General features: G+C 41.5%; 4 protein-coding genes across 12 annotated transcripts; 3 read left to right on the forward strand and 1 right to left on the reverse strand.

The window, feature by feature from the left end:
• Window positions 1-13,174: 13,174 nt before the first annotated feature.
• REL (REL proto-oncogene, NF-kB subunit) lies at window positions 13,175-45,719 on the forward strand. Its single transcript, XM_037405047.1, has 10 exons — window positions 13,175-13,343; window positions 18,288-18,430; window positions 21,755-21,903; window positions 26,225-26,316; window positions 36,999-37,139; window positions 41,051-41,155; window positions 41,467-41,679; window positions 42,034-42,102; window positions 42,212-42,283; window positions 42,935-45,719. The coding sequence occupies exons 1-10, from the start codon at window positions 13,337-13,339 to the stop codon at window positions 43,708-43,710; spliced, it is 1,767 nt and encodes a 588-aa protein (XP_037260944.1). The 5' UTR covers window positions 13,175-13,336; the 3' UTR covers window positions 43,711-45,719.
• PUS10 (pseudouridine synthase 10) lies at window positions 45,522-82,209 on the reverse strand. 3 transcript variants are annotated; one of them, XM_037405048.1, is made up of 18 exons: window positions 82,091-82,205; window positions 80,087-80,223; window positions 77,678-77,944; window positions 75,983-76,069; window positions 69,461-69,495; window positions 67,043-67,154; window positions 65,280-65,341; window positions 62,644-62,689; window positions 59,785-59,849; window positions 58,544-58,629; window positions 55,547-55,672; window positions 53,725-53,781; window positions 52,710-52,786; window positions 52,562-52,617; window positions 52,322-52,439; window positions 50,994-51,136; window positions 50,236-50,335; window positions 45,522-48,653 (listed from the first exon to the last, which is right to left on the reverse strand). In XM_037405048.1, exons 2-18 carry the CDS (start codon window positions 80,210-80,212, stop codon window positions 48,615-48,617), a joined length of 1,602 nt encoding a protein of 533 aa, XP_037260945.1. In that variant the 5' UTR covers window positions 80,213-80,223; window positions 82,091-82,205; the 3' UTR covers window positions 45,522-48,614. The 3 variants fall into 3 exon arrangements, 2 of the variants coding, with proteins under 2 accessions (XP_037260945.1, XP_037260946.1); XR_005106922.1 differs by lacking the exon at window positions 45,522-48,653 and having other exon boundaries at window positions 50,242-50,348; window positions 50,932-51,136; window positions 82,091-82,209; XM_037405049.1 differs by lacking the exons at window positions 69,461-69,495; window positions 75,983-76,069; window positions 77,678-77,944; window positions 80,087-80,223; window positions 82,091-82,205 and adding an exon at window positions 67,703-67,855.
• A 75-nt stretch (window positions 82,210-82,284) lies between these two features.
• On the forward strand, window positions 82,285-89,035 carry PEX13 (peroxisomal biogenesis factor 13). Of its 2 annotated transcripts, none has more exons than XM_037405661.1 (4): window positions 82,285-82,409; window positions 84,490-85,187; window positions 85,643-85,771; window positions 86,300-89,035. In XM_037405661.1, the coding sequence occupies exons 1-4, from the start codon at window positions 82,336-82,338 to the stop codon at window positions 86,593-86,595; spliced, it is 1,197 nt and encodes a 398-aa protein (XP_037261558.1). In that variant the 5' UTR covers window positions 82,285-82,335; the 3' UTR covers window positions 86,596-89,035. The 2 variants fall into 2 exon arrangements, with proteins under 2 accessions (XP_037261558.1, XP_037261559.1); XM_037405662.1 differs by having other exon boundaries at window positions 85,646-85,771.
• A 3,108-nt stretch (window positions 89,036-92,143) lies between these two features.
• Window positions 92,144-118,174, forward strand: KIAA1841 (KIAA1841 ortholog). Of its 6 annotated transcripts, XM_037405846.1 has the most exons (21): window positions 92,144-92,456; window positions 95,639-95,804; window positions 97,657-97,843; window positions 101,086-101,179; window positions 102,853-103,091; window positions 103,953-104,011; window positions 104,803-104,963; window positions 105,852-105,938; window positions 106,075-106,185; window positions 108,188-108,311; window positions 108,496-108,648; window positions 108,882-109,027; window positions 109,388-109,487; window positions 110,628-110,660; window positions 112,238-112,337; window positions 112,757-112,851; window positions 112,965-112,993; window positions 113,091-113,164; window positions 114,195-114,283; window positions 114,661-114,752; window positions 116,144-118,174. In XM_037405846.1, exons 2-21 carry the CDS (start codon window positions 95,655-95,657, stop codon window positions 116,178-116,180), a joined length of 2,160 nt encoding a protein of 719 aa, XP_037261743.1. In that variant the 5' UTR covers window positions 92,144-92,456; window positions 95,639-95,654; the 3' UTR covers window positions 116,181-118,174. The 6 variants fall into 6 exon arrangements, with proteins under 6 accessions (XP_037261743.1, XP_037261744.1, XP_037261745.1 ...); XM_037405847.1 differs by lacking the exon at window positions 110,628-110,660; XM_037405848.1 differs by lacking the exon at window positions 106,075-106,185.
• Window positions 118,175-143,111: the final 24,937 nt, after the last annotated feature.

Here is a 143,111-nt window from a genome sequence, read left to right on the forward strand (position 1 = left end):
CGGGTCTTTACCAATACTGCAGCTTTTCTGCTATGTAGGACAACAGCTGTTGGTAGAGTCTGTAAAGCAACCCAGTGTAGGTTTCGTTCCATGCCTTAAAAAAAAAACCAAACAAAAAACCCCAACAACCCAATTTGTGAAACCATGAACAATAGGAAGATCATGGATGCAATATTTTCTGTACAGTGATGGTTTGCAGTAATTTAATTAAGAAAAACAAACAGGACACAAATATGCCTCTGGGAGTTGCATTTTGAGGAAAAGGACTATGTTGCAAACAGCGAAGTCCTAATGATGAGAAGGCAAGGGAATCCCCTGTTTCTGTTCCTCTGTTCACCCACTAAATCACTGGGTTACACCAAATGGTAAATTGCAGAAGTACAGAGATGTTTACTTTTCTGTAATTCAGGGTAAATATTTGGCACATGCCTGTAAAATTCTAAATCTGTTTACTGAATTATATTTCTCTTACAGACACAAGTAATCAAAAGTGTGTTAATATTCTCTCTCATTCTTATGTGTTGTGACCTCAAGTGGGGAAAATTCAGTAAAGGTAATATCTCACTTTTTCTCCACAGTTATTTAAAGCTGTTTTCAGTTCACCTTTCAGTAACAAGTAAGCTGAGATGGATTGGCCAGAAGCCCAACCGTGGAGCTCAGATAGAGGTTTGTATGTTCAGACCCAAATCTGGTGTGTGTTCAGCCTTAAAGGTCATCCGTGATTTCGGTGGCTGTGATGTCAGTGGGGAAACCCTGCTGCACTTCTGTGTGTCCTTGTGTGAAGGTCTAAACACGTCAAATAAAAGCAAAGCAACTACTTAGAAAAGTTTAAGGCTTCAGTACAGAAACTAACCACAGGTTCTTAGTGAGTCCTAAGGCAGACTGCATTATCTCATCAGCTCCTGCTTGTAAGTGAACCTGGGGTTTTCTCGGTCACTATTCCTTCAGCTTAGATTGCTTTGCTTTTCAATGACTTGTTAAGGAGAGCTTTTGTTGAGAAACATGGGGTGCCCTTGTATTTGTTAAGTAATGGGTGCCACAAACAGAAATGTTTAAGATTTCCTATCTGAAATAATGGTGCCCGCCAAAACTTTCTGATTTGCCTTCAGTTTTGGCACTGTTGTGCCAAGGCTTCCCCTGACACCATGTCACATTCTTTTTCAACACTACTTAATTCTTCACAAGGTCTCTGAGAAGGTTTTTTTCTAAATATCTGCTTTAACAGATAAGGAATCTAAGACATCAAGATTAACAATTTATAAAGGGTCAGACAGAAATTTTGTGGCTGATACCAGAAACTGATGCCAAATTCCCTGAACGTGTGAGATTTGTGGTGTTTGACCCTTTTTCTTCAGAGTCGTGCTCTCCATGCTTGCCATGGGGATTCCCGGTACAGAAGAGTTTCTGCGTCCAGCTAAGGACTGTTGTATCTCCAGAGGCTAGAACTGAAACCGACAGCTGATTCTCGAGCCACCACATATGTGACAGCCCACTGTTCTTTCTTGTTGCTTTTTTATAAGTTTGCAAATTAAACAACTTTTCCTTTCAGACCTTGGTTACTTTCTTAAGAAGAAAAGAATAATAATTGATTTTTTTTCTTGCTTATTTTTGGTTCTCTACAAAAAAGCCTTGCTAAGAATTTTAGCAAAAAAATGCAGTGCCATAGGACAAGTTTGCCCTACTAAGTGCTGAGGGGTAAGTTCTTATATCTTACAGTTGTGGGGGTGGGTGAGGTTGGCAAGAGGGGATCCTAGTAATTCCTGACAGTAGAATTGTAAAAAAAAAAAAAAAAAAAATGGAAGGTGAAATATTCTAAGGAGTTACTACTAGTCTCTACAGAAAATGAGTGGATGTAAAGTGTACATCCTTTAAAAAAAAAAAAAAGAAAAAAAAGGCAAAAATACTAGAAATTTAACTGTCCAAATTGTAGGTGGCTTTTTATATAGTCTTCATAGAGATGCCTGATTAGACACTCTGCTAGAGATGTCCTTTGCTGCTGCTGAACTGTTGCTGTGGCATCTAACCAGAATTTCTATGTGTAAGATGAACGTAGCTCTGAAGTGATTGAGTAAATCTTTGCAGAAGTATCTTGTCAACTGTTATGAAAAACTGGATATCCCATGGTATCATTTCAGCATAGGAGGCTCCATGCTTAAGGTTGTGCGTTGAAGCCACAGAGGCCTTAGGCATCACAAAATAATGTTGAACTACATGGGTGGGAGAGGCTCCATCACCTGATGAAACACGAATCCCTGAGATATAAGTACTGCAACACTGAGCAGTGTAGCATCTTGGTGTTGCCATGGGTTTGCCTCCAACTCACAGCCATGATACCAGACTTCTTTTATTATCATGCCCCAAATAATCCATCTTTAGATTAGCTGTTAAAAATTACTCTTGGCTTCAGTAGAGGCCAAATCCTTTTATTTAGAAAGGGTTGTAGCTACTGAGTCGAGGCGGTTGAATTATGAATGTTATGTATGTCAACTGGTGCATTGTTACAGCTTTCTGAATGAATGATAAGAGTTTACAGCAAGTTGCTGGTAGCCATCTCCCTTACGATACTTAAATGAATGTCACGTTTGCAGAGCTGCCTATTTTTATCACTCAGACATGATTCCAGTCAACCCAAGTGGAAGCTGTGCCTGTAAGAGAGGTGTGTGATGGGGTTCTTGACTCTTTCCTGTATTGCTATGAGCGTGTGATTGCACAGCCCCACATTTAATAAACTTGTTCCTGTAATCTGCACTTGCTCAGTGTGATGAACAAGGACAGTGAGCATGCCTCCAGGGCTGAGAACATGCTATCGCTTAACGAGTTGCTTAAAGCCCCTCAAACAAAGGTGGAAGAACCACTGGGCTGAGGAAGGTTGACATCCCCCTTCTGTCCAGTTTTAGGGGTGAGAATCCTCCTAGATTTCCGGAATAAAGCTGCTGATCAGTCTCTGTTGCTTGAGTGTGTTAGAGCAGAGATGAAGATGCCCTTGTAAAGGGAGCCGCAGAGTGTTCTGGTGCTCCCCTCCATCTTTCTGAGCCAGAGCAGGAATTTATGGGGGTACCAGGCTGCTGTTCGTAAAGCGCTGCTATGCACACTGTGTTAGAAGGCTCTGGGTTGGAAGACAGCCAGTGTCTTTTGCAAAAGTTAAATGGATTTTGGGTTAGAGGCTTAGGAACGGGATGATATTGCAAAAGAAAGGAGAACTGGACAGGATTGCCTGAGAATAGGGTGGCTGTGGTCGCTATTAAGGGGAGGGGAACACCCCCACCCCCCCAACTTTAGCCTGTTAAACAGTAGCTACTTTGCTGTTTATTGTTTTCATAAACCATAACCAATTTGGTTTTTATCACTGTAGGAGGTTCTTGCCACCACCTTCATCCCTGGCACACTTGAGTCCTCCTCTTCTTTCCTGGCTGGAGACTTCTGCTTCATCAGTTGTGGTGAATCAACTCTCTGTATATGGCTACGGAGCCAAACGCTCTGTTAAAGGGAGCAAAAATAACACTACATGTATTTACCCCTGGTTTTTATTATTTCAAATTAATTACAGGGATGTTTATGAGGCAGGGTTGCTGACCGCACAAATATAGGTTGTTCGTAATACATATAGTCTGGGAGAAACTATAATTGCTATGCTAAATATAATTTATTCTGTGGTTCCATTCAGCTGTATATTTAATTTTATTTTTCCATTCGTCTTCTAGGGCACTAGTAAACATTCTTCCAAGCAGGGATAGTAATGATGAGACAGTAATTGTCTGAGTAAATTATCCAAGCGGCCTTTCTGTCTTGTTTTGGTTTTTTTTGGTTTGGTTTTTTTTTTCACTTCCTACATTTCTGGTGTCCTCTGGCATCAGAACAGAAGTATATGTTAGACCTAGGCTATGTAAATGAAAAGTTCTGTCTACATTACAATTAAGAACATGTCAAGTCACATGGTTTCCACTTGACCAGCTACAGCAGTGTTGTTTTGCAAGTAAGGTTTTAACTGTGTTGCAAGTGTGAAGTCCTGAACTGACCAAATCTGTAGTAACTGGGTCACCTGCCGCAGTGGTTTTTGTGACATAGGTCCTGGGAATATTTGCAGAAGGAAGAATGCTGTAATTGCATAGCTGTACCAGTATTTATGTTGACACTGAAGCTTCAAGACGCATATTCAGGAAGCAGGAACAATACCATGTGTAACTAGGGTATGTAAAAGGGATATAAATTCTAGTTTTAAAAAACCCAGGCACTAAATGATGGGGACTTTTGAAGAAACACTGTAATTATTTCAGGTTTACATCTTAATGGGCTTTTTGCACCCTGAGAGCATTGACATTGCCCACTGTTGGAGGAAGAGAATTGGCAGCTGCAGCGTACGGAGCTGCGGGACCCCAAGAAGAGATGGCTGTACCGCTGGGTGGCTCGCTGTGACACCAGCCAACAGTTCCTGGCCTGTGGAGCTGGTGGCTACGTGCGTGACGGAGTAAGCACCATATATACCTGTTGTGAAGCAGAGAGGCTGTGTAACAGTATGTAGATACTATCATAGTTGCCCAAGCATGTAAGAGCTCAGAGGGACCGCAGGGGTGCCGTGCAGCCAGGGACCTGCAGCCGCCGACCAGCCCGTTGTGCTGCGGGCAGGACAGTAAATGCCCCGAACTGCCCCAAAGCCCTAGCAGCCTCAAAGCAGAGCGAGAGGCCAGCTGAAGGTGGGGGAACGGTAGCGCCAGCAATTTACAAGACAGCGATCGGCTTGCTGACAAACGCTACCTGTAAAGGAAGCTGGAATTCCAGCCTTCCTTGCGGCAGGACCTTCCGCTGGGACCTACGGCCCCCCTGGGCGGGCCGGGTCGGTTTGAAAGACTTGCAGCAGCAAAAGTCTCCAGAAGTGAATCGTGTGTCAGTACCACTTTCTGAATTGCAGCAGTCTAGGTGGGGGTGGGCCGTAATGAATCATAATTAAGCGTAGCAGCTAGCTGTACTTCAGGCAGGTCTGCCTGCCGTTAGCGTGCTGGGGCTGCTGGAACCAGCCAGCCACAGAATTCCCTTCTCACCGGGCTGCGCGGCACGGATTTGGTGGCTCGCTTACTGAGCTATGGGTCTCTAGGATCTCAAAAGCTTTGAAGTGGTATTAACTCTGAATTGGTTTACTTGCTGTTTTTTGCTGTAATGGTTTTGTAAACAGGGTAAGAGAAAGCAGTAACAAAAACTAAAACAGCTGTGTTAACTTTTTTGAAAAAGTTTTGAAAAAACTTTTTGAAAAAGTAGCAAAGTTCTGTAAGTGGAACTATAGTTCTGGCTTTTTTGTCTGATTGGGATTTTTTCAAGCAAATGGTTATGCAGATTCACAGAAATACTTTGCAAATGCAAGTGGGAACTTTGGCCTGACTTTATTTTCTGTTATGCAGATTATTTATGCAGGTTTCCTTTCAGTGGAAGCTCTTTGAGAAGGCGCAGTGAGTGATCTTTGGCTACTGCTCTTGGAGATGAGAGCTCAACTCCCCGCAGAGACTAACGCCCTCTGCTTTGTGCACGGCGCTCTCTGCACTCTTGCACCGGAGGAAGCACGCCAGTACGAGGAGGAGTTGGATGCAGGCATAGTGGCATTTACTGGGAAGGTAATAGTTTGCGTGGCCTTTCAGGAAATCATGGTAGTGACCACGAGAGGGCATTTTTATTAAGACACCGCAAACCCAAGTGCATTACTCATGATGGCCAGGGGAGTGGCATCAAGGCCCTTGACAAGCTGTTGCGACAGCCGGGTATGGGCAGTTCAGCAGCAATGAGGTGCTTCATTCTAACTGCCCGACGCCTCTTGGTCCTGACTCTTCTGATACTGGAGCCTGCAATGCTTATCTGCTCATCGATGGGGCTGGTTCGAGTGAAAATTTTAGCTAGTGGCTACCTGCCTCAGCCATTGTGAATGAGACGGTTCCACGGGTTGATTTTCAGCCCTGCTGACTTGGCTTGCAGCCCAGGGTCCCATATGGAGACTAATCAGAAGTGGAGCTAGGACAGCAGGGGCTTTACTACGTGTAATTTGTCTTTTCTACCTCCGCATGTTAAGGCACCTTTCCGTTAAGCAGTTTTCTTTATATTCAACTTTACATATGACATTGCCCTTCTAGCTGACTCCAGGTCTTGTTCTAATTAATTCTCCTTGCCACCGGCTCGTTTCTGTCATCTCTCTCTTGGGTTAGGTCTTCTCCTTCCTCTGGTTTTACTTGCATTTACTTGCCAGAAGCAGCTTGTGGTGGCAATTCTCCCTCCGTGTCTGCTGTGTTTCCAGTCAACTGGCTGTGTGTGTCTAGCACAGGGCAAATAATCCGTTCAGTTCCTTTCTCTCACCGTGTGGTGTGCAACAGATGTCTTGAAGAATTATTATTCTGCCTGGCTTATTGCTCCTCTTAATCAAAAATAAGAGTCAGAAGATTGATATGTACGTCCTTTACTCACATAGAGAACAGTACTTTTTCCAGGCATCTGAAAATGTTGAGGCTCATGGTGGCTGGCACATCTGCTATACCTAAGGCACAATATTTCAGACTGGAAGCCAGGAGGATGTTTGAATTTTATCTGTTTTCTGCAATATTAAGGTTCATAAGCGGAATTGTGTGCAGATGAACATGTATCAAACATATTGTTACATGAGAGGTTAACTGCTACATTGATTATGAGAGGGATGTCAAGCTTTCCCCAAATGTCCTGAAAGCAAAATTGACAAGTCGCGCAGCGACTGCCAAATGAACAAGGCTATGAAATAGCAAAACCCATCACTGTTCTGTGTGAGAAAGCAAGGGGGTTTTCAACCTTGTAATTAAGAAAGCTTGGACTAATATGTGTAGCCTTACACGAATGTTGGCCTTTTTAGTAAATCTAAATTATTTTTGTTGTGGCATGCCAGTAAATTGGATGTTCACTCACACACAAAGTGCAAACAGGCATGGTGGAGGCTAGCTGCCTGCATGGGATGAAGCAGCAGTGTGGTGGTGGCTTACTCACACTCTTGACGGTAAGGCCTCGCATGGTGAGGTGGCACTAGGACACACAGCCCCAGGCAGTGCAGGGCTAATGCGGGTACAGATAAGAGAGCAGCCGGCCAGTTTACAACTTGCTGATACGCTTTGCATACGTAGGAGGATTTTATGCATACACTGGTCCCAAAAGATGTTATGTATTTATGTTCAGCCTGAAGAGTACTGTCACTTTCTGTGATTTCTGAGTATAATCTTTTAACTGTACAAGTCAGAACTACACGAGTCATTGGGCTAGAGATTAAAAATTAAGGTGTAAGGCTCCAAATTAAAAGGAGATGCATCTGGTGGGGCCTTACAGAAACAAAATGCCTTATTATCTCTTTACGATGGGCTGCTGATATGGCTTTCCGAGACTCTTGAAGCTCAAGGTGATGTTAGGTAGCCTAAACTCGTTACAAGCCCTGAGGAAAAAGGGAAGAAGGCTTGTAATAAAACCCTGGATGAGTGATTGCTATCCTCTGTAGGTGGATTCGGTGCATAATGGCTGGCTGGTATGTGCTGGGGTTTGGGGCATCAGGGGAATTAATATGAGCGTACATTGCCCATTTTTTTTTCAGTAGGTAGTTTTCATGTTACAACTAAGGTACTCTAATAGCTTGCTGTTGCCAAAGGAACTATTCCCATCCTTCCTTCTGCCTCTCTACGATTTATTTTGGTGTGTGGCTGCTGTTAAAGCAATTCTACTGCTTCCCTTTGTACCAGCAATAGTGATCTGGCTTGTAGAGCTAATCTATTTGAAAAAATCATTCTGGGCAGAAGAAGGTTGTTTTCTGTTGATTTGGGTCCTTATGCCGAACCTGAGCTCATCCCTTCCCTATGTCCTTTCACTACAGCACTACCGGATCAGATAAATCTTGATTGTGGCATAAGGAAGTACTGTGCAGTTTGTCCCATTTCAGAGGTCACTAGATCAGCTGCGCTGTAATATGAGGCTTTTATATAGCGCAGTGGAAAAAGAAAACACTCCTCATTTTTTTTTTCTTTGCCTGCCAACAAACATGAAAGACTTTTCTCTGTTAAAATAATGCAGCAACTCCCAAACTGTGGTATGTGTTCATAGCACTGGATAAGGAGAGAGGAAAAGGAAACACTTGAGGGCTGCAGGAGAAGGTGCCTGAGAACTTCTGCTCTGAAAACTAACTCTGGGAAGGCAAGACTGTGAATTAGAAAGTTCAGAGAGATTTATCAGTTTCTTGAGCTGAAAATACAGTGTTATGCTGCAGTGCCACAAAGCTAGCACTCTGGCAGGAACCAGGCACCTCTGCCCAAAGCTGTCTGCCAGAAACTTGTTCTGGCCTTGGTGCCACCACATTCCTTGCTGCTGGCACAGTCATTTCTGTGATTGTACCTGAACTGGCTCAGGAAAAACTGAACCAGCAGAAAAACAATCTTTTTGTTTCCTCCAGGTTACTTTTAAGCAAGCTCCCATGTGGCCAAAGCAGTGCTTGCAGCAGCATTGGAACACATGAGTTGCATACAGGTAAGGAGAGAAGGAGGGGAGACTGCCTTTTTCTGACACCACCGCAGCCTAAAGCGCTCCTGGAACTGTCATTTCATTGTGCTCGCCACTTTCGTATGAGGAGCAATTCATCCGCTGAAGAAATTGCATCATGAGTGAATAAAGTTGAAGTGTGGGAGCAAGGAAATCTCTCCTCTGATTTCTGCCGGGGAAATTGAGGCTCAGAGAATTAAATGACTTGCCTAAGAGTAGAAAGGCTGACTTGCCAAGAGCCAAATTCCAGCCTCCTGAATCATAGCCTTGTGCCTTATCCACCAGACCAACCTTTCTCTGTTAGCACTTCCTTTCTCTCCACCCTGTTTTGAGAGGAGGCACAGCAGCCCTGTTCTATGTCAAACAAACTCCAAGCGTGACACAGGAAGGCTTCCAGCAGAACGGCTTGAACAACCTTTGAGTTTATCGTTAATCTGGAAGCCATGACTTTTCTGGGAATGGTTCCTGCATTGGAACGTTCCTCAGGACCAATAATTACAAAAGCTTTAGCCATCAAAAGGCCTGAGCGTGTTTAAGTAAGAGGCCTTTGAGATAAAAAAACATACTTCAAACAGCAAAAGGTTTCTTAAGGTATCGAAGATTGGAAATTGCTAATCGGGAGTATGTGAGGCTGGAGATATAGTGGGCAAGAAAATAGGACTTAACTTCATTCCATAAGGAGAGAAATGAATGATTTTATTATCATTATTTTTATTCCTAGTATGATGCAGCTTATTAGGAGAGCCATATTCTAGAAGCACCTCAGCGCCTGCTTGGCTGCTTAGCCAGCCAGGTGACAAGCGACTTATCTCCGATGGAAGCCAGATAGCTGGGAACAGGAAACAAAGGCTTCAGGGTCTGCCTGGCTGCTCCTGTATCACAGCAGGCTTCCGTGGGCAATGCCCCTGCTAAGCATCACCAAAGAGCCATCATCCCAGGCTTGACAAATATCCACTCAGCCCTCTGCTGTAGGAAGTGTTGGTGGTGATTTGGGGTTGGCTTTCTTTTTTTCCCTCCCACTCTACCCTTTTCTCCTCCTGCTTGCCCCATGGCATTCCCTGCCGGAGCAGGAAGCGTAATTCCGTACAGCAGCTGTAGGTGTTAACTGTGCTAGTGCAGCAGCCAGTGAAAAGCAGGAGGGAGGACTTGTCTTCGGACTTGATAAGTGGAGGAAAATGGGATCTTAAAACAGTTTGCTTTAACTGGAAGACAGGAAGTGAAGCACTGGATCAAACTGGTCCAAGAATTCTGGTATCTTGCCTCTGGCTATAGCCAAAGTCAGCTGACAAAAATAATAGTGATGCACCTGGCTTTTGTTATGCAATGCTACAGGAGGGGAATTCCGTCCTGCTTTTTGCAAAGATCTGCACATGCCCAAAGTTATGACACCTTCTTGCTCTTCATGTCAGCTGCTGACAAGGTTTCTGTCATTACCATTGCCTCACTGTGATTCTCTAGTTCACATCGCTCTCCTGGGGTAATCCCTGTGCCATAGAATCAGGTGGCAGCAGAACAAACTGGTGTACAGGATAGTCACAGGAACAGAGGGATCTATCTGTATGCTTGCATGCTTTTCAGTAAGGCCTCATTAATTTGCTCAGGGTTTTGCCTTTTACTTGGGAAGGCTCTGTTTCTGTACAACTTTCTGTTAGTTTAGGAACGTGAATGTTTCAGCCATGCTGGGCTTAGCATAAAAGATCATTTTGTCCCACTATTGTGCTTTTCCCTGGGCATCAGCTTACGGCTACTGCTGGAGAGAGGAAAAACCATCAAGAAAATGTTCCCACTCCCACTGCCCTTCCTCCGATAACTTAATTCAAGGACTTCCCCAGCCAGATCTAGTCTCTATGTCTTCAGATGATGGGATCATATAGATTTTACACAGTGAAACACTTCGTACAGTTGTTTTTCCTCTAATTTTATTATAGGTTGCTTTCATTGTGGGGAAAGGGCAGGGGTACGAAGCAGCAGTTTGTGCCATAGATGCTGGGGGGGGTGAGATACCGCCTCAATTTCAAACATGCAGTCTTAAGGAGTCTCTTTGAGCAGCCTGTTCCTGCAAGCCCCAAGACTTAGAGTTCAAAAGAGCTGGAGAAAAATAGGGAATGTTTATTGATGTTTTAGTCATAACATGGTATTCGTATTGCCTGGCATACTGCCCTTCGTTTCACACCGGTTTAGGCTGTATACCCTACCATAACATTTTCCCTCTGAAGAAATGAGTAGGTACTCCTGTTTTGAGCCACCGAGCTTCCCAGGTGCTTTGGTCTGCGTCCATCCAGTAGCGCCGTGGGCTGGAGAAGGGGATGGGATCCAGGGATATAAACTATACTTAGGGAAGCACCTAAATTCATTCTTCCTGAAATGCCATAGTTTTCCTTTCTTATCTTCAGGCTGGTTTGCACAATCTCAGATAGCGAAGTGTTTAAGTCGCTTCAGAGGCCGGCACTGACAGCTCGCTTTACATCCAAACCTCGCATCTGCACTCCAGCTCAGGGGTAACAGCCTCGCAGGGCTTTTCCAGCTTCAGCTAGCCAAGCGGAGCAGCAGCCCTTTCCCTTTTAAAATCCTGTCCAGAGCACTCCCGTGACCTGCAGGGATGCCCTCAACTTGGGAGCATTTCCCCAGCTGTTCAACCCTGTGAATGAAGGTCGTCCAAAGCAGTTGTGCCACAGCCAGGTGATCAATTAAAAAAAATGAAGTAGCTTCTAAATATTATATGTTAATTAGCTAAATGCGCTTGGATGCGGGCACACAGCAGACAGAAATCTGGGCTGTGTGTTTTCCTATTTGCTGCTCTGCTGCTGTGTTCACGTGCCATCACGTTGGCATCTTTTAACCCCAGTGCTGAAAACGCAAAAGAAAAGCACCTACCCTCACCTCAACCTCTAGCTACCACCCTGAAGAACGTTTTGTTTGCCATCGCTGTCAGTGCATGCTTGTAGGATGCAGTGTGGATGTGTAGGTCAAGTCTAAGTCTGATTTAGAGTATCAGAACAACTTTCCTGCTTTATTTTACATCACCAGGCATAGGGAATCCAAGAAATCCCTGAAGACACAAAGATCTAGTCCTAATTTTTCATAGTTTTAGGGCTGTGTTTGTAACTTTTTTTTTAGGGCTGCTGGTTTGTGACTTTCTTGGGTTTTGGTTTTGTTTTGTTTTGTTTTGTTTTGGGGTTTTTTTGAAAGAAAATGAGAAATGGCATTCTTCTGGCAAGAAACTAACCTACAACCATATTATTGTTTCAGCATAATATCTACATATATTAATGTATCTGTTCTTCCCTCTAATCTTCTGGAGCTAATGTCACATTGATTATCCTCTGTGCTCCCTAGGATTCTTCTATTCTGATTCCAGTTATAAATTTGACAGGGGTGCAACCATCCTACCATATGGTGAACTGTGGATTGTAATAAGGAAAGCGTTGCTTGCAGGATGGAGAAAGATAATTTCTGTTTATAGGAAATATGATAGTTAGGCAAAATTAAGGTTCTAAAGGAAAGTCCTGTCAAGTTGAGAGGGACTACCAGGGCAGGAGGAGCAACAAGCACTGGGCAGCCTTTTCTGCTTAACTACCTGGGTTAGCGTATGGATCTGCAGGTTATGGAACAGCATTTAGTGCTGCGGTTCATTTCTATACATCCTGTTAAGCTTTGCTTTCAGAAAGGATAATGAGGAAAAGAAAAGCAGAAAAACTACCAGTTATGCACTTTGCTTGAGTGCCTTTGGGGGCTTTTCTTGTTATTTTAGTAATGTTTCCTTTTCAATACTAATTCATTTAACTGCATTTTCACGTGACAGTGTATTGCATACCTGAAGTAAAGATTTAAGGGGGAAAAAAGTAAATCTTGCTGATTAAATGCAGCCTTGTACCACAACTAGGTGTGGGCTTGGTGTTCCCCTTTTTACAGTGTTTTGAATCCCCTTGGACATGCCCGTTTGCTGCTGACCCCTCCACCCTGTCCAGCCGTGGGTCTGGGGGCTGTTCCCATGTGTCCAGACCCTTCGCCTGCCCAAGCTGGGTCAGGGCCGGGCTGGGATGTTTCGGATTTGGATCTGCAGTAGCGCTCTGAAGGTTGGGTAGATTTTCAGTTGACCGTTGCGACTTAATCAGCGTGCTGCGGATTAATTTTTCCTTCCCTTCAGTATCAGTTTAATTCCTAGTACGCGTGGTTCTGTTATCGCTGGCTGTGTGTGCAGCGGGGAAAAACATGGATAACGAGGGAGCTCGGTGCGGAGAGGTTTGGGGAGAGGGGAAGCGGGGTGTTGGGGGTGAGGGGTGCGGGGGGCTCCTAGCTGCTGCAGGGGAGGGTGAGGGCTACGGGCTGGCCCAGCTGCTCGCAGGAAGCGGCTCGGAGCGCCCCCGCGGTGGCCCACCGCCGAGGGAAGGGAGGGGGCCGGCGGGCGGCCCTTCCCCGCGGCGGGACGGGGCCTGCCCGGCTCCACTCCGCCTCCCCGGCCTGGGGGCTCGGCCCCGCTGGGCGCTGGGGGGCATCTCGGCCCCGCTGACGGGAGCTCGGCCCTGCGGGGGCACTCGGCCCCGCCGCGCTGCCCGGGGGCTCGGCGCTGCCCGGGGGCGGCCCGTCGTGGGGGCTCGGCCCCGCGGGCGGGGCGGGCGGGGGCGGGGGGCGGATAGGGCGCTCCTCCGCCCGCCGGGACTTTCCCCCTGAAAAGGGCGGCGTGCGGGGCGCGGCGGCGCAGCAGCCGGGGCGGGAGTCGGGCCCGGCTGTTTGTCCCTCCCTCCGCCGGCAAGTGAGCTGTGCGGGGCCCGGGCGGGAGCCCCGCGGCGGCAGTGGGCCAGAGCGGCTGCGCCGAGCTGTCAGCATGGCCGGTGAGTGGCGGGACGGGGCGGGGGGGGGGTGTGTGCGCGGTGCGGGGCGAGCGGCCCCGCCGCCCCATCGGCGCGGTGCGGGCAGCCGAGCCCCCCGGCCGCCCCCCGTGCGGAAGCCCGGTGGCGGCAGAAGCGCTGCCCGCGGCGGGGGGAAGGCGGGCTGGCGCCGGCCCTCGCGCGGGGAGCGCTGCGCCTCTCCCCGGCCCCGGGGCGCCGCAGCCGCGGGGTGAGGAGGAGCGCGGGGGGTGGCAGCGCTGCCGGCCGCCTCACGGGCAGGCGGGGCCCGGCGCCCTCCGCAACGGGCCCTTCGGCCTTAACTGCGTCGTTGTCGCGTTTGGGCCGCGACGGAGCCGCCGGGGGGGGCCGGCACCAGCGCCCCCGGGCAGGGCCAGGGGCCGCGCTGCCGCCACGGGGCACCGAGAAGTTTCTCTGGGCTAAAACTGAGCGATGGGCGAGCCGGGGGCTGCCAGCCGTGCGGGGGGCGGCTCGCGGGGACCTTCTGTAGCGTTTAAAGAGCCGAACCTGCCCCGCAGCTGAGGCGGGGCTGTGCGGGGCTGGCGCGGCGGGAGCGGGCACGGCTGCTGGGGGGTGCCCGCAACTGGGGAGAAACCAGCCGCCGCTGTACGGCGGCACCTTTGAAAGGTTACGTTTTGTTCGAGCACGGCAAAACCTCAGCAGGAGATAGGGCGCATTTTGTTGCTTTTTTTTTTTCTCCTGGGCGTCTTTAATATGTTTTTAGTGTAATCAGGAACCAGATAAGGAATTTTTCAGTAGGGGAAGTTCATAACTTCCTGGTACTAGCAAGCTTCTGTAGTTGCGTTTTTTTGGTTGTGTTTTTTTTTTTTTTTCCTCCACCCCCCCCACCCCCCCCCCCCGCTTTTGGTTGCTGTTCTGCAATGTAACACGACAGCAAAGAGGAAGTTCCTGAGCGGTTTTTAGTCTCTGTAGGAGCCGTGCAGTTTTCGGGCTCCTAGCTAGATGACTGCGTTCTCAAATAAAAACGCGTTTATGCTTTCAGTTATTTCAGACTGAGCTGGACTGTGCTATAACAAATCTTCCACCATCATCTCCTCTTGCCCGAGGTGTTCTGGCCGGTTAGAAGCGTGTGCGCTGCCTGCTCTGGCTTTCCGAAGCGGCTGTAGGGTCACCAGTGACCTGCAGTGACAGCCAAGCTGAAGGGTGACACTCCTCCCGCCTGCGCCGGGCTGCAGTCACCCCGGGCACGGGGTTTCGGGGGACACTTTCACATCTGCCCCAAGGACGCGCAGCTGCTTGGCTTGCACAGGCGCCCGTGGCCGGGGAGTCTGTTCTGGTTGTGCAAGAGACTGACAATGGCGTGGTCCCTCCCGAGCCCGCTTCCTCTGGGCGAAGGAACGAGGCAGAGAGTAGGAGCCCTCGGTCCGGCTGGCTGGGCTTGGTGGCAGCGTGTCACGCTTCCTCACGGCACAGGCGCTCTTAAGCTTTACGCTGGCCCAGGTTTCTCACTGTGGAGAGGTCTGATGGAAGCGTTGAGGTTTTGGGCTTCTTCTTTTTCATCTTGCTCAAACCAGATGGGAGTAAACTGACCTTTAACTCCTGAATAAGTTGGCTGCACTCTCGGAGCTGTTACTGCTTTTGCCTGTTTTCCTTGTGTGTGTGATTGGGATGCTGGATCTCCGATATTCTCTTTTAAATTATTTACTGTGGTATTCAGGGCACGGGGAGGAAGAAACCATTTTATAACAAAAAGAATAAGAGGCAAGTTGTAATATGTAGCACAGTGTTTCTGTTGCTAGCATGTGTATAAGTAATTATAACTAATTACAAATGTAAATTAAACTCTTAAGCACTTAGATGAAGGATTAGCTAGTTTTTGCTTTTCTTCTGTTTGGAATGCTTTTCCCCAGTTGTTGCGGGCAGGTAGGTGACAGGACTAGCCATGCGTCCCTCTCCCGGAATTAGCAAAAGAGTTTGTTTTTTGATACTGCTGGTATTTGCTTGGCAAACGCAGCGAGTCCTGAAAAGGGCTGGTCGTTAGCAACTGTGTGGGAACGAGCAGACTCTGTTAGTGGGAGAGTAGATTGTGAAATGGTGAAGCCCTGCTGCTTCACAAGCGCATCGCTGATGTATGGAAAGAGGGAATGCCGAACAGACCTCTGCTTCGCTGCAGGGCGCTGCCACTGCCCCTGCCTCGCACACATGCTTTAATGTGTTTCCTCTCCACACAAAACGTGACGACACCGATAATCACGGTAGAGATGACGACGTGATTCTTAAGTAGAGTGAGAGAGAACAGAGATAAAACGAAGCTTAATGTTTAATCTCTGGAGGCCACCGCATCATTGAGCTTTACTTTCCCACAAACACACCTGCTGTTAAGCGGTGGGTTTGCCTTCAATGACATTTGTTTCAACCACAGCCCCGTAAAGATCACTGAGCCCAGAGCTTTAAAATAAAGTGCTCTTCATAGGTGAGAAGAAAGCCCTTTTAGGGAAGTCTTAGTAGAGCATGAAGGGAAATCGTTGGTTAAAGTAGAGAGAGTCAAAGGACTTGCAGTGACAGTGTTCTGTTGTAGTTTTGACCAGCGAGGTTCTAGCTAGTTTTCACAAATACGTCATCTATGTGGGTGTACTGTGCGTCTGGTTAGCAGCTATGTAAGCATGTGCATCTCTAAAGTAAGATGATTAGTAGGCACTTTGCTGCAATTTTGTCATTATAACTTCTAAAATAGATTTTTAATTCAGTACGTGGATATGTGTCTGTATTTGTGGTGTACCGTGTTACGTAGGAACAGAAGGGTGAGGTTCTTTGCTCTCCTCGATTGTGTGATGGGCACGGGATGCTGGCTGATAGGCAGCGGTCGCTCCTCGCTGCTGGCAGAGGCCCTCTGTTGTCTGATCCACTGGACTGTGCTGAGAAATACAGTAGCATAAGTAGATTTAAGTGTGAAAAATAGCTGTACACTGGTGTGTGAGCTTGGCTCAGACTTTGGCTCTCTCTTTGAAACCAGTTTTAAGTCATTTCTTGGCTTTTTTGTTATTGATGCCTCCGCTTTGCTGGACTTGCTTATTTTTCAGAGGAAAAAAATGCAAAGCTTATCTGAAGGAGGGTTAGGCAAGATCTGGGAAGTGTCTAGAAAAGGGACCGACCTTGTAAGTGACCGAACCTAGAGTAGTGAGTGGCTAATGTGTGTTTAATGTCACAGCTTGCTGTCTGCTCTCAGAAAACTATTTAAAATCTACTTGATGGGAGGCGATTGGTTTAGATATTGTATCTTGATGAATTGTTAGAAAGGAATATAGAGAGTCCTAAACCATAGTTCTCGAGTGTTTGGCACCAAATACAGCCTGGAGTTGAAATGCATTGTGCCATTTTAAAAGGCATTTGGGTGTTCAAAAGGCACGTGCTGTTGAAGACAATTGCAGAGTAAGAGCTGCTTTCACGTACTGCCGTTGCACAGTTGTCTGTAGGTGTGTTATAAGTAAAATGTGCGTTCAGGTCAGACCAGGGTGACTTCTTGGAGATGTTCCTTCCATCCCTTCTCTTTTAATTATCTTCTAGGTTGTAATATTTTTCCGTCTTTGAGCATGAACTGTTGCAGCACTGGAAATACTTTGCGATCAACAAGTCCCGGGCATAAAGTTCAAGCTTTGTGTTGGCAGGTATTCCTAAATGACTGTAGGTGCAACAAAAGAGAAGCTTTTATTATGGAGCTCAGATGGGAGTCCGCACCTCTTTGCCAAAACTCATACACTATGGACTCATACGCTGTGTAGACCTTGGGCAAAAGGAAGTAGGGGATCTTTTACCCTTTTAGCACTTTCAATATATTTAATAACTATTTTGCTTGTTATGTTGAAGTCCAAGCACTTTTTTCAGTGCCATGCCACAGGACGTTGCCTGTCATGTTTGTTTGTGATGCTCAGCCTTGCTTGAGTAGGATGCTATTATATGAAGATGACAGAGAGCTCAGTAGACATTTCCATAAGCTACGTTCTTCTGATCGTGCAGCGCCATGATGATTCAACTTTTACAATATTTACTTACCCTGTGTTATTTGTTTTTCACATGCCATCCCACTGTTGTCACTGTTTGATTGACTATCCTGTTTGATGTTCTCGGTGAGATATATTAAACAGCTTGTTACTGCATGGCAATAAAATACCGCTTGAAGAGTACTTACGCTCTTGCCAAGTTAATGTCTTTCTAAACCTCCCCCCCCCCATTAAGAGTTCTGCTGTCTCTTGTTCTCGTTTATCAGTCGTGTTTCCAGAAGACCTCTTTTTGACAACTGCCTGGTAGCTTTTACTGAGGTTTCGTTGTCTGGGGAGATACTGCAACTAGAAGCAAGCCCTGTGGGAGGTGGGCAGCTCGAGATGTATAGAATTCAGTACCAGCAATCAGGTATTTTCTGAGCCCACAGTGGTAGTATTCAACCCAGTAGGGTGGGGTTTTTGTGTAATTTGCATAGTTTCTGCTTCACTATGGTAGGGACTAAATCAATTGATTCTGAGGAAACATCTTCGCTTTCAGAGGGCATTGAAGAGAACATGCACTTGATGGTACCTGTACTCAGCAATTCGTAATAGTGTATTATAATTAAAGATATTAAACATTCTCTCAAACCAGTGATTTTTCTGTTGTTTAAAAGCTACTTTCATCAGACACGTATTCTCTGATGGCTAACAGAAGCGAAGTTGTAGGTGAGATGGAGGGGAGGGCATCCTTTGCTAATTACTTCTGTGGCATTGATACCTGGAGGCTTCATTTAAATCTGTTCTCTCCCCTCTCCCCGCACTGTCACTGTGTGCGTGTACATGAAGAGTGGATTGTCTGAGAAGGTAAACAGAGTGGAATGATGGTCGTGTCAGTCTAAGACTCTGGATATTCCAGTTCTTACATCTTCTGCTGCTTTTGAAGCTCTACTGTGTCCTAACACTGGAAATGTTTTGCTTTGTTTTCAAGGTGGCCCTGAGCCCTACATTGAAATATTTGAACAACCCAGGCAAAGGGGTATGCGTTTCAGATACAAATGTGAGGGAAGATCGGCAGGCAGCATTCCGGGAGAACGCAGTACTGAAAACAACAAGACGTTCCCTTCCATACAGGTAAATAGCGCTTTTATCTGTGAATTACCATTGCCCACATTAACGTTGCGCTGCAGCAATGTGTTGGGCTTGGTGCAGTAAATAAAGTGCTGTTCATTTTATGTTCTGTTATTCTTTCCTTGGCATGCAAATGTAGTTGCAACAGAGTGGAAAAAGAGTTCCTTGCTTCTAGTCGTTAAAAGATTTTGTTTCAAATTTACAAAAAAAGGGGAGAAGGTGTAGAGGTAGTTAACAAAGTACTGGTAGAGAGGGAACTTGATGAAGTTACTCATTGCCTGGGAACCATTCATTATTAGCTTTTTCTGTGTGCGTATTTGTTCTGGTTTCTTAGTTATGTGACTTGGGTTTGGTTTTGCTATTTGGACTGCAGCATGAATTTTGGGAGAGCTTTGAAGGAGTTTGCGTACAAAATTTGAAAAGGCTTTGAAAAGCTGCTGGGCGCAACATGAAAGAAGGCACTTTGTACGAGTGAGCAAAGTAAGAAAGTGACTTGCAGCCAGCGATTTGGCGATTAGGCTCTGCAAAAGAAACTACCATGAAGTGTGTGAAGTCAGAAGGGGATACAGAATTTAAAAACGAGCTGAGAAAGGGGAATTATGTGGTCAGAGCACCTGCAATGAAGAAGAGTTGGGTGGTTGCATTATGGATCGGCTGGGAAACCCAGAATGAAGGGATTTGGGGTGGCACTGGCAGCTGCGATCAAAGCAGGGGCAAAGATGCAGATGGCAGAGGTGGAGTGGAAGCACTTTAGCAGTAGCTTTCATATGTGGGACAAAGGAATGTGTCAGGGACCCTAGACAGGTAGGGTAATGGTAGAAGAATTTCTGGTCTTCTATTTGAGGTTGAAGTCGCTGGTGTTTCCTTGATCTCTTGCAATTTGGAGAAAATCTTTCAGAGGTGAGGTTAGAAGAGAAAGCTCAAATACAGATGGAAGTTAAGAGTACTTGCCATCTTGAAGCACGTTATGGTGCCCAGGAGCAGAAGCTGTGTATCTGTTTGTGCTGTGTGCCAGTATGAATAAAAAAAAAAAGTGAAGCCAAACTTGGAGTCTCTGGAATCACAGCAGAGAAAGAACAGGCATGCAGGACGTGAGATCTGAAAAATAAGAGGTTTTAGCCCGAGGCGTAAAAGTTCTTTAAGAAGAGGTAGAGCTTGGGAAAGGTAGTATTGGCAGTCATGTGTTAAGCAGCGGTGAGTGGCTCCTGCATAAAGCAACAGTGGAAGCTGGTCTAGCCCTGAAGCCAGAATGGCCAAGGGAAGAAGCAAGCAAGAAGGTCCCCCCCTTGACTATCACAGTGCCAGATTTGCGTAAGGAATGCAGGAAATGGAGATCTTGCCAGACTCTGCTTTTTTTCAGCACTCTACCGATTGAACAAGGAACTACGTAGGCTGCTGGCAAGAGTAAACGCTCTCACAGACTCTGCCTAAGGCTGTGCCAGGGCACAAGCTGAATGGCGGCTATAAGCCCCTGATTCCTCTTGGCCTGGGCTCTGCTGCACATGAAGGCCAAGGCCAGCCAGAACCCAAAGGGAAGGTGGGACGTGGGCAGGTGACCGTGCAATCCTGGCAAGGTTTGTGCCTTTTTAAAGGTGACTGTTGATGACAGAGCTGATTGTTACTGATAGCAGGTGATTTCTAGGTGAATTCCTGCCTCCCTGAAGTCCGTAGGAGGCCTGAGTGCTGATTAGGTGCTAGGGGAGTCCCCTCTAGAGATGGAAACATCAATGAGGATGAGAACAGAGAGGCCAGGAAGAGATTAAATTTTGCACTGTGGTTGTGATGAAGAACATCAAGGAGGAACTGGAGAATCACAAGTGGCTAGATTGGGCTTCCAGTTCAAGGGGCTGGGTGTGAAATGAGGGAGAAATGATGTAATAGATGAAGAAGGTGAAGTAGGAGTGGAAGTTTTATTTTAAGGGTAAAAAGTAACGGTGGCTTGTATGAAGGCCAAGAAAGAAGCCAAGCAGGAGACAGAAGCAGCTAACAGCTGGTGGAAGCTGGAAGAGCACAGGTCAAGTCAAAGGTCAGAGGTGTTGGCTCAAAAGGATGTATGGTGGATCCTTGGCATCTCAGGAGGAGGAAAGAAATGGCAGGAGGAGGAGAGGAACAGTTAGTTATAGGGCGGGGGAAGCGGAGGAGGAGAACACGCCTCTGCACAAACGTGTGCCTGAGCAAGTCTTGCATTTGCTTTCAAGTTGTTACGCTTCAAACAATTTAGGCCAAACTGTGTTTTTTCTTTTTTTTTTTTTCTTCTACACTCGCCCACACAACCCTTGGTGACTTCACCAGTAGCCGTCAGCACAAGGGAAGACTTTATGCACCTGAGAAACATGTATTGAATTAGGCTGACGACTGCTGTGAAGGCTCTTGGAGCTTGAGAACTTGGTGCCACTCTGCTTGAATATAAGACTGAATGTTCATCTGAGAATTAACTAAAAAGAAAAAAATGGGGGGGAAATAAAGACTTCACAGGGGATTGTGTCATGCTATGTTTATTAAGATCCTCTTTCACTACTTAGTGGTGTTCCATGCCTAGATAACATCCTTATCCCTGAGGCTTTAGGATTTTTTTTTTCCTAAGATCTTTGGAGCTAGACCTCTCCTTCAGTAAGCATTTGTATGTGGTCACCAATGTAGAATCTTGCATCTTTCATGCTAAGGCTAGTTATAATAATGAAATATGTCCTGTTACAGTTGGTCTTAGGGTATTACAAGCTGTTTTACTCTTAGGTTTGAGCATCTGTGTTACATCTGGCCTTTTGCACAGGGATGAATTCGACTCGTGCAAAAAGCCCTGGTAACATGGTGAAGCCATAGATCTCCAGCCCCAGGGGAAAAAAAAACCCCAAAACCCCAACCACCCAGCAAAAATAAAAACGCAAAAACATTCTTTAGAGCCATTCTTGCAGTAGGGTAGTTGAAGAGAACTGAACGGGTTGAATGTCGAATTCTTGCACCAGCAACGTTTTATCATTACAAATAACCAGCTGCTTTGGCAGAACTAGCAGGCAAAGTATGTTGGTTTTATTTTCTGAAAGAGCCGAGAGATGCCTCTGAAAAAAATTTTCACTTTTCAAGTATTTGGCCAAAGAGTTGGTTTTTTAGTGTCAAATGAACAGAACTGAAATGGAATGAACAAAACTTCTGAATGGTCCTGGCTCTTGCAGGATCATAGAATTGTTCAGGTTGGAAAAGACCTTTCAGATCATAGGGCGGTGTTTCTCCTATAGACTATTTTAACATGAAACTTATTTTCTGTTACATACAGGGACTTTACTAGCCCTGATATCTAAAATCTAGAAATTACCTCACGTTTTTTGGTAGATTCTGAACTATTTTGGAAAAGTCAAAATAAGAACTACGCTGGTAACGAAGAATGAACCCTACAAGCCACACCCTCATGACCTGGTGGGAAAAGACTGCAGGGACGGCTACTACGAAGCGGAGTTTGGGCCAGAACGGCGAGTCCTGTCGTGAGTAATGGTGTTGCTTGGGAGTTCGATTAATTATGCAAGTGATTTGCTAATCTTACGTTTTAAAACTCTAACTAGCAATTAAAAAAAGAGTAGTTAGTATGCTGTCTTTGCCTAAGTTTACTAATCCATCTCTCAGAGAGAACAGCTTCTCTTTGAAGTATTTCCTTCTTTTTAAATACTTCACATATCCACCTTTGGTCCTGTTCTTTTCCTGGCATCCTCTTCTTTCCTTTCTTTGTTCTCCCACTGTCTGTCTCCTTTTCCTTTCTCCCACTTGTTTGCGCTTTTTTTTTTTTTTTTTTGGTCTGGTTCCTTAACTCTGCTCACTCTGGAGCATGACTCTCTCCTACATGTGAAAATGTCAACCAATAGAATGGGTAACGACAACATTAGAATTAGCACTTCACAGTGATTAGGGAAGTTTGCATCTCCCATGGGGAATGGTATTTGGACTTTCTGGAAACTGGCAGAGAAAGTTTGTACTGACTGAGCATCACATCATTTAGAAGGTAGTGGTTGTGACACATCTAGAAACGTGTTGGTCGGTGTCACTGGTGTTGCTCTTTGTTTGGGCTGGGGTTCTTCTGAGTAAAACCACCGATCCTGCTCAGGCCCAGCGCTGCAGAGCAAGCACACCGGGGAAGGATCTACTGGTGGATGCAGGAAGGAAAACTCATGATTATGAGTTTTAAGATTTGTTTCTTGGTGCTCTTCAGAGGCATGTTAAGAATATCTAAAACGCAGTTGTATTCGCTGGCATTTCCTGCAAGTTTACCAAGTCTTTGTTGCAGAGTAAACTGCAACAAACGTAGAGGGATTATTGCCAGAGAGGAGAAGTCAAAATAGACAAGCTGTTTGTGGCTCTCAGTTTGCGATGTAAATTTGGAAGTAGTCTGTTGCTTTGGGGTAAACCTAACAGAGCTGGGAGGTAAATATTTCAGTGTATAAGTGGCTGTAAATATTTCAGTGTATAAGTAGCTCCTGCGCACTGTTCTGGGGCTGATGTGATTCTGTTCGCGTTGGTGAAATTACTGCACGTTTATGTGGGTTTAGTCAGTAGGAGACTATTAAAGGAGAGAACTGAAGACAGTCTGTTTGAAGATGATGATTGCCTGATGGTGAAATAAACAGTTGTAATAGAGGAAATGCTTCAACGTACAGCCCAGGCTGGAGTGATCATGAATGCGCTGCAGTGTATTCAGGTGGCACGTAGTGTGTTGACTGTACTGCCTTTTGCTGTTACAGACACTAAGAACTCTATTAGTTTATTGGTTTTAGCTCTGTTTACAATGCAGTCCTAACTGCAGAATGGTAGAAAAGGATTAGTAAATATAGTATTTCCTATAACATTTTCCCCACTGTCATACCTCTCCAGAAAGGTAGGGCTGTCCCTGGGGGCACTCTACCTTCTGTCTTGATTGTTTTAATTTCTCCCTCATCAGCTTCCCTGCAAATAGAGTTCCCCTTCACCTGGTCTCTAAAAGGCAGTTGCAAATATCCGAAACCTTGCACCTTCCTCTGACTGTCCATTCACCAGCTTCTCCTTTGTCTTCTCCAGTTCCTTACCCACGGTCAAAGGATGCCGGCCCTTCGAGCCCATCCCACTTCCCGCTCTCGGCTCTGCGCCTCCTGATCCGAAGCAGAAAGCCCGATTGCTTAACACCTTTTCTGGTGATGTGTTACATGCACCGGATGCAGGAGGACACTGGTGATTGCTTTTCCTCTTGGTGTTTTGTTGCACAAGGTTAAGCCTGTAAGCACAAGGTGCGCCTGTCAAACGGATGTGCAGGCTGTAATGCCAAAAAGCGCTGGGATGCTTTGCAAATACTTATTTGCAAAGTTTGATTTCATCTCTGTTGTATGTGTGCATCAAGTCCTGTTCTTTGACATAATGCTGTGTCTCTGTTTCACTCAGAGGCACTCATGATTGTTTGCTATATCCATGAATTCTTCTCAGTATCGGTAGGTTGTAAGCCTCTCGGTTTCTTACAAAATAATAAGTGGGCTACTTTCAGTTTACTGATAATGTGAAACTGCAAGCTTCAATTGAGCTTGGCACTGGAGATCCTGATGGGAGGAGGCTCAAAACATTCTCTTTGAAATGTTTCCAGCATCGGTGCACTCATATTTTTAACAAATCATTGGTTGCTTTAAGATGAAAGAACAGTATGATCCATAATTGGATCTGGATGTTTAAAGTCATTTTCCTTTTTGTGGCTGGTGACTCAGTCTTTGCATTCTTCTCTTCGAGTCCATGTTGGAGAAAAGCCTCATACAATACTAGTGAGCAGGAGATGTCCTCTCTTGGTAGTGGTTCCAGCTGTTTAGTCTTGCTGAGCATCCCAAATTGGAGCAACAATATAATTCTATTTTTTTTCCCTGCAGAAGTGGGATTATTAATCCCAGCTTTTGGGCTGGTCTGAGTAATGACTCTGCTTTCTGCTTGTTTGAAGTTCTCCATGTAGTTCTGGTTGAACAAAGTGTGTTGTTCTGCTTGTGCTGTGGTGATCTTTGTCCTGCTGCCTAAACTTGATCAGAGCCCTCCCTGGCCACAACGTCAAGGTGAAAGTATGAACGTTGGAGCTTGTGTGACTGCCTGTATACTCAGATTCTTACTTCCTAGCTTGCTATCTCTTGATGTGGATGGTATCATAGGTTTTTTTAAAATGTTTTCTTTTTTTTTTTTCCTCTCTCTTCCTACTTCTCCCTCTCCCTTCTCGTTATCGTGCTTGCTTCCTGTCAGCCAGCGCTGGTGTGAAACCCCGCAGCCCTGCGGAGGTTCTCGACGGTTCCTCCTCTGGTCTGACCCTCTGTTCAGTGACAGTTAAATAGACACTTTCGCTGTGAGCGTGTGTTTTAGAAAACATTTATAACCTGAGAATTACAGGCTGTTCGAATGCCTGGTTTCTGTCCCCAAGAGGCTTCGTTCCCCGTGGCTGAAGGGTGTGCGGCAGCGGCTGTCCGGCCCCAGGATGGGCAGTGCTGTCACTCCATGTGCGCCTGCTGCGTACCGGTGACCTGCAGTGGGTTGGGGATGGAACGCAGGACAGGGCTGGGTCATGGGCTTTGAAGCATGCTTCACACTGAGCCTGTGGAATAGAGTGGGTGTTCTGGGGGAAAAAATAATATGTGCTGTGATCAAGCCCTAAAAAAAAAAAAAAGTACTGCCTCCCCGAGAAGGTAGAAATAGGATTGGTTGCGGAGGTGCCGTACAAATCTGGCATGCCAGTAGCCACAACACGAAGCCGAAGTGCTTTAGTGAATTGTGAGATGCTGCTGCGTTTTACTTTCCTCTAGGTCGCTGTATCATGTTCAGTTTCTAAAGGAAGCTTGCGCGTTCCTCTCACGAATAAAGGTTCGGGAAGTGGAGCCTGACTGCAGGGGATCTGGGAACCTCTGAAGAGAGCATGTGGGGCGCAGGCAAGGGAATTCAAGGAAATTAAACTTAACATCCTGCTAGGATAGTTGTTCAGAGCAGGGAAACGCGGAGCAGCTCTCAAGGGAGTTGGCAGGACTTTGGGTGCATGGAGGTGTTTTTTTCTGCATAGCCAAAGCCCAGAATATCTGTGGTGTTTCAAAGGAAGGGAAATAGCTGGTACTTCTGGAGAAAGATGCCTGCTGGCATGACCTATCTTCTGAGCTTATTGTAACATCATGAAATGTGGGGGTTTTTATTTATTTTTTTTATTTTTTTACTTCCTGCTTTACATCCACTCAGCTTTGATGATGTCATGGTTTTTCCATGTGGGAAGGAGTCAGCTCGCCTGGGACTCCCCCCACCTCCTGCATCAGGGTGACCTGCACTTTTATGCAAATAAAGAGGAGCTGCAGCTCTTCAGAACTCTTCCTAACTATGTGAGATCTAAAAACCTGTTTTGACTAGTTTCAAAGAACCTTTACAATGATGTTTGAAACTTACACTCCCTGATAAAAGCAGGAAAGCAAATCCTTAACAGATACAAATCAGCAAGTTTATTGATAACAAAAATAATTGTCACTTCAGATCACCCAAGATTATTTAATTTTTCATCTCTGTAGGTTTACTGCAGAATAACAGTTTTTAATATAAAAATACATATTCTTAATAAAGAATATAAATTCTTTAGAATATTATTTTGGTATTTTTCACTTCTGTTTCCGCTCTTATTTTGGAAAAAGCAGCATCTCTCCTTTTCAGTTTTTACATCCTTATCAAAACAAGCTGCTTTTTTTTTCCTCACACAGTATGTTATCACACTAGTCAAGGTCAAATAATTTATTTAATATTCTACACTTAAGATTTTTATTAGTTGCTGAAATGCTGCCACATGTGCTTCAGTTTTCAGAATTTGGGCATTCAGTGTGTGAAGAAGAAAGACTTGAAGGAATCAATTTCTTCACGAATCTCAAAGAAGATTAACCCTTTCAATGGTGAGTAGAAATTAGCTGGCTCACTTTGCAGGGTGGTGGTGGGGTTGCGCTTTGTCCTGCCTTTGCTTTTGTGATAGACTCCCCCCCTCCCCCCCCCCCCCGCCCCGATTTTTTTTTTTTTTTTTTGGAAACTGTCTTTCTGTTCTGTTTCCCTCCTAGTCTTTCCTCACTGTCATCACATGAATCTATTTGGATAGTTGCCCCCTTTTTTTTTTTTTTTTTTTTTTTTTAGGAAACTGTCTTTCTGTTCTGTTTCCCTCCTAGTCTTTCCTCACTGTCATCACATGAATCTATTTGGATAGTTGCCCCCTTTTTTTTTTTTTTTTTTTTTTTAATCTCCAGCAGCAATGTGAATTGCTGCTTCCAGGGAAGTTTCCGGGGAAGCTTTCTGGACAGAAGCGATGGGATAGTGGCAGAAACCTTCCCCAGAAACTTCCACAAGTATCTCAGGAATTGGATTCCCTAGTTTTGGCAGCTATGAGCGTGAAAGACTGAATTGGCATAACTCTGCCACAACTTAAACAGATAACAAATCTAGCTTGCCACCGTCCCATCTCCTCTTGTGATACTGGTGTCTGTGACCCCAGCCAGGCAGTTTGGGGAGCTGCCCCCCGACTTGATTTTGTAGCCCGGGAGTGGGTGCAGGCACATGGGAAGCCTGCAGCAGTGCGGGTCTGAGGCAGGTTGTGCTGCTACACACAGAACCGCGCCTGTGCGGGCCTGCCCGTGGGCTGTGGTGTTGTACAACAGCTGATCCGTGGGCTGCTCGCAGCCATCCTGCTCTGCCCTCCATCCCCAGTCGTGCGCTCAGACTACTTCCCTCGCACCGGGTGCAGAGGCTGCCTGGCTACGTGGTGAATGGACTCAGCAAGTTGTACCAATGGAAACCCAACTTTCCAAAAAAAAAAAAAAACCAACCCACAAAAAAACCCAAAAACAAAAACAACAAAAAAAATCCCAAAAAACCAACCAACCCAAACCCACCAACCAAAAAAATTCCTGATCAGACAAAAAACACCCCCAACCCAACACCACCCCCCCCCCTTCAGATCAACTTGCTAAACCAATTAATCTCCCAGCCACATAATTGCACAGTTCAATGCACAGCACAGGTGGGGAGCATGCAGCAAATTGTAGGGCCGACTGGAGCCGGACCAGCACTTCCATCATGCAGGCGCAGCTGGGGGGAATTAGATGAAAGGCATAAACACCCCTGAACTATTAGCTAAGCATTATGAATGCAGTCATGTATTTGCTTAAGTCTAGCAAGAGCTTGGAGATTTTCCAAATACTTTTTTTAATACCCACAGAGGTCTTGCTAAATTCAGGTAAGACCCTTCTTGGAGAGTCTAGAGCTGGATTTCTGGCTGGCTTCAAAACACGTGTCCCTGAATTGGGACAAAAAGAAGCATGTTGAGCTTATTACAGGGTGAGAAAGGTTTAGATACTTTTCTTAATTTTAGAACAGCCATTTGGAGTCAGGCTGATGGTCTTAATGGTCCATCTCAGCAGTTGTTCTGGTAATGGATGCGCACAATGGCATCTGTTTTTACACAAATTTAGCCCATCACAACAATTTAAACAGTTGAAGTGTTTGAATTGTTACCTTGCCTCAGCCAGCTCTACCTGGATTTCAGATAAAAAGGGGAATTTTTCTGTTCAGCCCTCTTGGCTTTCTTTTACTCCATAAATAAAGAACACGTTGACATTTTCTCTTGATGTTGTGCAGTAAAGGAATGTGATAAAATCCCTGTTTGTGCATGGGTTTTGCCAAAGAAACTTTAAGAGGCCACATAGTTAGCTCTGTTCCTAGCACTGCTGGGTGTAGTAGTGAAGCAGTGTTTAACTAAAATAATTTGGCAGCAGATTTTTACAATGGTTGGCACGTAACTCCAAATTCACTACCCGTTTTTGGGCAATTACGGCAGGTTGTGCTTGGAGCATCAGGGCAGATCCTGGGCTGCTTTCCACCAGTCCAGCAGCGGAGGAGATGACAGCCCTGCCCTGGCAGCAGGGGAGAGCCTGGCGTGGGTGACACACAGGGCAGCACCCCGCTCTGGGCAGGGGCTGTGCCGAGAAGGGGCCGCTGGCAATCCCCAGCCTGCGTAATTGCCTTTCGGCACTTGGTAGCATGTCAGCACAAAGCAGAGCTGCTTCAGAATGGCCTCCAGCTGCTCCAGGGCAGTCCCACGCTAGGCAGAGCCCAGAAAAGCGTAGGACCAAGGTCTAATAAAACGGGATTGGGTGACAGAAATATTTTTACAGGTGTACTTGGTTGATCAAAAGAGGGTTGCATTAGCAGCAGTCACCGTAATGTTCGCTGCTTGATAAGATTGGGAGTTTTTTGTATGGATTCAGTTTGTTTTTTAAGGTCAGAAGAGTATCATTACGTTCTCCAGGATTGCACAGGCTGTGTCGTACCAGTCCTGCATTGTGCTTGATTTATGTGCCTTCAGAAAGGCATCTGGCTGTTTTATTTGGAGACATTTCGGAGTTAAGTGCATCCTGTAAGCAGGTCGCGAGTTGGTCACACAAGAAATGAGTAACACTATCATAAAAGAAATCTCATGGAGCTGAAAACTAGCCTTCAGGGTGTTTGTGTGATGGTTGGTTTTACTTTTTCTTTCCCACCTTCATCTGGAACAGTCAGATAGTCCCTGTCCCGAGTCTCCTTTCAGGGCAGAGGTTCAGTATTGACCCTATGAACAGATGCAAAACGCCTCCAGCCTGCCAGCGTATGTGTTACTTGGCAGTAAGGGATGAAGTAGCAGCAAGGCGTGGGGCCGTGAAGTCATGTTCCAAAGTTCCTTGTGTAAAGGGGCCATCGTCTTCCAGGGAAGCACAGGTACCACAGGCAACTGGGATGGCAAAGGGAGAGCGAGCCCTTAACGCAGATTCTCTGGGGCTGTCATCCCTCCGCCGTGTCTTCCAGTGTACAATACAGACACGTACCGAATAAGGGTCATAATTGGCAGCAGTAGGAAGTTGCTTGGTTGAGGTGTGTGGGTTTGAAGATTGTTTTCTCCAACACTCTTGCCTATCCTGTTGAAGCAACTGATGTCTGCCTCTGAACGCCTGGATGATCAGGAGTCGGTGTTTGCAGGCCATGCCGTGTGCCTGGTTGGAGCTGTCTGCATGAGTCATGCTGCAAGCGTACCTGTAAGGCTGTTTCACCGAGAATTCCCCACTATTAGCTGGCAATGTTTATCCTTTGCCAAGTTCAGTACAGGCTGTACGGATCGTGTGCGTTCGCTAGGATGCAGACAGATGCCTTGCGCTTGGGTCGCTCCTCTTGGGTTAGCCTTGTTTGAGAGAGAATTGCTGTTCCCACACCATCCCTGGATATGTTTGTAATCCGTTGCGTTCATGAGGTGCATCCCATATATTTTTGTCCATTAATAAGCTAAATGATTCTAGAAATCTCTCTTGTCTCATCCCTGAGCGTGCCAGGGAAGTGGTGTGCGGTGGTTGTAACTAGGACTCCTTGGCACGATGATGATATAAATAGCGCAGCATCGAAGGAGCGGAGTTACTCCTCCAGCGGAGCTGGTCCATGTCTGCTTTCTAGGGTGTTTGTTTTCTTTTAGTAGCTGTTGAGTTGTGCCATATCCTTGTCTTCCCATGTACTGTCTGATGTACAGCCAACTCAAATTAAAAGAAGAGCCAGTCTTCAGTTAAGAGCTTTTTGTGGGTGGGTGTGACTTGACATAGAGACAACAATTGAGTTAATAACAACTCAAGTTAATTATCGATGAGGAAAAGCCCTAAATGTGTTCTTTAAATTTAGGGGGAAACCGTACTTGGTATGGTATTCCAGAGGACTAAGCTTTTTCTAGGTGAATGGATGGCAGCATGAAAACCCTAGGCTTGTCTTGGAGTGAGAGCCCTGGAGGATGGCCAGATTTCAGGCAGTTAGAAGAGAGGGCACGAATAGGCTTCCCCTGGAGCTTGACATACGCTTCAGGTTCCTGTTCCTTTGTAATTGCTCTTGCTAATAAGCATTTAATTCACTTGCAGGCTCGCCCCTGTACCCCACAACTAATTCTGCTCCGTTTGCCTCCGCAGTCTTTCCTTTGCCGTTTCCCCTTTCCGCCCGCGAGCAGCTGACCCCGCGTCGGCTTCGCACTCGTCACAGTCTCCACGCCACCCCTGCACGCCCCCGCGCTGCGCCCGGGCTCGTCCCCACACCAGTCACACTCGCTTCCTGCCCACGCGCGGTCACCCTCCCCACAGCTTCCCGTGCTGGCCCTGGCACGGCTGCGCTCCTGAGACCACCCCCCCACCCCCCCCTCTGACGCCACTCACCCACGCCAGCCGCGGTCACCGGGATCCCTCTCTCCGGCCGCTCGCCGCAGGACAGCCCCTGCATTGTTGGGGGGCTTGGTGGGCCGTGATTATGTGAGCAAATAAACAAAATATTATGAACCCAGTGAAGACTCTTAGCAAGAATTTGGGAGCTGGGAATAGCTTGAAGTGGAAAGCATCCCTGTAATGAGTGCATGGGATGTTGCACTTCTGTCCTTAAATTAAAACAAATGTGTAACAGCAGCACCCCCAGCTAAAATCTTGTGAGAGATTGAAAAAAGTGAGAGCTGCCAGCTTTTTGAGAAGCACAGAGCAAATCCATGTGTGGAAAGCTAAATGTCCTGATTGTAAGGTGATGTTAGTTTTACTTTTGGAAAGCCTCTTTTGTACCTCATGCAAATGCTTCTTGCTGTTTATGCTGAAATGTGAATGTTAACCTAAAGGACAGCCCCTTTTCAAATAAAAATGAAAAGGAACGTTGCCAAGTAGAGATGCGAAAAATGCTGCGCTTTTTTCTTTCCTGTACTGTAAACAAACTGCTAAAAACGCGCTAGAAATGTGCAGAGGCTGATGGATAGATCTGCTTAAATCTGTTCCGATTTTACATTTTTCAGACTGAACTTGGGAAAAGAACCCAGATTCAAGAGTAACATTGCCTAGACAAAAAAAGGACTGAGTTTCAAAAGTTTGAATTTGTATTCGCAGTTCTTCCCTTGGCTTTTGTATGAGGCTAGGCCGTTCATCTTCCCTGCGTTTCTTTTCTTGGTAAAGCAGGGAAACACAACCATGGTAGTTTAGGCATTCGGTCACTGGAAGTTAGCATCAGAGTTTTACAGTCTTTTGCATTAATCAGCCCTCAGAATGCTTTTTTTAAAAATTATTGATAGTCACTGATGCATGTTCTGTGTATAGGTATGTGCAAATGTTTCTTTCTTCTGCAGAATTGGTTGGAACTTACCTCTTTGTGGATCACAGAGGTATAAAGCAGGCATGGGTGTATTGGCAGAAGAAACATATGCTGCCATGGTCCTTTCCTTCCCCTTGTTCCCAGCTTCTACCTCTCAGCAGGTGCTAGTAGATGGTATTTTTGCCTCTGGATGTGTAGCTGAACAGCCTGGCCTGTCATCCAGCACTGTGTCCAGGTGCTGGAGCCCAGCTACAGAGCGAGCACAATATTCTGCTTTTGACAGCAAGGGACAAATAGCATAGCAGCGCATCTGCTCCTTCCTTTGTACCTGTACGATTTGTAGTTCACTTAGGAACCGCTGCTGTAGCGTTGAACTAGCTGGCCAGGTCCTTTCTGGCTGCGTGGCGTTCGGTGGCAGCAGTCACCGCTCAAACGCCTGGGCAGTTTAGTACGTGCTGCAGGTCCTTCCTAAGGCTAGCTGCCCTGCGGCCACGCAGCCACCGCTGCGGCGAGGCCATGGGCTGGGGGGGCATAAACGGGATGCAAAATGCACCTCCCAGGCGCTACACAGGGAGGAACCTTTGGCTCGGACCCCGTTTCCCTGCCTGGTTGATCCTGGCCTAAATGGGGAGCAGCGCTGGAAGGGGCAGCCCCCCCTCGCTCTGCGTGTGCCTGCTTCCACCCTGCCCCGTGCACCAGGGCTAGCGGTCGTGGGAACAGGCTGCCTGAAAACAAGCCGTTTCCTCTTTTCTTCTGGCAGGTTAGTGGTGAGCCAGGCCAGTTCCTTGGTCTGATTCACCACGTGAGCGCCAGGCCCAGTGTAAGAGCAGTGCTGGCCACGGAAGGGCGGGCAGAGCCAGCCTTTCACAGAAAGACCTCTGGCGCAGACAGAGTTAGACCCCCCAGTCGTGCCGGGGCTAAGGGGGGGATCTTTGTGCTCCAGGAGCAAAACGCTCGAGGCAGGCCAGCTCTGTGTCATCGCTGAAATGACACTGAGCATCCAGCCTATCCCCAAATTAAACCTCGTCATCTGCGTAAGAGAAAAGGCAGAATACAGCTCATCGTGATTATTAATGATGTGTGTTCCTGAGCGGTCTCAGTGGTGAAGTGTCTGTGGGAGGTCATTCTCTTTGTTTGAGGTCTAGCGTTCCCCCCGCAGCCCCTGGCTGAGGAGGGAAGGTCACAAGATGTCCCTTTGCAGGGGAAGCTGGTGTTTTCAGCAGAGTCCTCTCTGAATGTGTCACACCACATCATTTGCCCTGGAAGTTTCCGTGCAGGTTAAGTTTAGATGCTAAAGTACCTCCAACTCCACCCACTCCAGAAGTTTCTGACATCATCGGTCTAGAAGCTGGGTGGAGGGCTGTACGTGAGGAATCTGCGATTTAATCGGGTATCGTGTTATCAGTGAAAAAATACAAACACTTCATCATTTCTCTTCAGTGTTCAGAATAAACTTTCACTTTCCCTGTAGCATCACCTTATGAGTAAACTTCAGAGCCCTTAATCCCCCAGTAAAATTTGACAGATGAATGGTATTTTATTGGCCTTTCTGGCTGTTGAAGACTGTTAAAATAGTAAAAAACATGAGAAATAAATAAATAGGAACAAAGAGGAGGCTTGATATTATCTGCATCTTGAACTTTGTGCCGAGTTGGAATTGCACGTTGGTGGGCTGGACCCAGGAAGTCCCCAGTTTTGTGTTACAGAAGAAAATCCCAGAAGTTCTCTGATTTGGCAGAAACCCAGCAGGGCATCTCTGGGCTTCAGTGACAGAAACATCTGAGACGGAGCCGAGCCCAGTGCCTGCGTGGTGTGAGCTGCTGGGGATGGAAGGAGTTCACAGTGTAGCTTGGGGGGGTGTGTTTCTCTGCCCACACTGGGACAGTGTCGGTCTCTTCCCATGTTAACGGATAATGGATTAGAGAATTATTTCAAAGGTCATTCTTTTTTTTCAGTTGGAGCATTGGTGTTTCTTTCAGAAGAGTTCTACACGGATTTACAAAGAAAGGATTTGCTAGTCCCCGTAGCCCCTTTCAGGGCAAACAGCTGATACCCCCCAGGTCCAGCTCTAGGTACCGCTTTTAAAATCCTGGTGCCAGAGTCTTGGTTAGTTTTCTTTTACCATTGTGCCCGTGGTGTTTTTATGGGGCTTTTGGCATCATGCCCCATATTTACCTTAGAATTTTAATTCTTCTTGAAAATAGTTGGGGTTTTTTTGTGCTTTGAGTTGCTAAGTGTTACTTTTGAAAGCTCTCCTCCTTGTAAAGGAGCTCCACTTACTAGCATTCCTTCATCTACTCCTGTTTGCACAGATAACTATGGACAATGAATTTCTGCCAGGGCAAGGCTAGTTTATTAGATTGGGCCATCACAGGGACAAGCAGAGATTGTTGGTTGGACTCCTAGGGAGACGGTAAGGTGTAGTACCACACAGCGAGAAGCAGTCAGAAGAGGAAGCTGGACTCCTGCCAAACCCAGAGTACCTCTTCCTTTTATTCACGTCGGGTTCGAGCCTTTTTTTACCGTATCTGCTCCCAACACTCTGCCTTATGCGACGTTTTTTGCTTCACGTGTGTAACGTCACTGGTTTCGGTAGGGCTGCTGGTGCAGAGTTTGCACAGGCTGATGGAGCGAGTGCCTGCTTCTCTTCTCCGGGACTTACTGTTCCCAAAATCTTCAACAGCATTTCTTAACTTTAATAACTTCAGGTTTGTCAGGTTTAACCCTGTCTGTTGTCCTTCTGTAGAGAAGTTGGTGAAGTAACACTGACTGACACGACCATCCTCCGTACGGCCATACTCCAGGCATTAGTCAGTGTGTTTGTCTGCCTCGTTTTTGTTTGCTTTTAATATTCTTCAGGTCAGCATCCATTCCACTTAGTGGCTGCTCTCAAATTGACTTCAGAGGGAGCAGAATGAGACGTTTGTTAAAAATAACAACATTTTATTTTGTTTGGATGATTGTCTTTTAGGTGGGAATTAAACATGGTTTGGAATTGATGAAAGCTGTGCGCTTCTGTATATGAACATGGAATCTTGCCTCGTATTTTTTTAAGTATGTCATCACAAGATGGGAGTTGCAGCTGTCTTGTTCTCCTTTCTTGCTGCTACGTTCTTCTCATCTTGTTAAAAATAGCCCAAGAGGAATCGCTCTTGACTGAACACTTCCTCTTTCAAACTACAGATTTTTAAAAATTGTATTAAATCATTTATAAGAACATGCAAAGCAGGAGCAGTGTTTTTTGCTGTAATCCAATGAGCTGTACGCCACAGCTCTGTTCTTTGCAATTATTGGCACACCACATCTTTCCTGTGTCAGGTTGGTTAAACAGATTTATTGGGAATTTGCAAAAGTTTGTAGCGTAGGAAATGATGTTATTTGAACATTAGCATTACTAATTTCCTCCGTATCTAGTATGTATTTATAGAGTGCTTTCAAGCTGTAAGTCTGCTATTATTTGTTTCTGAGAAAGAGGCTGCTGCGCCTGTGGAAAGTGTGGCGCAGGGCTGGTGCTGCTGTACCGTGTGAGAGAGAGACTTGCACAACACAGTCCTCGCTTCTCGTTCAGAATCAAAAGCCAAATCCACATTTTGTGCTTGGCTTCTACCTACAGGGAGCTGGCTTAGACAAAGGTATTTCATCTCGGTGCTCAATTGAATTGAATTTGATTGGCTGGCTGTGATGCCAGCATGGATTAGACTCACCTGAGCTGCTGGGAGCAAGGTGGCAGTGCCCTCCTGGTTATCCCTTCTGCAAGGCGCAATCTGCAGAATGCACTTTTCTTTTTTAATTCTCCAGATCAGGCTGTATCAAGAGGCAGTTGGGCTGTGGAGCCTGCCAAATCTGAGTGAGGCTGAAGAGCCGTCTGTTCCAAACCTGTTTTCCAAAGATCCTGTTTTATTAAGTTAGCAGGTCAACTAGTGAAGTGCATTAAATCATAAAACTTTGTGTACCTGGTAATACAGCCAGCCACCAACCTGCAAAGCGCAGGCTGGCAGGACTGCCCTGGGCCCCACCATTTCTGAAGCTACATACGTAGTTGCTGCTTGGTTTTGTACTTGCTGGTGTATTTGCTTGAAATATTGCAGATCATGGGCTTGTAAAAGGGAGCGGTGACTTGAGTTCTCTCTGCAGGAGAGACCAGGAGAAACTGAGATATTCAGAGCACAAGAAAGACTAAAAATGCCAGTGGAAAGTACTCTGAGCTCAGTGCATTTGTTATTTCACACGATCAAAAGGCAAAAGGAAGAAATCTTTCAAGTGGGCATTGTGGAATCTCACTCACGGCAGGGTGGAGACCAACCTGGTGATAAACGTTAAAGGTCAGAGTATCGCAATCTAATCAGTACAGTGGGATCCCCAGACTTCTCATTGCAGCCACGTTTAATCTCGTGTTCTTGCAAGAGGCCTCTGAAAGGGCAGGGGAAGGACTGAACTCGAGAGGTTGTGATCTGTTGACTTGCCACGTTTGCTGTAGGCAGTTGCAAGGAGTAGCTGAACTATGCTGAACTGCTGCTTTGAACTATCTTGGAAAAGAGCGCCATGGAATTAAATCAGTTTCTCATTTTGCTAGCGTTGAATGTCAGCATAACAGTTTAATGTCAGACCTCGAAGGAACACATCACATTCAGAGAGGGCTGCTTTTCCCAGAGTCACCCATTAAGCAAGGGGTACCCGAAACGTTCAGTGATGGGATCCCAGGTCCTGTGTCTTGAAATTAAAATGAGAGCAAACACAATGGAAATGCTGATCTCGGGTTCTGCGTTTCCTGTGTTTTACGCCGGGAGGAATATGTAAGGAAACGGGTCCTTTCCAGCAAGGCTTCGCCGCTTGTATTACGAAATCGTACCATAGTGACGCCGCTGAGCACTGTTCTCAAAGGTACAGAAGCGATGCAGGTAGGGGGGTGGTGGGGCTGGGGATGGTTTCTGTTGTTTCAGCTTTGTCCTTGCCCCAAGAACTGCCTTCTGATTATTTTTCTGCCTCAGTTTCTAGAGAGAAATAACGGTACCACGTAGCGCAAGTCTTTCACTGCCATGGAAAATGTTCAGCTAGGTCCTAGGACATCTTCGTACTGAAATATTTCTCTTCGGCAGCAGCATTAATTTTGTGAAATTTATCGTGCACAAACAAGAGAGAAACACATCCAGGGAACGACTTTTAAACTATAGATGTATGAAACTGGTCCGGCAGGCACGGTGAGGAAACCAGACGCCAGAAACAGCTGCAGAACTAGGACAGTTGAGCCTTGTTTGATGAAGGGGAAGCATTAGCGGCTTCTCTATCGTTTGTTGTGTCCAGGGAATTTACTCAGGCAGCCCCTGCAAAGCTAGCAGGGACCACGGGCACGTTTCGCCTGGCTTGGCAACGCCTTTGCTTCCATCGGTGGAGATTCGTCCCCGGTTTGTCAAAGAACTACTGCTGGTTTTGATGACTAATCCTTAGTCTTGTCTTTCCTTCTGCTGTTCAGTGCCTGAAGAACAGCTGCACAACATCGACGAGTATGATCTCAATGTCGTCCGCCTCTGCTTCCAAGCTTTCCTCCCTGACGAACATGGCAACTACACGTTAGCTCTTCCTCCTTTGATTTCCAACCCGATCTATGACAACAGTAAGTACCTATTCGGTCAATTGTGGGTTTGTTTTTTGTTTGTTTTTGTTTTTTCTTTTCCTTGGGATGAAAAATGCCAGGCCAGTTTTTGAGCTCTGTGCCAGTCTTCTGGGTCACTTCTGTGGCTTGGGACTTGCAGATGCATGTCTAATGCGTGGCAAGTCAGTGAGCACGTACTCAAAGGATGATCCCAGGGTGAAGCATTGGCCAACCAGAGTAAGAATTGTCCATCGCATCTGTGGACTCGCACACCGGTGTTTTTTCAGCCCTCGTTCATGTATCACAGCAATGACTGCAAGGAAAGGCCTGCTCCTGATGTGCCGAGGGATTCAGGTAAAGGGTAGCAAGATGGGCGGCTGTAAGAGCGATCTGCTGCCCAAGGCTGTCCTCCGAAGCCTGTTACACCTACGAGGAGCCTTGCCTTTGCCTTGCGAGGGCTCTGGAACAGGGCTCGAGACAGAGATTTATCCCAGTGGGAAACTGTCTTAACGCTTGTCTGTACCCCTTTTGTATCCCGGCCGGCTGTTGTTTTCAGTGTGGAGGCAGGGAATGGGGGAACGTTTGATCGTGCTCTGGGAGGGTGCAGAAGTACGTGCAACCCCCCTTCTTGGCACTGTTTTCCACATTCCGCAAAACTGGACTTCTGTATGGCTTTGGCAGGTGATGGCTGCTGAGGATTTTAGCCCTCAGCGTGTGCTGGACTTCTCTCCCTGAGCAGAATAGCAGAAGAACTTTTAATCCTTGAAAACTTTGTGGCAGTGTTTTTTACTTCTGCAGTGAAAGTGTTTCCATGCTAAGTATTGAAGTCATTACTTTAGCAGAAACTATTGAATAAAGTGAGGTCTGCGTTTATAAAGTTGATGTGGGCCTAACCACTATGAAAGCGTTGAATATGGACTCGGGTGGTTTTGGTATTCTTAGAGTATATTTTAGAGCATTCTCTAGAAGCTGGGACTGTGTGCATTGTTATTGAGAACCCTCGTAGTACTGAAGTACTTGGGGATGACATAAAATTGATGTATGAGACTTGCAGCTACGCCTCGGATGCTATTTAGAAATGTGCCAAATCATGATTACTTGTCTATGTTGATTGACGTCAGTCTTTGCTAAGCTGCTGAAGTGACAGATAGCTGTGTGGTGGGGAAAGCTTGGTTTTTTGGTGTGGGTGTATGTGGGCAGCTCCTGATACACCGCTGCTACGTTACGTGGAGGATTTTAGACACCTATAGTGTAAATAAAACGGTGCGTAACTGCAACCACAAATTGTGAACGTTATGCTGCTCTTGTTTGGGACAGCAGTTTCGGATCTGAATTTCTTTTTAAAATGTTAGCCTCTCCGAACCTGCTCTGTCGTACCGAACTGGGGTAAGGTCAGGTTGTAACTTTAGATAACATAAAATTGTGCAGTACACTAGGCTTTGGAAATCCTAGGCTGTTAGATTTTGAGCTTTTGCAGATCTGTTCAGATCGGGGGCAAAAAGGTATGCAGAGCTTTTCTGAAAATCAGCTTGCACATTTTAAATCTAATATTTTTTTTTCCCTTTGTAATATTTTCATAGTCTTGACCTGCTTTGGATAGTAGAAACACATAAGAATAACACGCAGACAACTGCAAGTGTATAAAATTCAGTATTACAGGCAGCTTCTGTTTTCCTTTGCCTGTACTGTTAACTGGTTTTGAACGGAAATTTCCCAAGTTGAGTATCTTACTGCGCTGAAAACTCTTGGGAAGAGTCGGATAAAGCAGCTTACTGTTTCTGAGAGATGAGGTTAGGGAGAATATGTTGTTCTGCTGGTGTTGAAAGCGATGTGGTTTTTGGCGGGCAGCTCATTTTTCTAGGGATTTGTTACCAGGGATGTGCTTTTGGGGAGCGAGGAACAGGAATTGCGCAGGAGACAGGCGACGGGGAGGGGAGGGCGTGCATGGGGGGAGAGATGCGAAGCGGCACTGCGAGAGGGGCCACAGGGAACATCTCCTGCTGAGGCTGGGGTCCCACTCCGCGGTCCTGCCTGGCACCGGGGCTGACAGCAGAGCAGAGCATCAAAGCCTGCTGACATCTGTGTCTCTCTGTTTCCACTTCTGAATTCTTTGCCTAAAAAACGAATGACGGAAGTCCAGCCTAGACCTTCCCCCAAACCTGTTAAAAGGACGCCAAGTGCCATTCAAAGCACACAGAAGTGAAACAAAGGTAAAATTAGGCTTCTCCTTGCCATTCTTAATTTACCCTTCCTGTGAAAATCGCACGATGATACTGTCAGTCATATGATCCTGTGCTGTTTCTGGGTTTGTTTTGTTTCCCCTGCCTTCAAAGTTTCTGATTCATTCAGCAAATCAAGTGGCATGTGGCATGTAGTAAAGAGGCTGTAGCACCTGCTTCTCCTAATGATAGTAATAGCTGCAGATAGTAACTACGTAATTGGGCTCTGGCCTGAGGTTACCAGGAGCTCTGTTTTAAGCATAGTCTGCGCCGTGCTATGATGTACCTGTACAGTACTGTGAAAGATTGGGCAGGAATTGACTCCAGCGGAGAGCCTGAAGTAGGTATCCCACACCCTCCCTGCCCCCCTTCTGTTTTTTGAGGGTGACTCCATAAGCTTTGGTTTTGTACGTCATCTCTGTGCCTGGAATGGGGAGCGCATGGCGGTGGAACATCGCACTGCTGTGGCGGTAGGAGGATTGGTTTCTGGCTCGTAAAGCCGCAGCAGCTGGATCATTCCGGGCATTTTAAATACATTTGGAGTCAACGTGTTGATGTAAGAAGATCAGAGAATGTCATGGCACAGTGTAGTTTTGTTCTGTGGGGATTGGAGGGGTGGAAGAAGGTGCAGTAGCTCAGTAAACTGTGAATATGGTCACAGACAGCAGCAGAGAAAGTATCATCAGTTGCTTCGTGCGTTAAGTGAAGACGGGGTCTTAAAATCGGTATCTTCTCACATATTTAGAAGTATCAACAGAGCATATAGGCACAGGGGGTGAACTTGAAATTCTAGAGAGAGTTTTTCTGTCCTGGCTTTTTTTTTTTTTTTGGTTCTTTGTTACTTCTGCATCACTACACTGTGACATCAGTGCCCTTTGAAATAAATGGTAAGGTGCCCACCGAGCTCCCGGGGGCTGTTCTTTCTTGCGGTGCTCTGTCGGCATGCTCCCTGCGGGAAAGCTGCAGGTAGTGAACGGGGCCGGACGCGTCAGGCGGTGCGTGTCTCCATCCTGCGTGAGTTGCCTGTTGTGTGTGCATGAACTTACTGTGAGCTACAGTGCTACGCAAACTGTGCAGGGGGCAGCTCTCCATCCCTAACTGTCATGAGCGCTGTCCGTGCACAGCCACAGCCTGGAGCTGACATGTGAACGTTTTGGGGTAAAACCTGTTACCTTGAGTCAAGGCATGAAAGTTAGGCTCCTAGACCTGGTGCTCAGGCACCTTGAGAGGGTAACAGAGGAGAGGCACGATGGGCAAGTATGCCTGTGCATAAAACTACCCCCGGATACTTGGAGAGGGGAATTTTCTTGACTGGCTAGCCCAGCTTTTTGCGGAGAAGCATGACTGTAACAGGTAATCAGTCACTCAGAGAAGTGCTTTGAATCGTACAGCTTGAAAGGCAGCAGTGCCACGCGCAGTCACATCATTCAGGGAAGTATTCTGGGGCTGCTCTAGAATAGTTAGAGAGTGAGTGGCACAGCTGCACTGGTATCTTGTCTTTGGAGATGAGCGGCTGAGAGCTGTAGGATCATGGAACGTCAAGCCTTGCTCCCGAGTTTCCTGTAGGGCGCAACTCGTTCCATCTGAATTTTGGGATGTCACACCCCTCCAGCTTTTGCCTTCCCTTCACATACCTTAACCCCCAGCACCCTCATCTTCAACAGTGACAGTTTCAGTAATTCTTTATCATCCAGTTTTCCTGTTTGTTTCCAGGAGCTCCCAACACTGCAGAACTGAGAATTTGTCGTGTGAACAAGAACTGTGGAAGTGTAAAAGGAGGAGACGAAATATTTCTACTGTGTGACAAAGTTCAGAAGGGTAATCTTGACTAGGTTTTTTTCTCTTCTTTTGTCCCACATGGCTGACACTATCACTTCCTAGCTGGGGAAGTGAAGCTCTTCACCACACTCCCGTCTAAGTGGTTTGGTGTTACAGCTGGGCAGAATAGCTTCCAGGTTCAAGGGCTCTCAGCACCTCTGAAAGACACTCAGTGCCTTTAAAGTCGAGCCATTTACTTGGCATCTGAATTCTGAGCCCGACTCCTTTCTTTATTCCCCTTTTCCCTTTTTTTCTGCTCCAAGTTTTCAGTTTTTCAGCTTAACAAGCATCTTCTGTTTCTAATGGACCAGATGACATAGAAGTCAGATTTGTCTTGGACAACTGGGAGGCCAAAGGTTCCTTCTCACAAGCTGACGTTCACCGTCAAGTTGCAATTGTGTTCAGAACGCCACCGTTTCTCAAAGACATCACTGAGCCCGTCACGGTGAAGATGCAGCTGCGAAGACCTTCAGACCAGGAAGTCAGTGAACCTATGGATTTCAGATATCTACCAGATGAAAAGGGTATGGTTCCCAATCGGTTGAGTTTCTGAAAAGCCACTATCAGTGCAGAACTTGTGTTGATAATGAACAGTAGCTTAATTAGTAAAAATTCTACAACACTACTTCTATCAAGTGGACTTTTCGCTTTTTAGAAGTTAACACTAGTCAGTTTGTTCCCTCTTTCAATGAGAGTATCAAGAATCACAGTTAATAATGCTGTCTTGGTTTGTTAGTGCTGTCATGTCTGAAATATCTTTCTTTAAATATATCTCACTACAATTAGGTGCCACTAGTATAAGTTTTAGAAAGTTCCTTTACTACTAATTACATCAAAGAGAAATGTCAAACTTTTCCCTTCCGCTCCTTTCTCTGTAGATCCATATGGCAACAAAGCAAAAAGGCAAAGATCAACGTTGGCTTGGCAAAAGCTCATACAGGACTGTGGTAAGGAAGTTATTTGTCTTTTTCTTGTTTGAGTGAACTTCCATTTAGATGGAGTTATTTTATGTAAGAGCAAACATTCAGTGTAGGCTCATGCTTTCCTCCACCGCAGGATCGAACGCGACAGAGAGGCCCAAAGTAGCTCCGTTCCCTGCTGTCACCGAAGGGAAGCTGATTAAGAAAGGTAGGTTTTCACTTGCAATCCAACGGTGGTTTGAAAGAAATCGTGTCCGATTGCTGTGGGGAAGGGCTGGAGCTTTCTCAGGGGGGCACTGCAGTGCCCAGGGCAGCGGTGGCACCCGTCTCTTCCTTTCCCTCCTCCAGATGCTTCTCAAAGCCTCAGCCCCACTGGAGCTTCCCCTTTGCACAGGAGAGGGCTACACCTTCTTCATCTCGAGGCGTTGCTAGCTTTCAGCCTTAATTTAGATAACTACCAATGCTTCTCCGTGTTCAGCTACTCAGCCCTTCAAACGCACACTCGGCTGCTGGCCTTCCTTCTGCTTTGCCTGAGATGCTAATGCTCTCCTGAGTGTTTCTTCTGTAAGATATACCAGTATTTTTGACTATCTGAGCTAAAACCATCAGTTCTTTACTTAAACGTAGCTGTCGCCTTCAGTGTTTGCCATGGAGGGGTGAGGGGGATGCATAGCTGTCTTGCTGCTGTCCAGAAATCTGGGGTCCACCCTGGAGAGCAGCGAGACAAGTAGGAATGTGCAAATGCACATACAGTCTTACTAAGATAGCATTGGTTTTGCTTTGCCTTTTACTTTTTTGCAATTTAAAACAAACTACAAAAAACAGCATTAAAATGCAGTCACGTCTTTCCTTTCCCTAGAGCCAAACATGTTTTCATCCACACTGATGATGCCAGGGTTAGGCACCCTGGCCCACGCGAATCAGATCTACCCTGTTTGCAACCAGATTCCCCCCCCGCCGGCGCAGGTGGGGCCAGGGAAGCAAGACACGCTGTCCGCGTGCTGGCAGCAGCTGTACAGCACCCCCCCTGCAGCCGGCGGCCTGCTCGGTGCGCACCCGCAGAACAGCTTTGGGGTGGAGGTGCCTCAGTCTGCCGTCCAGGGCGGCAGCGCGCTCCCAGCTTTCCACGACAGCTCTCTGAACTGGCCCGACGAGAAGGATGCGGGCTTCTACCGGAATTTCAGCAGCACAAACGGGATGGGAGCAGTGGCGGTGTCGACGGCAGACATGCAGAGCGTTGCCAGTAACAGCATCGTGCAGCAGGTGCATCCCACCACCATCTCCGCAGCCAGCATTGTGAACATGGAGACCGACGACATGACCTGCACTAGTATAAACTTTGAAAAGTATAATCCAGTGTTAAACACGAGCAGTCACAGGCAGCAGCTCCAGCAGGTGCCTGCCCCTTGCCCGTCCGTAGCCGCGCCCAGCAGCACGCCTTTTAACGCGCAGTCTAACTTAGCTGACCCGGCAGTTTACAGTTTTATAGACCAAGAGGTTTTAAGCGAACCAAGACTATCCGCCAACCCGATGCCGAACCATCAGAATAGCATTGCAGATAACCAGTACTATGACACCGACGGTGTCCACGCTGATGAGCTCTATCAGTCTTTCCCATTCGATAGCATACTGTAAAACTATAACCATTGAGCCAGCAGTGCCGGGCTGGAAGCGGGTGCGTAGAGCTTTTCAGATGGCTAGCTGTGTGATGAAGAGGAGTAACTCGCCCTTCTGGAGTCCCTGCTTTCTCTTTCAGAATATTGCTATGCAAGTTTCATGATGTAACTTAAGGTTATCTATTGCAGCCCAAAGACTGGTGCCCATAAAGGAGAGAGGTGGGAGTAGGGTTTGGGGTTCTGTACCTTGTACTTTTACACTGTTGGAAAAGGGAACTGTTAACACTTAAATCTTGCTTACCTTTGGGGACTGTAAAAGCTGGCATCTTCAGAAGGGTTAAAATTTCAAATGCTTCACAGGGTTAAAACTGTTTGGAAAATAACTATTTTTGCTATGGAAATTAACTTTAAATTTTGATAGGACAGAAATTGGGGGGAAAAAACCCCCTGCACATGGGCACTCTAGTTCAGACTCGCTAATATTGTTAAAGTTTTACTCAACTTACTTGAAAAGTTTAGGTTTCTTACCCTCTTTCGTATAAAATAGTCTTCTCCTAAAACAAGATCATGCATTGATTTTTCATGTTTTCACCACACTCCATTTGCTTTGAAGGCAAATTTACTCTAAAATTTTTTTAATGACTATGTCATTGTTAGATATATTTTAAAAGACCGGAAGGTTTGAGTTTTTAAATAGTCCAGCTCTGTGGTAAATGAATTACTGCACAGAAGAATGAGCAGAAAGTAAGGACTTCTCTGCACTTCATCCAAAGTGCACTATTTTAAATGACAAACCCCTGTTGCTTTAGGAATGGAGCACACTGTTATTTCTCTGGAAGTTGGGGGTGTGTGTGTGTGTGTGTGTGTGTAGCTGTGATGTGTATGTTATTTTGAACTGCAGAAATACGTTGAGCCATAGTACCTAGCTACTCTTTCCTCAGGTATCCTGGCAGTTTCCTGCTATGCAAGTGACTGCTCAAAAGGTGGCTCAGATCCTGCCTCCCCACCACCCCTTCACACGAGAGCTTTGGGGCAAAGCCAAAGGCAGTCTTAGTGTAGCCTCATCTAGATGCACTCTGTTATAACTTAAGGCCATTTCAGTCAGTACTAATTAAACACACTCCTCTATACTCTGTATCAGAAGCCAGAACTTCCTCCCTTCCCCTTGATTCCCAGTCTTTATTCTTAGCCTGAGTTGCGAGATGTTCAGTGACAGCTTGCGTGGATGTAACTGGCTAGGTAAGACACTCTACTCTGCCTTATAGGGCTGTGCTATTTTATTATTTTAAGAAGCAACACAGCAAGAAATATATGAGTATTTCTTAAGTTATACAGCTGTTTTATATGGCAAATAAGGCTTAAGAATCTAATTGTTTTACTGTTTGGCAACATAAAACTGCTGTGGAAAGAAGAAACAAAAAAAGCACACTGATGTATTAAAAAACCAAAAAACAAAAAACAAACAAACAAAAAACACACCCCCAAATCAAAAAAAGCCACTTGAGATGCCTTGTTGTGCACCAGGCAGAAAGGACCTCCACAACCCCCTCCGTGGTGTACAGGAAAGCAATGACTCCTTACCTGCACTCACTCGTTGCGTTCAAAGCAGTAAGGTGCTGCTGCTGGAACGCATTGCACCGAGGATGCAGGACTGATGGAATATGCTCCTTAGACAACATGTAGAACATACAAAGTTTGGAAAACTGCTTCCCCTAACTCCAGGTACACAACGCAGTGAATTGACTTGCTGTGTTATAAAGCAAGTTTTCCTCACTTCTGCATAGCTCCTCTGCAGTCTTAAGTAACAAAGACCAAAGAAATACAAAGAAAGCTTGAAATGTGTTGTTTATTCAGTTCTTTTTTTGAAGTTCTCAAATTTAAGTATATTAAATGTAAACATTTTACTCACTTCGTAGAAAGCTCCTTATAGTACAATTGGTTTTTACTGTATAATTAAATATTTACAAAGTTCTGTTTTCCTTTGTAAACAAGTTGGTTTGGTAATTAAAAAACTGGTTATACGAAGTACTCCGCTTCCACAACCTTCTCAGATTCATGACATCTCTCAGCGCAGGAAAGCGAGAGAAAGGGGAGATGGTAGGTTCTGGGTTGCGTATCCTGGGGGCTTTTTAGAGTATTTTCTGCTCACAGTAACTGATGGCCACTACAAAACCCAAAGCGATGTGTGCAGTAAAGGTTCATCTACACTCGGCCATCGTTTGTGGCAGAGCAACTGACTTTTCGGGGGCAGGACGGACCGATGCTTTCGTGCTTGGCTAGAGCTGTGCTACTGCCACAACTTTTCCAGGAGCAGCTAAGCCGACGCAAATAAAATGTAGGGGGGCATTACAGGCCAGCAGTTGTTTGGAGGAATACAATGGCTTTGAGTCCTTCCAGAGCAAAGGAGGATGCTGCTAAGGAACACTGGACCTCATTTTTTAGCATTTTTCACATAACGTGCTAGAAAATACCTACTTCTTTCACACATGCCCAACAAACCAGATTAAATCTTACTCTCACAAAACATCCTGTTTGAGTACTCACAAGCAGGTATTGTACTTATAAATAAGATGAAGGCCAAAGTACAACATTAATATTATTGCTGCAATATTCGTTCCAGATTACAAATGTTCAAAGTGTTTATACCTTGTATTAGAAGCTGCAGACTTTAAACAAAGTTCGAAGTAACAGATTACATCTCTCAATTTCAGATTTTCACATGATCACTGAACAATATCTAAAGACCATAGAGATGTTTGCATCATTAGTCCTGTCCCCCTGCATTTTGATACTTAACATTTATCACCAAAAAAAACCCAAAAAAAGAAAATGGGAATTTTTGGTGGACCTCTCTACGTCGCATAGAGAACAGATTACACTTGGAACATTTAGCATAATCTTTAGAGTCTTGTTGATCTGCACTTTGATTCTTACCATGATCTCCACTGTCACCATGATAACGTACAGCACAGCAAGAGCTGCAGATGGGTGCACTTTCAGTGTCCTTGCGCTGTGGCAGGAGCCCTTTTTATTTCTAGCTTGATTTCCTTCTTGGAACATCTCTCCTCATGGCTGGTGTGCCCATGGTGCAGTCCTGTTTACACTTCCCCCCCCGTAGTTTATGGAATTTATAGATCATATTTTAGCTCACTTTGAGTTTCAAGAAATCACATAGATGTGAGACTGAAATTCTCTTTTGTTTGTTTTCCATCATTCATGACACTTCCTTTCTGGGTACAGATGATTATCTGAGACAACTACTCCTGGAATATGTTGCTCATAACAGCTTTTAGATTAAAAACAAAAAAAAAATACTGCTGTCTGAATCATGTTCCTATTATTTTTGTGATAGAAAAACAGGATCTTCTGAACTACTACCATACTTACGTTACAGTGGACTAGGAAAACAACAAAGTTTTGACAGCCCATGACAGGCAGAGTATATAATATTCAGACTAATTTTTCAAGATTTTTTGGGTTTTAGTTTTCAGGAGCTCCTTGAAAATGTATTTATTAATACCTTTTTGAACCTTCAGCTAAAGTTACCATGCAGCTGTAGTATTACGAGGTCCTGGCACCACTGAACTGAAGGTAAGATACCTCAGTGACTCTCCCTGTCCCCAAACAGTGGTTTGTCTTGGCAAATATTACTCTCTTTCTTTCTGAAACGTTAATTATTTAAAAGCCCTTAAGTTGCAATCTTAAGTTTTTGCCAATAGTTAACTCTCTTCTGTGCTTCAGGTAAGCAGAAGCATTTTCCAAATCGATGAACTTCATACAGGCGTAAGTGGCTTTTCCTAAAGACATAGGTGGTGCTTTGTATGAAAACATTTAAAATAAGCAAAGAAAAAAACCTCAGCTCTTCCCTATTCCAGGGAAGTTCCTAAGCAATGTTCAACTCTTCTGGGCATCCATCCAAGGCAAGGTACTAGAAAAAATGTATTACACTATTAAATCAAAGCTTTCTATCTCTTGTCTTGGTCTCTCAATACTAACATTCCTTGGTATATTTATATTTGCCTGCACTTTGAGGTTCTTGGTATTCCTGGTTTTCTTTTTTATTTCCATCGTGCACCACTGCCAGGAGTTCCCAATCTTTTTATATAAGGCGACTCAACTGGGGAAATCCTGCGCCTGAAGAGGATTGTAACCCGGCCAGAGAGCTGCTGAGGCCTCAAGTACCTCAGCTGTTGTTTCTAGGAAGCACTGCTCATGTTTTTAAATGAGAAAAACCTCAGTTTTAAGTGCAGAGTTTTCCCCTGCAAACTGTTTCTTCCCTTTGATTCACTTTTGGAAAAAAAATTTGCCCATCTCTAAAACTGACGCTGACCAAAAAGCAGTCCTGCGCAGGGAGCGGAGCGCTGCCTCGGCCAGGCACTCTCCTGCTGGCTTCAGGGTGAGGTCCCTGACTTGCGAATTCCTGCATGCGCGGCGCTCTGAATCAAGTTGGGACTGGGTTTCGGGTAACTCGGTGCTACCTGCACCCAGGCAAGGAAAGCTGTAGCATCCAATAAAAAAAGAGTTTGAAAAAAAACCAAACCTGGCTTGAGGGAGGGTTATTTTTAACTAAACATTTGAAAGTACTGCAGAATGTATATTTGATGTACTTGTGCATTACACCATTTGCATGTTACATCATTTGTCTTTTCCTTAATTGCTTTTTAAAAAGACTTATTATCAATACATTAGCTTACCAAAATCTTTCTATGCACAGAAGAAATTAAAATAAGGCCAGAAGACTGAATGAACACTACCTGTTCCAGAGCGTTTAAGGTTGATACAAAGTTAACAATATCCTTTGGCAGATCAACATGATCCAAATGTTGGACAGAAATACTTTGCAACCAAGCTGTACCACTGCACGGTGTTCAGGAACCAGCTGCTGACAGCGGAGCCGCTTCTTCCTTGTCCCAACTTGAAAAGTTAATCATCCAGGGTTGGAGGCCAGTCAACGTCAACAGACTAGAAGAGCGGGGAGGAGCGGGGGGGAAGGCAAAATTAGCAGACTTGGTATTTTACATACATAAGGAGATTTGGTAGCAGAACTCTACTCTTGTCAGCTATAGGGTAATAGTGGGAAGAAACCGAGTAAATAAAGGACGCTAAGATAAAGAGACATGTGACAAGACAAGCAGGAGCCAGTGGCATGGAACAGCCACCTTCTGGTGGCTCCATCTGTGTCTGGAGAGAGCTCTCTGGGAGCTGGGCTTGCTTCATAAAGCAGAATCGCAACCTCCTTGTACTACTACTTTCCAGCATCATTTGATATTGGGCTGCATTTACAAGTGTCCAGAACTGTTAAGTAGAAATATGAACCATCTTCATCTACCCATCCTGCAGGTGGGCCGTTATGATGTGAAAACAAACAAGCACGGGAATATTCAGGTATTGAGCAGTGCACGCAAGGCTCGAGTAGAAAACCACCGCCTGTCCCCAAATCTGCTTCCTGAGGGACAAAACACGCCTGACACTTTAGTAGAAGCAGGCATGATAATTACTGCAACTTGAATTGTATCTTTCTTCCCTGGCCTCCCTGAGGCTGCATCTCCAGTTCCCTTTGGGCATGAACTTGTTGCTCACCCTCTTCCAAAGGCAGCACACCCTACACTGCCACAGCTATCACCATTTGCAATCACAACACAGGGATCGCCACACAACACGTTAAATGCCTTGGCTTCAAGACTGCCTACATTAATCATACCTACTCCTTGGCTAATCTACAACTTCATCAAAGGATTAGGCTCTTAGGCTGATCTAAAATGCGTTATTAGCAAGATGACTAATTATTTTCAAGTCCCTAGACGTCTTTCATAGCTATGTCCGATAACTGTAGTGACACCTATCCGTACAAGAGCGATGCTTATCAGCCCGAGCCCCAAGCCAGGCTTCTTGCTTTCAGAACTGAGGTGCCCTCTGCGAGCTCTCTTTCTGTATTGTCCTACTAAAGAGATAAAAAAAAAATAAATGCAAGGCTGTTCTGCAAAATTTAACATGTGGGCAGCTTTCCAGAAATACATGAGAACAAGCATGCTGATCACTGGCTACTTGAAAAGAAAACACATGTTTTAAATGGATCTTGCCAAACCACTAGGTTGGATATTAAATCTGTATCTCTACCTACAGTCTTTTTAACCACAACAAATTTTGGTTTTACATCTAGACTCCAGCAAGTGAACAGACACAATTTCTTGCTGTGTATGAACCAGCGTTGAAAGATGACGTAACATCTCTCCTACTTTTCATCTGACCCTGTTTTGAAAAGAAATTACGCGGTACATGTAACATTGCTAAGGTCTGTTCCAGCAGGCGCTAATCACGTCATCAATTCATGGTACGTCCTCCCATCCCTCCCCGACCAGAATTCAGCAGAGGAAGCCTGCCACATGTGGCAGTGTGGTACAAACCACTGTTTTTGCATTAACACTAATTTTTCTATTAACTGTGGTAAGGAATGTTGATTCAGTTAGAGCAATTCTACTGAAAGCATCTCACAAATGCACCTACCTTACTAATTTCCAGGAAAGATAAATAGCAAACAACTTACTTCCACATCCAACTCCAGAATGTCAGCGGTTCTGTTCAGTAGGGAGCCAATATTGGGCTTTGTTCTTCCAAAGTCTCCATGCACAAATTCTTTAATGTAGCTAGAAATACTGGCTAAGGAAAGGTGTGTTTTACCGTGAAGAAATCAAAGGGGAAAAAAAGAAAGAACAAAAAAAGGGTATGGGGAAAAACACCCAAAGCAAAAATAGCGTCTTTTTCTACTAAGCCAATTTGCTGCAAATGTCCTGTTAAGCCCATACCCATCTTTAAAAGGCTTCCTAATTCTTGGCTTCTGACTCTAATGCCCAAAACTGCACTATTGACCTGTATCTTCTGTTTTATTCCAAAGTGCATGGAGACTTTATGGCAAAACTGTTAACTTGTAAGTAGCAGCAATCTCCAGTCTGCATTGCAGTGCATTAAGTATTGCAGAAAAGCTTATTTTCTAAGGTGAAAAGTTTTCAGTTAAATTAGGAAAATCTTAAGCATATCTTTAAATACTTTTTTATAGTTATCACATACTTTAAAACTATCAGAGCGGTCATCACAAAAACACGCACACGGACATTCATTTTTTGAATGAAAGCCTGAATGTGAAATTCTGACATAAAAGCGAACATTATGCAGCCGCTTAGGACTGCTGAAGAGCAGGCAGTGAGAAACACTGCAGCAATAAAAGCAGGAAACTTCACATTACCCGAATCACTCTAATCAGCAAGCTGTTTCCTAAATGCATTGTGCAACAGCATCTAAGGTTACGTTCCTGCTTGAGTCTTCAGATGCAGGCGAAAATGATGCTCGTCTATGTACTCAGATTTCATGGTGTGGATGATCCGACACCTTACAGCTAGAGGCCTCCTGTGAAGAACCCGGAGAGGTGTCTTCTGGTCAAGTTTTAATTCCTGTTACAAGAGGTTACAAAATAAACAAGGAAGATAGTGTGCAACATACTGCGCAGACTGTAAGAGTCATATGTATTGTTAACCAATCACATCTTTTTTTATACTGTTTTATGGTAGTTGAGTAATCTCCTTCAGGCAAGGCTAATTTTTTCCATGTTTATCAAAGGAGAAAAGGACAGCCATCTCAAAGGCTAAGTGAGAAGGCCTCATATGAACACAAACTAATGGAATCACAGATACAGAAGAATAACCTTGAAATCTCCATAGTCCTTTGCTGGAATGGCTCCAGCATGTAGAAGCTCACTGAGAGCCTCAGGGCAATAATAAAAAAAAGAAAAAAAACAAAAACCCCCACACAAAACGCTTTGTCTAAACTACAGCCAACCCCCCTAGAAATAAAAGTGAGGAAAAAAACCCCTGAAATGAGATTAGATCTAGTAACAGTCTTTTAAAAAGTTCATTTCCCCACCCCCTTTCCCAAATGAGATGCAGCAGTTTGAAAGGCAACTTTTCAGGAAGTGAGTGGGCATGCTAAAAAGCCCAGCTTCACAACAGTTGTCTCCCTGAACCGTCACCGCTTGAGCCCTTGCTCTGAGAATGCTTTCATGGCCAAGGCCCATAGGAAATGGTGCAACGCAACAAAAACCGAACATGCTTTTCCATCAGCAGTACCTCCCTGACCGGTATTTGGAGAAAGTTCTTGTTAACACAGCATTCTTGTAACACTGAGCACTTTGTAAGGCCTCTTTGCATTATTTTCCATAGATATTTCAAGTTCCTAATGGCTGCAGCTGTGGAAGAATGGCTTTAGAGCTTGCAGAACAAAAGACCTTCTCCGCTCCTTTCACTTCTGCAAAGCTATCCAAGGTGGTGCAGCGGCCAGACTTCCTCCTCTCCCATTTGCTACTTTTTATTATTTGGTTTACTGGAAGGTCAACGTTATACAATGATTTGTTGTCTTGGCTAACAGCCAGCTAGCTATATTGCTAGGATGACAATGGTGAAGTAAGGAAGGGGTGAGAAAGGGGAAGGGAGGTATGAAAGTCCCCACAGCCAGAGAAACCCTGATGAAAACCCCCCAGACACAGAGAAAGAGGTATGTCCACGGGTGGTGCATGTATATTAACTCTCCCCTAGGGTACCAGGACGGGCACTATATAAACTAGCAATAAGACCTACAGATACCTTGATATCATCCAGCAATGCAATATCTTCTTTCTGTATGGCTTTGTCTGTCCATATTAAGGCACTATAGGTCTTTGTCTTTTCCTCTTCACCTTCCTTCATACGACCAATTGCCTCTCTAAACAAAAGAAATTAATTACATAACATAAGCATAATTATATAACGCTGTAAGCAAGAATGCTTGCAAAACTCCCAAAGCATCCGCTTTCAAATCCCTTGCCAGTGACGACAAATACTGACCTGGTGACAAGCTGTAAATCTCGAACCTGTATTTTGTCTGAAGAATTATTAATTGTCTGTGATATTTAAAAAAGAATCAGTTAGCAAAACTGCTCAGTTAGAGAAGAAACACATGCTTTATGAGTTCCGTGAGGTGCAAATGATTTACCTGCTGAAGTCTCTTCATTTCCTCAGCAGTAAAATGTATTCTACGAGGATTCACAAGCTCAATTGCAAAGGGCCTTCCTAGCAACATGCACAGTCATAAAACATAAAAACATGTTGTTCTAAATTAACGTTTGAATTTATGCAGTAAGGTTGGAAGGTGTGAAGACTGTCTGCTGTTATGCAAACAGGGATAGGACTTGTGGGTTTAGGGATGTAGCATCAGATGGAAGGAAAGAAACAAGGGACTTTTTTGGCTACTAAACCCCAGTATCAGCAATAAGTGCAAATTATGACTTCCCAGAAGACATCTTGTACAAGTCTGTGCTAATTAAAAAATAAAATAAGAAAAAAAGTTAATTAGCTTATTTTCTGTCACCTACAGCAATGCCCAGGTGCAAGATGATGTTAAATCCCGCTCCCTCAGCTAAACATCTGTTGCAATAGCTGCACTTTCTGTGCTCAGGGCCAGGGATGATCCCCAGTATAAGCGATGCCAAGAACCACACTACAAATCAGACAGCGACTGAAACGCATCATTGTTAATGTTTACTTTTTCTTTCTGCTCCTCATTTGGCTATAGAAGCTTCAGTATATTGGAAAGCAACTGACTTTTATAAAGGACCCAAGTTCAAAAAGAAAATAAGGCTTCCCCACTCCCCAGCGACAGTGAGGCAAAGTAGAAGGACCCAACAGAAAACAAGATAGGAATCAGTCTGATATAAATGGCTTAAAAACAGGAAGTGAGTAAAATAAAATAAAATAACAAGCTATGCATTTCCCTGCATCTGTGCAGCCAAGGACACTGACAAAAGGGCTCCTCTTTCAGCTGGTTTTATGAAACTGTTCAGTCTTTGCAAATAAATACATAAATATCACTACAATGTTTCCGAGATACAGTTTCAAAGCATGCCTAGTCCACACTTACGCACTTAGCATTAAGCAAGATCTATCAGGGTAGCTTCAGTTAACCATTTGGTTTGTTTTCTGTGTTTCACAAGGGATATTCCAAGTCTTACCACTGCCTAATGTTCTCACATCCACATCTTCTCTTCCAGAGGAAGAAAAATTAAAGCCTATAACAGAATTGAACAAGGCAGGTAAGATTTTATTTCACATTTTTAATACTCTCTACAGCTTTTAAAAGGTGAACGATTTTCTTCTAAACTTGTTTGCAAATCTACTTCAAAGAGCTATCTTTATAAAATGAAGCCTGTACTTCAGGAACACATCTGGGAGTGATTGTTTGTTGTGTTAGATACACAAGTTCCTTGAAAGGCACTCCTAGTTCCTTAGCCTGAACGAGGCTGCTACAAACCTGAAAATGTCCAGAAAAAAAGCAATACCATCCTAAAGGAATTCCACTTACTAATTAATTTTTTCCGTTTCTTATCCAGATAATTCAAGTTTATGACTAAAATCAAACCAAGTCATCTTCCTCCAAAATAGAACTTTTTATCCTAAATACACTCAATGGTTTTTTTTAAGATACCAGAAAAATTTCTGCTAGTCACACACATCTGGACAAAAGAGGAAGAAAATTCAAGTCCAAACTGAAAAGTAACCTCTGTGTCTACGGTTTTTTTCCCATTTTTGAAGCTACAAAAATGTACTATTGGGTATTTAGTTTCCTTTGTTATTCCCCTTCCACCTTCACGCTTTGCCTGAAGGAGGATAGGGGACCAAACCCTGCATCAGAGGTAACTTTGCAGCTCTGTTCCAAAGGGTCTCTGAAAACAACGATGGTTTCAAACTTTTTTGCTCCACAGGGAACATACGAAACGCATAAAGATTTCCTTGGGTTTTATCATGTCCCATTTCTCTGGTGATATTATGGCAACTACAAAACCATGAGAAAATTATTCCATGGTCATGAAGGTCTATTTCGGTAATGCTAGAAGAATTTTCTTGGTTGGTAATGCTCCAGACCCTTAATCATCTCCACAGCCCTTTGCTGAATTTGCTTTGGTATCTCCATGTCTTTCTCGTACTGGGGAGCCCAGAACTGGATCCAATACTCTAGATGTGTTTCCCCAGTGCTAAGTAAAAGGCAAGGATCGCCTGCCGTGACCTATACTGGCAATAGTCTTTCTATTCATTTATATCTCTTGTCAACATTACTGCACAAGCACTTCTGGTAGCTACCTGTGGTAATTCTGCAAGCTGAATTCCGGTGTCACATAGCACCTGGCCTGAAGACACAGTTTGAGGATTTTCCTAGTGTTCAGACTAACACATCATTCGCTGGGAGGAGGGCAGAGAGGAGAGGAAAGCAGCTGTTTTTTCCAAACTAATATTTAATGCAATTTTTCCTTGGGCCTTCTATGTCTCTAATTCCATGTCTAGTTGATGACAAATGATAGGCAGTGATTATTTCATCTGGATAATCCCTGGATAAGCATTTAGCTTGTGGAACTTTATGCACTGAAGAAAATAAATTAATCAAGGTAAGAAACATGAAGGGGTTGAAGGCTAGGCAGATATTACGGAACGCTGATGGCAAGAACCTTCTCATTACAAGTAATTTTATGAATTACCAACCAATAACAAGTATGGCTAGGCAAAAATACTACCATCTAAAACCATAATATCTGCATCATCTGATCAACTGAGAAGATATTTTAGTAGGATAAAAGACACTGCATAAAACAAAGCACTCATCTAATTACTCGCAGATCACAGCTAAAAAAAATGTACAAGCGTTGACTTGGAAGGATACGAGAGGGATAAAGAAACTTTTTTTTTTCCATTACACTCTTGTATTAAGTGAGTAGGTACTAAGAAAAAACATTCTAGTAATCATGAAAAATACATGCCGCAGAAGATCTCCTAGATACTTACTATCTGCTTTGAATTCTGCCATTAGATGCTCTGAAATCAGTTCTTCCACTGAAGATTCCAGCTTCCGCTCCCCATCAATAATCCAGGGAGTCTGAGGTAAATTCCTTGAATATTTGTTGTATCTTCCTGTATAAAACAACGATGTTACCCGTAAACATTCTAAAGCAATGGAGAAAAGCTCCAGTATGCACAATGCATTTAACTGTCACCAGAGCCTTGTGAAAATAAATTTACAGGCTTAAACTTGTTTTACAGCAAGAGCATTACAGCACCAGGACGAAACGCATGCTGCAGCACCTCGGAGAGCCGCAGCACCCGAGATGGCCACCTCAAAGGTAGACTTGGAGAGCCTGTTGATGCAGCCATACCTTCAGGTGTAACCACAGAAACAAAACTGTATATAGCCTGACACGGCTGGGACTAAATCCCCGAGGTTCAAGTGCCTAGTCTGAGTCAACTTAATTCGGAATGGAAAAAACGATTTTTTTGTAATCGCAGCATGGTCATGAACCAGCCTCCCACGTCCAACCTATGCCTGCTCACCACTGCCTGTGTGTCCCAAGCAAAGAAGTCCCCACATCCTCCTGTATCAAGCAGTTCAGGTTTCAATCCAAGTTCTGCCATTGGCTGAATGTTTATCAAAAGCAACCCAAACTAAAATGCTTTGGCTCATTACGAGGAAAACCATGTGAGCAAAATGTCTCAATAATAAACTGGTACAAATTTCAAGAGCCTTGAAAAGATGCCAGATAAAGAGATTGCCACCCTCTGACTGATTGCAGTCATTGTCTAGAGTTATGTCACACTGCATGCCACCTCCCGTGACACCAGGGCTGCTATAACAAGTCTGACATGGATGACCACGATAAGCTTTCTTATTGACAGGTTTTATAAGAAGTGGAAATATGCACAAAACAAGGAACTCTTTCATAAAGAACGAGTAATCCCCCTGCACAACAACTTTCAATCTGAAACCTTGCATATAGAAAATAAAACAAATTTCAAAGTAGCTACGCATATTATACCGTGCCTCTGTCATCTCATTTTTTTTGGTTTTCAGTATCACATTTTCCTATTTCTAACAATGTTTCGTTCTTGCATTTTGATCTGCAGAAAAATCCACACAAACAAATGGGGACTCTGACTAATAGTGTTTCACTAGGGCAAATAATGAAAGTACTATGACTAATCATTCAGAAGTCAGCTTCACACTGCTAAATTCTCTTTCCATAAAATGGAAAAAGAAAAATAACATTCTTTTTTCTCATCTCCCTATTCTAATAATTTTAGCTTTTAATCTGAACAACAGTGGGTTAAAAAAAAAAACCCAGAAGGTGTTTCTTGGTTTGAGATCTTCTCCCAAACCCTTAAAAAACAAAGCTGGGGGGAAGTGATCACTAAACATCATAAACAAGGTCAGGAGGGCAATACCAGCTCTGAAACTGTGCTTAAAAATTAAGATCCCATCTCATTTAATAGTAGCAAAATAATTGCACTGTACTCAATAAATTCTATTCTGAAATTCTTCAAAAATTAAAGACAACATTCTGCCTGTTTTTTGGTGGTTTGTTTTTTTTTTTTGTTGGAGCAAGCTATAAACTGTAAATTACATAATCAGTAGTAAATTACATGCAGAAAGCTAAACACTGCTCCCCCCACCCTACCCCCTCACCCCCTCTCTCTCCATAGAGATGAATTCTGATAAAACCGTCCAACAAAGTGACCTAAAATAAAACAGCATATTTGGAAAAGGCTAAAAGACACTGGATGTCTTGGATTCATGACAATGTACATCTTTCGAATCAGTAATTAAAAATAAGAAGCAGGTATGTATCAACTAGCCTGCCATGAGAACATTCACTTTTGCCTTTTGTCTTTTCATTTTATGTTTTCCTTTATTCAGGATTCGTACCATCCTTTCAAACTTAGTATGCTGAATTTAAATTGCAGAGTTTTTTAAAATATAATCTCCTTGCAAATATTTAAACAAGACTGGGGGAAGGGTAGATACTCTTCCCGGCAGGTGATAAAAAAGTTGAATCACCTCAACTCAAGGACACCAAGGGCTGTTATGCTAGCTGTCTCACCCAGTTTTTTCAGATGTTATCTTGGAGGGGGACGATGACGGGACTGGAAAGAGCTAAACTCCAAAATTTAACCTTTATTAATCCCATTAAGAGAGGTAGTTTTGGATGAAATAATATGCAGATAAATCAGATGGTGAAAACCCCTGAATCCAGATCAAAATTCAAGCAAGTGAACAGCACTGCCAGCAGGGAAGTGCCTTTCCCAAACCACGTGCTTATTACGAAGGACATGTTACAACTGCAAGTTTTGCAGGGATAAGCGTTTTCCAAAGAAGAGAGCAAGCTTTGACGACATGGCAAAACTCTTCGTTTCATAAACTGCTTCTGGATAAGCCCCTGTAATAAGCAGGGGCACAAAGGAAGTTTCTTTAAATCTTCACATCACCCTGGGCTGTCTCTAGAATAGACAACTGTTCCATCTGTCAAAGCAAAAAAAACAACCCACCAACGGCAAGGAAAAGCAGAATCTCCTTAAATATCCAGAAGGTATGTGTGCGCGCACACTGGGAGCAGCCGAAGTGCCGCATGCCCCTCCTGCAGCTCCCAGCATGGGAACCCTACGCGGGCCCTGATACAGCTGTCTGCAGATTCCACTCCTCTTCAACCATATTCCACCACCCACTATCTCCAAGTTTAAATTCACAATCTAAAAGCAGGCAAATAGTTTCGATTTTAGCTTGTTGATCTGTAATTTCTAGCTTTTGACAAAATCATGTCTTCAGCAAAGGCCAAGTATATTTTCTTCCCTTTTCAAAAAAGTCCACTCTTGGACAGAGCCAGATTTGTTTCTTCACTGCTCCTTACACTTAACTACAGGGATCAACAAACAGCAAGAATCTTCTGGGTCTCGTGGCAGTATTATGAAGTTATGTTTAAGACAACACAGCAGCAAATAAATGGATCACTTTACCGGCCACAAAAACTGCACCATTATTGCACTGAATTTCCACAGCAACACAGAGGTTCTTTGGTGAACCTGGGGGACATGGAAAATGCCTGTATAAAAAAAAATAATAAAATTACTAGTAATACCAGAACATGATGGAGCATCACCTGGGGGACACGGAAAATGCCTGTATAAAAAAAAAATAAAATTACTAGTAATACCAGAACATGATGGAGCATCACCATAGCGATAATGGCATGAAAGATGACAACTTCAGTTGCACAAAACACAGCTACAGCATAAAATCAGCATTCACATTAAAAGCTGGAACACCAAGAAATGGATAAATGTTAACCAAATCAAGAACACTGCATTGCAAATATGTTTGTCAGTCTGTCATTGAACATTACTGAAGTAGAACACTCCAAAATGGGCTAATAAGATACCATAGGTACCGTGCTATTGCTCTAGCAAAACCAAAACTCAATGCCACATGAAAACCGTCTTCAGGATCTATTACCACATCTTTGCTGGGAATCAAAGAAAAGAGCTGCAAAGACTTAGGGCAATTAAGCACAGTGAACCACAGAGAAAGTGTCTGTTGAAGTCTTCCCCCTGCTTGTGATTGTTACCACATTACAGCATTTGTTCTTTTCTTAAAACTCAACTCCTAACACTTTGGAAATACAGGAAAAAGTCTTTCTTGTAAAGAAAAGCTTGCCTTACAAACTGTAAGGATCAAAATACAGAAGGAAGTTCCAAGATTTCCAAATCTCTTCTGTGGTTTTGGGGATGTACATCAAGATTTTTGAATGTAAATTATTGTCAATACTACACCAAACTGTTTTTACTTCTAACTGTTCTAAATCCCACGCCAGCCCAGAGAGTTGCAGTGATGCACTGCCGAAAGCACAGAGCAGAACTGCAGCTCTCTGACCCATGATTTCTCCTCTGTGCTGCTCCTGAGATAATCAACCAAAGAAGCACTTTTACTAATGGGAAAAAGACCACATTTGTGTCATGTCCAGTTTTCCATCCTCTGTGAATCAAGCATTTAAAGATTACTCCTTAATTAAAAGATCTAGAATGACATTCTATTACCAGAAGAACAGAAACCACATTTTAACCAATAAACTAGCAGAATTTAAACAATTAAAAGTTCTTTTATAGACATCTTACCACTACTTACCCATCTAGTATTTTCCTCCCCATCCTAATTCTATACAAAAGCACAATACTAAGAACTAGTTTCAGTACATACTTACTTGAGAAAATCATCTTCTTTTATCTTCTCTAGGGCTTTTATAACTGCCATTCTAGTGAAAACAGACTGCACAGTGAAATGAAAAAATGAGTCAAGAACTAAGAGAAGCTAAGAAAGGATATGCCTAAGGAAGGAAAAAACCCCACCCTAAACCATACACACTATATGCTTCTCACAATAGGTTTTTTCACTTGTGTTTTGTGTTTTCTAAAAGCAACTCTGTATCAGCAAGAATTCAGTGATCTTAACCTTAATAGGGCAACCAAGAGCAACAGGTAATTTTGCCAAAACCTATTCAAGTAATTTTAGGCACAACATGAAAGCATTCCAACTAATACAGTTGACAGATTGGAACACAGCAGTTATTTAGCTGTAGAACTAAGATTTTCCCCTTTGTTTCTAGAATACATGTACAAACAGTAGTGTACATTCCCTCACTCCGTTCGCACAAAAAAACCCCAAGCACCACTGATTTTGAGCAGGTCTAAAGTTACTGTCACGCTTCCAAATAAACCTACTCGAACTCCCTAGAATATTCGATTGCTAAGCCTGCCCTTTGGTTAGCTGAAAGAAATGCTAAGCGTATCTTTGGGATATCGTCTTATTTCAGATTATATACAAAAGCGTGCAAAAGTAAGAACCAAAAAAGTAGTGCTTGGGAGCTCAGGTACAAATTGCAAAATAGAATAAAACCAGAATCCTAAGCCCATGAACAGAAACCTAAGCTAGCCTCCCCATTTTCAAGAGTTAAGTATGCCCAAGCCCCAGCTTTCATCTCAGCGACAGCAGGCAGGCAGCTCTTCTGAAAGTAAGACTGTTGAGTAGGTATCTGTTTATAAAGTTCAAAGGTTCATTCATACTCAGAAGTAAGGGCTCTGAACGGTAGGGCTTGGCAGCTCCAAAACTGTGGAAGGCAAGCAACTTCAGACTCCCAAGCTGCATCAATTCACAAGGGTGAACCGACAGTAGAAGTAGTAATAATAATACAGTAGTGGCAGGAGCCATGACTACCATCCTCTATGCAGACAGGTGCTGCTGTCGATAAATCAAGTGAGGTTAAGGTAGAAAACATGGAATTTAGGTTCCTGGAACAGGAGAAGCAACTGTAACATGTGAGGTGGAATCCTACTTTAGGAAGGCTAAGGAGAGTAGGTCTCTAAATGAACATGCTAATCTAAGCATGGTCAGTTATGAGATCAAACCGTATTACCCAGGGTTTTACCCAGTCAGGTCTTGAAATCTTCCATGGATGGAGCTTGCACACCCTCCCTTCATAGCCTGCTCCACTGTCCAACTGTCTCATGGTAAAAAGTTTTTTCTTATATCTACACCGAACCTCTCATTTCAACTTATTTCCGCTGTCTCTCATCCTTTCACCGTGCCCTGTGATTAACAGCCTGGCTCTCTGTTCTGAAAAACCTTGGTACCAGGGGGAAAAGCACTTCAGCCCTCCTGAAAGCCACCTCTTCTCCAAGCTGAAGAAGTCCAGGTTCCCCAGCCCCTCCTCCTAGGGCCTGTGCTCCAGCACCCTGACTGTCTCGATGGCCATCTGCCGAATTTCCAATTTAATGATGTCTTTTTGGCAAAGTGGATTGAGGCTTTGGAAAAAAACCTGAAAAATACTGGATTGTTGTTTGGGACAATTCAAGTCTTTGCTCTAACACACAGTTCCTGGCTGCCTTCAGGAAAGCTGCTCTTTCTCCTTCTTAGCATAAATTAGAGATAATAGTGCTTCCCTTCCTCTTAGAACAGATGAACTGGAAATCCCTTAAACTAGCAGCAGGTTTAAATAACTATCTACAGCAGATGACAGAAATTTTCACTCAGAACCCAGTTTTTATAATACTTCTCTGATTAACACAGCCCTTGAAGCTAGCTTCAAGCACAGCTTCTTTGTAAGGATAAACCTCTGACAGCTCTTCAGAGCCGGTATTCTTTCCTTTAGATTCCCCTACATCTTGTTACCTGTGTGGTTTTAACAGCCAGACCCTGCTGGTTTAGCTCCTTATGTGGGATTTCCCCCCTTTTAAAGGAAAGCAATGCAGCAAGCAGTGAGTTATAACAATGCAATTCTTCTAAAAAAAGACTTGCATTTATTGGTCAGGTGGAGTAGAGTAGGCAGAATTTCTGGGTCAGACTGCCTCTGCCAAATGTCGGTAGACACTTCACCAGAAAGAATAAAATGCCTTGCATAGGCTTCTGATAGAAGTTACTTGTTCTCCCTCTGATCACATCAACTGTCCTACTTATATCAGTTTCTCTCCGACTGTTTTTTTATTCTTACATGTCCTCTTTTCCATCAATGATTGTGTGCGTGCTCAGGGTCTGCAACAAGTAGCAAGGTCCCTTTTTTTTCCTCCCCTCCTCCAGAGGTAGACAGGATAAAACCATCCTGCACGTATTGTGTCTTTCATTCAGATCAGAGAACATGAAAACTGCAGTGTGATCATTTCTCTTTTGGCTGCGGAGTCTCATCTTCACAATGTGACTTATCTGAACTGTTTCACCCATGGAGAGCTTGAGGATCATCCTTTATGCTCCTTTTAATGCATGACAATCAAATTCCTAGATCTTAAGGGAGGTATTTACAGAGAACATTCCTAAAATTATGGCCTTTAGACAGTCTGGAAAATGAATGACCTAAAGAAAAGCACCAAGCTCTTAGTATTCCTAAGCAAAGAAATGTTAAGTGAATAAAGGAGACAACTTTATTTTCAGACAATTGAAAACTAGAGAGATTTTTCATGAAGGAAAACCAGACATTAAACACTGACTGAATACCCAGATAAGTTCTTTGTTGTAGCTACTGCTGTGAAAATCTGAATGCCAGAAAAGAAATACAACAATGATGAGGTCCTACCTGTTTGTTCTTCGCTCGTTTGAAACACTCAGGACAAGCTGTGGCTCTAAACACAGAAATGAAAATTAGCTGATACTCTTTCAGAAAAATTAAACAAACAGGCAGACAGACTTAGAAGCATAGCATGTACATGGACTTTCTATCAATATGTCCAGTATCTCACTTCCACAACCTAGCACAGAGCAGAGTTTAAAATTAACTTTATCCTAAACCACAAATGGCAGAAGGCGTGCGTTGCTTGATCTAGAGAAAAAATATGGACAAAGCTGTGTAAGCCTCTTTTGGTCTGGCCAACACAAATGTGTCTCAGCTTTGAGATAGGATGGAAAAGCGCACGAGAAGTTTAGCTTTCAGTCCTTTCCAATCTTTCTCAATAAAGGTCATGATTTATGTTGAAGTTCTGTGCAAGACTTGCTGACATCCCGAAATCTGCACTTGCTGTTCTTAGACAATGCATACTACAAACTAGAGATTCAAATTGCTGCTTCTGGATAGGAAAATTCAATTTACTACAGGAAAAGTCACCCCGGGTGTTCAATACCATTTGCGCTCTGCCTCTTCAAAAGGAAACTATTGGTTGTTTCATGAAAGTGAAAGCCAAGTCAGTGAAATACTTTTTCTGAGTACTGTAGAGGAAGTCGCTGTTCCTATTAGTGGATTTCTATGTATGCAGTTAAAGATGATTTCTAGCCTGCAAGACTATTTATCATTTCTTGCTGATGCTTTTCAACACCTCTGTGACTATTTCAGACTATAAGGAAGCAGGTCTGATCTCTTGCTGTTTCTATACAAGCAACTTGCATGGCCAGTTTGTGACACAAAGCATCGCAAATTCCCTCTTCTGGAATTTCAGTACCACCATACCTTTAAACATAAATCTCCAAATATAAACTAACAAAAGCCAATTCAATCTTCCAGGCCAAACGAAGAGTCATTTTAGCACACTTGCCTACACATAATTGAGTAAAAACAGCTTGAAAGATGAGAAATTGCAGACGCCATACCTGGAAATCCCACCCCAAAACATACCTGGAGGACTTCTCCAGGTTGACGCATGGTCCTACTTTGTTTCCACAAAGAGCATGACTGTCATTACTAAAGCTGTGACAATTGCCAAACTTACCATATTTACATTGAAACCAAACCATTGCCTCAGAATATGCCCAGAGCCAGCCATTCACATATGCAGAATGCCTTGACGCCTGACAAACTACTATGTAATTAAATTAGGTAATACGCTGTTACTTCAGAAAAATGTCTAAAACCTTAATTGCTGTTTAAGTATGCCACAAAGAGAAGGCAAGTAAAAGGATATTGTCAGGCCACATGGAATAAACCTGAGTAGTTGGAACGTGGAATGGAACTTCTTTACAGCTTTCACCTCTAACTATTCTGCTTGGAGCGCTAACATTGGCACCATAACATGCTCGACATCAATATTTTTGAAATGTCACAAAAAGGATGGAAGGATGAGCTGAAAATAAGAGCCGAGAGGTTTCAGAGGAAGGAAAAGCACTGCAGAAAACAAGAATTGATCAAGTAACATTAAATAAATAAGAACAAAAGGGTGCAGGATCCAGAGACACTTGAGTTTGTACAGAATTGCAGGTACTGTTATACAGAATCGTAGTTTGGCCTTACTACTTTCTCCCTGTTTTGCCCAGTCTTGAAGAAGCTGGAAAGGGAAGCTGTTCAGCAAACACTGGTAATCCATTCTCCCCGATACCTGCTTTGTCACCAAGCATGGTCACTCCCTCATCCCCCCCGCCCCCCCCCCCCCCAAGCCAAACAGAAGATGCAGTTGTTGAAAACCGAAAAGGTTCAAACACAGATCACAAATTGCTAGAGGGGGTCAAATCAGGGAAATATATAAAGGCTGCAAAGGCAATCTCTAGTTTCAAGAGACGAATTCACTATGCAAGACAGAAGACTATGCTGAGCCTCCTTCTATGCTAAGATTTAACTTGCAGTAGGGGCACAACTGATGAAACTGACTGAAACTTAAGTTTTCCAGGAAGCATCAGCAAACAGGAAGAGTGAACCTAATTATCCAGAATATACTACAGCTAGATTTTGAGAAATCAGATTAAATGGCAGCAAAATTCACAGAAATATTTTGCTTCTGTTTGTATAGCAAATGCCCTACTGGGCTAGGCCAAAAACGACATGTGGTAGCCAGGGAACTTCTGCTTATTTTAATCAACCAGCTAAGTTGGATTAATGCACTTCAAAGCCTTCCCTCCCATCCATGTTTCCTATAAGAACAGGAAAACCTAGGCACGACCTCAAAACGATTCCCTCACCTGCAACTACCTGGTTTTAATCTATTTTTTAAATGATACGGCTATATTGAAGAGGGTAGTGACTTTGAAAAGGGCTGAAATTGAACAATTTATCTGAATGTTCTCCTTCCAGTTCAAATCAAAATTCTGGATGACTTTGTTCATTGGCTTTAAAGCATGGAACTAGAGATGGTGTAACTTTAAGCTCCACAACTGTAACTGAATACGAGGAAGTTTAGATGCAGGCCCCATTCTAGTTTATAAACACTGCATATTCTCATCTGTAGCAAATCCAAACCAACAATGTTGCACAATATTTAGATAAGATCTTTTGTTATTTATATAAAAACTTACAGGAAATGGCACTCCTCGTCTGTTTCTGGGTGAGCAAAGACCACGCTAACTTCAAACAAACTCTAAATCAAAAATAAAAAAAAAAAAAGGAGGTAATAGGTTTTTTAAAGGAACAGGGAGGATATTCTCAAGCACCCTTATTGTAGCATTAGGAAAACAGTCAAGAGGTAGACAAAAGAGAAAGAAACCCATTTACTCTACAACATCACCTAAAAACATCAAAATGTGCCATAATAGCATTTGCATTTCTGAAGTAACCGAAGACTATCTGAGAGCACTTCAAACACATGAGTGACCTACACATCATAGATAGCGGCCCCATTTCGCACAGGGGGAACTGAGTCAGACAGTGTACGCTCAAAGCCTATTACGGTCACCAAACTTCACAAACCTTCTGGGAGAGCAGTGCATAGCGTGGAATAAAGATAAAAACCCTGTAATAGTCACCACTGTAAAATTTTGTCAGGGGCTTCGTTTGCAATGACTGGATGGCCTTGGGGCAAAGAAAGGCAACATGTCCTAGTAGACTGACAGCTAGACCAGAAACTCTAGTGTAATCTCAGTTCTACCCTCAATTCCCTCCTTGGCCTTGGGCAAACAACACTCATTACTTCTGTTATTCAGATACCAGAATACCTCAAGAGGGCTATTGAAAAGATTGGCTAATATTCAAGTGCCTTGTAGATAAAGAGCACTAGACAAGTAACTTTTATAGTACAATGATGTCTGGAGTGGCTCAGTGCCTAAGTGTTGTAGAGCTTTTGCTAACTTTGTATGCAAGAAGTTTGTTTCTACTTGGATCATCTTCTGGGTAACCCAGTGTTTCTTTCTTCGCTAACACAAAAGGGATGCTTTCAATTTGCACTCCTGGGAAAAGACAATCTGTAATTATTATGGAAGTTGAAAAATCAACATAAAGGCTAAGCGACTCTAGTCCTAGGGTCAGTCCTATGGCTGATGACAAGTAAAAACTGCAGACTGCCTTGTCCTCAGCAGGAATTTGAGCCATGTTTGCAGAAATTTTACATTCACGATGACGGTGTTTCTGAATTTGTCTGGCAATATCTGAACGTCACATTCAGTCAATGCATTTCGGAAACATTTTAAGAATGTTAGTCAGAATCTCAAAGTTGGAAAAAGGGTTTGAAAAAACATTTCTAATGCCTACTTAGAGGTATTGCGGGTTCCAACATGCCTATCTCTATCATTCATTAAAGTGAACAAGAACCGGTATTTCCTCTTTCAGTATGTTCCTGAAATATATTTTATCGATAGAATTTAACATGCTAACAACATGAACAATTTATCTCAGAGAGCAGTAACAGCGTTGGCAGTTAATAGGAGGGCAAAGAAGGAATGTGTGAGCATTCCTTAGCCTCTGGAAAACTGAGATCCTGGAAAATGAGAAAACTGAAAAAGCCTCATTGATCAAAGGAGGATGGCAGCCCAAGAGCAAGAGATTTAGCAAAAGACTACGACGGTTTCAGAAGATGCGATGATCTACATATACAAAAATGAAGATTGGACCCCTCAGTATTGAGACTGGGAGATCTCTGGTTAAAAGAATTTCCCCCCTGCTTCCCCCTACAGCGAGTGTAAGAGCAGTGCAACTGGTTTGTCTGTTAATGAAGGGGAAAAAGTATCTTTCCCCGCCCTCCTGTTCATATATATATATATAAGTATATAAATATATACACACACACAAACACATATATAAAAAAAAAGAAGAGAGGAAAAAAAGTGTTTTCTTATTTATACAACACCTTTCCATCAGCAGGAACACCCAACTCTTCTGACAACTGGGGATGAATAATCCACTTATAAGCTTCTTTCAGTTGAACAATGTCATCCTTTGCCAAGGAAAGGCCCAGATTTCTGAATCACAAAGAAATAATAACTTGCACAAGGGTCTGTCAAAGACAGATACATGACATATAATATTGCAAGACAAACTGAAGTAACTAGCACCAGGTAAACAAGAAATGCAGAAATAAAAAAATACAAAAGTACTAAGCATATAGACCATGGCATGAAAGAATGAAAGGCTGTTCCAAGACCTCTATAACGGCACTATCTCTTTGTACTGAATTAATAAACAAAGTGTTGTGGAAACGTTAAGGCCAGACCAGGATTCCAAGTAAGATGCTTCCCATTAAATCCATAGTTTGGCAGGGAGTAGCTAAAGGTGTAGCTACTTAAGCTACAGTCTGCTCAAGCACAGGAAGGACAAGGTTGCCTCCTCCCTGCCTCTGACTGTGCATTCCTGCCAGCACCTGCACGCTGACACTACACAGCATGGTAAGTAATACCAGCCCACTGATCCCATTTAAAGCAAATGCTAATCCACCAAAAAAGGTTTTAAAGGTTTTGTTTTTCAGCCTGCTCGGTGAGCTATCAGCTGTCCCAGTCAAATAAGCACTTACGTTAACATAAGAAAGACAGAAGGTATGTGCAGATGAAGGCAAGATCCTTCTGATAGTAAAGCCACATCTAGTTCAGCTTAAGTAAACTGAGCATCTGGATCCTGCAGGGCAGCACCTGTACTACTTGCCAAGGAGCCTCCTGGACAGCTTCCACACTAAGTGATACCTTGTTTTGCCCTTTGTTTAAAAAAAATATGCAAAAAATATCTTGTTAGACTTATTTTTATTGTTAAAAGGGCGTTCTAGTCCTTCACTAAAGGAGGGTGTAAACTCCAGTGGGCACAAATTCCCAGACAGAAAAGCTGAGATGACAATCTCAATTGATCTTGTTGGGACAGGCTCAGCTACCTCTGTAGGTACAAGGCAAGGCCTTGACTCCTGTGTCATTGCCTGTGGAGAGAAGTTAAAAGGAGCAGATGCCTGTGAAGGGTGCCAGCATATGATTTCAAACCACTTGCTGCAAACTCACAGAGCAAAGCGCACGTCCTCCTATACAAATGGCACCAATGGTAGGCTCTGTGGACAGTATTTGCCCTACAGTGCCTCATTCTCTCTCAAGCAAGTTAATGAAACAATTACTTTAAAATTAGTCTCAAAGTAGGAAGTGATTCATCATTATTTAGTCTAGCTTTCTATGAGTATCTTGAAATGGTACTTTCAGCCAAGACGGCTTCCACCAAAGACTATTTCAGTATCCGCAACTAACCCTGAGACAAGTGGATTTCTTTCCTCCTGAGCACGAAGACAATTCTTCCATTCAGAATGTCTCTAATATGTTTGCATTTGGCCAGGGGTGGGAGGCATCCTAGAGCAGACAAAGACTCAAGCATGTAAGCTGATTTCAAAACACGGAGGGATAAAAACCAGAAGAGTCAAAACTAACTTGTACCCACAGCACTAATATCTTTCTTGCTACGCTGCTGACTTTTCACCGTTACCTGACTAACAATTTTCAGTCACTATTGATGTAAGCTAAATCTGATACGGTGGCAAAATGAAGAGGTCTGTACTTCATTACGTTTTCCATGTATGAGAAGATTCTAGCTCACAGATGGCATTGTGGCATCTCTCAGGACCACTAAGTTAACTCAAAGCTGTACAGTTGGACAGACAGCCTGCACTCCGAGCTGAAACACCATGTCCTAGCTATAATCACACTATGAGGCAAAAGATATAAGAAACCCCAATTAAGGTCAAACCAGGTAAAAACCCAAAGAAACAAAAAACCACACAAAAACCAGCTGCCATCTTATCCTACATAAGCATCAAGTAAACTGGGAAACTGGATAAGACTATATAATCAGTTTCTCGTCTGCTCAACATTTATATAGACAAACGGTGTCCATATAAGAGAGACAAACAGACCACAAAAATTATGGACAATAAAAGATAATTTTAAAAACCCCAACAAATAAAATGACAGCACATCCCAGTTCTGGATTACCTTATGATTAGTTTTGAAGGTACAAAGTAAGTTAAAATCTTCGCCAAGGACATAGAAGTGAGTCTATATCTTCTACAACTGTTAGCAGAAGTACCTTTATATGAAACCAACTGTCCTGACCTTGAAAATATAGCATTAATTGCTTGGCTAAAAGTTTCTCTTAACGTATGTGTCTCAGCAGGTCCACTGCATTACGTGGTTTCTCATTTCTACTATGTTGGAAAAAAGTTACAGTAAGAGTATCTCTCCTTTCTCTAAATCTGGAGAACTCTCTAATAGAAGTGGTATGAGAGTTGCCAAAAGAAATTACTCACCTCATTTCCTGTTTTACCAGCAGCCAAGCAGCACGCTATAGGTCACCAGCCATGCCCAGGAAGAAGAGAGGGGAAAAAAAAAAAAGAAAAAGGCAAGTGAAATTCAGGCTAAAAACTCCCAACAATCTGAGAGACTTAGCACAAGGAAAAATGTTTTATAAACTCAGGGAAAAAAGGAAATATTAGGATTTAAATTTAGTTTTTGCTTTATAAGTGGAAAGATAGAATTGGAGCTTGTTTTTATTTGTAAGACATCACTTTGCAATTCACCTCAAATCCTATCTGACTAAAAAAAAAAAAATCAGGCTGCATTAAACACACATCGAAACTTGCTATTAACTCTACAACTAGAAAAAAGACTAAGTCAAGTGCAACTAACAGTTATCTACCAGAAAAATTAAAAAAGAAAGGAAAAGAAAGACAAAAAGGAAAAAGGAAAAGAAAGACGAAAAAGGAAAAGAGAGGGAAAAAGGAAAGAAAGGGAAAAAGGAGGGATGGTATATGAAAACTGATTTGACATGTAAATTAAAACAAAACATAAAATTCCATTAATCCAGTTATCCTTTTTAAAAAACACAAAATAAAAGACATACTTGGTCTTACGGAATCACAAACCCTTTCCCTGAGGACTGCCCCCTTATTTAAAGCATACCCCTTAGTTTAGGAGACATAGGCTGAACATGAGAAAGCTGAGGAACAGAAGGAATAATTCCAGAAATCAGAGGGAGCTTTTAGTACAAACGCTTGAGTTCATTAGCAATTATTGATCACATAGCATATGTAGGAGTGGCTGCAAGGTGTGATCTGAGATAAGAATCAGATGGGCAGATTCAGCCTCGAATTCTCCTTTTTTATTTCCCAGTTGCCCTTCTGTTGCTTTGTGCAGATTCTCTGTGAATACCACCTTCTTCGGCTCCTGATGCACTTCTTTGAGCGGAGTTTCCAAGAGGTAATATTCACTTTATTCATGTGACCATAGGATAACTCAGGAAGCTCAGGAGGTCTCTGTCCAACCTTGTGCTTATAGCAGGATCGGCTATGAAATCGGACAAGGTTCCTCAGGACTCTGTGCAATGAGTTCTCAAAAATGTCCGGTAACGGAGACTGCACCACCTCTCTGGACAACCTGCTCTAGCTTGATTCTCCCTAATTTGTGCATTGTCAACAACTCTTCAAACTCTACTCCTGTCCTCTAGCAGCCTTACATGTGTAAATAAACATGATGTAGCAGATCCCTTAGACGTGACACTGCCCAGGGAGGATGACCATGAACCATCACGCAGGTGTCCCAGCCAACAAATGAAACTCAGCAGTGTAAGAATCAACAATGGTTATATGAAAGGTCAAAAGCAGAATTAAAATTACCAGTGGTATGAAAGGCAGAATAATACAAATGTAAGCCCCAAGCAACAACAGTCTGTTGAATCAGTGCAACAATAACAGACTTGAACAAATTTAAAAATTATGAAGAAACTGAAGACTTCCAAACAGCACTGCTTATGCTAAAAGCTTCTAAAAGCGTATCTTTCCCAAACTCTGCTCTGGGACCCCAATATTTTAGAGGTGCATCTCTTTGCAGTCTCACTCACTTCTCTTTGTACTGATATATTGATTCTACAAGATGATCTATTACTTCAGTGTAGTAACTGTTCAGTGCTTTAGGATTTAAATTTTGACTCTGTGTGGGCCAAGAGTGACTGCCATTCTCTGCACCACAATGAAAACACACCTTACTAAACTGAAGTGCATTGCAGTTAACTAGAATTTTAACTTTGACCACAAATTCCCTTTCTACTAGGTCTAAATAAGTGTGTGTGTGCTGGGGGGCGGGGGGGGGGAAGGTGATGTTGGACGCATGTATTCAGAAGACCTGTACAATGTTTCTATTTCAACAGAATGCCTATCAGTGCAAAAACAATTAATAAGAAGAGAAAACCTCTCCTCAACCTCCTACAATGAAGCAACAACAACAACAGCATTTTCAGTTCTTCCTCTACTCAAAACAACAACAAAATACATTCAGACTGGCAGGATGCCATTTAGGCAATAGGACCTGTGCTGTCAAGACAGTCTGGACACCTAGTCTCACCATCCTCACTGAAGATGAATTCCAAAAATCAAGTTGTTTGGGTTTTTTCATTGTAGTTGTTTCAAGCCAAAATTGGTAGTTTTCAACCTGTGGACTGCACACTACTAGTAAAGTATCATAGAAAGGTGACTCCATATGCTTGTCATACAACTATATATATGTATGCAACTTCCAAAGGAGTTAGTATTGCAAAAGCAGCGAACACCACTGATTTGAATTCTTCAGAATTTTAAATCCCTTCCCTGTCTTTCATTCTTCATACAGTGCCTGTCGAAAGAATTACTGTCTATTGGTAAGGAAATAATTCTGAAAAAGGGATTTGAAAACATCCATCAAGCTTAAAGCAGCAGAGCCAGGATCACATCATCTTTTCATTGATATCAGAAGGACCCACATCATAGATCTCTGTTACATGTTGATAGAGGAACTCAATCAAAAAAACCACCTACTACCCTTCCTTTTGTACATCTAAAAAAATGAGGGAATCTTAAAACCAGTGTTAGAAATATTAAGGGGAAAGAGGGATGGTGAAGAGAGAACATAAACTTTGTTAGATACATGATACACAAAACTGCAAACTACTGAACAAAATACTGTATTCATGGAATACTGTTTGCTCAAATTCACGGTGATTCATTATCCTGCATATGCAGACAGTAAGACAAAACACCATGAAGCCTACTGTAATCTTGTTTGCATAATAACACAGACAAAATCATAAATAAAAAGTTTCCACTTGAAATTCCTTGAACCTAATTCTGACCTAGAGAATATGACAACCACAAAACTGGTCTAGAAAGCTGCATTTGACAAATGCCAATTAAAGAAAAAAATCTCATATAACTTGATCTAAAGCACATGTAGGTTTGGTACTCAGTTGGGTGGCTGATCTCACTCCTTTCCCATTTCATAGGGGTATAATTACAAAAAAGAGAAAACTTCTGCATGTAAGTAGCTATGCTAAAATGAGACCACAGGTCAAATTTCATTTCCTCTCTCTTGACTTCAAAACTGAAAAAGAATTGAAGAAATTACTTTTCCCCTTCAATTAAGAGGAAACAATAGATTAGGGTACTGCGAGCACAGAAGCCAAAAGATCCCAAATTCCAAATCACATTCAACCACCAAGCCAGCCAAACCCCTCCACTGTCTCCCAGCTGTATGTGAAGCAGGGGATCAGATCCCTCTACTTCATAATTACTTTATGTTTGTGGTTTGAAAATGAAAAATGCTCATTACAGAGCTCAAGCCTGCAGGGCAATGCTTAACAGCAAATATATTTCTGAAATACACTAGCTTAGGCACTATATTGATTACAAGCTGCAGGATATTATTCAAATGCTGAGGGATCACAGTGGCAACAGTTGAAATACCATGTGCAATCTCAGCCACAGCATTTTTTTCACTGTATTAGAAAAGAGCTTCGAGATGGGGAATTCCATGATGAGGTATACACAGTTCTACAGGGAGTAATGACTACAGATGCTATTTGCATCAATGTCCTTGTAGCAAGTACCAGGATGATGGATCACAACTGAGACTACAGAGCTAACAGTCACCCTTCTGAAGGGCATGACTCACTTCATATTCTAATATAGTTGTCTGACATAAACTTGGGACTCCTGTGTTTATGATTTATTTTAATCAAATATCCTACTTGTGGAAAGAGGTGATAGCTTCTTTGCATTACAGATACAAATACTATGCAAATGTAAATTTTATGTTCCAGTCTTCTTCAGCTCCTATCGTACATTTTAGACTTGGCAGGATGACAACTGTCATAATTAAATTAGTTGAAGGTAACATTAAAAGGCAGTTCCTGATTTTTTTGTTAAAAAGAAGCCAGAGAAAACCTTTGTGTCATAGAAAAGGTCAACGGGAGGGAGGCTGTCTTTGGGGTGTCCTCTTATGATGAAATTACGTATGTTTTTGTACAGTGCAGTTCAAAGAATTAAAAGCAGAATTTAACAAAAGACCTCTTTTCAACACAAAGCATTTTGAGATATCTGAGATATCCTGACCTATTATATTACTTGCTTCTTCTCTGTAACGGCAAAACAGGAATGGTTTTTTACCAATTATTTTTTAAAGCAATAAACGGATAGGTGGTAAATAAACCCCCATGATTTTAAAGAGGTTCTTTCGCCACCATCACCCATTTTCACCTCTCCAGTTAGGGCACAGCTACCCAAACAGCTGGCTTAGCATTTGGCAAGACCAAAGGGGTGGAATAGAAGGGACACAGCAGGAACTTCCTAATGCAGACCTCCTCTCAGATGGACCGAAACTGTTTCCAAAGAGAATAGATCTGGTTTTGGAGCTTCCTACTCACTCATCTCACTCCACCTATTAATTCCTGTACTCTCACCACAACTTTTATTCCTTTGCTTGTACACCAAGCACTGTAGTATTGTTTGTTTGCTTGAATATAAGCACAAGATACCTTCAATGAAGCAGATGGACAGGTTGAAAATTAGACCTCATCCCTTTTAACAAACTAGCAATTTATTGTACTTAGAAGACAAAGTTATTCTAAAGTAATAAATCTGGGTTTCTACCAACTGCCTTTGCCAAGTCAGTTTTCCCAATCCAAACAGTCTCAGTGTATCATCAACATTTCAATCAGCAAGAGGAACTCTCTGAAGCATAGTACTAATTTTTTGCTTCCATTTACAGCCAAGGCTGCCTCAAAGTAAAGACACTAGCCCTGCTTGTTCAGATTAGTGTCAGAACATCCCTGAGCTAGAATTGCAATGCAATAACACCCTCTACCGAGGCATTCTGCAAAGACCCACAAGGAGGGTGAGGAAAAACAGTAGCATCAAATTTTTCTTTCCTCACTTCCACCGTTATTTAGCTATGCTATGGGGGAAAAAAAAAAAAAGAGGTTATTTTTAAGCTAGATAAACTGTAGCTGTCAAGCTAAAGATGTATAATGGAAACGTATTAAGAACTTGCTAACACGGGAATTGCAGTTGGGACTATAGCCAAAAGATTCTGTGCATCACTTTGTTTTTCGCTCATTGAGGCTATAATGAATAGAGAGAGGGAGGCCTCTGCAATGACTAGTGAAGGTAGACTGGAAATGAAAAAGACCTGATCAATAGTACCCCAAAAATACCAAGGCTCCTCTTTTTTTAAACACCTAAGCTTACGGACTAAGTTTGACCTACATGTGGAGTTTTACAGAGCATCATAGGCACACATGCATACCTAACCTGGAAATGCTTTTTTGGCATATCTCATTTTTTGGATGCACATAAAACCAATGGGAATAAAGGCAGTGCATCCAGCCAGAAAGCACAAAGCAGTTTGTTCTGGTATTGTTTTACAGTGGCAGCTGAAGCAAACACACCAACTATATTTAATTTCAGATGGGAAGTAAGGAATTTTATGTTCAAGAAGACCTAGAGGTAAAATATATGTTAGCACAGTGCAGCTATTACACTGGCATTTTCCAAAGATGCCAGAACTAACAGTACAAATCAACACTAAAATTGTAATAGATTATTTAACAATCAATTTGTGTGGGATGAGAATAGACATCACCACAGGTTTACACATAAATCCAAGACCACCTACGCTTCTTTCTGCCATGTTCACTGAAGCTTCTACTACATCTTACCACAGCAGGAATCTATCGTAAAGATTTACATGTTGCCCTTTAGAACAGTATTTTTGCATCACTTTATATCACAAAGCAGGGGAACATCGTAAAACACCTCATAACTAAGCAAAAATTGTTGCTTTATTAATCAAGTTATACTATACTTAGCATCCTCCCTTGATTAAAAAAAAATAATAATTACCAGGGTTATACACTCCTCTCTACATTATCATTATCCTCTGCAATTAAATGACTGAAATGTAAACAATTTAAGTTTTATTAAAATTGCCATCAAAATCAGTAGTTTTACAACTGCTATAAACTGCAGTTTTACAAATCTAGACTTTCAACAATGCCCAAGACAGGTGACTATTAAAATGCGTACTTTCATGTAATTTAAAATGCTGAACAGTTAAAGAGTTCATCTTCAAATTCCTTCATTTGTATTCTGCACTACCAATTATCATTTATTTCAGGAAAGGCACCAGCTGTGCAGTTCCTCCTCCGAGAAGATCCACAAAGCAAAGCTGGCATCTGTACCAAAGGGAACAATACACCGAGGATTTAAAGAAACTCCTTTTAGATTTTCAGATGTAGAATAACTCCTGGGCTAACTGAAAACCGAAGCTACTCGGACACTTTATTAATCAAAATAATAACAACAAGGAAGGGGAGCGCAGACTTCACTTCTAGCATGTGGTTTTTGTGTTTTGGGGGTTTTTTAAACAATAGCAATTAAAAATCAAACCACCTCCAGCTTGTATATTCCACAGTTCTTTTATTTAATATGCATTTAAGTTATGAAGAAATATCTGTAAACACTCACCTCCCTAACAGACAGCTGTGGGGGTAGCGACACAGAAAATACAAAACTAGTGAACTGGTAGTCAGCAGAATTAACTTTTTGGCACACCTGTAAGAAAAGGATTTTAATATTAAACCACAGTAATGGAACTGAGTTGATAATCTTTTAGGATATTCTTTATTCCAGCATAATCGCTGTAAATCCATTTTAATACACACTCAGATAGATGCTGAACATACAAACCAGAGTAATCCCTAGAAACTTATTGAAATACAAGCTTTTTTGTTCTGTTAAAAAAAAGAACTTACTCATAAACAATCCTTATTGATAGAAAACAAGCAGCTGGCTATTTTAAGGCTAAGACCAATTGTATACCAAAATCTTAATGCAACAAATTATACCACAATGACCAAAGACTCGAACAGCTGACACTGTGTCTTTTTTTCATGGCAGTGACACAATTCTGTGACAATAAACATGTTTTAAGATGCCAGTATCATACAGGAACAAACAAATATCCGTAGTACTAATTCATAAGCATTCCTCATCATAAAAAATCATGTTTGTCACTGGAAATAAAGTAAGAACCCAAACACCCATCAAATGTTTTAAAGTAGGCTAGCAAAAGCTGATGGTTAGATATCCCTACTGGAAGTAAGCTTAAACACAAATGAAATTGCTGTCCAAAACATCAGTGACTTTAGTGAATGTTAAAAGACTAATTCTGAGCTTTTAAGGTGAAATCAACATCTCAGATAAGGAAATTTCCTTGTAAAATAATCAGTTTTTGTGATGCCTTAACAAATGCTGTCAGATTTTCCATTCCTACTCAAGAAGAGTAACTCTGAAACAAGTCTTAGAAGGAGATGGTGTAAAAATACATATACTCTGCCAACGGAAACAAAAAAGAAACATCATACACTGCAGCAACAGAAACTATATACTATGCTTTCTGTTTAGTCCCATTTTTAGATATATTCACGCTATTAAACCAAATTATTTTCTATTAAAACTGTGTTTAACATCTCAAATGCAACAGTGATTTTTCTAGCTGATATTTCAGTTTGTGACATAAGCAATTTTATTGCTCAGAGGTGATGTTTGCAATACTTGTTATACCCATATTCTCTCCTAACTCACATATTCTCTATTACCTACAACCTGCTGTATCACCAAAGTATTCTTCTTCCTCTGTGGCTTTCTAAATAGTAGTACGTTGTATATATGTATATATATTCTAATAGTACATTGTATATATTCTAAAAAATAGTACAGAATCATGCTGTATTAGGAACATATAGTTAAGCTTAAGAGCACAGCAGTTGATGCCTCCTCATTTTCCCTTCACATAAGTGACTGTTAGGCCTTTCCCTAGGAAAATGTGCTCCTAGCAGTCATTCCGTTGCACCTGCGCTGCTATTTTTTTACAAAAAGTTACATTATGACAAGGCCTGGGTAAAATACGGTCACAGGGACAAGTTGCATTTCCCAGCTGCACGGCAAGTTTGCACACAGTGTCAATGAGCAGTAAATAGTCGAATGGCGCCACCTACACTTCAAATATTCAAAACAGGTACATGTTTCGATTTGTTTTCCAGTACCTTTCTCTTAATTGTTTAACTGCATGGTGTTTAAAATCATTAGCTCTCTCCTGTAGGCCCTAACATACACAACCTCCAGAAAAAGTACACGGAAAGACTAAGAACAGATATTTACCTTTTTCACAAAGTCGGCCTCGCAGAACTCCTGAAGAATTCCCAAACACACGTTGCAAACCTTCACAGCTGGGTTCTCCACTGCGGTATTTCCATCATTAACCAAAGGTATCTGCTGGAGAGCTCCGTTGTGGTTCAGAGCATCAGGCCCTTCTTCTGTCTGCTCAAGTCTGATTCTCTTACAAGGAGGATCAACTACATCAAAACAATCCGTATCTTCTTCCTCTTGATTATTTTTCAGAAATTCTTTTAAATCCTTCATCAACTCCTAACATAAACAGAGGAATCATACTGTTGTTGTTTCTTCTTCTTTTCTCCAATGCTGTAACAAGCACTTATAAACACAATTGTAAAAGGCAGCACTAATCATTTCAATTTAGCCGTAGTATATGTAATTAACAACTTGGAATTTATACCAAAAGACATCTACACCATTAGAAAGCTTCAAGCTGTATTTCTCTCAAAATATTGACCAGAGAAATCGAATTCTGCTGAACAGACTTCTTTACCATCCAAAAGTGAAAACATTTTACAGACCTGACTTGCAGAAATGCATTTATCTTTGGCCTCATCACTATTCAATGGGAACAGATGTTTATTGCCTTTTTCTCATTTAGATTATGTTAGAATTTAATTCCTCCAACTCCATTAGCCCAGATGACTAGGAAGAGTTGGCTAGCACAGTATGAGAAGAAAATGAGAGCAGATACAGGTGAGGGTGAAATTAAGTACATAGAGGATGAACTTCATATAAAGACAGAAGCCCATAAAAATTAAAGGATGTGCTGGTGAGAAGACAGAAGAATTCCTGCATGTCTCTGAATTTTAGGACAGATGAGAGATAGAGGCAAAACATAGTTTAGAAATGAAGATTTATTAAAAGGTCTTCAGTAACAAGGACAGCAGTTGCTGTGGTATTGCAACTCAGAGGAAAATTAGGTAGAGGTGCAAAAGAATAAACAATGGCATACAGAATGAACACTTCTCAAATGATTAATAGAAAATGGAAAAGGATAAAGACGAAACAGGTCAATGGAGGCAATCCTCCCCCTCTGCTCCACTCCTGTGAGACCCCACCTGCAGTACTGCGTTCAGCTCTGGGGCCAACATAAGGACAGGGGCTTGTCAGAGCGAGTCCAGAGGAGGCCACAAAGATGATCAGAGCTGGAGCCCCTCTGCTATGAAGACAGGCTGAGAGAGTTGGGGTGGTTCAGCCTGGAGAAGTGAAGGCTCCGGGGAGACCTTATAGCAGCCTTGCAGCACCTACAGGGAGCCTACAAGTAAGCTGGAGAGGGACTTTTTACAACAGCATGTAGTGATAGGCCAAGGGGGAAAGGCTTTAAGTTGAAAAAGGGTAGATTTAGACAAGGTATTAGGAAGAAATTCTTCACTGTGAGGGTGGCGAGGCACTGGCACAGGTTGCCTGGAAAAGCTGTGGATCCCCCATCCCTGGAAGTGTTCAAGACCAGGTTGGATGCGGCTTTGAGCAACCTCGTCTAGTGGAAGGTGTCCCTGACCGTGGAACTAGCTGATCTTTAAGGTCCCTTCCAACCCAAACCATTCTACGATTCTAAGAAAGATGTTAAAAATGAATTCTGGAGAAACTAAACTGGAACAAAGGCGAAACAATCAAGACAAACACCAGAAGATGCAAGCATAAAGACAAGGGGTTAGATCAAGTAAATGGAGATGTTTATTTGGCCTACACAATGAAAGGAGTCTCAAAGAACCAGTATGGTTGAAAAACAAATGGCCAAAATTAGTTGAAGAGTATCAAATACAAGAACAAAGGCAAGAATGGTTGTGCACAGCTAGGAAAAATTTGAAGTACACTCAATTTTGGTATTAAGGTCAGCTGAAAAGGATGCCTAATAACACTGTGTTTGAATGACTGAAAAAGGAAGATTTATCCTTAACTTGTGCTCCACAATTCTTCAGTTACATCCCTCTACCAATTCTACTGAAAGAAAAAGGAAGCATGAGACAAAAAACCAGTTTGGAACATAGATGGTTCTCCCTCTGCATCAGCTACACTGCCCACAATGACTTTACTACTTATTACAATAAAGGAAAAAGAACAGAGGGAACGGTCATAGCTGCTCTGCTTCAAAAGTGATAGAGCCATGCTGTGCAGAAGCTAACATGCCACGTTTTCTGGTGTTTTCAGGGAATACATAGCAACTTTCACAGTCAAACTTAACATTTAATCCACAACGATTGTGATATTCTATGATTCTTGTAATTTGTCAAAATTGTACAGTGCAGCAGCAGTAATTTTTCATAACACATTTTGCAAAGCGTTTTCCTCTCAGGCAAAGAGCCCAGGAATACAACAACGACCTTCAAGGTAGTGTAAAGAGCACTGCATTCACATGTTCACACATTCTAATTGGGAATACAAAGAACAAACCTTGTACGGATGTCTATAAAGCATCTGTGATCCCACACAGCAGAACCTCAAAATACATCGTGGGCAAGTGCCAGTGTTCAGTAACAGCTGAACAATTGGTCTGTCCTTTTCTGTTAGTGAAGACATGCTGGATAATGCTGAAGTTTAAAAAAGAAAAGAAAAAAAGCTTAGAATAAACGCAATTCAGCAACGCAACAATAAAAGGACTCACTTAACAGCACCATATTTAGAATCACTGGATTCTTTTTTTTTGTCCTTTAGAGAAAGTGTAGGATACAATGTTCTCTCAAATCAAAGGCACAACAGAATTGGAAGACCAACCCCAAAAGACCACTGAGTCATGGAAAAGCTTCTGTACTTCCTAGAAAAATCTGAAGTCAAGAGTTCTGACAAACATATGCAGAGCTTTTGTCCAGAATTTTATCTTTGATAAAGTGCATTACATGACACATTAATTCTTTACTAAATGGCGAAGGGTGGAGCTAAGACATATTAAGCCAAACGTAAAATGGGCATTCCTTCCAAAATTGCAGCAACTAAAGAATCAATGCATTAAAATCACGGAGGGGGGCAGGGGGGAAGCCCCAAACAACAGATGCCATCCCCTTTCGTCATACAAAGCCCTAAAGGCAAAGGAAGTTAGCCCCTTCAATTTTTTAAGATTTGTTCTTTCCCATCTCAAATACAGGACTCCTTTGGGAGTTTTTGGGAGAGATAATGGGGTTTTTTTCCCTTAAAAGATTATAGCTAATTTGGTTTTCTGTCATTCTCTCTGCCCAGAACTGCAGAACAGACTAATTTCTTTGGCTGAAATTTAATAATGGGGTAGAAATCTCAGCAAGTTTCCCAGTGAGATGCTCAACCTTACCGGCTATCTAGGAAACTTTAGGAGGCACATAAGAATAACCACAGTTGTTCAGGCCAAAGGTTCAATTCTGCTGTCACCCAGGGCAAGTATAAACAGGTGCCACAGGAAAATATGTGTTTGCAGGGCATATGCCTCTGCCACGGTGTGCTCCCTTCCTCCAGTTATTTCTGGTTTGGGGGGTTCCTTTGACCTAGTGTGGTTTAACTGTTGGTAAACCTTAACAGATCTTTCCTGCAATCCTTCTTCAGTGTCTCTTTGAAATTCTCTTGCCTCTACATCCTTTGGCAAGGTGCTCCACAATAACCAACAGATGAACCACCTGATTTTGTTTGGGGTTTAGCTCCTGTAAGCAATGTTTGACAGGTGCCTAGTTTCTGTATCGAAGAGCCGGTGTAGAGGCTGGATATATGGGCGTCCTCTGTGCCAGCACAACCTGTCACACCTCTGGTGTCCTGTCCTCAGGAGCACCCTGCACAGAGAGAGCTCAACCTTCTGAGCACAGGAAAAGTTATTAATTCACTTAATTCAGTTTCTCCTGGATTTGGATTCTTTACATTAAGCTGTAAAAGCCAAGGACTATCTAGAAACCTTCAAACCTGCTTTTAAAAAGCATAAAACGAACAAAGATACTTTTAGGCAACTGCTAGCTCTATTCAGCTTCGTGAGGCTTAAATATTGCCACCCTAACGCCTTCATGCTACCATCGCCTGAAGCGAGGGGGGAAAAAAAAAAAAAAAAAGAGAGAGACGCTCCAGACGCAATGTCCCGCTTCCCGGGCGCGAAGGCCGGCAGGCACGCCGCCCCCGCCGCCCCGCACGGCGCTCCCCGGCAGGCCCGAACGGCGAAGCCCCTGCCCGCCCGCCCCCGCGACGACAGTCGGGTCACTATCGCGACAGAAGCCAGACCCGGCCGGCCCAGCCGCGCCGGGGCAGCGCAGCGCTCCTGCCCCCGGTCCCGGCCCGCCGCCTCAGCGCTCGGCGAGGGGTGGGGAGGCGGCCCCACCGCCCGCGCGGGCTGCACCGGAGGGGGCGGGGGGGATGAGGGCCCGCTCCGCACGGAGCCGCCCTGCCCCACAGGGCTCCGAGCTGCCGCCGCCGCCCCCCGCCCCGCCCCACTCCCCCGGGAGAAGCGATCACCTCGCAGCGCCCCCGGCGCGGCGCCGAGCCTTCCCCCTTTTCCGGGCGGCCAGCGGGCACGATACAGGCTTGCGCAGAGGCAAAGCAGAGCGCATCGATGGCCCGGCGCGGCGGGAAGCCCTGCCCGAAATGCTGCTGGTGAATAGCTCGGGGCTCGCGCGTCGCGCCTGGCAGTGGGCGGGCGGGCGGGCGGAAGAGCGGGGCGGGCCGGGCCGGGGCAGAGCGCGGCCCGCAGCGAGGCGGACATGGCGTCGCAGCCGCCGCCTCCCAAGCCCTGGGAGAACCGGCGGCTGGCGGGTACCGTGGCGCCGGCTTTCCAGTGAGTGCGTGCTCCGGCCCCCGGGTCTCCCCTGCCCGTGGTGGGATTAGGCGTTCGCCGCCTCAGGGCGCCTGCTCCGCCTCGGGTCTCCCGCCTCGGCCTTCTGCGCTGAGGCGAGCGCAAAGGTCGGGCTCGGCCGAGCAGCGCCTCTGCGGGCTGAGGGAGCTCGCTCGGGGTGTGTGTGTTATCCGCTGGGGTGGTTTGGGGTCGTTTGCCTTGCTTTGTTGAGGGGTTGTGTGCCAGGCGGGGAGGGGGATCTCTGGTGGATTCCCCTCCTCGGTAGGGAGAGGGAAGGAGAGGCCCCCGAACGGTGCTAGCTAGTCTCGAGCTCTGCTTGTATCTGTAGAAAGCTGCACGTATAGTGAGTGTGGTGAAGGTAAAGCTGTACGTGTTGTCAGGGGTGGGCTGAGTGCAGGCGGCCGTTCCTGGGGATCACGCAGCTGTGTAAGCGTGCACGGTAGGAGTGGAGAAGCTGTGTGTCACCCTCAGGAATTGGAAAAGATGCCTCGGTGTGTCCGTCTCAGCAGTGTTCACCTGGGAATCTGAGCTTTCCAGAAAATCCAAGCTCATGGAGAAGGATGTTGCACAGAAAGTGTTTGTAAACTTCCTTTTTATCAGAAGTCAAGGAATGCTTGGCAGTTAAGATCAGTCTTGTTTAATTGCAGTCACTAGTACCAAATGAAAGAGCCAGCTGAAACGGGGCAAAAGGTTAGTCCAGGACTAAACGTTCAACAGATACTGCTGCTTGCACTGCCAGCTCAAGCTTTCTAAGGAAGAAAATGGATGTTAATTTTTCTCAGTGGGGTTATCTAGCTCATTTTAAATTGCTTCAAACAGCTTTAAAGTGAGGTGTCCTAAGTTGACTGTCAGCAAGGGGAATGGAGCAGTGTCTTAAGTTACAGTACCTCTGTTTTCTGTGATAATGACTTATTTTTGCTTCTGTTTTTAACTGCTAAGAGATTTAGTGTCTATGATGGAAAAAAATCAAGCAGTGTAAAGTTGTAACTTATTCTCTGCTGTGAAAATCAGAAAGTTTTGCTGAGAGGAGGCTGTTCCCAACCTTACACAGAAGTAGTATAGCGAGCGTGCTTTACACTGAAAGCAGTGCAGAAAAAAGTAGCACCATAGCACTTCAAACTTGAGTTTTCTTCTTCTGTTTATTTTTCTGTGAATTTAATGGTCTATAGAAGTGGGAAGTCATGGGATGAGGCAGTAAACGTGGGAAATAACCAAACTGTTTAACTTTAAGGGTCATAATATGTGATTAGCTTTTTAATGACACAGCAAAAGTTGGACAGCTGTTTGACACAATTCCAATACCAGACTAGAGTTTGCAGAGGCTTCCTATGAAAGGCATATAGATAAAGTGACCTAAACTTATGGGCATACAAAGGAATGTTTACTGAAATAAAAGCAAATAATTGATTTATAATACCTCTTCCTGCCAACAGTTAACTAATAAATTCAATCCTTGATGTGCTACGTAAAAGTAATTAGATAGTTTGTGTAGAAGGGGAAATTGGGGGACCCAAAGCCCTTGCATATGTTGTATAATTACTTGGATTCTCAATTAGGTCACGCCACCCTTTTCTCTAAGGGTGGATTCAAAGGAGCTCACAAACTTCCTTCCTGCTGTGTCATTGGCTCATTGTATAGAAGAGCTTAGAGTAAGTATTGGAAATAAAACTTTCAGTTTGAGAAGTTCAGAAATATTCTCGGTAGCGCATATGAGAGGCTTTTGTATGCAGAAAAATGATCTAGATGTAGCATTTCATGCTTTCTTAGTCAATACAATAAATAGATTGAAAGCTTTTCCATGTGTACGTTTTGGATATGCTGCAGTTCCACATTTACACTGAATATCTCATTATGTTTTTTCTTCCCTGAAAGACCTGTATTTCCTGACTTTTATTTACTTCCCACAGATGTTGTGCAACATATTGAGTGTTTGGCTACCAGGTTCCCTGCCCTGGCACTGCTGAAACGCACTGTTGTATTTATATAGTTAGCCAAGATCTCTGCAGAAATGAAAATATAAACTTAGTTTGAGTACTGATCTTGCTTGTCTGAATTTGTTTAGGTCTGCTGACTTGGGTGACAACCTGCTGACCAGGCCTGGACAACCCACAGTTGCACGAATACCTCCACCTATTTTGCCAAGACCATCACAGCGAACAGGAAGCAGTAGTCTGAGCACTTTCAGGCCAGCATATAGTAGTTCTTTTTCTCCAGGCTATGGTTCATATGGAACTTCTTTTTATGGAAGCTATAGTCCTTACAGTTACGGATATGGTGGTTTGGGTTATAACCGCTTTCGTGCAGATGATATTCCTCCCAGCAGGTTTGTTCAGCAGGCTGAAGAGAGCAGCAGAGGTGCATTTCAGTCCATTGAAAGTATTGTGCATGCCTTTGCCTCAGTCAGCATGATGATGGATGCTACCTTTTCAGCTGTCTACAACAGTTTCAGAGCTGTGTTGGATGTAGCCAATCACTTCTCCCGCCTCAGAGTACACTTCACCAAGGTGTTCTCAGCTTTTGCTTTAGTGAGAACTATAAGGTATCTCTACCAACGTCTACAGCGATTACTAGGTCTGCGGAAGAGCTCTGAGAATGAGGATTTGTGGGCTGAAAGTGAGGGGACAGTAGCTCGTGTTGGCCTTGAAGATAAGGCGACTAACTCTGCAAAATCCTGGCCTATTTTCTTATTCTTTGCTGTTATAATGGGAGGTCCCTATCTGATCTGGAAACTGCTTTCTACATACAGTGATGAAGAAACAGGTAAAGGTGATTTGCAGCACAAGAGAAGTGCAGCATATATTTATTGTTCCTTCTGTTACCATGTATAGCTATTAATCTTACATTACATTGATAGAAGTTGATAGATACTGGGGTACAATACTGAATTTCAGGCACGTTACACCAGTAACAGCCTGCTTCAGTAGCCCTTAGTTGAGCTGGGATGCAGCTTCCTGCTAAGCTTTCTGTGATTCCAAAATCAGGGTTTCTTTCTGTTTCCTTTGTATTAGATGTGGCAGTTGGGGCCAGGGGAAAAGTATCAGTTGGATTGACTCAACAAATCATGCTTTGTTTGTTACTTCTGTCAGTTCTCTATTGGGGAAGTTTTAGGCAGGGAAGTTGAAGTGTTTTCTTCATTTTCCTTTAAAAAAAACAGGGAAAAACCCTTCCAAACTTTAAAATTCAATGCAGATAAACTTTAAATTTCTTTTTGAAAGCAGTATCTAGTAACTGGGCAAGCGGAGAAGATGATCATGTAGTTGGAAGAGCAGAATATGATTTCAGTGCGCTCTCTGAAGAAGAAATTTCTTTCCGTGCTGGTGATGTGCTAAAATTAGCACCCAAAGGTAAACTTTCAGTTTTGTATATATTTTCTAATCACATGTGAAGTCCTATTGTTAGAGCCTGAAAATGTAAACAAACCACCACCACCTTATTTGATGAAACTCCTCATCCACGCTGATCTTTTTTTTTCCCCCCCATAAGTTATTACTTGAATTGTCATAAAACTTGCATAGTTTTGTTCAAGTTCCTGAAGATGTGACACAGCCTAAACTTATTCAGGGAGTGCTTTGTAGTTAGCCTTGTGGTTACCTTTTCCTCACGTGGGCTGTGTAACTGTGAAAATCCTGAGGCATTTGCAGAACGGTGGTGTTACTGATTGCAGAACAACCTGCACTTTGCAGTACTCTTCAGTTCACCTCATCGATGCAGTTGTTTCTCTTGTGAAGTAATTTGTATCCACCTTTTATGGCAGAGTTATTTCCTCTGCATGATGAGCTGGTATGTCATCTGTCTTCTGGTCTGCTTGTGCCTCGACTGCAATATATTTTGAATTGTTTTGTAACTTGATATGTTTGCATTTTCTCCTTCAGAACAACAACCCAAAATCCGTGGTTGGCTTTTGGCTAGTTACGATGGCCAAACAACAGGACTTGTGCCGGCTAATTACATCAAAATCCTGGGGAAAAGAAGAGGTAGGAAAACGGTGGACCTGGAAAGGATTACAGAACAACGGCCAGCATTTACCAGCAGAGCTGTTACAGGATCCACTGCTACTGTGACTTCAGAGGAGCAGGAAGCTGCTTTTGATTCTGTTTTTGCTGGAAGTAAGAAAGATCCTGTTGCGTCTGACTCCACTATGGTTAGTGGAGAGAAACAGGAACTCTAGTGCACTTTCATCAACAAAGCAACTGAACTGTGCTTTATTGATAAAACTTAGGGTTTGTTGAAAATCTGTATTGTAGTGGAACACTGATGGGTCTGTACCAGTTACTGCCGCTACTGACTGGTGAAGGGATGGAGAAATGATTGCTCAAATTTTTAGTATTTATTTTTGATTCACCTAAGGCTGTACATTAGTGATTCTACCCAACCACCTGGCAGTAACTCATAAGATCTTGAGATGCGGAGATTTGAGGCATTTATAACAAAGCAAACAAAACAACGGAGGCAGCTAGCCTATTCCTTTTAAGGAGACAAACTGCTGGTGAATTCTAGAGTTTATCATCCAGTCTTCATTGGGTTGTCGGCTTGACTAGAGGCCTTCTCAATACATGTGCAAAGGGAAGATAGACTTCTGTCCTATGTCCTCCAAAACTGGATGCCGAGGACCATAAAATAGTAATAGTGCATTGTTTCCCACACAAAGGAGGGAGAATTGCAAGAGATTTAGGTGACACAACTGAAATGTTAGAAGTTCTAAGTTAACTTGCGTTTTGCAAGAAGTAGGGCTTCTGTCATAAAGACCTTAAACCTTATAAAAAAGGGACTTATGAGAAAGGGAGGAGAAACACAGTTTACAAAGGAAGGGCAGTGAAGCTTCAGCAGTAGTTCTAACGAGTTCGTTTTTGTTTATTAAAAAAACATCAGAATAAAGGGTATCCTGCAGTCAGGCACTTGCCAGCGCACTTACTGTTACTCCCTTCTGTGGTAAACTAACTTTGCATCACTCCTAGCCTTTTTGTGTTGTAGCCTGGTAACTGCCTATCAATAGTCTATCGACTGCCATCTGCATCTCAACTTACTTCTGTTCTTCATTGTTTTTACGGGAGTATCAGAGTATCTATCCTGCCTTTTAGTGCAGTAGGAAAGCATTAGATTGAGGGAAGTTTAACATAATTGGACCAGCAAAGAAAAAGTACCATTTCTTGCTTAATTGCCCCAGTTAGCCAAGGTCTTGGAGTTAACGCTTTATGCTGCCATTCAGGTGGTAAATTTTGCATCTGCCCATAAAATTTGAGGGCTGTGGTTTATCAAGAGCCATAAAAACACTATGACTGTTCAAAGTATTTAGTATTTTCTTCGTATTGATGTTTGAGAATTCCATCTTGTAATACTGTTTTTGTTGGGGTTTTTTAAATGAAGAAAGATAATTAAAACTGTTTTCCGTGTAGTATATATGTATAATATGTTGAGCTTCTGAAGGTTAAAGCAATGGATAAAATAACTAAAGCTTGTCTTAATCATTAAAATAGCATTTCCCTTTTATTTTAAAGGTACTCAAAAGTATTAGTAAAAGTAGGGTGTGTGCCTTTGCTTTATGGACCCACTAGTTTCAGTTTGAATGTTTCTACAGAGATCTTCAACACCCATTATATGTTACCAAAGCTTTCAGTATTTATACTTTAATTGCATTTGCTGGCTTTGAGTTCTTCTAATTCTGTTCACCACAACAAAACTCTTGACAAGAAAGATGAAGTGAATAGAGTTTTATTGAGGTAGAGTGGCTGAAAAGATGGAGGTTATGCTGGAACCTTGGATTTTAAAGTAATCTCGGATTGCCCTTTGTTGATAATTGAACAAGAATTTTAAGTGGTTGTGCTCAGGTATTGGGAGATGGCAAAGAATCATTTTTATTAGATTGTTAGATCTTCAGGTGCAGAGGAAAAGGAGAGTAGTTAAAGGGCAAATGAGAAACTTGAAACTAGGTTTAAAATGGAACATGTTCCTGAGACATTTCCCTGTGTACCAGGGCATTAAAGAAAATTATCTATATTTGGAAATGACATCTGTTGTTGAAATAAAAATAGCAAACAATCCTGAAATATAAAATATACAGAGGAAAGAAGGGGGGCGGGTATCAAGTGTACAGTTCTGCTTATGGTGTGTATTCCTGAAGGGAATTAATTTACTATTGTGAGATTTAATTAATGGGCTGTCAGCCTCTTCTGTATCAGTGAAAGATTTCCTCCTTCAGAGGGAGGATCTTTTAAATAAATGAATAAATAAACTCAACCTTCTGTAGACATCTGTGTTCCTGCTCAGAACAAGTTGGGAAGACAGTACCATGCTGATTGTTGAAATCTTTAAACCTTACTAATTTTTAGAAAGATGAATTTAATTTCACTTTTCAGGTCATACTGTTTTGGAAAAAAATTCTTTTAGTGGCAAGTTATTAATAACTGACTTGGTTTTGTAGTAGTTTGACTTAGTCTACCAATTGCTGTCATAACTGTATCTGCTAAATCTTGACAAGAATTTTGATCCTTTCAATCTTGTGATTACTTTAATGAGGAAAGAAGGCTCTGAGGAAATTAAGCAAGTTATTTAACTCACAATTAATTGTACTGATTGCAGAAGGATATTAAAATGCATTGAAGTAAAATACATACTGTGCTTTAAGGTATTTTTTTTTTTTGTAATGCATGAACTAGCACAAGGGAAAAAACTGTGAGTCCTCCAGTTTCATTGCCTTACGTTTCTGCCCCTATGTCAGACTATAGAAAAAGATCTAAATGAATGTTGATTGAAAAAGGGAGGCTGGTTGGCAGGCTGCTCAAGACTTGCACAACTTCAGAAAGGTGAGATGGCAAAGGAGCAGGTGTGGTTGCAACAGAAGTGTGTAGGGGAGGGGGTCAGAAAAGAGATACTGTTGAGATACTGCTGAACTTAGACATTAGGCAGTTGAGTCTTATTTTGAGCTATCTACTTACTAAGTTACCTGTATGTTATTCTTTGGAACTACTTATATACCTGTAGCAGTCCTAGAAGTCTGTTACAGACTTCTATGACGTTTATATAAGGCTTTAGTTTAACCTCACTTGAATCTTATTGATGCTGTTTAATATACCGAGCATTTTCTGCTTGAATACTATCTGAACTAATGACAGAAGCCAGTTTTGACTGGTTCTGTGGATGCTAGCAGTATGGGAACATGCACACATTCAAAGCTACGTTCAGGTTTCTGAATAATAAATTTAAAGTACTCTCTTTGTCTAGTAGAACTTAATAAAATCAGCTGCCTTTGCACAGTTTTGAAACTTCTTCCTTCTGTGGAACTAGACTGCATTTGAGCTAGGAAGGTTTTGAATTATTTGGGGACCTTGGTGACATTTGCTAGTAAGGTAAATAAAAAGAAAATATGGTTTCTTACAGATCTGATCTCTTGGCAATGAAAAATTTCCAGAAGAGGTATGAACTCAGAAACCAACACAGTGATTTTTCTTGACACACCATTGTAGAAATACTCTTGTCTGCAATAGTAGTGGAACTGTATTTATTTTACAAAACATTGAAAATATGAAACCTTATGTTTTTAAGTAGCTCCTGGTTTTTCTTATCCATGTAGGTGTGGCTGTGTGTTGGGATTAGCAAACATTTTTGGCCGTGTTGGCAGGTAGTAATTGAGTGTGTCAACAGGTGGTGATACACTGAGGTTTTTTCTCCTTTGTGTCTTGGCATCAGGTGTTCAGCAGACCAATTTGAAGCAGGTTTGGGATTATAAATCAGTCTCCTGGATTCTGTGGTGATACCAAACACAGCCTTTAAGCAGCTGGATAATCTCTCCTTGAAAGAAATGTACTCGTATAACTGGTTTAAATAGTAACATAGGCATGCTGCCCATGCAAGGCACCCCTGGATCTTTCTTATCTACAGTTTCTAAATCTACTTCAAGATACTAAAGTTCCCTAAATTTCACAAATTAGAAAACTACAAGATTTGAGCAAATGACATGGATTATTTCTGCTGTCAGAGGGTATCTTGACAGGTTTTGGGTTTTAGAGGTGAAAATGCTGTAAATGCAAAAAAATAGTTCCACTACCTTTGAATTATTGGTAACAAAACAAGCATAGTCTAGAGACTATCAAATGAGTAAAATTTAAGGTATGCTATTTTTTTGTTCTCAAATATTGATATTGGTGGCTTTTTGTTATTAAATAAGGGAGGGACTAAACTTTTGCCTAACAGCACAGGTTAATTTTAAAACCATGTTGCCAGTTCTGTGTGACATACCATCAAGCTTCCACAGCATTAATGACTTTCGTGTTCTAATAATATCGCAATATAGGAGCATTAGCTTATTCCTAGGATTACTGTGGGATGGTGTGGAATGGGATGGAAGTGCCTTCTGCTCTCACTGAAACCCAAACGAAGCTTTCGTACTGACTAAAGAATTCAGATTTCATATACTTCTCTAGATGGGTGCAATTTTTTATTTTTTTTTTTGTTAACTCGTCTGTGCTGTTTTGCATTCTCTGGCCTTGCTGTATTACTCCAGATTTTAGGGGTGGGGTTTTTTTGGAAGAAAACGGTTAATATCCCTGTGGCCATGATTATCTCGGTGATTCCTCCCAAAATACCAAGGAGGAACAGAAATTGTAGCATGGTACAGTGAGATTTAGCCAGAGGCAGGGCTTGGGGAGGGTTATTCCGTGTTGCACACAGGGAAAGGGGTCATGGTCTGGTCCGCAGCAGGCATAGATGGCTTCCCAAGGGAGGTGATTTTAAAATGTTTGGGAAGACGTGATGCAATAGCAGGCATGGGGTAGGAAACAAACCGATGAGGGATGATGTGGCAGGACTGGGACTGTCTGACCTTTTGCAGCATAGCTCTGGTTTGAGCGGAGCCTTGAAGGAAGGGCTGTGGGGCGCTTGGGCTGTTCTGTGTGATTAGGTCCAAGTCCATGTTCTGTTACTGCTGTTAGAGCTACTGATGTGTCAAATATTTAGATGAAAACCTGGGAAAAGCTTAAATTCAGGCTCTGTAGCTTTAGTCAGCATTTTTTTGTGGGTAGAGCACAGCCTTTACTCAAGTGTTTTAACACAAGCCCTTGCTTAATTGATTTGCTGTGCTTGTATCGTTCTCGTTCCTGCGGTGTTACTTGGGCAGGTGACAGGGCCTTCACGTGCGAGGGCTGCCCAGGCTTAGCCCTCCGGGTACCGTTCTGCGGGGTAATGGCGGAATGAATGGCGGCGTGGGGTTTTATGGAGGAAAAACCCGAGTTTCTCCAGTTATTTTCTGAGTGATTGCGGTGGGGTGCTGGGGTAAGCGGGCTTGGCTGGCTGTGGGTGCCGGCAGCAGCGGGAAGGGTTGGTGTGACGTCATACTGAGCTCAGCTGAGCTGGGCGTGACATCATTTGTGGTCTAGAGGGTCGCTCCGTGACGAGGCGGAGGCGCAGCCTGGCGTGGCGGGCCGGTACCGCCCCCGGGCCGGGGCGGCGCGTTGCTAGGCTACGGGACGCGGGGCGCGCGGCGGGAGGGGCGCCGCCGCTGCACTGCGACAAGGCGGGGCGGGCCGGGGCACGGCCGCCGCAAGACGGCGCCCCGGCGCTCCCGCACTGCCCGGGCGGGCCGCAGCCCCGCCCTCCGGCCGCCCCATTGGCTCTCCCTGGCGCGAGGGGGCGGGGCTACGCCCCCCCGCCCGGCGCCGATTGGCGGCTGGCGCCCCCCTCGCGGCGCTCCCCGCCCGCGCGCTCCCCGCTCACGGAGAGGGTGGGGCCGGGTGGCGCCGGCGTGTGAGGGAGCCCGTCTCCCGCGCTTCGGGCGCGGTGGCTGGCGGCGGACGGGGCTGCCCGCGGGTCCCGCCGCGCCGAGCAGCCCCGGGGCGGCTCCGCTGTGGGGCCTTGCTGGCAGCGACCGGGCCGTGCCGGGCTGCTCCCGGGCTCCGCGCCGCCCCGCGTGCCGTTCGTCCCCTCAGGGGAGCGGCGCCGCCGCCCTCCCGCCGCCTGCCCCGGCGGCCGCGCCTTGAGGAGGAGCAGCCGCTGCCCGTCCCGCCGCGCCGCCGTGCCCCTCGCCTAGGGGCCCGCCAGGTAACCCCCGCCCTGGCGCGTCCCAGACAGCGTCCTGCGGCCCCGGGAGGGCAGCCCGGCGGCTGCGGGGCGTCTCCGCCGGGGGGGGCTGGGGTGGCTGGCGGGGGCCCCGTTGTCGAGGGCCCCGCAGCGGGCCGGCACTGCGTGAGGAAGCTGCTCGCACTTGTAGGATCTTGCCCCAGAAAACTGGGAACGGTTTTTCTTTTTTTGTTATTTTATTACCTGGGTTTAGTTTTTATTTTGACTAGTACGCGGGCAAAGCAAACCGCAAGCCAAGTTGCTGTTCTTTCTCTTCCCGCCTCGCCCTGCACCGTCCCTTCCTTGCGTTTGAGGGTCCCTCAGGAGACCCCGCGCTCACCCCCCCACCATCTTTACCTTCCCATAGGTTATGCACATGGGAGGGGAGAGCAGTTCTTCAGGTTTAGATGGATTCTTTCCTTTAAATAATTTAAAAAAAAAAATCAGCCTTATATGAGGCGGTGAACTCCTGCAATATATACCAACTTCCTGCGGAGTGATTTAACTCTTTATTTAATCATACCAGTTTTATGAAATATTAAAGTGTTGGGAATCGCTTACACCCCTTACTTTAGAATTTTAAGTATTAGCAAAAAATCCTAGTCACATATCTCTCCATATGAAGCACATCAAATGACTTTGTCAAAATTAAATAATTAAACTTCCCCCTCCTCCAGTTTGCATAGTTGAGGAAGGAGTTAACTGAGCTTTACTTGCAGGAACAAACTGGAGAGAATCTGTAGAAGTTGCCTTCTGTTTCTTGACGGTACAATTTATTACAGGCTTTATGTTGCTGCTCTTATGGAGCACACCATTCTTGCACGAGACAGTCTTGCATGTGTCTTTAACTATACTTCTGTCAGGATTTGCTAAAGGACAAAAAGGCAAATGTTAAAATGTCATGTATAAAACCACAAAGAGGAGTCCCATGCTCTTTCGAGAACAGAAAGAAGAAAACTTAACTTCTTTATGCTTGTAGTTAATATGCCGCTTTATCTTTGCAGTAACCAGCATACATAAAACTGTGTTTTAATGTAAGAATAAGCAAATAAAAAATATTTGAGAGACAGAGGCTTCTTTCTCTCTGAACATCTCATTACATTTTAGCGTACCTGTCATCCTTTCATGGTCGAGTTGCTTCATGGTCCACAATGCTGATGCATACATAAACTTGTTACCAGCAAAGTACTCAGCATTTTTTCCTTTAAATTATAGACTTAATCATACCACAGAAATAGTCCTTAAAATGATGGCTTATGGAATATTGACCTTGCTAGTAATGTGAATTTCATTAAGCATATTTTATGGTGCAAGACCAGAGGATTCCAATACTCTCTCATTTACTTATGTCCTTCAGACTTTTTTAAACCAGCTGCTATGTGCATCTAAGGTAGCACAAGAAGTCAGTTTTGTATTTTATAACCACCCAGGCTGGTTTGCCACTGGTGCTGATGTGTTCTGGCCCGGTTATTTCTTTTCATGACAGTGGAGATGGTGGATATTCAGTGGCTTGAATATAATTGATACTGACATTTGGCTGTGCGCTGACAGTGAGAAGTCTCCACCACAGAATTACCACAGCGGGCCACTTGATAGTGCTGTCAGGGTGAGGGTGAAGGACTCCAACGACTCCATGCCTGCAGGAACTGATCTACCTTTAACTCGTAGAGGCATCTATCTGAGTTGGAAAGTTTGGGCTCATACTGGCTGTGAAGGATCTTTGTCCTTTAAAAATGGCTATTTCGCATGCTTTGCAATAGATTTAATTTAGATGTTCAAAAGGTATGACACTTTCTATTGGACTTCTGTGTTTTGTTCATGGCGCTTTTTTTTCCTGTTCTTCTTTTTGAAATCTCATGAGTATAGGAAACCTAAGAATTGTCTTGGTGGGTTCTGAGTATTCTCTTTCTGATGGTTTCAGTCAGCTGATCTTTTCAGGAGATGAAAGCTGACAGTTACTTGCAGCTGTGATTTCTGTTTCTACCAACAAAACAAACAAGTGCTGGAATAGCTTCTAGAGTCAGAAACAAAATCAGTGCTATTTTGTATATTTGAAGCATCTTTTTTTAGAAAAAGGGTGATGCAAAGGCAACATCTGTGTGTAGTATGCTTTTAGTAACAAGTGATGAGTTAATTCTGCTACCATCTAAGTGTGTTTTCTCTGAACTTTTCTGTAATCCTTGCTTTATAACTCAATTTTTTTAATGTAACTTTTAAGTTCTGTGATTTATGTGATCGGTGTAAGGTACTTCAGAAAAGATCCAAAGTGCATTCCAAATATGAGTCCTTACAAAGCTCTTCTGCTGTGCATTACTCAAATATGGAAGTCTTGATTAATGCCTGCAGTTTTCTCCCAACATATGCTGAAACAATACTTTGAACTCGTACTGTGTTCCCTGGTGCTACACATAAAAAATCCATTTGGAAAAAGAAAAAAAACCCACTAATTTTCAAATTAGAAGAACTGCCTTTTTTTTAAGGTGTTCACTGCTGTCCTTACATGCTTTGTTCTGGTGTTCAGCTTGAAAGTGAAAGAACAAGGTTTTTTGGCCCTGATCATCCCAGCTAATCAGGAGTTAGGAGTGCCTTAGGACACCTCAAAACTCGAGTCTTCAGGATGAGAGCTGGAAGACATCCAGGTGGGGCTCCAAAGTATTATTGATGGCCGTTAGCTGGGTGCCTTGGTTGGCTCCTGTGTAGTGGAAGTCAGGTGTGCGAAACAAATAGGCAGAGCAAGAGGAGACCAAAGTTGAGCCGCTGAAAGTTTGGGGGAACAAATAAGTGTATTTGAATTTAAGTAAATTTACATTAAAATGGCCCTCTGTAGCTTAGGCTGTTTATTCTGAGTTTGTGGGAGGCCGTTTTTTTTGTATTGGAGGGCTCAGGGGTGTGAATCCCTCCTGGAAACGGACAGCTGAAAGAAACTGTGGGTAGTGCCTGCTGCTGCTGAGTTGGTTTTGGTGTGTTTTGCACATCTGCTCCTCCCCCCAGGGTTTTGAGGATGCAGACATGAATATGTAAGTTTTGTCAAATAAAGCATTAGTACTTCACTGTAATACTGTGATAGACATTGCCCGTAGTAATTTATGGAGTGCTGCAGTTAATGCAGACCAAGCTTTAGCAAACTGTGCAGTGAGACCGGCTAATAATGTTTTCTCTTCTAGGCTTAAGTAGCCAAAGATGAGTCGTGGATTTTCAGAAAACAATAACTTTCCGTATGACAACAATCAAATGGTTTTGGATATGATCCTGTGTTCCCTCATTGGTGTTCCTCAGCCTATCAACTGGGACAGTGTGGCAAGGCTAGTTCCAGGATATACATCCAAAGAGGTGAATTTACTAAAAAGAATTCATATACTTTAAGCAGTACTTTATGAAGGAGAAAACATATTTGGGTGAGGGAGGGAAACTGAAGTTAAAGGATTTTTTTTGTCTGAAGTAATTTATACCTAAAGAACTGAATGTTAAATGATCAGGAGATTGAAAAAACCCTGTTTCTACAAAATCTGAACACTGAGATTAAGAAATACATTCTCCTTTTTTATTTCATTAGAACTAATATAGAATAAGGAAAATATTACTGGAAATTAAAAATTAAAAAGCGGAATACAAAAGGTAGTTGTGCTAACATATTTCAAATTACATAGCTAAGATTCTAATGGAAAGGATGGTAGTACCAACTAACCACACGTAGATTGTAGCGTACATGGTAACTTTCTATGGTTGTCATTGCACTTGTAAAGAAGTGTGAGTTACGGATCTCCATGGGGTAGTTAAGAGTGTACTTGCCTCTTGTATGGTTCTACAAGATGTAGATTTTTCTTTACTTGGTCGGAGTTGGAAGAACCTAGTGCCTCCATATACTTAATCTTTCTGGATTGCTGAATTTCCTGTTGAAATGCTTACATTTTTAAAAAAAGAATTTTGAATTTTTCATTCCTGAGGGGCATTAAGCTAAGAGAAGAAAATGCCTTTTGCCCTTGTGATTCAGCAAAGCTGGAAGAAAACAAGCCAGCATTCTTCACTTTCTTGCAAACTTAATCAAATGTGTCAGCTCACATTGCTATTGGGCATCACTGTAACCTTGTATTTAGAACATGAAAGTGAATGATTGGGAGTAGAAGCTTCTGTGGAATATTACTGCCTTTTAAGTGCTTGGCAAAGCATTTGGTGGGGGGTGTTTTCTACTGTATACCTTTCAATTTGCAGACAGTATTGTGCACATTAAGCAAATAAAATAATTATAAAAGTATTGGTGAGCACTCTCATATTAATTAAGATTATATGATTGATTAGTACATGTCTGATTACTCTGTTTAAAAAAAACCAAAGTGTCTCAAATATGTGGAATCCATGTTTAAGGCAACTAAGTAAATTATAGCTGTGCGTTCATGTATCTGTTGTATATAGTAGACTGGCATGGTTACAAATTTGAGATGCTACGTTAATATCAGAAGGATGTCACTGTGTGCACCTCTCCCAAAGGGGCAGGTGGCATGCAGCAATGTCAGTTAGCTCAGTCCTAAATAAATAGATAAAAACAGCTGCTTGAATGGAGCCTGATGAGCTGTGTCACAGGAGAATCACCTGTAGAGTTAAGTAGATTTACTTGTATGTGTAAATTACCTGTGCGTGGGATTCCTCCGAACTAAACTCATAATTGTCATTGTATCACTACAAATTAACAAAATGATAAAACTTTCTAGTTAATCAAAACAAGGAATGGCAAGTTAATAGAATTGCAGTGGAAATTGCCAGTCCCTTTTGTTCGAATTGAACGGGAAGTCATGTAATAATTATGAACCAGTTACTATAGCTGTTTTTAATAATATTTGACAATGTTTATGGTAAAAGAACTAGCTACAAAATGAGAATTTAAACTCTCCCCATAACTTCTGTTTTTGCAGTTCAGGCTTAAAATCACAGTTTTTAAGGAAATAGAAGTTGAAACAGGTTCTATCTTACTTTTTCTATTAGAGTATTTAATTATGGTAAACCTTACTTATTTTACTGAATATTTATGTACTTTCCTGATACTACTAAATAGGAAGCATTACAAGTTTAATATCTGTAACTTCACATGCAAAAGATATATGAAATACACTATCTGTCTCAAATTACAGTTATTAAAAATGTACTGAAAGCTACTGCTTCATTGTTGTATCATTACATTTTGTGACAGTGTGCAAAAAGGTTTGATGAACTAAAAGGCAGTGGAAGTTCACCTGTTGACAACCAGTATAACCCCCTGATGGCCGCTGGTGGGAGTCCTGTGGAAACTTTAGCTACGTACATCAAATCCTCCTTGCTTGATACACAGACAGAGTGTCAGGAGCCTGCTATTGGGCAGGATTCCGTTACTGTAACTGGTATGTTTTCAGTCATTCTGAAATATATTGGCTTTGATTATAATCAGTATGTGCATGCTTTTCTGCCCTGAGTGGTAAGTCCACCCAGGAATAGTAGTTGTTCATCTTTTGGAAGACAAAGTTAAGTTTCAATATAATGCTTATGTGAAGCTACTTCCAGTTAGTTTAGATGAGAAGTCAATGTTTGTTTGGGCATTTTTAATAGCTTGTCCTTCCAAAAGGCATAAATCCTTAAGCTGAATCCTCTGTTTAGGATTTCTTGGTGGGGAGAGGAATTCCTCTCTGGTTTTCTATCCCCAGTGTTGTACTGTTAAACCTAGAGCCATTTGCAATCTCACTGAGCTGTGCTGTAAAAATAACTAGAAAGGTTTGTGTAGAAGAGCTGCAGCAAGCTGAGAAGGTGATTCCCTGAGGTCAGACCCTTAACCTCCCAGCTAAAAGCCCTGTTTGCCATGCTGCTCAATGGCGAGATGGCTACATAGGAGTTGGAGTGTAGTGTAGCTACTTTTTGATGCAAGACAGTCTTGCAATGGCATGTAGAGTGTCTTCCTCAATTATGTGTCCCAGTAATTTGGCAGAGGAGGGCCAGTCCTAACAGTTGTATTTCAATCACAGCACAATTAAATATTGTTGACATTTCCTTAAGTACTTCTCCTCTATGAAGTTGTAACTAACTGTGCGATAGTTATTCTCTGACTTTCATTGTAGACTGAGATGTCTTCAGTGCCTTGTAGGACTTGGTAAATGTATTGCATGTGAAATTCACTTCAGTAATAAATTTCTGTGTTAGGAAGACGTGTTTAAACAATATGTTCTCTGTTATTATGCAGTCTTCTAGTCACTGTTCTCTTTGCATAAGGAAAACAGCTGTTTGACCTTTGCTGGAGAATGAATAAGTTGTTTTTAATAATTTTAATCAAGAGGTGATATTTGAAAAGTGTATATGTAGTATCTAGATTGAAAATGCTTCCAGTCAGCTTTCAATTATGTACTTGTTACGTGCATGGTGTGGAATAAATGCTTCTTGCACCAACAGATGACTACTTGTAAGATTAGTAGCTTCCCAGTAAGCAGTTAACAAGCTAACTCTGCTTATAGAACTTTTTAGACAATTAGTGCATGTTTTCTTTTTAACAATGTAACACATGTAGTAAGTATTAATGCAGTTAAGTACCCTAACGTTGCCTACTGCAAGGTCCTAGCTTGAGGTTTTTCTCTGCTTTCTCTGCAAGTTTGGATAAATGATTTTTCCTGTTGATATGTAATTTGTTGGTATGAAATCAGGCTAATTAACCTTTTCTCAGGCTGGAGTGAACTCACCTGCTTAATATTTGTGAGGTTCTTGTATATTTCAGAATTGGAGATTTGTGAAAAGCCTATTTGTAATTTTTTTTGTTGTTTAATTAATTACTTCCTAGTGGATTTATTCACATCTGCTTACTGTTAGGATCAAGAATTTTGAGCATGTTTGGATTTATTTGTAGATATGAGTCACAGCAAGAAAAAGCAATCTGACCAAATTAATTTCGAGCTGGATTCTGGTTTGGCTGAGTTATAAAAACTCTTTTATTACTTGCCTAATTATAAGGCAAACTGCTGTTTGCCTCTGAATGCATATTATGGCAGTAAACAAGCATATAGGATAGCCTTTTACCCAAAGTATTTATTACTAACTTTCTGAAGTCAAATGATCTATAAGCTTTGAGGGGAAGATAAAAAAAAAAGGTAGGAGGAAATGTATGGTGAAGTTCAGACATCCCTGTTAATTTGGCTGTCTTGCATATTCTCATCAGCATTATTTCCTTTAATAAATCACTATGTTCAAAATAAACTTCTTAATATTTGCAGACAGAACTGTTCCATATTTTTTTTTGTATAGGCCCTTCCTTTAAAATAGTCATCTTACCTTGCATTCAAAACCTAGGACTAGTGGGGGTCATCTGCCTGCAGTGGCATGGCTGCCCTCGAGGCTGTGGCTGACCCAGCCCCTTCCAAGGTTTTACGAAGGTCTGCCTAGTAAATCTTCCCCTTTTATTAACCATGTTCCCTCTATTATGGCCTTACTAAGGCTTAACTGTGTGAAGCCTTAGGCTGTATCTTTGGAGAAAGTTTTGTTTCTTCTGCCTCTGGTGCAGTAACTTTGCTTTCCTGAAGGTTGTAACAACTGTGTTCTGAACTGTACAGAGCTTCCAGATAATTTTTGTTGGTGGTCTGCTATAGTGATTTAGCCATAAGGTGAAGAGGTCTATCATAGTTGTCTTCAGAAGAGTACAGCCTCTTACATTACATGAGAGGGAGCAGGAGCTTCTGGAACTCTACTCCTTACCCAGATTTCTAGGAAGTCATGGAAAATCATGACCTTATGGATTTTCATCAATGGGAGACAGATATGTGCACTTCCATTGTTAAAAAAAAGATAATGATCTTTATGATTTGTAATCAAGATTATCAAGAGGTTTCAGATTGCAGCAATTCATTAATGTCAGAAAAGTTATTCAGTGTTGGAGTGCTGAGGTTATCTTAACCCTTTGCCCAGAACTCTCTGGATTTGGTGACTAGACCTCGTGGACTTCACTGGGTTTTGTGTCCAGGTTCCACTGTTTGTAGTGCGTTTGTGAAGATAATCTATTCCAGCTAGAGCGCAGCTGTCCTTTATTGCTGGGATAAGCTATGTGATGTAGCTCTAGGACTAGACGCATTTCACGGTCTGCTTTCTTTGGTCTTGTTTTATATAATCTGCTGCTTTAAGCCTTGTGTTTGAGAAACTTAGCAAAACCACACCTGAAGAGACTTCTGTGCTTCTGTTTGGAGACAACTTATTTCCAAAGCTAACACATTATGGATAGGAAGCGGAGTTAGTCTCAAGTTGTTATATCCTGGCAGCAAAGCTTCCTGAAAACAGAAGTTTTGATGTGACAGAGTATTAAGACCCACATTCCACAAAGCAGACAAGGAGAGCTAAAAGAATGGGTTGTGTTCCCAGAAGGAGATGCTGAAGACTGCATGAATCTTCCAGCTCTATATAGAGACTGGATGTGTTTGGGTTTGCAGCCAAGTGTCTGGGCAACCCAGCCACGTCGCTGGTCCGAGTTTCCAGTGCATGCCATTCAGAGCAGGAATTTGGATTATATAGTAGCCCTTATGGTAGCAGATTTGTTGCTAGTTGTGTAACATTGCTCCACCATGACAGCAAAAGGTCAGGCATTTTTGTTCTAATGCAGCCTTTTTTCCTTGCATTTAAGGAAGGCCCAGCACAACCTCCACAAGGAATTGTTCTTCAGAATCCGAGAAAGGTCCTGTGCATAAAAGTGGAGAAAGCACTGATGAAACACAGGGGTAAGAAGATCTTTATGTGTTTGTTATCTAGAGGATTATAGAACTGAAAGAAAACTGTGTAGATTGCTCGTATTTTTCTACTGTTGGAAAGAAACCAGCTGGAATAAATGCTGTAAGAAATTTTGAAACCTTACATTGCTACAGAAATACTAGGGGTTGGTTTGTGTTGTGGTTTAACCCCAGCTGGCAACTAAGCACCACGCAGCTGCTCGCTCACTTCCCCGGCTTCCCTGGTGGGATGGGGAGGAGAACTGGGGGAAAAGGTAAAACTTGTGGGTTGAGATAAAACCAATTTAATAATTGAAATAAAATGCAATAACAACAACAATTATAATGAAAACGAGAGAGGGGAAAAGGAATAAAATCCAGAAGGAAAAAAACCAAACAAGTGATGCACAATACAGTTGTTTACTACCCACTGACCAATGCCCAGCCAGTCCCCCAGTAGTGATCACGCCAGCCAGCCCCACTCCTCCCAGTTTATACACTGAGCATGATGTTCTGTGGTATGGAAGGAATATCCCTTTGGCTAGTTTGGGTCAGCTGTCCTGGCTGTGTCCCCTCCCAGTTCTTGTACCCCTCCAGCCCTCTCGCTGGCAGGGTCTGAGAAACTGAAAAGTCCTTGATTTGGCATAAACATCACAGAGCAACAACTAAAAACCTCAGCGTGTTATCATTTTCATACTAAACCCAAAACACAGCATTGTACCAGCTACCAAGAAGAAAATTAACTCTTATCTCAGCTGAAAACGTGACAGTTCAAAAATTTCTCATGTGCAATAGGGTTAGCTTATTTAAAATCTGACCATAGCATTCCTCCTAGTGATTGATTGCTGCTGTGGTGAGAATGGGAAACATAACCTGATTTCAAAAGGAATGAAACAATATTGATGCTCAGTAACATTTTAATAAAAAAAAAAATTAAATTCTGTGAACATAGATTTGTCCTATGTGAAAACAGGAGAAAAAAAAGCTGTAAATGAAAAGTGCAAATGAAAATTTTTACTACAAATTCAAATAGCCATGCATGTGACTGTTTTTTGTGCTATCACATCTCAGTTTTCCATACTATACAAGCACACACAGAATAATGTGTGTGTTTGAAACCTAACAGTAACCATCTTTTTGTAGTGCAGCATTTACTGATTCTAGCTATGACCTTTTCTTAAGAAATAGATGTTTTAATATACAATACAAATTTTAATTTCTACACACAAAAATTGCTGTTGTATGCTGTTACGGTTCTTGGGTGCCTCAGTAACTTAGGAATATATTTCTGCCTGTTTTTTCAAGAAAATGAAAAAGGAAAAGAACAAATAAGTTCTGTGTGTAATTCAGGTAGTATCCCATAACAAAGTGGTGTGACTGCATTGGCGACTGGAGTTAGAAATCTTTTTCTGGTCTCTTAATAATTAAATTGCACTGATTATGTGTCAGAGGATATGGATCTGTGTTCTTCACCTGACAATGCTATCTGACAGTAGTTTCTATTAATAGTTTTTATTAATAGTTAATAACTGCAACTTGGTTTGCTTCTGTTAATAAAAACCCATTAGTGACATCAGTGTTGCAATGTGTGATCCAGATTTGGAGATGAGGTCTTTGTTGATTGGTTTTGGTGTTCTAACTGGCTTATGGTGCTAATTTGGTTTGTGGCTTGTTTTCTTTTTGAGGCCAAATATGGTGATCCATGTGTGTGACGAAGCAAAAAACCTCAAAGAAGATTTTGTGTGTCCTCGAGACCTTTTGATTTCAGAAATGAAATACTTTGCTGAGTATCTGTCAGTGGATGCCCAGCGCTGGGAAGAGGTGGACATCTCAGTGCACTGTGACGTTCACATCTTCGACTGGTTGATAAGATACGTTAAGAGGAACACTAAAGATTCTGAAGCTAATGAAATGCCAACTTTAGGTAAAAGAAAGTGTGTAGATCGTTTGTTGTAGGTTCATTATGTTCTGTGATAATGGAAGACTAATGTTTTTGATAAAGTTCAGCCCCAGTCTCTTTGTTTCTGACTGGTGTGCTGAAGCCTGTAATTTGTTAGAAAAGTGTTGCAACAGAGATTCTCTGGTCAGTATGGCAGTAGTCTCTGATCTGTCAACACTGACAGCTTTGAGGAAACATCTTGATAGCTGAAGCAGTGAAAAAGGTCTAATATATTTTGGGGTCTGGTGTTTTAAATTAAAGATTCTTCAGACTTGAACAAGAACAGAGTGGTAGTTTTAAAATACTGATGATTGTTGGGGTTTGGTTTGTTTCCCCTCACCTCCCCATTGGGGCAATTGCAATATTTTCTAAAATTTCAATGCAGTCTGATCCAATGGTAGAAGAACTTCTGCCTTTATGAATCTGAGGCAAGTTTTTAATTTTTTGATGAGCCTTTGCTACCATTTTTAAAAAACATAAACCGAGAGGATAGAGTTAGATCTTCCAGTGCAAAGGTTATGTTAAGCGAAGTCTCATCTGGGTATGATGGATACAGATGGAAGTTAATCTTGTTGTGTAATTGTTTAGTCATTGTATCCCTATGAAGCCACCTTGTTCAGTTTTTATAAATTCTGGTTTGTTATAATTGTACTCTGGCCACCTAAATGACAAATCAAAACTTTGTTTCTTAAGATGGAAAATGCTCTATACATTGGAAGATGGAAGGACAGGTTGACTGGTCAAATAATACTTAAAACAGATACTAAATATGCAGAGGGAGGGGTGTGATATGAAGTTATCAAAAGGATTTATGTAAAAAAAACCAACCTTTTTTTTGCCTTTTAGAACCATCAAATGTGATATCAATTCTTATTTCCTCTGAGTTTTTGAAGATGGATTCATTAGTAAGTATTAAGAAAGAAGGAAAGATTCTCTGCCATAAGTTAATTACCAGCTTGTTTGTTATAATTTGGCTGTTTCAAAATCTTCTCATTGCATCATCTGTTTCTGTGAGTTTTACCACCTTTCTTATTCAGTGCAGTAATCTAATATTTGCAGAATACTTAATGCAAGAAAACTTAGAGTAAATTAATTCTAAATGTGGTAGTGGGATCTTGGATTTGCCTTCTGATGACTGATCTAGAATAACATCAGTAGCTGACTTCTGATCCTTTTTTATCAAAAAGGATTATTAAATGAATGAGTACCTTTGTTTTGTATCCTTTTTACACGAATGACACGCTTAGGATATGGTTCTCCAGCTCTGTATATCTACTGACTTGTTAGTTAAAATGTTTGTTAGAAGTTCTGTTATTGGGGTGACCCACCATTAAATACACAGTAAACATAGCTGTTTAAGTTGAGATCCAGGCAATACTATGTATAATGTGTACCATGGATCTTTTTTTACAAGCAATTGGAAGGTACCACTTGTTGAAGATGAAACATCTGTGGAGTTGTTTTTTGGACTGTAGAAACCTTTTGGAGGAGAACATGAACTAACACAGAATCATGTTAATTCAGAGTCTGCTTTAGACAAATCTGAGACTTGTTTTTTATTTTTAAGTTGAAATGGAATATTTTCCAAAACACCAGACTTTAAAAAAATAAAAATTTAGAAGCAATTAGTACATCTTTTGAGATAGCTTTGTCTAGAATTCCTTGCCATTATTTTTAACGTTTCTGTTTTTCCTAGGTAGAAAAATGTATTCATTATTGTCACAAAAATATGAATGCTATTGTAGCCACACCATGTAACATGAATTGTATCAATGCTAATCTTGTTACACACATTGCTGATCTCTTCACGCACAATGAATTGGAAGAGCTGAAGGACAAAAGAGACAAATTTAAGAGGTAACTTTTTGCCCTGTAATACACTACTGAAGTGCTGTCAGGCTTTTGGATCGTTTTTCAGAACAGCTAAGACACTGTGGGGTTTCAAGTGAGACACATATACAATTCGTATTCTCATGTAATGTATCTTTAACACAATATCATGAAGTTCCTTCAGAATTTTGTATTCAGAATTTTGTATTAAAATTATGAGCAAAAGCAAAGAGCTTTTTTAGGAAAGGATCAAAAGGAAAGGCTGTACTAGAAGTGTGGCATGGGCAAATTATTCATGAATTCTCACATGGGAGCCAGGATTAGGGTAAGGAACTTTTTACGGGATGACATGCTCCTAATTTGTAGAGAATGGTTTGGCTTCAGCGTCCTGTGAACTCTGACGTTTAGATGTAGAATTTAGGATGGCTGGAAGGCTGAATAGACATGATGGAGTACTATTTCATAAGGACTCCAGCTTAGTCAGTGTCAAGATAAGGGCCAGTTACTGGAGGGCAGACTGACAGACAAGCAAGGTGAAAGAAAGAAAGAATTTTAATCAGTAGGGATGAAGACATAACTTTAATTCTAAAAGTTCAGCGTAATTTCACAGAAGTATTCATTTATAGAAGGTCTTTTAGTCAAGGTAGAAGTTGGCATTTTATATTGGCAAGCAACATAATAGAGCAAAAAAATTTAAGGGATCCCTTTCTTCACATCTGTGTAAAAATGAGAGATGACCAGGTCAGGAACCAGTTACCCAAACAGTTTAGTTTAAAGGAAAATCATATTAAAAGCTGGATTCTGAGAGAAAGGTGGTGACTTTGTTTATTATCAGAATATAATTGTTAGTCTCACTATACATAAAACAATTTTCAGTTTTTTCTAATGGATAAGCTGTGTTGTTGTCATTAATAGTAAACTTTTCTGCAAGAAGATTGAGAGACTGTTTGATCCAGAGTACCTAAATCCAGATTCTCGAGGAAATGCAGCAACATTATACAGGTATGGCTGTTTTATATTACTGCTTCAGTTGCAAGGACAGTCCCTGTGTTTTGAAGTCCTGCTCTTACTCCAGTACTTTATTTCTTTCTTTTCTTTTCTTTTCTTTCTTTCTTTCTTTCTTTTTTAAATAATCTAGGTGTTGCTTATGTAAAAAGCTGCTAACTAAAGAAACTGAAAGAAGGATTCCTTGCGTACCAGGAAAAATCAACATAGATCAACATGGGAATATTGTCTATGTTCATATAAGGTAGTGAATATATATATATTAAAAACCTTTCTTCAACTATATGATCTTGGGTGATTTTACAAAACACAAAAAAGTTTAGGAATTACCAGATACCTTACAAAATGAAGTCATAGATGCATGAAGAGCAGTATGAAACATTTCAACTTCTTATATTACCTAGCAAAAGGAAAAAAAGGGGTGATTACCATATTGTACTTCTGAAACTCATTCAGTGGTGCTGCTGCTGAATGGAAATGGAAAAACTACAGCCATGATTACTGGGAGGGCTATTTTGGGTTGTGCTGCCCTAAACAGAAAATACTCACTAATTCTTTCATCAAAAAAGTGTTAAGATATATGTAACTGATGACAAATTAAATTAAAGGCTGCATTTCTACAAGGTTTGTTATTAAATGATGGACCCATCTCTGCCAGCAAAGAAAGGCTAGAGTTATTTTCTAGACTGACTTTGTACTGTCAAATCAAATATGCAGCCTGCTTAAAAAGTACTATAAATAAACCTTGCCAGTTGCTTTTCTGTTCTAAAGAGGAGCTCCCAGGACCCATTCTATATGTATGCCTGATTTGTTTGGCACAAATGGTTAATTCAGATCTGTCTGTTTGATCCATGTTTGTGAACAGCTGGATTGTCTTCTTAATGAAGATCAGTGTGTGATCAGCTGCAGTTCCCTCCCTCCCCGCATGCACCTTTTAAGGAAGATGGTGGGAAATTAATAACAGGAGACCTTTCTCAACAGATCTATTTCATTCGGAACAACCAAAACACTGTTCAGTATCAGCTCCCAAGGTAACATGTATTTGGTGTTACCTCCCACCAGTAATTCCAAGGTGTCGATTAAGTTCTGCCTAACAGTCTATAAACAGAACCAAATCTTGTGACCCTGTCCTGACCTTTTAGGGTCATTGATGATTAGCCACATGAAATTCATTAACTGTATTACGTCACTTAAGATGACTGTATGTAGCTGCTATACAATTCCTAGCATATAAATGTGCAGGGTTGTAGAGTTACTCAGAGGATTATTTAGGTTCTAATTATTTGCCTTGTGGTACTTGTGACAGCTTTTCTAAACAGAATCAGTTTACTGTTCCCTAGGCAAAGTGACACTGGCCACTAATGAATTCAGGCTTATGAGCTAATACAAGCCTATCTTTAATGATTTAAAAATAGGTTTATGTTTATTGGTCCTCTAGTGGTGCCTAGAATTAATTTCCAGTTGGAAGTACTGCTCACTTAGTCTGGGTTAGATGTATTATATATGACAAAAACCAGTTCAGGCCAGGGCTTAAAACTGTGGGAAAACAGTATCTGCTGTTTCTGAGGATAACATGCGCCAGTGCAAGTTGCATATTCTCTTTTGGATTCTGAAGAAGCGCATGTCATTTTATCACCAGGAAGGAACAAGGTCTGTATTTTTAAGACTGGAAGTCTCAGATACATGTATTCATCAAAAAGACAATCTTATATTTTCAAACTTTAATTCTCAACTGAATAGTTGCTGTTGTGTTGCAGATACATAGTAACATTATGTTGGCTTTTAAAATAAAATACAATGGTAGTACTTTGTTTCTGTTGCACAACATATTGCTTTAAAGACAGAAAACTGCAATATGACTGAGTTTGACTGTTTGCATGTGCATATTTTGATTTCTTCTGCTCTGTGTATTGGGTTTTCCTCTCCTTAATGGTTCTCCTGATTTCCGAAAGGTTTGATATTTATCTTGGTTTATAATTTGCAAGATGTGGAGCTTGAGATGAATCAAGCTGTAACTCTTTGTTATAAGTAAGTTTAGGATGTTGCGGAAGAATATAGGCTCTTCTGTCATGGTCTGAATTTAGTAATGATTGTCCCACATTGTATCCTTCTTGTTCTGAACTCTTCTGTAGGCTTTTCACCAGTGGAGCATGTGTTGCTCTCCTCCTTCTTTGCTTCACCTTTCTGGTGGCAGGATCAAAACAGAGTTGCGATTCTGTATGCAGCTTGACCTTTTGCTTTTTCAGAGACAAAACCTGGGAAGTGCATGAGTACTTAATTTGCCTTCATGAGGAATTGAAATCCTGGAGGGATGTTTATTGGCGTCTTTGGGGGACTGTCAATTGGTTGACCTGCTCGAGATGTAACCAAGTTAGTATGTTTTGACTTTCACTTATTTGTCTGTAGATGGCATGTTGTGGGGGAGCAAGGCAGGGATTAAAGCAGTTTGGAAAATATGTGGCAACAAAGCCTAGTATGCATTCTTTGTAGTGCAAAATTTTTACTTCTGTAGCTAATATTACCTCTCATTATCTCTCTTTTTATTCTAATGTAGTCTTTCCTGTGTACTGAATTCTCCCATTGCCAGTACCATTTGCAGCCAGTTCTTTATCCAAGTGTAGTAAGTGCTCTGGGCTCGACTGCGACAGGAGTATATCCCTGTTGTAACCAAAAAGTTCTTCGATTTGATCCTACAACCCTCCCAAAGGTACTTCAATACTAGCTCACTTTTAAAAGTGTGTGATACATGTTGGGGGAGTGACAGTGTGTTATGAAAATACATCTCTTTCAAAAGAAGGATTGTAAATTGTTGAAGTGTCCCAGGGCAGGCTAGGACCTTTGGAAACAAGAACTGAAAAGTTGAAATCTGTTATGGTACTTACTGAAATCAGTTTGTTGTATTAACTCAAGGTTTTGATCTTTTGTGTATGTGTATCGCAGGGCTGCCAAGTGAGGGATCATGTGGTTGATTTACCTTCAGGAAATGAAGATGGGGATGCTTTGCCATCTCAGACTACTAAAATATTGAATGATCTGCTTCATCATAGAGATGTTATTGTTGTTCCTTTCACTAAGGATGAGAATAGGTAAGAATGTTGTGTTACTGACATAACTTAGCTTTCAACATTTAACATGTGTGCACGTTACATTTAATTTCTTTACATTTTGAAATGGGATGTAGGACTTTTAAAGGTAACTTATTTTTGATTGCTTAGTTGGAAATTGGGAAAAGAACAAGTACTTTTTCATTTTAAGCTTCAAGCAGACATTTAGTCATTCATCCTCCATAAGCATTCACTCCTTTATGTTTTAATGGATTGTTTATCAAAATACGTAGCTGACTTGGAGGTCTGTTTTCTTTCTTGATATTTGATGAGTAAAGAGAGACTGATTCTAAAGTTGTGAAATAGAAAAAATTACTTTCGTTTCACATCTTTCTCTTTAAGTGATTCTGGCATTGGGCTCTGTGATGAAAAAGGCATTGAATGTGATGTGCTTGTAGAACCAAATATGCCGTGGGGTCCCAAAACTGGAGAAATCAATGCTGTGAGTGCTAATTTTTTTCCCCCCTTTTTTCTGATAATGAGGTTTCTTACAAGGGTACTTTGAAGAATTCATTAGACAACTTTTAATAAAAACAAAACCCATACATTCTTGGAGGAAGTAGTGCACTGCTGAGCATTGCAGGATAGCATAGGCTAGCGTAGGTGCAAAATACCTAGTTGGTGAAAAGGCAAAACTTTTACTGTCTGCTGGAAATATTTCTGTGTATCATACAGAGGCAATTCTCTGTATGTCTCTGCTTTCCACCCCATTCTTAAACTGATGATATTTAAGGATCCAGTCATACTTTAAAATGCATCACTTGCCAAATATTCAAATGATTGCTACCTTTGTTTTGCCTCCTGATGTATCTGGGTGTGTCCACATAGCTTTTGCAAGAGAGTCCATAAATCAAGAGCTGTAACTTGGGTTGTGTTTTGGTTGGGGATTTTTTTTGTTGGTTTGTTTTGTTGGTTGGTTTTGTTTTGTGGGTTGGTTTTTGTTTTTTTTTTCCCCCCAGTGTGTGAAAGTTTTTACTTTCCAGAACTATGATGCATGTATGTTACCACGTGTATGTCAGGTCAACAGAATGCCATCACTTGTCTGTCAGATTGTCAACAGTCCAGACTGTTTATAATACTACCTCTGGTTTAAAGAGAGCTTTCATGCAAAGATGTTTTTGAAGTTCTGCACCCTTCGTGGAACTTCTGCTAACTCAACAATCCTGATAGTAGCATAGTGTCTGCTGATTCCATGAGGATTTCAAACAGGAGCAGAAGCTCTCCTGCAGTAAATGTAGGAGGATTTAAACTCCATAACCATCTGGTACATAACATCCCCACCCTGCACCAGACTGCTTTTTTAGATTAAAATCAGCTGTAAATATTTTTAGTGCTAAAGTTAGGCACATTAAAGCATGACCAATTCCACTGCATTTAATCGGTCAGTGGCTCATAACCTGTTTGAGGTTAGTCATTCCACCAAAATTTATAGTTGCAGGCGGGAGTGGGCCTTCTAGGAGTTACCAGTGTAGATTGCTGTACATACCACTTCTGTTTTCAGAATTCCACTCACATTTTTAAAGTTCTAGTTATTATTACTTCATTAATTTCCATGCTTTTCTTTCTCTTTCTGTGACTACAGTTTCTTTCTCTGAAGAACTGGACTTTACAGCTGGTTAGTAAAGTATTTTCTTCATAATTTTAAATATTTGCTCCTCAGCACTGGCAGAGAACTAAGTTTGATTTTTGTCTTATCTTCTAATTAATTGGGTGAAAAATATGTTTTCTTTTGCTTTAATTTGGAGGTTGCAGTATAGCAACGCTTTTTACAAGAAAGTATAAAGTATGCGTGAAGTACTACTTTGGCCTGAATAAAAATAAAAATGTTTTTATAAATGGCAACAAACAATGGACTGGCACTGCATGCATCAGTTCTTAATAGTTTGTTAGGCTGACCAAAATGTAAATCATCAAAATCAGCTTTTGATGGTCTTCTCTTTGATGGCTTGTCTAAGTTGCCTCATTGCAAAAAAACCTTTTATCAGAGTTGAGGGCCTAGCCAAATGCTGAGAATGGGCAGTTGTTCTTCCAGTAGCATAGGATGTATCATTTACATACATTATTTACTATTTCTGTATGTAAATGCTACAGAGCAGCAGTTTGCCTCTGTCACTCTTGAGGATTTGTGTTGCAGTCTGATGTTCCTAGTGTCCTATAGTAAGACCATTCTTGCAAAAACATGTTTCCTAATCTTTTTGACTTGTAGTTCATATTAAGTGTCATCGTTTCTCATGGATTACTAAGTAGTCATTATCACTTATTTTAAAAGATATATGTGTGTATTCAAACAATGTAAACATCACATTCCTTAGTATTTTCATTATTCTGTGCTGATCAGTTAGGAACTATTCACTGTGACCCCATCTGTTGCTATCTTGGAGCCCATAGTTTATGATGATGTGTAAGAGGTAGAAAGAAAAAAAAATAATTTAGGTATTAGGGTGAGTTCACAGGAAAAAAAGCCAACCAGGTATTCCAGAACAACTTGCAATAAATTATTAATGCAAGTAGCTCAGGTGTGCAGAATGCATGTATTTGTAGTGCACTGTGATATGCATGCTTTGTGGTATTTAATTACTGGGTGTCTCAGCAATTTCAGGCAGTTTGCAAGACCCAGCAAGCCTCAATATAACTGTTCATAAACTTGTACTTTCCTGTATTAGTTGATTATGTGGCTAGCTCAGACATGTGCTACTGTAACAAACTTTCTTATTAATTAGAAAACTAATATAGCCAGCAATGCACTGGATAGTAAACACTGAATCATATGATAATACAGGTTGGAAGGGATCTCTGGTGGTCATCTTATGTATTTCCTCCTGTTCTCAAAGCAGGGCCATCTTCAAAGTTAGATTCAGCTTCAAAGCCATAACACCTTTGCTCAGGGTCATAGCCAGTCAAATCCTGAGTATCTCTGAAGGTGGAGGTTCTACTGCCTCCAGGGGCAACCTCCTACAATGTCTGACTACTTGGAAGAAACAGAAATACAAATACTTACCAAAATATTCTAAGCAAAGATTTCAAATTACTTCCTCAACATTTGAGAAACATGTTCTCAGACCTAACTGTGCATGCAGTTACATCGCTACAGAGCCGCGTTGGAAGTCCGCTCCTTCAAGAAAGATTTAATGTATTATTTAATAGGAATCAAGCCTCACTTATAATCTGTGGCACTCTACTCCTGTTGAATAGAAACAGCAGTCATTGTTATCTGAAGAAGAGGAGTATACCACTGGCTCAGAGGTCACTGAGGATGAAGTGGGGGATGAAGAAGAAGTATGCAGGAAACCAGGTACTACATGTCTCTACAGTCATCCTCCCTGGTATTTAGAGATAAGGATTTAAGGCAGCAGAATTCTTCTGTAAGCAAATCTTTAAGATTAGACATTTTTAAAATAAATAAAAACTAATGTTATTTGAATTGCATTTCTAGTTTTTCTGTGTTTAGATACATAGTTACGCCACTGTTCAGTGCCACAAAACCCACTGACAAACAAGGAAAGCTGCAACTATTCATGTGTGAGATGTCCTCGGAGTTGATCAAGAGTGTATTTTGCAGGAAACTATTGCAATGCCTGCAACGCTTAACAAAATGGAAATAGCCTGTTCATTTACTCTGTAAAGAAGTAGAGAGAAACAATTCTTTTGTAGCTGTGTAGATGAGAAAATCGAAATATCTGTGACTATATGAGTAGATATTTCTTCAATTAGCAGGGAGAAAGGAGAAATTAAAGAAATCCTACAAGCACCCAAAGAAGGTGGTTTCTTCACCTAGTGTTCAGAAAAAGGAGAAGCCATCTGATAAGGTAAATCCTAGCTGTGATGCCAGCCTCTCTGGTTGGGTTGAATAATGAGGAATTCTCTTAAGTTTTGAACTTGATCTCAAAACATATTTAATGTGTTTTTCTGTCTTCAACAGTCAAGTTCCCGAGATGCATCTCCATTCACGTAAGTAATTTTCAAAGTCCTTGAGAACATATTCTAGTATATCCCTTTTTGTAAACTGTTACTGATAACATGGTGTACATCTTTCTTTTCTAACCAGCGTGAGTATGCAGCAGAACAAATGGGATGCGTCAAGGTCACTAAGATTCAATCAAGATGCTCAAAGAGAAGATGGTCTGTTCTTGCATGAGTTTAGCTTTCATGAAGTTAATATTATGCAAAGAAAATAATTAATTCATATAAGAAAAATTTAATTTTCTTAAAATATAGCTACTTGGAAACCTTTAGGTTGAATTCAATCTCAGATATAGCAATAGGGTTTGGGGTGGTTTTTTTTTATAGTTGCTCCTTATTTGGAAATAAACAGATTTCAGCTAGACTAATCATTAGTAATCAGCCATATCCAAACCACACATCAATCTCAGATTCCTCCAAAGTGTACATAAATGTTCATACAGCTAAGAACTCCGTTTGAAAATATTACTTTAGGATTTGATTAGCACTTATTAGCAATTTCACTTGCTCTACAGGAGAAGATATGTTTGTGGCAGGAAAATGGAAAGAAAATCCACAGCATAAAACTATATATTGTAGTCTTGCATACGGATTGAAAAATAAATGGGCAGCATTGGGCCTATTGTCTTGGAAAATATTGGAAAGCAGTTCAAAGTTTGCAGGAAAAAAAGAAAAAAAGTGCATTATAAGTGTTTGTTAGCATGGTTTATGTTTTTTATTTAGAATGTCAGCACATAGCCTACAGAGATTATAGTTGTGTCATCTGATGACTGTATAAGTATGTGATTATTTTTTCCTGCATCCCTGTGCCATTTGTTGTCTGTGCAGATAAACATTCACTTCTATTTCTTTCCCAGTCTTTCTGACTAGAATTATTTGGACTTCTATTTATTTGTTCCACCTTTTTTAATCTTTCCTGAGACTGTTGTGCATTTTTGCTGTTTTGAAAACCATTCCCACAGATTTTGATCTTGATGTAGTGTTTCAAGCTGAATCTGGATTCTGCCAAGAACACTGCTATAGCTACATTGCATGTATGAGCATTGGTTGCTCAAGATTTTTATATAAGCTGAAAAGAAAGCTAATTTTACAAATACAATATCACTAAAGGGTGCATCTAATTCTTCTTTCTTTGTATTCAGTAGCAAGGAAAACCTCTGTTCTAAATATTCTTTCTTATTTCTGACAGATCAGAGAAGAATGTCTGAGATTACAGGGCACTTGATAAAAATGAGACTGGGAGACCTTGATCGAGTCAAGTCAAAGGACAGCAAAGAAGTAAGATTTGTCCTATCACAATGTAGTGTTTACAGAATTGAAGTGAGTCTTGATTAACAAAAATATGTAACACAAATGAAAATACCATCTATTCAATACTTAAGATCAACAACTGAATTTTATCAGTCTTTGTTTTGTTCCAAGCATTTTTTTTTGTGGAAAATAGTTTAAAATAGTATTTAAAACTTACTGTCTTTTAAAAAGCTCTGTGTGGAAAATAGGATGGGTTTAACAGTTTTCAGTACTGCGTTGTGATAATGAAACAAGGAATGCTATAGGTTCTGCTGAATATAGTGATTTTTATGAAAAGTCACTGATTAAATTGGAATAATGTCAAAACCTGGTGGGTTTTTTTTTTGTGTGTGTGTGTATTCCAGTATGCAGGAGGCATTTATTCTAGACTTGAAGCTCAGATAAAGGCCTCAGCGCAGGTCAGTGCACGACAAAACAATGCTGAGAAGAATGCCAGGTAAGATTTTAAAATAAAAGGGAAAAGCAGAACATGGATTTCAGGTGGGGAGGTGATGGATGTCTCCAGAAAAACATGCCTCATTTCATATACTTGTTTTGAATCTGCATCCTCTCCAGCAGGTTAACCCATATATGGTGTGAAAGCTTTCTTTGTCAAATGAAAGAGGATTTTGTTGTAGCGACGGAGGGAAGACACAGTCACTCAATATGAGTGATCAGCAGACTTCGTTTATTGTACCTTACAGTCACCTTTTATGCCTTCTTATAATTAGCTCATACATATTACAAAAGTTAAGCTCATTATTGGTTAGTTGCCTAAATACCAAGCCCGCCCCTTGTTTCTCTTCTGTAGTTATCTGTTCCCACCTGCAACATTCTTTTCCCACCAAAATCTTCCTGTTACTGTGTAACAAGGACAGCCAAAGACAGTGTATTTTGCTTTACTTCAGATAAGCTGAGAGCGATGTGCATTTTTGTCCAGCCAGCTGGACTATGTCTATGTGACCCTTTTCAGCTAGCCAGTTATCCACATTTTGTCTCTTAGTATGGTTTTCACCATATTTTCACACCATATATGGTGTGAAAGCCTCCTTTGTCAAATTAGAGCTAAGAGAATGAAACTCTTGTATCCGTGCTGGAAGAACAGCTTTATTGCTTCTGTGTTGGGATGTTGACTGCTGCTCCCGATAAAGTTTTTTGCAAAATTATGGATAACTGGAAAAGCATTAGCCAAGATTCTTTAGCATATTCTTTGGCCTGCTTCCAAAAACAAAACCAAAAAACACCCACACACCAAACACCTATGTTACTGCCTGTTAGTCTTGTACACCTTAAATGGGTAAACCAAAAATGAACTGAGAAGCTGGCACACTCTGCAGGTGTAGAGCCTAGAACTGCTCATAATTTGGCCAGCAGCTAAGCCTCTTGAGCTGAAGCTTACAGCAGACTTGCTGACCAACTTTTAAGGGATGGGTTGGAAGCCTCAAATAGGTTGTCAGACAAATTCCTCACAGGTCTTACTTCTGTCAAAAAAATATGCATGTGACTTAGTTTCTGTAGTCCTGTGTCAGGGGGTTTGGAACTAGATGGTCTTTGAGGTCCAACCCAAACTGTTCTACAATTCTAGGACTCTACAACATCACAGTTCTTCCAGATTGTGTACCTTTGTATGAGTATGTAGTTTGTATGTACAGGTATCCTGGCAGAAAGTCAACTTTCTCAATAATAGATTTTGGGAGAGGGATTTATTTTTTTCGCTATCTTCTCTCAGAAGACATTCTAATGTGAAAGTAATTTCAAACAAATACTGTACTGAAGAGCTGACTGGGCTATAATTTAAAATTCTAATAGTAATAATGTACATACATTTCTTACGTGTTCTTAATCCAGGTCAAAATCCCGTTTTGGTCAAGGCCGTCCTACATAAAGACTGATGAAAAAAACTTTAGCCAGAATTCATTACTGCTTCCTGAAACCGTACTGCACCCTGACATACGGAGAATGCACATCTCTGAAAGCTTTCCAGTGACTTATTTATTACTTTAAGCTCTGTAAATTATTTTGTGTGATAAATGAATGCAAATCCAATAAGGTCTGTACTTATTTTAATTGTAAATATACTATTTCTTAAATTTAAATGTAATTGCTTTTTTAGGCTATTGTGTTAAGTTGCATAGAAAATATTTTATAAATCTACAAAGTTAAATTATCAGACTAACTTTATTTATAGGGAAGACGTAAATATGCCTTTTAGTATGCTAGAAATACTGAAAAGGGAAAAGCAAGACTACTGAATTCTGAATACAGTCAGCAGCATTAACACAAGTCGCCTAGTGTATTTATATTGTGTAGTATTTGATGGTACATTTTAGGTCAGTCCTCTGGGGATTTGCATTTAAAGTCTGTGACAATACCTGTGATTTAGGCTAGTTTAAGCAAAAATTTTAATGCGGTTCTGAGGCTTCCTTCTGTATATCAGACAACTCCCATTCGTGTGAAGGTGGGTAGCAGGTAGAGACTAGACCTCCAAAGATTATATAAATGCCATTATGATGCACTATTGCATCTTGCACGTGAAATGCTTGCTTTACTTGGATGTGAAATAAATACCCATTCCTGTTCCATATCTGATTCCTCTTGCACAATACAGTGTTTTGTTCCCTTCTAATATCCAGACCTTAGGACGCAAAGCAGTTCTGTCTCTTAATGATGCTATGCCACTAAATTTCTGAACAGATATGCTATTAATTCTGCATCTTTCAATGGAGATGTATCATTATGAAGATTTGTGCATGTAGATCTTTTGGGTCTAGTTACTTTCTGAAACCTGCCTGAATAATACTGTTTAGAAGTCAGATGCACTTTCAAGTTCTGTATTTGGAGCAATAGAATACAAGTTTGTGTACGTGTGAAATCCAGGGCTACCAAATAAAATAACTTGCCTAGAAAATACGTTGCATATTAGCAAAGAAAATGGCAATAATGGCAATAATAATGGTTGAATTCAAGTAAACACATTCTGACTTTTTGAAACAGGTAGAAAGAGCGCTCAGGGAAAGCTTATTCCAGGCCACAGCTGTACAATAAATTGTGAGTTTGGAATTAAGTCAGCAAGATCCTGGGTGGGAGGGTGGGGAGGGGTAAGGAGGGGGATCATGGTTTAAATGCACTCTTCTCTCCATCCAGACTTTTTTATTTGTCTTGTTTCTTGAGGATTTTCAGTAGGCATTAGAAGACTAGGATAGCAATACTTGAAAACACTGCTTTCAAGGTGGAAGATTTTTATTGAAACAATTAAAAATGAATGTTGTTTATTGTGTGTTTTGTCTAATGTTACAGCAGGTTCCGAGCCCAATGAAACCAACAGGCAAAACTGGATTTCAATGGCTTTGATTTGAAGCAGGAGTGGTAACTTTGCAGGAGTGCTTTAATCTGTTTCAAATAAATCAGGCTTTATTAATGCCTCAGGCTTGTTTGCAAGTAGTAATGCAGTTTTAAGCACTTACAGTAAACACTGGAAAACAGATTGTTGTTTGCTGAAAGGGGAAGTCTTATAAAATCCACTGGGTATGAAAATGCAGTAGAATAAGTGTTTTGCTACAATTTTGTGACTTCAGATAGAGGATTGTTCCAAATTCCTATGGTAAATTTTGCTATGAAAGTTGCAGGCTGCATGTATGTGTGTTTAGTTTTCATAGAACTACTGACTAGAAGAGAAGGGAGAATTCTGCTGGTTTTTTTCTGTGGGAAAATGCCAGTTCTATGTGCCAGTATTGTTTTATTCAAAAATATTTTTGAGCATATAAAAATAACATACGCTATGTGCAGTCTGTCTTTTTTCCCCCTTGCCAACCACCTTGAATTTTTATCTTGTATTAATTTTGAAAAATTGTCTTGGTTTAATGGAAATAAATGTTATTAATTTAAGAAGTGTGTGAGTTTTTTATGGATACTTGTAAGAACTAAGTGTGTAAATGTTTGATGGTCTCAGTCATGCACATGTATTTGTGATTAAATTGCAGCATCATGGTACAGGCTTTTATCTGTGAAGAACAGGATATCATTGAATGCAGAGCTACTCCAAATCTATGAGGACTTAAAAGACTTTTTATCTGCATTGAGTTTTGAAGCTGGATTAGAAGTTCATGAGTGAGCTGACCTACAAGTGACCCAAGTATGCAAACTCTCAAACTAAGCTATGTTACAAACATGTTTAACTTAGCTTTCCACTGCTGCAGTGCTGAACATACCATTTAAACAGTCTGTTAGATCTGTAAATAGGATTAGTTTCCATGATTCTGTTTCTGGAAATTGCTCTGTGGATGTCCCATATATGTGCAGCTGGTATACTGGAATGTCTGCAGTCCTACTGTCATGTGTACTTTAACTCTCTACACTGTGAAGCTGTGCCTGTTTGCTTGATGTCCAGAAATCTTGGAGGAAGGGCCAGATTTTTAAATTCAGTAATGGCTCCAAGAAAATAAGATGTGATAGGAAAAATGTGGACATAGGGTTGCCACAGTTTGTAAACATAAATCCATGAATAGTATGGGCATATTTGACGTGACTCTTTCTTTGCCAGAAGGGAATCCATTTTTTTAAAAAAACATTGTTCCCTTTTCTTGTTGTGTGTACAGACATATACTGTATCGTGTTGGGAAACTGCTCCTGTGCATCAGATGCTTGCTTGAGCCCTTGTGGGAGGTTCATAGAATCATGGAGCGGTTTGGGTTGGAAGAGACCTTTAGATCAGCTGGTTCCAACACCTCCTGCCACGGGCAGGGACACCTTCCACTAGACCAGGTTGCTTAAAGCCCCATCCAGCCTGGCCTTGAGCACTTCCAGGGATGGGGCAGCCACAGCTTCTCTGGGCAACCTGTTCCAGTGTCTTGTCACCTTCACAGTAAATAATTTCTTCCTAATATCTAATCTAAATCAACCCTTTTTCAGCTTAAAGCCGTTACCCTTTGTCCTAGGTACCTCCCTCTCTACTCTAGGCAAATGTAAAACCTTACGTTATTATTGACATCCAGGAGAGCTCTATACATAGACGTACACTTAAGACTTTTCTCCTGCAGCTGTTCTTGCTGAAATTTAATCTGTATGAACTGTACCACTGTGTTCGGAGGGGTTTTTTTCCCCTCTGTTTCTTAATAATTAACATGAGTGCAGTCATCTTTACTTCCTAAATTTATCTTTCTACAGGAATAGATTTACTGTTGAATCTCCTATCGGCTGTATCTATAAATAAAACCAGCCAAAGGCTTTTCCAGGCCTGACGCCAAGTGACAGCACAGAATGGCTGTGCCCTGAGGTTAATGTCTCATCCTGTCTTTGAGCATCATGACAGTGGAGGTTGATGGAGCCATCAGCCAGTCTGAAGGCTACAGCAACTGACAGAAAGTTGCACAGGGCTGCATGAGCTCCTCTACTTCAGTATTCAAAGCCCTTGTGATTCCCAATTTGATAGGTGCTGCTGCTGTTGCAAGTGGGCAGTTTGGGGAGGGCTGTGCACTCCCGCACAGCCTGTGGTAGATCCCTGTCACTTGTCAGTCTGGTGTGGGAGAAGTGTTTGTCCTGCTGCTTACCATTGTTGTGTCCTGGTTCTCGGCAAGCGGTGTGGTCCTTGGTGATTACCTGGATGCTGGGCTGTTAACAATGTGGTTAATGGTGTTCAATGTCAGTTGAAAAAAGGTGCTGTTTCTACCACCCCACCCTTGCTGGGTTGTATTCCTGCCAGTTCTATAGCTCATTTGGTGTTACAAATCATCTTGCCTTAAATGCATGTCTCCATCCTTCTATTTCCATGTATGCTAAGTGTAGAAAACAAATGAACTTCATCTGAACTCTGTTCTGGGCCCGATTCCATTACGGGACACAGATGGCAGTGGCTGAAACTGTCACGATGCTTCTCTTTGTCTGGGCTTGGGAGTGCTGATCCCTGAGAACCACAGCCAAGCAGGAAGGAAGAAACCTGCATGGCAGCCTTGGACTAGGGCCCTCCCAGCTAAACGGGTGTTGAAGCTTATGGAGAGTGGGTAACAGCATTGTGCTGCATCTGAGCAGCAGGTTTCATTCTACACTGTAGGGGACCTCTGAATTATACGTGGTTTTGCACTGGTTTCATGTACATGAACAGCATACCTCCTTCAGCTTCTAGGCTGCCTCCCCAAAGATAATGAGGGAGATCTTTCTGGAGTTTTATCCTCTAAGGTCTCATGGCACTTCTCACCACTGAGCTTCCAGCTCTCTGGGATACCTCTTGCTAACAGGGGTCCTGGGAAACATTGAAGCTGGTTTGCCTTCACTGTGATTTGGAATATCAAAAAAGAGGTCTTTGTTAGCAGATTAAGGTTCCAGCACATAAATAATTTCTAACGGTCAAGAGGATTGGTTGCTAGAAGATCTTTTTGGTACCAGTAGCTTATGTCGCCTCTGGGCTGGTGATGATAGCACAAAGGTATGTGATGCTGTTCAGTGAACAAGATCAGAGAACTTCTCTTCCTGTTCCTTCTTCCCAGGAGGTGTTTTGTGCACAGATCTCTGTTTTGCCATGTAGACTTGCTAAGGCTTGGCCATCATAGGGAACAATCAGGGGAGGAAAAATGACTGGCTTGAGACTGGCTCTAGTAATAATGCTACTGGTGCATAATGGTGGCTGGATGTGGCCTTTGTTCAAGAGAGATGGCACCCATGACTGAATTCCTGTTAATATTTTTTTTAATTGCTTCTGCTTGAATTGCTCCCGCGTTTTCATTTCAGTTATTTAAGACTAGGAAAGCACAATGATAATTTAATTTTTAGTTATGTGCAATTTTATTATGTTTTGCATTTTCATTCAAACAATAGTAATTACTTTAGTATCCATGGTGGCAAAACATGCTAGCACAAACATGAGAAGACCTTCTGGCAGCAATTCCCTTACTGCATAATCCATTGCTCCTTTGAATTAAAGGTATGTTTACCTCCAAATGACTGAAACAAACTGCATAATTAGCTGTATCATTTGTAGTCTTTGAAAATTCTCTGCAAGCTTTTAGTGTCCCTTTTTTCTTTTTCAGGAAACGTCATTGAAGTAAAACAGTTTAACTGCCTTGTTAAACCTATTTTCAATGTATACTATCTGTAAAATACTAGGTACACTTGAGAGGTGTCTGTTTTCATCGCAGCAGATAGTAACTACTGTTTTCGCAACAGGAATTCTGTTCCACAAGGAGTAAGTACAGAGTTATGAGAAGACACTCTGCTATCGTTATGAGATCAAAAGGGGCAATGCTGGTGCCTTTGCCTTTTAACACACCATTTAGTTTGCTTTCCCAGGAAGTGTGTGGGCTTGTGGGCTTCCCTCATATTGGTCAGGACATCTTGCTAATTTATTTATTCTCATCTCTATGCTGAAAAGAAAAATAAAAATAGACTTTGTTATTTGTGCTTTTAACACAGAAAGTGACATTTCCTTGTTGGTCTATTTTTATTGCCCAAAAGGGACTTTGATCTCGCCAGCTGAAAATGATAAGCATGTTATATAGTTTGTGGATTGCTCTCAAAGGCTTATTCCAGTCTTTTGCCTTTCTCACTGAAACATTTGTCAAGATAACTAACTTATGGTATGGCAAATGAAATGATTCTTTGCAAGTATATATGAGAAACAACCATCTGTTTTTGCCTCCGGTGTGATACTTTTTCTGCAGTGCTCATGGCGCTTTCTAGATCTCTAGTTTTTGCTTTGATCAGTTGGGTTATGCTCATCTGTCTCGACGCACAAAGTAAGTAGTGTTATTTTTTATAAATGCTTGTGAGTCTGTTCCTGCTTTTATTGAAATTGAACAAAATTGAATTTATTAAATTCATATAAATCACAATCCTGGAAGTTTGAAGTACATTGATCGGTTGACTGATAAAGTCACAACATCTAAACAAGAAATCTGCTTGGTGCCCATGGAGGTGTTCTGTGATCTTTCAGGGTCTTAGGGATCACAAGTTGAAAACCACTGCTCTCATATCTACAGTGAGTTTTTACAAGTTCTCTTTGAACCTTTCTGAGCTTGATTATTTTATACCTGCAGTGGACATTAAATAAAATACCTAGGCTGAAGATGAGTCTGAGAATGTATAGTTTTGAACTTGGTATCAGTTGTGTTCCTTGCTAAATTCTGCTAAATTACATTGGAGTAGATACCATCTTTACATCCAGTATTCATTGTAGTGGTAAGGACTCCATTAAAAGTTCTTTTTGGTGTATTGCGGAGAGGGCTTCCAGAACGTGAAAATTGTGCCATCCATTAGTTGAATCCAGGAATAGAAACAGTGTCTGCATGCCTAAACTTGAGGTCTTAGTATAATTGTGGTCCTTCAGCCTTCCTAGAGAATCTTGACAACAGTGCAAATACTCGAGTGTCTTTCCTTTGTTTCTGTTAGCTCCAGAGGATCACCAGGAATGGCTGAGGGAAATTTTTTCTTTGGGAAAAAAGTGACAAGAGTTTTTATTTAATTACTGAACTTCCTTTATTCAACTGTGACATAAAATTCTGACCAATTCCAAGCTTCCAGTTTTGTGATCTTGTTAGTAGTCCGCAGCCCTGCTTTCCAAAGTAGGCTTTTGAATACTCAGAGATGGAGGCAGCAAATTAGACCCATAACCAGCAACTGCTGACTGCAGAAGTATCCTCTAGGGTTCTGTTCAGTTATTTGTATAGTTATTTGTCCACTGCTGACTTACAAATGAAATCCTATGAAGTGGTGCAAATATGAAGGCATCTGCCTAGCCAGGCAAAAACAGCCCACTACTTCTTTTACCAACTATGACTTTGAATATACGGTAAGGATGGCAAGAAGAAGAGTGGGGACACTGTTAGCCTTGGTGCAAACCCACTAAGACCACAAAAGCTTCACAGGTATCCCTAAGAGCATAGATTGCACTGGGGCAGCTTTGCTGAGTAATTCTGGTCAGAGAAGGAGCAAAAATCTGGTGGATTTCTGTGTGTATAATTTGTAGATCTAGAAAAAAAGTTTCACTTTTTATCACACAGAGAAAACGTAGAGAGTGGTCGCTAAGGTACAATAAACTGCTTACAAAATCCACTTCTTGGGGTGGAAAAAACTATACTTCAAAAGTGTCAATTTCTATAAAAGTTTAAGGAGAATAAATTTCAGGTAAATCTGTCAGTGTGCCTTTGCCCTAAGCTCTTGGATTCTTGTTAACATTTCCCTGGTGAACAGCTTTAAGTATGCAATTTTCTTGGGAGTAGAACACATTTGCAAGTCCAGAGTTCAAAAGTAATTTTGATTATGATTGCCACAAATGTTGCAGCAGGAAATAAAAAAACCAGTGATTCATTATTGTCAGGTGGTAAAAGCCCAAGTTTCAGTCTGGTCAGGGTACAAAGGAAGGACAATTCTGTTGGTAGACATCCTTTTTTGATAGCTGCTTTTTAAGATGTGAAATCCTCAATTGTAAATTTTTTGGGGGCAAGGATAGATTGAGTCCCAGACGCCAATATTTGCGTACTCTGTGTGAGATTGTATTGCTTTAAACCCTGAGATTTATGTCAAGGTGCCACCATGATAAATGTCTTTCAGCTTAATTTGAAATAGTTTGTGTATCTGGTTTTATATAGCATAAGCTTTTTTGTACTATTTCTGGAAACAGTCCCTCTATATCGTTTGTACATGACTTTTACTTTTCTTTTTAGAAACCACAAGTATAAATTGCGATGCAATACCCAACCCACTCACACTGTCAGGCTTTTCGGATGAATATACAGGTAATATCATGATTCTATCCTAGAATTGTATGATTTGCTCCCTAATGTGCTTAGTACTTTAATGCTTTACATACTGTATTTTGTAATGAATCTGTACTATTAATTGATTTACAATAGTCTTCATGGCTTGGTACAGCAGCTGTCTACATGGCACACTGCTTAACAGAATAAAGAAATGTAAAAACCAAAATTCCCTGATCCAAGGATCTCACTATCTGAGTAGACAGAGCAGGCAAAGGGAAAGGAAACAAGTATAGAAAAAATGATGTTTATGATTCTTCTTGTCTAGTCAGCCCACAAGAGCTGATCTCTTCTTTCCCTCCTGCGTCAGAACGAACCACTGCCACCGTAACCCAGCTCTGCTTCCAGAGCTCTGCTCTGCTTCAGACTGGAGCCTCTCTGAAAGTCATTTTTTTGTTTTATTGTGGCGGTAGGGAGAGCAGATGGGGTGTAGAGGAGCAAGCAGGGCAGGGAATTAGAGGATCAATGCTGGCCACTTGATGTATTTGCCTTTTCTGTTCTAGTTTTCTTTATTTGTGTAGCACACTGTATTATTCTGATGACACTTTAATCTGTGCAATCTGAAAGGTTTAACACTAATTTATCCCCACATTTTCTATGCTTCCTTAGCCTAGCTGGCAAAGTGTAACTATGCCTTGGAGGCAAAATCCCACACTGGGGGAAGTACAGTGACTGCAAGAGAGCACAGTGCAGAAGAGGAGTAGACTACTTTTTGGGGGGTATTTACATTGCAAATGCAGTACAGAGGATAACTCCATCCTCCTTTCCTCCCACCACTATCCAGAGAGGTTACTGTTGTTAGCTAAAGGCTGTTGTCTGTGGCTGAAGGCTGTTGTCTGTAACTATGCTGTCTGTCAGAGGCAGCCCTGCAGGCAGGATTTGACTTGCCTAATGGATGTACCACCATCTCACAATGCAGAGTGTTTAGTTGTGGCCAAAGCGTTCCTTTCAGGATATGTCATAACCCTTAGGATCTCATGGAAGCATACACCAGGCCCATGCTGACTGCCCGCAGGCAATCTTCATTGCTTCTGGCTTTCAGCAAGATACAGAAAATGGGTATGATACAGAGCAGTGTTTTTTCCAGTCACTGTTGAAACATTTCTTTTAAAGCTGTAAGAGCATAGCTGCTGTGTCTGACTCTTGCATGGAGACAGAAAGGAAAAGAATGACCTTTTACCCTGATTCCTCTCCATTTAATTTTTATGCATATAGCAAGAAGTCTGCCTCTTTGTGTGTGTCATATGTATGAGCGTACCTGCTGACGCACCTGTAATGAATATGCAAGAGACAATCAGCAACAATTTTTCCCAGCACTTCCTTTTTTGTTAGGCTCCCTGCTGGAGGGAATACTGTTTCTTAGGTAGCTGCTTGATACTTCCTGTCTGAACGTATTCAACTCTGGATGAAGGATTAGGTGGTATATGGGCAGGCTTGGTTTGGTTTCCTAGAATGTTTTCTTCCAACAGTTTTAACACTGCACATAATAGCGTGATACCACATGTTCTGTGCCCCTGAGACACAGGCCATTTGTTCCGTGCATAGTACCATGTGACTGGACTTTCTCCTTACACGTAATTATAGTCCAGTATTGCTGAGCTGGGAGCTGACAGCATTCCAGACACTCCCTGCTGTTGGAAGAAGACAAGGTTCCCTTTCTTTAGACACCTAGAGACTGAGACCACAAGCCTGTATGTAGAGATTAGAGAGAGGACTGCTACAGAAAGGGTTTACTAGCCTAAATTAGTAGTGATGGAGTACAAAAACAATGGTTTAAGAAAGAAACACAGCTAGCAGGCTTCCTGAAGATCATGGAAAATATTTGGGATGTTCAGGAAAGATTTTGGAGTGGAGAGGGGATTATGGGTTTGCAATCCAGATAATGTGTTCCATGAGAAGATAAGTATTCTTTCATAAACACAAATACCTCGATAACATAAGTAAGGTAACTTTAATCTATTTAATAAAATTGTCAGTAGCACCACACCGCGCAGTTTAAAAGGGTGCATTCCAAATGCACGCTCAAACATAGATTTGGTGTTTAACGAAGCAAGTAATACTCTCACTACTGAAATGATAGCAAGCCTAATATGAATCATGATAATTACAAATAACAAATTTTCATGTTTTCAAGACGATAGTTCCTAAATGCATCATTGTAGAAAATCACATTCAAACTGATTCAATGATTGCATTGTTTTCTGTTTCAGTGTATTGTATATATAGGAACAGGTTAAAGGAAGGGCCATACATTTACCATTCTGTACCAAAATCAAAATTTAAACAACCACAAGCCTGAATCCAGATTCACACCAGCATCTACCTACGTGATAGATTCAACTAAGAGACAAAATGCCCTTGTGTGTGGAAAATACTGAAACTTGTCTCATGCAGCCCTGACTAGCCTTTTGCTGATTTTGATTACGTTCCCTGGCTTTGATTACACTTCAATTACATTTTCACACTAAATGTGGAAAAAGTTTTGCAGCATAAATCTATTTCCAAAAAATGCTGGAAATGTTACAGAGTGTGAATAATATTGGAAAAAGTATGCTTTTGTGGTTTTAAAAACATAGCAATACACTTGTGCAGAACAGAACACTTAAGAGGATTTTAACAGATGTCATCATTCATCTGAAAATGCCAAAATACTATAAAATGTAACCAAAGGCAACCAGTAATCTAGTTGTCAATATGTATGAAATTAGCCTATGGATTTCTTGTCCATAGAGTGATCTAATTTGTTTCCCTTTCTCTTACAGGTGATATAGAATGGATTACAAATATCCCACCCAACGTAAATTTGAGATTAAAAGAGTATTTGTTCCCTGAACACTTACCATATGTGGAGCTAGTATATCATTCTGGATCTAATAATGCAACAGTGAGGACGCATCAGCCACTGGATATTGAGTTTATGGAGGTATTCTTTTCACTGCATGTAAAACCTAGATATAAAGATTTTCTTGACAGGTGAAAAAAAGTAGCACTGAGACATAAATTTTAATTGTTCATTATCTCACGATACAGGTTGGTATTTCAAAAAAGGGACTCATCAGAAAAAGCAACATAGGCTTCAGTGTCTACCTCTCAGTAATATCTGTTAAATGTCTTCGGTTTCCTATAACTGTAAACTTACATAGTGTCTGACAGTCAGGCAGGTTCTTTCCTAATCATGTATTGTCACTTGTAATGGAAGTTGTAAATCTGAGTTACGGTAAGTATCGCTTTTCTTAAAACCCATCTTTCAATAACATGAATTATTTCATCAAAGTGAGATTGATCGGGTATAATTTGGTAGAAGACAATCCTTAATCATATGAATATTTATACAAGTGCTTAACTTCACACATGAATAGATCCTTTGGCTTCTGTTGGTTGATGTACAAAAAGATAGGTCCTTCTTCTTAAGCTATTCTTGCTCTGAAGGACTACCAGGAATCTATAAAGCAATATTAACATTTTTCCTGGCTGAAGTTGGCTCTGAATGTGAAAGTGGTGTAGTTCTGCAGAGTAAATGGAGACTGTTCTTTTACAAGTACTATTTCAGAGTAGCACTGTACTTGACAGAACTGAACCATACGTATTTTTAAAAACCCTGTTACAATCAAGACTTAAAACTTTTACATTTGCATTTCTCATTTCGATATTTTCTAAAAGAATATAAATTCTTTTTATTTCTTACACCTGTTCTTCTATTCTCTGTCAATTTTCTACGGAGCAGAAGAGTCAGGTACAGGGATGGGATCTGTGTGAGTGGATACTAGCAGTAGATGAATGGCAGACAAATGAACTTCACAATTAATAATCTTAGTCATGGCTTTGATATATAAGCAGTGTGTTTTGGTACGGCACATCTGAGGATTCAAGTACCAGAAGTTGTTTTGTATAATTTTGACATAAATATTCTTTGACAATAATTTTAGTAGTTCATAGATCTTATTATTTATTTGATTGATTGTTAATTTCTAGAGTGACCATCTCTTCTATGCTGTTGTTTGCCAAAGGATTGGAACAGTAAGTAAAAAGATGTGTTTTATCAACAGTATTTTTTGTCTAAGTTCAATGCAAATTACTGTTTTCCAAAATACTATTTCATTTAAAGATACAATTCAGGGAGTTAAGAGTACCTTGTTGAAGGTATATTTGTTTCAGTGTGCCAATTGGAATGGGTGTTTTTGTTCACAGAAAACCTACAGTAAATTTTAAAAAGTTAATTTAAAAATATTTTTACAAACTTTTTACTTCATTGTTAGAAATGGTAGTCTAACTCTCATTACAGTTTTTAGAACTAAAGGAGTGTCTCTCTGAAGGTCTCATTTTATATGATGAAATTAAATGTTAGCAGTATGCTGCTCCCTCACTGCTGTCATTTCTAACATGTCTTTTGCTTCCATTACAAAGATTAATGAGATAGAGAATGCACGGGATGTATTATTAGAAGACATAAATGACAATTCTCCACAATTTCTACAAACCCATTATAGCACTTCAGTATCAGAGGTGGGTTATGGCAAATATTAATGTTTTTTCTTGTGATATTTTAAAATTACTCTTTGGGGCCAAAACATACGAGGTTCTAATGTGACCACACTGATACTGGATCATTACATGCACTCTCATGGGACTTGCCTACACCTTCCTGTGGGTCTGGAAAAGGATGGCTGGGATGCATGTGGTTGAGGGGGAAACATTCAGCTATCCAACCTAAAATGGAAATGAAAGTAATTTGCCTACGCTAAGGAGAAGGTGCAGCTTTCCTGCCGGAAGTTAGGAATGATACCAAAAGGGGTGTTGACTGAGCATTTGATGATCTCTATTTCTTCAAGGTATCGGCAATAAATTTCACGGTTATAAAAGTGGAAGCTGAGGATAAAGATTTTTCACCTCTGTTCAGCCTCATTACTTACAGTCTTTGGGTGAGTACCCTTCGTTTGTCAGAGACTGTGAACACATGTCTACATTTCATATGAAATATAGCCTGGGACCTGATCAGAGTATGCCATTTTGCACTGTGTGGTTAAGATTACAAATCTGCAAAAAACTAGCATCAGGAAGACCATTTGAGGTTAGAACTTCAACTACAGGATTAGCCTAGCATGTAGTGAATCCGGAATCTTGTTTCTTAACATTTGTGAGATGTTTTGAGGCGCTCTTCAGCTACAGCTAAGGAACTCTTATGGGCCTTTTTAAAAGCAGGAGTGAAATAGTTTCCCTTCTTTTTAAAGTTTGTATTTGATTTGCTGATGATCTCCAGTCCTGCTGAGGTGCATATATGTAAGCCATCTGAAGTAAAATTATTTTAATATCTGCAATGGAGATTTTCACAGCAGAGCTTGCTGTCTCTGCTCCTTTCATAGCTGGCACCATTCATCTGATCTGCTTTAGTTATTGACCATAGGGTGAGATAAATGGTAGGAAGTCTAATGGTACTGATTGGAGAGGTAATAGAATGTTTGAAAAGGATCAGCATTCTCCTTTCCAGTGGTGGTGTTTGAGAGATTCCTGGTCCTTTATGAAGAGTAGTCCAGTGATAAAGGTGGTAAGAGAAAAGAAACTGTATTTCATTGTTAATCATGTAAAATATGTCTTTTATTCATCGAATAGGGTCCAAATTCTGATTACTTTTATATAAGGGAAGGAGATGGAAACATCATGGTGAATAAAACTTTGGATTACAACAAGGTCAACTTTTTCAATTTAACAGTCCAAGCAAAGGTATGATATAAATTAAAAGAAGAATGAGAGCCACAATAGTTCTACGATGATACTTCCTTTGTTATAACATCTCAGTTTCTACAAACTTACAACTTCACGGGTTCCCAAGCCCAAAGTTTGTATCTCTGCTTGTACTTCAGATGAAGTAGCACATTCTTAACATTTGAGCTATTGTTTAAGTCTCCTCTCAGATACCGGCCCAAGTTTCTTTCTGTGTGTATTTCCTTAAGTATATATATCATACATATTTATGCTCTACTATTCTAACATCTATACACCTATTCATTCTGGTGGATCTATCCTATTTTTTCTGCATTTTACCACCCACAGCTTTTTTGCACGTCTTTTTTGAGATTTGAATATGTATTTGCCTTCAGCTCCTTGTAGAACTAAAAAGAAGTAATTTTGCCACATTTATCGTGGTATCTAGCAAATAGTACAGCTGCAGCAAATGTACTGTTACTACATTCCACATGCTATCATGTTGTTTAACACCTGCCTGATATAGAGTTAATAACTAAGAACAATTACCTTTTGATAGTATTATTGATAGTATTATTCCTATTATTCCTAGAACTGGATTTCTAGAAATGGAAGTATCTGACAGGGTGAGAGTTCTCAGGTTAAAAATACTTAGACACTACAAAGCACATGCAATAATACTCTGCTGTATTTTCCACCTAGAAATGAAGCTCTTGTAATGTTTCTTATTTTCTTCCTTCTCTTGGGATGCAGGAAAAGAATGGAAACAATGATACTGCATCATTACTAATTAATGTACAGGATTATGATACTTTGAACCCCTATTTCAGTCAATTGGTGTATAATGGAAAAATCAGTGAAAACCAGGTAAAAACTTTTGACTCAATGCTGCAAATGTACATGGATTATTCCTCTCCACAGTGCTTTTCTTTCAAAGATTCTTCATCACTGAGCAGCTTAAGATGGAGGGCTGCTTTGTTTTGTGCTAACTGGTGAATTTTAAGGTTATTAACTGTAGACTTCCAAGTGCCAGGTAAACAGGCCACATATTATATGAAATGTAAAACTTTCTGCTACAGAAACAGTTTTTGGTGTTTGGAGGAAAAAAATGAAAAGGAATTAAAAACCCCAAACAAGTAAACAGGGCTTTTACTCTAAACTTGGAAAAGCTATTTACTGCCCATCGGTTCTGGAGTTAGCTGCCTGGTTTCAGTTTTAAATAGTATAATTCCTTCATGCTTCGTTACAATCAGGTAAGCAAAATAAGAATCTGTATGGTAAACAGTGGTTTAAATTATGTTGTAACTTTTTCTCTATAGAGGTTGGAAATTTCTGGGTGGAATGTATTTGTTTAACTCTGCAGTGTAGATTTGTATATTGTTTTCCAGGAGAGGAATGGAACTGAACTATCTGATGTTCTTAACATTAATTCCATCAGTGACTACTGGTTCATAGTCTGGTGTTTCTGAAATAGTGTATCCATCAGGCATTTTGGTCATCATTTTCCTCTGTAAAGTGTGTATGTCAGAGATACATTTTTTTTTTCTGGATCCCAGTGATGAAATGAGTGTTTCTTGTTTCTTAATCAAAATTGTGACTGACTTAATGAAGAATTTTAAGTTTATGTGATTTTTTTTCCCAAGTTAATCAAGTTAATGTATGTTTTCTAGTTAGGTCCTCTGGCTATTCTCCCAGAAAAGATATTGGCTAAAGATGGAGACACAGGTATAAATGAAAAAGTGCTTTACAGCATCAAATTAGGTAAGAGCCTTTGCTTTCTTCTAGACATTCACAGAGTAATCTGACAGCTGTATTACTGAAGAGAATGATAAGGAAATGCAGTGTACAGTCTGACATCTTAACTGCATACATCTTTATACTACAGTGCTGCTCTGCTAGCTAGATCAGCTTAAGTTTAGTCACTATAGCAGGGTCCAACTATTTTAAAAGTGTTTAAAAGTTTTAATCTTCCTCCAATAAGCAATTCCTGATTCAAAGTGGAAGTTGGTTTAGAGGCTTCCATTTGATCAAAGGATTTCCATTCAGGGCCATCTAGAGAGATCAGTTCCATCAGGAGCTTTTCCTCCTCCTGACAGAATTGCTGAAAGCTCATGAGATGGCTCATTTGAGACCCTTGGTGTGTGAGTGAATTTCCTAATGATTGTTTTGAGGACAATGTGTTTAAAAAAAACCCTCACCTTTTATCTGGAATGTTTGTTCATTTTTGCTACGGCTGAGAAGGTAACAGTCGTAAAAAGGATAGATCAGACTTAGTATTCTGAATCATTCTTAGTAACCCGTTGCAATTTGTTGCTTTTCAGTGAACCCCCCGGCCTATAACAACACCTTTTCGATCAATGTGGATACTGGAGTGTTGGAAGCAAAGACTGCAGTTGACAGAGAGGAATGTCCATATCTTGTTGTGGGCATTCAGGTAGTGATTGTTTTAGAGTTCAGTGTGGGAATACTGAGTCTCAATTTTGTAAAATAATATGTGAAGCTGTGTTGCTGTTAATAGCATTTCTTACAGTAATGTTAAAGGGTTGGTGTCAAGGCTGAATCCTGCCATTTAAAATGCAAAATAAAGGAAAACTTCAGTCATTGAATATGTGCAGTCATGTCATGTCCTTGGGTTAAGCTGGAACAGCTCATTGTTATCAGGGTATGGAATTTACAGCTACAAACTCCATTTTCTAGGCAACTCAGCAAGACAATATTTTCAAAACAGCTGATGCAGTAGTTCTGGTTACTATTGAAGATGTGAATGACAATCATCCAGTATTGTCACAAACAAGTTACAATGTCTCAATTCCAGAAAATTTACCAAATGGAACGGAAATTCTTCAAGTAACAGCTACTGATAAAGATGAGGTAAAATGACAATGTTGTTATGGTTGCTACAAATACTGCGCTTCTGAAATACAGTATAAAAAGCATTTGCATTATACAGGTGTAGTGAATAGTGCCATAGATATACCTGAATATGCTCAAACAAAACTTAATTTCACTTCTTTAAGTGGTAGAGTACTGCAACCAAAGAATAAATTTTGGCTGTCTCTGAAACTCCTGTGGTTTGTGTAAGGTCCCAAATGTGAAAGTGCAGAAGTACAAAATGGACACAAAGCTGCAAGTCACCCTCAGTCTGCATGATATATTTCTTCCATGTTGTTTGCTCCCCTCCCTTTTTCTTGGAACTGTAACTTCAATTAAACCAGAAAATCAAATGCTCTCCACTGGAAAACAAGAAGACAGCATCGTAAGGGGTTAGCTCAGTGATTGTCCTATTTAATAACAAATATCATTACTGTTTGCAGGGAGGCTTCCAGGGAACATACTTTCTCACTCCAGCTGACAGTCCTTTCCAGATAAGTCACACTGGGATCCTAACTGTGAGGAACTCTGCACCGTTGGATAGGGAGAGAATACAGTCTATTCACCTACAGGTATTAAAAATAAGACTACTCCTTTCCAAAGCAACCCAAGCCAAACGGGTGATACCTGATCTGTCCTGGCAAGAAGCTGACTCTGATACAGATCAGCAGCTTATTTGAAGAATCAAATCCAGACTTTCACATTAGAGCTATATGGAGGACAAATAGCACTAGTGCTACAGTTGACTCAGCTTGTAATTGTTGTTCATCCTTCTTACTACTTACAGAACATGCGTTTGAACAAACCAATAATTTTGCTCTGTCATTTTTAAAGGTCACTGCTAGAGATCATTTGTCACCTTTCTATGAGGTACACTCTACAATCAACATATTGTTGCTAGATGAAAATGACAACAGCCCAACCTTTAGAGGCACGCCATATAAACAGGATATTTTTGTCAACATGACTGCAGGAATGTCCATTCTTCAGGTACTACAAGTACTAAGTAAAAGTGACATTGTAGAGAGTTAAATGTATGCATGAGTCCTTGCTTTAATGTGTAGTGGTCCTATTGAACAGGCAGTCTTTTTTGAACTCCTATGAGTTCAGAAACAATCCACCTTTCATTTAAGAGCTTACACCTGTTGATATTCCATAATCACAGTGTCCTGGATGCTCTAATTGTATCCCAGGTCAGGGAGAAAATGATAATTGAATTTTATTCTTGATCTTAGATGCTGTGCACCATCCTGAATTCCACAAACAGAAAATAAGATTCTTGGATTTAGTTGTAAGGTGTTTAATGAAACCAGAATGTTATCAGAGTCTAGAAATTGAAACAATTGTATCATTTGTTGAAAGGCTGCTTTTGAATTTTGAATGCTGAAGCATTGTGGATAGTTCTTAGATACAGTATACTTTTTAAAAGATATTAAGCCAGATAACCACATAAAACAGGAAACCAAGATAGAAATTGCTTCAGAAGCTGAGATATATAGGTAGTCACTATCAAAACTCATACCCAGGTGTAGTGATTTAGTGGCTTCTGATATAATCTTTTGAACAATCTACCTCCAGCAACTTTGGAATTACTATGAAACAAACTTTCTGAGTTACAAATTTGGTGTCATTCACATTAGTTCCATAGAGGCAGGCTTTTACTGTCAATGCTGGAATGATACTGTGTGTGCGTCAAAGAACAAACGTTCTTACAGAGGTTTAACCCAGGAATCATATAGGAAATAGACAGTCAGTCAGTCAGAGTTATAACTGAATTTTACTGTGGCTATATTTATATATATAAAACTATCCAAACCTATTATTTGCTATAAATGAAAGGGAAAAAACCCACACAACTAATTCCTAATTATCTGCTATCTGAATGGTTTTCTCTGCAAACTGCACAAGAATAAGAAATTCTGTGTTACTTGATAAAAGCACAAGAAACTAGAGTAAAATTGGGGTTTTTTTTCTCCAGGTTGCTGCTGATGATCCAGATTATGGTATAAATGGAGAGATAAGCTTTATTTTAGCTGGTGGCAATGAAGATGAATACTTTGAATTGGATACATCCACAGGACAAATCAGTTTAAAAACAGTAATCCCATTAGGAATCAACCAGCTTAAGAACTTTGTCTTGTGGGTAACAGCTATTGATGGTAAGATAAGATGTTAGTACAGGTCAACACAGCTATTCCCAGTGATGGGGTTTGGGTTTGGTTTGTTTTGGTTTTTTTATTTGAAGGAATGCTGTCAAAATAGGTTCCCAGACTTTTTTTTTTTTTAATGCCATGTATTTTTATCTGCTCTTGTTCGTTGAAGATAAGAAGACAGCTGTCTTATTCGTCTGAAGAGTAATTGCTGCATCCATTGTAAAACTCCACTTCCTGCTGATGCTGTTACGTCAAACAAAATAAGTTTTCTTTATTGCTGTGGGAAGAACGTGCAAAATAACACACATCTCACACCTTCCTTTAACTTCATTACTGACTGGTGTTGCACCACACAAAACACAGAGACTCAGACAAAAGCTAGGAATTTATAACTCGGTCATCAGTCAACAGGGAGTAAAATGAAAGTAAAATTTGATGAGTAACTTGGTCTTTGCACATCCTTGTGTATGTTGAAAGACTAAAATGCAGATGCCAAAGCCATTTTTAGAATGACCAGCACAAATGTCATTTCATTAGCCATATTTATGGAGGGTTTCTTTGTTTTAAAAGAATAACAGAGAATTCAGTGAACGTTCATGATCTGAGTAAAGACAGTGATAAGTGTAACCTAGGAATGGTATCCCGCACCTGGTACCATGAGCATATGAAGTGTTTTTCAGCTTCCTAGTTATCCCCTGATTTGATTAGTATGAGCTCTCTGTCTTCAGATTTATGGCTGCATGGATAAAATGGGTAATGGGGGGAATATGGTTACAAAAGAGATTCATCAATCCATCCTTTGTCTGCCTGTGCTAATATTGTTGAAGGTATTCAGGTTCGTATATTGTAAATGTAACACCCAATCACATGAAACTCCAGTCTTGGTTAGGACCTCTCAGCAGTACCATAATAGCAGTAGTAAGAATTAAAAAAAAAAAAAAAATCTGTACCAGTGGAAAAGTGTGTGTGTGTGTATATACGTATATATATATTTTTTTAGGCAGAAAGTATTTTAGGCATCTGCTGGGAGATTGTTTTCTTTTGTTTGCAGGTGGGACAATTCCAAGAAGTTCATCTGTGCCAGTACAAATCTTTGCAGTTGGAGATTCCAGACCACAGTTTATTCAGAAAACATATAACGTGTCTGTGGAAGAAGAGCTAGCCAGTCCTGTTGAAGTAGCAAGAGTAAGAACAACGTTATTCTATCATTTGTATAGGATGTGACAGCTGTAAGAGAATCCTGTAATACATGTGCTGTGAATGTCTATATCCCTCTGAGTTATGGATAGCTAGATGTTCTGTTTACTGTGTATCAAGCTTTACATACGTTACATACTGACTACATCCCTCAGTAAAGCCTATGATTCACGAAGCCTAAGCCTTCCATTGCAGACCTGTAAACAGCACCTGCTACCATTTAACATTAAAAAAAAGCCCAAACAAAAACGAAAACCAACAAAAAGACCCCCATCCCCCAAACCAAACAAAATAAACCACAGAACTGCTTGAGAAAGTAAACTTTCATGCTTAACGCTTTGTTGACTTCAGACATTCTTTGGAGAACATATTGGCCCAAAGGCTAGGATAGGCAATATTCAGTCATCTGTTGGTGATAAATCTAAAACCCTGTGACATGATATGGCTAGGAAATGGAGATTTCCCATCAGAGAACTGTCATAAAGGCATTTTCAGAGAGGGCTCTGTAACTTTCTCCTCATTTTGATCAAAAAATGCTCAGACAAGCAAGCCACCAGAAGGCACTGTGGTATCTCCTGCCTAGATGCAGTTCTGGAGACAGATGGGAGGTCTGATACCAAAGCAGCAAGAAGATCATGTGTTTTAGTGGTTTAATTTATTAACTTCCTAAGTTAATTAATTATTCAAATTTTTTTGTATAAAGAAAGGCAGAACAAAAAGTTAAAGTGTGGTCTATTATCTTTATTATGTATTATACATATTCACATTTCTGTATTAGTGACATCCCATTATAAGGCAGTCCTCTCCAGCTGTATTGTTATGTATATTGTGGCTTGATTTTTACTACTTTTAACCAATTAGTAAAGTTAGTTTCTACATAGTTAAAACCGTTATTCTTTTTTAGACAGTGGTTTTATTTGGTTTAATTCATGTATGGATAATATGTTGTTATCTTACACAGGTAGAGTATGAGTCTTTAAATCCCCATATACAAGTTAGGTTTCAAGTACTGACAGAATCTGCCACATTTGACATCGATATCAACGGAACCATCTCGACAAAAACCAAACTGGACTATGAATCCCAGAAGAACTACATACTAAATATTTCTTTGTCAGATGGAAATGCTACTGACTATGCGACAGTGTTTATCAAAGTTACAGATGTCAATGATAACAGTCCTGTGTTTGGTATAACCAGCACTACCATTAATGTTCCGGAGAACAAGCCAGCTGGAGCTAGGATTACCAGTGTGTTAGCTACGGATGTGGATGAGGGCTTTAATGGATTAGTGGTTTATACTCTGAAAGGTGGAGAAGGAAGAATGGATATTGACACCTCAGGATCAATTTTGCTGGAAAAGGAACTGGACAGAGAAAAACAAGGCTTCTATAACTTAACAGTGATTGCCAGTGACCAAGGCCAACCCGTGCTGTCTGCAGCTCTTAATTTGACAGTCATCATTGACGATGTGAATGACAACCCTCCAGTCTTCTCATCAAGTAGATATGAAGTCAGTGTCCCTGAAGACGAAGTGCTTGGAATGCCCCTGCTGACAGTCTCTGCTACTGATTTGGATGCTGGGGCCAATGCCCTCGTGAATTACAGAATTGTTAGTCAGCAACCTCCAACCTCCTTGCCAGTCTTTCTTGTCGGTTTGAGCACGGGCCGGCTCAGCCTGAGCCAGCAGCTGGATTATGAAAACATAAAGCAATTTGAAGTAGAAGTGGAGGCATCTGATGGAGGGCAGCCAAGTCTCAGCGCTAAAACACTTGTTGTTGTGCACGTATTAGATGTCAATGATAACCCACCAGAATTTAATCAGGCAGCTTATGATGTATTTGTGTTTGAAAACCTACAAAAGGGTAGTCCTATCTACACGTTCAATGTTACTGACAAGGATGAGGTAGGTACCGAATTAATCTCATCCTGATAAATCAAAATGACATGGTTTTCTCCATCAATCTTCAAAAAAGCATGGTAGTAGAGGGGTAAAGGGAGAGTCCTTAAATTGTTGGCAATAAGTACATTTTGGGTCACAAACACTTCATCTTGCTTTCTACAGAGCCAGCGCTAATACTTCCTTCACCAAGGAAGTTAAGACCTTGGACAAAATAGTTTACTGGCTATATCAGCAAAGCTAGGGAGAGCTTCTCTCCCTATACATATGTAGTCCAGAACAGAAAATGTTCTTTTCTGTGCATGTGCATATGAGATGAATGCATGTATATTACACCAGATAAAAAACAGATACTTTTTTTTTTTAAGTTCTATGTTATTGCTTATTATGTCAAAATAATCGATTCTTGTTTAATATTGCTTGGTAACTTGCTTCTGTCTGAGAATATTTGTTAGTGCATTTCTGTAATGCAGTCAACCTGCCCTTAGTATCAGCTTAGTCAGGGAGAAAAGCAGTTTGTAAAGCTGATATGCGTTCCACTTTAATAGGGAATCACACAATTTCACTCTGCTTTATAAAAAGTTGTTTCTTTCTCCCCTTGTTAGATTAACACAATTCATATGTAGCTGTGGCACTGTGAGCTGGCTTGCAGGAAGAGATTTCTGATTTGCTATAATATTCTTGCTCATGTCCATTTTAAAGAAGCATAAATACTTCTCTCCAAGTTCAGACTGCTGAACGGTGTGTTGCTGCTCCTTGCATCATGAGGATTGGTCTTAGAGAGCTCTAGGGAGGGAATGTATAGGACCCAAATAGTTAAGCCTACACAGGGGCTTCCACCTACCCCAGTTTCTGTTTGCCAAAGAAGTTTCATTATTCCCATAGCTCAGGGAGCAAGATTTCATTTATTAAATCTTGCAAAGCACTTGCACTTCTGTAAGAAGTCCTATAGAAATGTCAGGTATTAATAAGATTAATTTTTTAAACTTAAATATTCATCATTTTAATCTTAAATGAACTACATTTTCTTTTTAGGCTGGCTTTTCTCACGGACACTTTACTCATAACAGTACTTTGTTTACTGTGACTATCCCTGGAATACTTTCATTAAGGAATGACACAGAACTGGACAGGGAGACTACATCTGGATTCACTTTACAAGTAAATTTGGGGATAGACTCTGCAGCTTTGGCTCATTTCTGCTTCATTCCCTTGAATCCCTTTTTCTGTCTTCATCAGATGGTTAAAATGGTAATACATTCAACTAAAATTTCATTTTTGTTTCGTACTTTGGCAGGTATGGGCAGTTGATGCTGAAATGGATGGGCTTAATTCAAGTGCCTTGTTCCACATCACTGTTCTGGATGTCAATGATAATAACCCTGAGTTTCAGATGCAGCCATACAGTTTTGCAATTCTGGAAGGAGATTACATGTTGGATGCTCCAGCTAGAGTTGGACATGTGACTGTTACTGATTCGGATGAGGGAGAGAATGCACGAATTACTTATTACTTATCAGCTGAGGATGGGGATAATCCATGTAACATCCAACAGGTAAGGGTTTGGATATGCTGAAAACAATATTTAGATACTGCTTTTCATGAAGTTACCTGACAGAGTAAGATACATCAGGTAAAAAGTAGGCAGTAACCATTCTAGTACACACCAAAACCCACATGCGCTCTGTAGTTTGGAAATAAGGAAGTCTGTGTTGAGAAACTAGGACATACTGGTCAGATGTTGCTGGGGAATCTGAACTATATTCGTCCAAAGGAGAAAACATAAGATTTCCATCCCTCATCTCTTTTGAGAACTTGGTGTATGAGAGTTATAAAAATGATCTGTGCATTCAACAATCTTATCTTCTCTAGGATGGAACCATTATGGTTAATGGCTTTGTAGACCGAGAAGCTAAAGAGAAGTATGAGTTGCTGTTGGTGGCAGCTGATAACGGAGTACCTCAAAGGCAGGTAATGGAGAGGAACACATTATTCTTTATTTGCAACTTCCTTTTATTCATAAATTTAAGTGTCTGCATTTTCTGAATCGTGGCTTTCTCCTATTACATGCCAGAATTTCACACATATCAGCATTCAAGTATTAGATGTGAATGATAACCCTCCTCGGTTTACAAAAGCACAATACTCGGCCAGCGTACGTGTAGCAACAGCAAAAGAAGGACTCTCTGTACTATTCGTGTCTGCTACTGACCTTGACACTGGGAACAATTCTGTTATTTCATACAGGTAAGTATCTGTGAGGTTAACAAGTATCTTTTGTTAAAGAAACAGCAGGGTATACTCACAAAGTATTTTTATTAGTCATAAGAAGGTAAGGCCTGTTCATAGATATTTTACAAGTGCTATAACCAGTAATGATTTTTAGACTTAGGAAGAAGACAGTCATTACTCTGTGTTTTAGAGTTTATCAAATCACGATTGCCCCATAAGAAAGAGAATGCAATCAGATTATAAGCTTAGCAGCAAGAACCAAAAGCCAAGATTTGTTTGAATTTCTGAAAGTTTGAATAATATGTTGGAACTTCTGAGTAGGAACTAAATGAATCTCAGAGAATTACTGTCTTTTCACACATCTTCTGTTTGCTAGGAGGAGGAGGTCAAGAAATACTTTCATTATGCACTATGTGTAAAAAAAATTAATTGAGAAAAGTTTTTGTATGATCTTGGAAAATACTGGGATACCTTGACATGGAAAATATAGATTGAGAAGGACAGATGAATGAGTCAGTAACCTGTGGGTGTTTAAAACTAGTGTCTTGAAAGAGAATATTTTTAACTACGAAATGGCATTCTGCTCACCAGAAAAAGTAATGTGTTTAAGGTAATCCAGTTATCTGTGAGAGTTTGCAGAACGCTGGGAATTAGCAGGTCTGCAGCCTTCAGATGAATGTCACCTGGATTTCTTATATTGCTGAATATGCAGTTGAACGTGCAGTATCTGCCTTCTGTTCGTGGGAAGATCAAAGGCTTTGGGGTATAATGGGAACTGAGGGCATGAATGCTGTCTTTTTTCATGATGGGAGACGTACTGGGAAATAAAAAGGCCAATATATTTAGGCTAATGACAGCAATTAAAACATGTTGCTTAGCCATTCTTCATAAGTAGGCAAATACTGTCTGCTGAGTACTTGTTACAGAAGTGACAGTAAATAGATGGTACTTCCAAGGTCATTAATACAAATATTATACTGATTTCTCTTTAATCAGCCTCATGAAACATTCTGATGATTTCCGTATAAATACCGGCACTGGAGAAATCATCCTCACCAATAACTTGGACCATATCACAGTTGACACAGTTGTTACACTGATAGTTATTGCTACAGATCATGGAATTCCTCAGCTTACATCAAATGGTAAATAATGTCTTTCTACCTTACTTTTTTTTCCCCCTTCCAACATGAACGAAACATTTGCAAACATAGAAATTTGAAATTAATCCTGTCACTGTCAAGTCAAAGTTAATTAGGTAGAGCTAGAATCCATGTTACATTTCAGCAGTGATGAATATTTGGTCTTCACCCTATGATTTCCTCCCAGCTGATCATATTAACAGAAAGTTTGGTTTAGTAATCCTGGTTAGAAATACATTTATTTTTTTTTTATTTACTGCGGTGGTGCTTCTGGTAGAAAAACAGGTTTTCATAATAGTAGCCACTCTAAAAAGATGTATTAAAATAATATCGATAATCTGTGCTTCTCTTTCAGTTTTCCTTTGTTTTATTAGGATTAGAAACATTTAAACAAATTAGAAACTGGCAGACAACCCCCTCAAACAAGCTTCTGCTCTTTCAAAAAATATTCAGTCATGCGGTATTTTCTGTAACTTTTTCACGTATTTTTAGGGACTACCTTTAATTTATCATGAAGAAGAAAACCAACTGATTTTCTTAAAATGGGATGAGTGACCACGACAGAATTTGTGCTCATATGGTTTTATGTATATCCCTTCTCTTTTGTTACAAAGCAATTTAGCATAAGATCTGCAAGGAGTGGAAAACACCTGCATATTCCATTAACTCCAAATTGGTGATCCTTGCTCTCATATCCTATTGAAGCAAACTGCTGTGATCAGTGAGGTGGGATTATTCTGGAACATGTTACGTATAAAAAACATAATATTTTGTGTGTTACATGTTAATCCTTACTACTGTTATTTTTTTGTCTTCTCATTCCTCTTTCCTACATGCTGGTTTCTGTCATTTTCTATTAGTTCCTCAAAAATTTAGGAAAATAGTGCACAGATCATGATGATTTTAGCAGCAACTTCACTATTTTAATTTGTTTTCTCTCGCTAGCCTCTGTTTCTCTCTACTTGCTGGTAAATGACACTGGCTTTGGACTGACTTTCGATAAGTCCAGCTATGAGTTCAGCGTTGACGAAGATGAGCCGCCAGGGACAGCTGTTGGCGCTGTGAAGGCGCTGTCAGGAAGCATAGCCGTACAAGTAGCGTACGCTCTGAAATCTCACAGTGACAAGTTCTCTGTTAGTGACCAAGGAGACATTGTAGCTCTTGACAGGCTGGATCGAGAAGACAACGACCTATACAACATCATTGTAGAAGCTGTTGATTCTGCGGTGCCACCCAATACAGCAGCTGTTTTGGTACAGTATACTGCATTTTAAAATGTGTTTTAAAGAGGAATAGAAAATAGTATTAGAATATAATATTAGAAATCAAGCAATATGCAGGTAAGTGTCATCTCTTATGCAAGCATGAGGATTTTGAGAGCCCTTTATGTAGTTTCTCTTTCTTTTCCTAAGGAGGTATTACCATCTTGAAATATTGTCAACTTCACAAATTGCATCACTTCCTGAGAGTTCCTTTGTGAACAGCCCATAACCAGAGAAACTGATTAATACTGAAACCAGTTCTGTCAAATGCATGAGGTAGATGAACCAAAAAGCCCCAGATTATTAATCCTGCTCATCTCTTCCAGTTAGAGTATACATTACCTCATTTGTAGCAGCTGAAAATAAAAAAAATTAAAATGCCAAGATGCTGAAGCTGGGAAAATGCTCAAATGCTGAAAAATGCTGACGTTGTTACATATCCCTTTGGGTCTGGGGCTTGGTTGATTGGTTGGGGTTTTTTTTATAGGCTTCCATAGACTCAAATGAATCAAAATTCTTCCTTGGATACTGTTTTTACAGCTGAAATGTGTCTCTTCCCCCTCTACCCCACCCCCCCTTTTTTTTTTAAATACAGGTAACTGTGAGAGTTAATGAC

The sequence above is a fragment of the Falco rusticolus genome, chromosome 12 (genome assembly GCF_015220075.1).
Source record: "Falco rusticolus isolate bFalRus1 chromosome 12, bFalRus1.pri, whole genome shotgun sequence".
NCBI classification, from domain to species: Eukaryota; Metazoa; Chordata; class Aves; order Falconiformes; family Falconidae; genus Falco; species Falco rusticolus.

Bases quoted from the DNA above. Each gene is read 5' to 3' on its own strand.
- REL (XM_037405047.1), top strand. The intron at 21,904-26,224 runs GTGAGTAATGGT...CATGTGCTTCAG, and splicing joins CCAGAACGGCGAGTCCTGTC to TTTTCAGAATTTGGGCATTC. The intron at 41,680-42,033 runs GTATGGTTCCCA...CTTTCTCTGTAG, and splicing joins ATATCTACCAGATGAAAAGG to ATCCATATGGCAACAAAGCA.
- PUS10 (XM_037405048.1), bottom strand. From the start codon at position 80,212: ATGTCTTCACTAACAGAAAAGGACAGACCAATTGTTCAGCTGTTACTG. The intron at 52,440-52,561 runs GTCAGTATTTGT...TCTTTTGTTTAG, and splicing joins GATTTACAGCTTGTCACCAG to AGAGGCAATTGGTCGTATGA. The intron at 50,336-50,993 runs GTAACCTTAGAT...CAGTATTTCTAG, and splicing joins CTGAAGACTCAAGCAGGAAC to CTACATTAAAGAATTTGTGC.
- PEX13 (XM_037405661.1), top strand. From the start codon at position 82,336: ATGGCGTCGCAGCCGCCGCCTCCCAAGCCCTGGGAGAACCGGCGGCTG. The intron at 85,188-85,642 runs GTAAAGGTGATT...TCTTTTTGAAAG, and splicing joins ATACAGTGATGAAGAAACAG to CAGTATCTAGTAACTGGGCA. The intron at 85,772-86,299 runs GTAAACTTTCAG...TTTCTCCTTCAG, and splicing joins GCTAAAATTAGCACCCAAAG to AACAACAACCCAAAATCCGT.
- KIAA1841 (XM_037405846.1), top strand. From the start codon at position 95,655: ATGAGTCGTGGATTTTCAGAAAACAATAACTTTCCGTATGACAACAAT. The intron at 106,186-108,187 runs GTAGTGAATATA...TTGCTTTTTCAG, and splicing joins ATTGTCTATGTTCATATAAG to AGACAAAACCTGGGAAGTGC. The intron at 108,312-108,495 runs GTTAGTATGTTT...ATTCTAATGTAG, and splicing joins CCTGCTCGAGATGTAACCAA to TCTTTCCTGTGTACTGAATT.